Source organism: Pistacia vera, unplaced genomic scaffold (assembly GCF_008641045.1).
Source record: "Pistacia vera cultivar Batoury unplaced genomic scaffold, PisVer_v2 Contig122, whole genome shotgun sequence".
Lineage (NCBI taxonomy): Eukaryota > Viridiplantae > Streptophyta > Magnoliopsida > Sapindales > Anacardiaceae > Pistacia > Pistacia vera.
The window spans coordinates 1,411-127,416 of record NW_022195271.1 but is presented as its reverse complement, the minus strand read 5'-3'; the positions used below and the strand labels follow the sequence as shown (position 1 = coordinate 127,416).

Below are 126,006 nucleotides of genomic sequence, written 5' to 3'. Positions count from 1 at the left end.
ACCGAAAAATCAAAATATCACCGCCTCTTCACAGATTCTGGCCTCCACATTTCATAGGTGGCTCTTCACCTCTTCTTTCTCCATTTCATGCCCTTTGCATTAAGAACTGAAGATTCAAGTAAAATAGGTTTGTTTTCCTTTAAAGTTTCAGGCTTTTATCATCATATGAGTGAAGATTTTATGTGCCATTTAGATTGTTTCATTGAGATTGAGTTATGTACTGTAGTTATACTGGAAGATTTTGTGTGGGGTTTGAGGGTTTAGAATTTTATGTGGGGTTTAAGGGTTTAGATTGGTTCATGTGATGTGATTGAACATTTTATGTACTTGAAAATTGAGTAATTGCAATTTATGTTTGCCATTTAGAAGTGCAATTTGCTTGTGCAAACGACAGTGCATTTTGCACTTGCAAACTGCACTTGCATCTGCTGTGCAGTTTTGCTTGTGCAAACTGCACTATAGTTCGCACTTGTTTTAACATGTTTATTTTTTTTTTTTTTTTTTTTGCAATTGCAATTTTTTTTAAACAAATGTGTAAACTTCTGTAGGGGTTTTTTTGCAGTTATTTTTTAACATGTTTATTCTTTTGTGGGTGTTATCTGCAGGTTATTAATAGGTTACATTACATAATGTCAACATCGACCAAAAGAAGGGGTTTTCCAAGAAGATGTGAACTGATCTTCTGAAGCATCCAAAAAAGTATCTATTGCGAGTGCCCACATGAATATTCCACCCACTAGGAATGACGAAGAACAATCTCTAGCTCTGGGAACTAACATACCAATCACGACCGATATCCCTTGTTCAACCCGTCCCCCGCTTCCCCCAGAGGAAACTTATGTCACTAGAACGGGAAGGTCTAGGTCAGTTGTATGGAAACATTTCAAAAAAGTCTTAGTTGATGGGAAGGAAAAGGCGGAGTGTAATTACTGTCATCGGCAGCTCGTCGGTGGTTCTAAAAATGGAACAAGGCATTTGCATGATCATTTTAAAATTTGTGCAAGGCGAAAGAATCAAGATGTATCACAAATGATGCTTGCGGGGATCCAAAAACAAGATTCCATAAAGACATTCAGCAATTACCAGTTAGATCAACAGGCAAGGAGAGATGATCTTGCTAATATGATTATTCTTCATGAGTATCCGTTGAGCATGGTTGACGATTGGGGGTCTAGAAAATTCTGCAATACTATTTCACCCTCCTTCAATATTGTCTCTAGGAGAACTATTAAAAGGGACATTATGAAGATGTATGAAGTTGAGAAGGAGAAGTCTATGAAAATGTTAAGCAAGAACCGGAGTAGAGTTGCCATCGCTATTGATTTGTGGACTGCCATCAACCAAAACAAAGGATATATGACCATCACAACGCACTTTATCGATGATAATTGGGTATTGCATAATCAACTTTTAAGGTATTATGTTTTTTAATTTTTATGTTTCATTATTTTTATTTCTTTGTAAATTTTAAGATAAATTAGAATATTAATTATCTACAATTTATATTGTAGGTTTGTACATGTGCCTTTTCCACATACTAGAGATGTGCTTTCTATGACGTTGATGGACTGCTTTTGTGAGTGGAACATTGATTCAAAGTTGTCCGCATTGATGGTTGACAATTGCTCCACCAATGATGTGGTTGTCCAAGATATTTTAGGTGAGCTTCAATGTTCCACCCTTATGTTATATGGCGAATTTTTTCATATGCGTTGTTGTGTGCATATTCTCAAGTTAGCTGTTCAGGATGGATTATCGATTATTGGAGTGGCAATATCAAAAATCCGTGAAACTATAAATTTGTGGAAATGGCACGTCATGCAGGCATTCCAAGCACAAAGAAGCTAGGTCTTGATTGTAAGACACGTTGGCATTCAACGTATTTGATGCTTCAAACAACTTTCATTTAGAAAGGGGTATTTAGGCGTTTAAAGTTTCAAGATCCAAATTTTAAATGTTTACCAAGTGATGAAGAATGGGAGTTTGCAGAAAATATTAGTGAGAAGCTAGAAATATTTTATGATACCACACTTGTATTCTCTGCAACGGAAAAACCCACTACCAATTCTTATTTTCCAAAAATTTGTGAAATTAGACTTCATGTGACTAAAATGCTAATAGATGAGAATATTTGGTGAGAAAGATGGCAACTCAGATGGATGAAAAGTTGAAAAAGTATTGGAGTGTGATTCATGGTGTCATGGGGATTGCAATGGTTTTAGACCCTAGGTTTAAAACGAAGTTGTTAGATTTCTTTTTTCTTTGCTCTATGGAGAGGGTGGTGCAAATGAGGTTATGAGGATCCGAAGATTATGCAATGATTTTTATGTTCAGTATCAAAGTAACCATCGAGGTAGCCAAACACATCAACCTTATAGTTTCACTGTATCCTCTAGTAGCTCTTCTCAGGCTGATTTTGAAAAGATGGGGGTAATGGCTAGTTTAGATAAATTTTTGCGGGAAGAATCTAGTATTGGCCAAGAAAAGTCTGAGTTGGATTCTTACTTAGAGGAGAAAATTCTTCCTAGAACTCCAGGCTTTGATTTATTGATGCGGATAGTTGATACTGTAATATATTATCAATTTAGTATAATGGTTTTTATATTTAATATGTACATTATAGATTTATTTTCTTTTTTGATGATATGGTTTTTACGTTTAATATGTATATTATATATTTAATTTCTTCTTTGGTTGGTATATATAATTGGGAGAAAAAGAATAATAAAAGTATAAAATTTAGGATACAAAATTACAAAAAATCCCCAAACGGGGAATTTGGGGGTTTGGGGAACAGGCTCTTTTGGGGAATTCGAATTCCCCAAACGGGCTTCAGGTCGGGATTGGGGAATCCCCTCGGGCTTTCTGGCCGGGGCCGTAGACAGTGGTCCCCGACCCCGCCCTGGCCCCTGCCTATCCCTAATCCCCAACAACCAAGAGGTAAGGAAAACTCTTCCCTTTCTTCTTTTCATTCCTATTAAAAATTCGGTTCTTTTACAACAATAGTGGGTTTGAACACCTGGTAAACTTTTTATGATGCACATTCTTGGGTAGTGTTAAAAAAGAAACACTCTTGAGAATCGAAAACCTAAGGCACATATCATTGGGAACTCATTCTCAAGGACGTTTAGGGTTTTTAGGGGCTAAGGAAGGGAAATTAGGGTTTTTCTTGTTAGCAAACGATCTAAACCCATGGCAGTGGGAAAAAAAATAAAACAGCAATTGATTCCATTTTAAGCCAAGATTAGGATACAAATATTACAGATAATATGTTAAATCAAATATTCTGCAGTAATGTGAACGATCAAAGTAAAGATTAGAGTTCATACGCACGTTTGGAGGCTCCTTCAATCTTGTCTCTGACTAGGTTCACTACTGATTCAAAATAGAATTGAACCAGCAGTAGTCCACACGAAGAGCTAAAGAGGGATTTGTTAGATCCTCTTTAACCTCAAGAATCAAGAACAAGAATCAAATGAATTTGATTCATACAAAGTAAGTGGCACGTAAAATGGAAATGAAAGGAAATAAAATGAAAGGTGATTTTTAAAGTGGTTCGGATGCTCAAAGCGAATTCTACGTCCACTGTCTTTTTTATAAATGAAAGGTTACAATCAGGTCGCAAGTAGCGATCAAAGAAATAGAAATACAGAGAGGGAGAGTGAGTGTTTTTGTTATCAGAATCAGAATCCCTAAAAATGAGAGGAGAGCTCTCTATTTATAGTAAAATGTTTCTGGGTAATGATTACGAGTCTGCCAGCAGGCAGGTGTCGTACAGTTCCTACCCTGCTTCCCATTAGCTGGTTACACAGAAGATATCCTTAAATCGCGTAGGGCTTGGGCAAGTGGGTGACTCCGAGCCACTCACTCGCCGGGCCTTTACCTGCCAAGCTGATGACAGCCTTACTCCTTCTGTCCTTGGACGACGTGGCAGCGTCTGGACGGCACAATGCCTTCCTGAACTCTGATTGGTCCTTGTTGACGTAAACTTGTGTCAGTCTTGATTTTTTAGGCATAACAGAATCCTTGATAAATCATTACATAAAATGGGAAATGCCTATTTCACCACCATTTTAACTACTTGTATAATGATAAAACAATGTGATACACGTTTTTACATGGTCCCCTAAGTTTCATTTTCACTTGTAAAATATATCTTACACGTCGTGCATAAACGGATGATTAAATAAAATTTCCATGTCTATCCGATAGAAGTTTCCAAGCCTCTGATTGGCATTGGCAACGTGTTTGGACAACAGGCTGAGTTATATATGATTGATAATATATGTTTTTGGTTGTATTGAAATTAGTTTATAAATATATGTCTTGGTTGATTTGTAGAAAACTTGTAAGTAACATATATCCATAAATATTATCCGTTTTAAATTAATCCAGGCTTTTACTACGTGAAATGAATGAGGAAATCATTGTTCATTAATATGGCTAAAAAATTGAAGGTCCATGGCTCTGGCTTTTACAACTAAAGACTTTGCATGCAAATCCACCTTTCATTTGTTATCTACTAAAGTTGTTTATTAGATAATAAAACTGGCACAAATCACCCCACGTACTCGTATTCATAATTTTGATCATGGTCCATCATTTGTTTTGTTTATATATATATATATATATATATATAAAAGTTGGATGAGATATATAACCAGAAATAAATAATGTTAAATAAGGAGTGGAAATAGTGCCAACTTAATTACAGATGTCCCATATACTCACCAGACATATAACATTATTGAAGCTTTAAGGAAAGCAGACATCGTGGCCTCATCTTCACTATATGATCAAAGCCTTTTATTTTGTTGCTTTGGTATATACCTTGATTTTTTTTTTGGAAAAAGAAAAATATTAGCATGCCTCTCAAGTATCTTAAAAGTAAATTAAATCGAATGAATCACTAACTTTTCCTTTACACGTATATCTTGATTATTGTATATATATTTAAAAAAAAAAAAAAAGTTGGCATGCTTGTGATGGTGTGTCTGGCTAATAAAAGTTGGCACTACCAACAAGATTAAATGTGGTTTCTAAATGTCATTTCTCTTAGATCACTTGTTATTTTGATAATAACACTTATCATATTAAATAATAAATATGGTTATATTAGAGGAGCAACAAAATTAATAATAACAATATAATAATGGAAAATTAAAGCAATTTCAGTCCTACTTGATTAGTGACCATTATGAAAACAACGGATCGATGCAATGATATATACATATCAAAACAGCATTCAGGAAGGCAAAGTTTTCTAAAACAAGTAATGAATTACGAAAGGGCTATCATTCTTTATTTTATATAAATAAAAATATGTAAATGATTGAAAGACAGTGACAAAGGATCTCACCTTTGAAATTTGATATGTTTAATCCTGCCGTTTTAGTGGGTAATAGTATTTATTTAATCATAATTGAAATGTGGTGTTCCCACGAAAAAGGCAAAGTCAGAAAGGGAATTTACATTATAAAATAATATTTAAAAATCACTGATAATGAATTTGAATTTGGTCCTCAATTATATAATTTGTCTTATGCTATGAAAGCCTTTTGATTGAAAGCAACTCAAAATATATTCAAATATAAAATGAATCAAAAGTAAAGGGTCGAATGCTAAAGGTTTTACATTATTTGGTAATGACATAAAGGACCTACTTTAATTCATTTCTATGTTTTAAACTTAACCATATAATAGTCATGTAGCATGTTATTGATAATAAATAATTTAGCTAGCTTGGATTGGAATTAATATGCTAGTATTAGTTTTATAATACACTTGGAGAGTTACAAAGTTGGACGATTGAAAAGCTAACAAGATAACCTCGATGTGTCACCAGGAGTGTCCGGACTAACTAATACGTGCACCTTAACTAATCATTCGAGATCTTGGAATTATTGATCGGATAAGAGCTTTAATGACCACTCACCCCTGTTAATATCAGAGAGATACTCAAACTCAAAAACTCATAAAACCTCATTTTGTTTATTTATCATCAGATAACCGGTGGGATTATCTGTCAAATTTAACAGGAAACTTTTAATGATAGTGGGTGTGTGTGATCTTCTTTAAAACTCTTATTAAGATTTGATAAGGTTATCGGAATAAGTGGGAAGATGCTAGGTATTTAATAGTGGAAGGTAGTAGTTGGCAAATGAAGATATGAATATTTGTGTTGGATTGAGACATTTTATTTGTCTTCATCGATTGGTTTTCAAGTCATTACTTTAAGATGATAGAGCATGCAATGAAATTCACAAGGCAGAATCCTCAAACCTGTTCCTTTTTTTCACAATATAATTTACATATATTCATCCAAGTCAAGACATAACCATGACAAGTTCAAAATCTTTTTTAATTTTTAAAGTCACTTCGAATTCTTTATAACAATGACTTTGACAACGCAACAAGTAACACGTAGCTATATATGCGTAATAATAAAGAATAGCATTAATATAACAAAGAATTACAGCTTAATCAATTATGTATATATGATTGTGTAGGTCGAATTTATTTCAATCATATAGAATTATCTTTTTATCATTATTATTTGACATTTTGACTTGAAATTTCTTAAATTAGTTGATAACTTTGGTGAGTTGGGTCCTTGACCAAGATCAACTCGGGCGGATTAACTAACAATTAAGTTATCCTTAACTGTCTCAATTCGCCTCCTAATTTGAATAATAATAACATTCAACCAAATTTGAATAATAATAACATTCAACCAAATTACCTACCTTCTTGGTTATTGGATATCGACTGAAAATCCATTCTTACCAAATACCTTTTTTTGTGTGTGTGTGTGTGTGTGTTAAAATTTGGTCCAAGGCATTTTACTAGTTGAAAAGATTAATCTTATTGCTATCCAAAAAATAAAAATAAAAAACAAGTAGGGTATGGAAAAGTTCAAAGAAATCCGCTATAATGTTGACGAGAATCGAACAACAACAAACGTTACATTTCCTTCACTCCTGACTGTTAGTTTATAACCACAACCTGTTGTACTTAAAAACTTGATCAGCAGCGGAGATAGTAACATTATATACCCAGAGAGAGAGAGAGAGAGAAACACCAAGCAACTTTACGTTGAAGGAAATTGGATCGCAGTGGTCTGTTTGCAATGCATAACCCGAAAATAATGGTTTAAATTAGTCAAATTGAGATGGATGAAACGTCAAAATTGGAAGGCAGGGTTTGGTGTGGAGATGGTTTTCAGGCAGCGACGGCGGTGAGATTAAAAGAATGTTACAAAGTTTGGTGAATTATTAATTAATTATTATTTTATACATGCGCTGGTTTGTAGACTTTTGCCATGTTGTTCACAATGAAAACCTGATGCCCACTTTGCCCTACAATTAACATTTCTTCACATTATTAACCTTATGGAGTTAGTTTGATGGTCAAAAAAATTTATTTAATTTTTAAGTTTCTAAATTTAAACTTTGAGATTTTGATTTGTAAAATATTTAATAGATACTACGAATTAGTTTATAGAACATTCAACGAATCCTAAGTATTAGTTAACGTCCATGCATCTATAAATTCAGAATGATAAGGTGTGCTCACCATAATTGGTTCCAAACCTTTAACTTTCCACGTGTCAAACTGAGCCCAACTCTTTGGCATAAGTAGACGACACGTGTACTACCTCCTAGAATCCCCCTACATATCCAACCTAAAAAACCATCATAATTACATGATATGCCACTAGCGTTTGGAGTCACATTATACCGTATATTAATATTATACATTATCCGATAAGCCAAGTCAGACAACACAAGAAAAAGAAAAATGCAGTAAAACTCTATATATCCCCAGATTCATGCCACAAGCCGTAAATATTACTATTCTCTCTCCCACTCCTACCCTTCTTTCTTTCTCTAAAACTTCTTCACGTTGTCGGTGTTGGAGATCTTGCAGCTCCCACACTCTTCGGCAACCTTGAAAAGCAAAAGCAAAAGCAATAGCTGGTTCAAGATCCAAGAACAGAAGTTGTTGTGGTGATTGATTTTATGTTGTGTTATGTTAGTCGTTGTCGATGGTAATTTCGTTGGGAGCCAAGTGTGTATGAGGAAGGACTGTGGTGGGACTGTGGCCTTGTTATCAGAAGCGGGGAAAGACGGGGCAAATGCGGTTGATTTGAATTCATCTTTTTGTTTATTTTCTCAAATTAAATTATGCAGCAAGATCAACGCAAGAAGGTATTAATTAATTATCATTACACTATACTCTCCTTTGTGATTGGTTTATTTCAATTCGGATTTATTTCATTTTTTGTTTATGATCGCATCGGCCCTGATTCTCTCTCCTTGTTACGCTTTCGGTTTGTTTTGTTTTTCTTGGTGTTCTGATTCTTTGAAAGGGATAAATTACGCGTATCCAAACAATTCTAAGGTTATAACTGCTTGCATTTGTTGGGACTTGATAAATTACTGTTTTCTGATTTACGCGATCAAAGTTAAACCAAAGGAACATTATAATCTCATTGTTCATAAAATAATTGAGAATTGGACAACTTTTTAATAAACTGAGAGAAACCCTTTAAGGTTTTCTTGTTTTTGGAGGAGAAGATGTAAACGGGTACATGTAAGAACTCATTGATTTCAGCGGTATAAGTTGCATAAGGAAAATTCCATATTTATTGTATTTTTTCCTTTTTCTCTTTTGGGAGCCTCCCCTGTTCTTCTTCCCTATATACATCTTTGAGCTTTAAATGTATATTTTCTTACAAGTTTTTTTTTTTCCTAAAATGATTTATACCGAATTAACAATATTGATATTGATTACTTTTTTAACCATGTATTTGAGCTTTAAATGTATATTTTCTTACAAGTTTTTTTTTTTCCTAAAATGATTTATACCCAATTAACAATATTGATATTGATTACTTTTTTAACCATGTATAATCTTCTACTTAATGCCATACTTGCTATATCATGAGAAAATTTAAAGAGGATTCAATTAATGTAACATGGAAAGCAAGATTCTCATTCCTATATTGTATTTTTACATGTTAGATTTATAAAAAAAATGTATTCACAATGGTAGCATCTGGTTGGTATGCTTTTTAACGCTATTATTATATTTTAGCGACGCAAGAGAAGTATCATTGTCAATTTTTAACCTGCTTATACAGTATCTGCATGAATCTTACCCTAAGAGACTATGTAACTGTGTACTTGTATATACATGTGCTTACTAATCTGTTTAATTGGTATGTGTTGGTATGCTAGCCTGACTTGTGTTTCTATTTCCAGAATTCTTCAGAGATGGAGTTCTTCTCCGAGTATGGTGATGCTAATAGGTACAAAATTCAGGAAGTTATTGGGAAAGGAAGTTATGGTGTTGTTTGCTCTGCCATTGACACGCATACTGGTGAAAAAGTGGCAATTAAGAAAATACATGATATTTTCGAACACATCTCTGATGCTGCTCGTATTCTTCGGGAGATAAAGCTGCTCAGACTTTTACGGCATCCTGATATTGTAGAAATAAAACACATTATGCTGCCACCTTCTAGAAGGGAATTTAAAGATATTTATGTTGTTTTTGAGCTCATGGAGTCAGATCTCCATCAAGTCATTAAAGCCAATGATGATTTGACACGAGAACACTATCAGTTTTTCCTTTACCAGCTCCTTCGTGCATTAAAGTATATTCATACAGGTATATTCACCCTGTAACTCATGTTGTCACTCTATCAAGTTTTTGGCTTTTCTTGATCTTTGTTAACCCCAAAAATGGGGGCGACTAATTGCAATAAATGTAGATGCATAAGTTTTAGTTCAAAAGACATCACCATGATATTATTTTTCCTGCCGTACTATTTTAGACAGAACAATCCGTTTTACTGCCCTTATGTCTGACAACCGCATTTGCCTTTATTTCTGCAAACTGCATTTGCCTTTATTTCTGTGAACATGCTTTTCTCTATATATGCTTGCCAGCCCCCTCAACTTGGATAATATGTATTGTTGTCATTCTATATTCGCTTTGTTTTCTTCTATTTTCCCAATTTCTCCACCTTTTTTGGGGAGGGAGGTGGTACATATCTAATGTTATGTAGTTCATTGCAGCAAATGTCTACCATCGGGATTTAAAACCAAAGAATATATTGGCCAATGCAAACTGTAAACTGAAAATCTGTGATTTTGGGTTAGCAAGAGTTGCATTTAATGACACACCTACTACAATTTTTTGGACGGTATGTCTTTGATAGATGTTAGATTTGTGATGATTGTTACATTAATATCTTACAAAATATTTGTTGTATAAAGTATCTTATTTTTTAAAATTATGGGAACTTACTTTGCAGTTGTGGTGCATTTACAGGATTATGTTGCTACAAGATGGTATAGAGCTCCAGAGCTCTGTGGATCATTTTTTTCTAAGGTATGGCTTTGCTTCTGTTTCGAATTTATTGACGCTGTAAACTTGATACATAATTGTCTGATGCTTTATAATCAAAAGTGTGCAACGGGCTCAGTGTTGTATACTTGCGCTCTGAGTGGCCTATCATAACTTCTAGGTGTGCATATTATGTGTTTGGAGATGAGTAACTTTTAGAATCATCTCAACATGGCTTTGGAAGAATTAGAACCCACATTGGGGTTAATGACAGTTGTATGATGTCCCTTGGTTTGTATAATTAAAGTAGTTGAGTGCCTAGCTAGATGTTACATTTGATTGAGTTATCTAGTATATGTCTCTTTTAAGTTCATTGTCTGGTGCGATGGGAAACCTGCAGTCAAAATCAATATTTTTATGATATTTTTATTTTATGTGAATATTGTTTAATGCGTTCTTGCTCTGGTAACTTTTGGAAATTTAATTCTTCTTCCTTTGTGGCTTAAAATCTCCATTTTTTGAGAGTTTTAATGTATGATGGCATGTGGATGCAGTACACACCAGCAATTGATGTATGGAGCATCGGTTGCATATTCGCAGAGGTGTTAACCGGGAAGCCTCTTTTTCCTGGAAAAAATGTTGTTCATCAGTTGGATTTAATGACAGATCTGCTTGGCACACCTTCATTAGATACTATCTCTCGGGTATTCAAATTATTCTTTTGTTAGCATCGTCTTGCTAGTCCTAGTCCCATTGTTAGCATCGTCTTGCTGGTCCTAGTCCCATGAAAATGCTTGTCTTATTCATATTTTTTTTTTTTTTTTTTCTTTTTGCAGGTTAGAAACGACAAGGCTAGGAGATACTTAACTAGCATGAGGAAAAAGCAGCCAGTGCAGTTTGCACAAAAATTTCCAAATGCAGATCCTTTGGCTCTGCGACTGTTGGAAAGGTTGCTGGCCTTTGATCCAAAAGACCGGCCAACTGCTGAAGAGGTTTGTTATTAGATTAGAAGAATTTACTAAATATGGTCTGTTTGTTTTGGTGGATTATAAATGTTTTGGTTTGGTGTTCTTTCAGGCACTGGCAGATCCTTATTTCAAAGGACTGGCTAAAGTTGAGAGGGAGCCTTCTTGTCAGCCAATTTCAAAGATGGAGTTTGAGTTTGAGAGGCGGAGGGTCACAAAGGAGGATATCCGAGAGCTAATTTTCCGGGAGATATTAGAATACCATCCTCAGTTGCTCAAGGACTACATAAATGGAACTGAGAGAACAAATTTCCTTTACCCAAGGTTATACTTTTCTTGGTTGATGCTTTTCGGTTTTGATCTTGTTGAGCTGCGTTCATAATCTTTGGGTCTCTGCATTATCCTGACTTTTTGTCCATTTTTTTTTACAGTGCTGTTGATCAATTTAGAAAGCAGTTTGCACATCTTGAAGAGAATATTGGTAAAAGTGGGCCAGTAATTCCACCTGAAAGAAAGCATGTATCTCTTCCTAGGTAGGGCCATTTGTCCATTCACTTACTTTGCAGTCTGTAATGGTCGTTGTTCATCAAAGTTGTTATTTTTGTCTTGCCTAGTAACGAGTGGACAAGATATAAAGTTCATTTTTTTTTTTTTTTTTTTTGACTATTATTGGTTGTAGCTCACATCTATTAAATTATATTGGGCTTTTCATGACATGTTCGTAGGCTTAAATTAGATTTAATATGGTCCCTGTCCGAGGGCATGATTTGAAAGAATAGTGTTGATTACATGCGAATGCACTTTAGCTCCTACCAATGATCCTTATTCATGGGTAAGAGTTAGAGTGGGAGCATGAGTGTGAGTGCAAGTTTGAGACCATCAATTTCGAAATACCTGGTGATGCAGTTTTTTCTGTCTATATGAACGCTATTAAAGGGCACTTTCTTTGTTGGTTTTAATAATTTTTATTTTTTTCTCGAGTACTTTTTTTGCTTGCTAGTAGCTGTTTGCATTTTGAGGGTACATTCTTTCATGCTTGATATGTGTTTTTTGGTTTACCTTCATTTAGCCTAAGTTCAAACTAAAAAATTTATTTCTCTGATAATTGTAGGTCAACAATTGTACATTCAAATACAGTAAATCCCAAAGAGCAACCAAGCATTGGCTCCAGAGATCGGCAGGCAGCTGCGGAGGAGGCATATAATAAGAATTCCAGGGAATCAGAAGGAATTCCTTCAAATATGTCTAGGACCTTGCTGGCACCACAAAGATTTCCACTGGGTATTCTCACTCTCACTTCGTTGTACTTCTAGTGTTGTATCTGTTATTCTTTTGTTAGTACGTGATCAGATTAGAATTTAGAACTGAACTTGATGTTCTCTTCAGCGAAACCAGGAAAAGTTGTGGGACCAGTTGTACCATACGAGAATACAAGTGTGATGAAAGATGCTTATAATCCTAGAACCTTCATTAGAAGCACAGTCCTTCCGCAGGCAGTCCCTAGTGCTTATTGTTACCGCAAATCTAGCGCAGGAAAACAAGAAAAATCAACTGCAATGGATTCTGAGAGGGAACTGTCCTCACAGGTAAAACAAGTCCCTCAATGTGGCATGGCAGCCAAACTTACACCAGACATAGCAATCGACATCGACTCCAATCCATTTTTTATGACACGAGCTGGAGTGAATAAGGTGGAACGTGGTAATGATCGTATTGCAATCGACACAAATCTGTTGCAAGCAAAAGCTCAGTATGGTGGGATTGGTGCTGCAGCAACAGCCGGGGGCAGTGCTGCAGCTCATAGAAAGGTTGGAACAGTACAGTATGGTATGTCAAGGATGTATTAGAGAAGGGATTAGAGGCAGTGGCGTAATAGTTTGGCTGAGTGGAGCAATCCCTATTAGTGGTGTGTTCCTTCAAAGTATCGGGACAGGTAGTGTGTTAGGATGTGTAAAAAAGCAGAAGGGTCAGGGGTGTCCTCTCTCCTTGATATAGCTAGCTTTCTAAGGTTGAGTTAGGTGCTAGTAAAAGTTTGGTTTTGGGAAAGACTATATGTTAGTGAAACTATACTATCACTCTCTCTCTCTCACACATACCAAAATAAAACTTATTATTTTTATTAAGGGAAGGAAGTTCATTTTGGTTTCTATTCCCTATTCATGATAAAATAAGAAAAAAACCCTTACATATATGACTAGTTATCGTGCACTTTGATAATTTATACAAGGATGTGATGTAATGTACTGCAAACATACTTTGTTGCTTATTAATGTTGGAGAATCATTGGTTTTTTAGCGTTATGTGTTGTATTCGTTTTTGGTTAACATAATCGACTAACTAATGTTTGAAAGCACCAACAGTGTAGGAACTTTTAATTTTACTAATGTTAAATGATTTAAGTAATAAAAGAGTAAACGGAGCTTCTCTACATGAAAGAATTCGGGGTCTGATTCAAACACGTAACTAAATGGGAAAATGTGTCCATTGTTATTGAATTGAGGGTCCCATTCCCATATGTAAAGCATGCATTGTCCCATCATAATTGGACCCATTTTCACATAAATCAAACCATCCAATCTTCATGCTTATATCATTACTAACATCCAACAAACTCACTCTCACTCAAATTCTCAACGCCTGTCATTTATGAATTACTTAACTTAAACTAAACTACTCGTTAATTCATACTTGAAACAAAACAAAACATAAATCAATCCTCTCTGCATACTATGACCCACACTTTATTAATAGCTAATGTACTAAAACCTTTACTTTCCAATTCGGCTTCATGTGATCATCCATTTTTATTGTAAGCTCATCATCATAGAGTTTATAATAAAAGCAGCAAGTTGAAACAGAATTTTATATTGCCCTAATCACAATTTATTATTCCCAGTAACTTTATGGAGCAATTTTTAAATATATCCATATAACGGGTGGGGTAAATATTATCAGACAATTAAGTAAATAATATATTGAATAGTTGGTTATGCGGATGATTTTGTACTTGAATCGGGTACGGACTCTTCAAAAAAACAAAGAATAAAATATAAAAAATTCATGGAGGCGGATGGAGACGGATTAGATCCAAGAAAAATAAAACAAAATGTTGTGTGAAAAAGCAACAAAAGATTAGGTGGGTCTGATCACATGGAGTCCCATATGCCCAACAAACAATATCTATCCCAGTGCCATTTGTTTCCTTCTTGGAAACACCACAAACACCACCACCACAAACACCACCGTCACCTCCGCCACCATAACCAACCAATCCACTTGTTTATTTCTTTGAGGGGCTCTATAGTAGTAGATGGGACCCCCCTCATAAAGTTGCCACGTGTCGGTCATGCTAATTCTAGTGATTAAGATCATAGGAGAGAGAATGCACATGGGTGGTGTTGGGTTCAAGAAAATCATGTGATCACATGTGCTCCCTCTCTCTTTCCCCTTTGTTTTGGTGTTTTTTTGCGGGCCCTCTTTTTTTTTATTTTCTCTCTTCTCTATGTCTATGAACCTATCCACCCACACCTGGTCATCACACGCTCCTTCACTGCGCGTCACACTTATTCCCACCTTGCATGTGGGAGACTACTACACTCTAACACTCCCCTTATGATAATGCCTCTACATACCACATGCAAGCACTCATTACCTCACAATCACCACGCGACGTAATAGGCGAGTGAAGTTTACAGCCCAAATCAAAACCAAAAGCAGGCCTTGCAAAGCCCAAACTCGGTGGACCCAAGCTTCGTTGGCATTGACATTTCTAGAACTGAACAATAATTTAACGCCCACTTCTTCTCATACTCAACACTCTCACTCGTGAGGTCATAACTCATAAACATAACCCTACTTCTCACTGTCTCTCTCTCTCAAAGCTTCTTCATTTTCTCTGGGGTATTTTTATGGAGAACGCGCTAAGCTCAACAGCCACCGTACCCACATTTCGGAAGAGTGAAAGAAAAACAAAAACAAAAATCCTCATGAAATCTGAGATGGGTGAAGCTGCAGTGCATGAGCGTGATTGTAGTTCTCGGTGTAGCAAGAAAGATGAAACTACTAGTAGTAGTTGTGAGCGGAGGAAGAGAAGAGACACGAAGGTTTATGATAAAGAAGAAGATGATGATGAGAAGGGTGAAGTGGAGAAAAAGATTGTGGCATTGCAAAGGATTGTACCAGGAGGAGAATCACTAGGAGTTGATAAGTTGTTTGAAGAGACGGCTGAGTATATATTGGCTTTACAATGTCAGATTAAAGCCATGAAAGCTCTTGCTAGTTTTATTCAAGGGTTGGAGAAGGAGAAGAGGAAATTTGGAGCTTGATGATGATGATGATGATGATGATGATTATGTTATATTGGTTCATTACTTTGATGACACAACAATTGTATCTGCTTTTAATTTCTTCAATTTCTTTTGCCACAATATTGTTGGGAGCAAAAGTATTCCTTTTCTATTTTTATTTTGTTTCTGGTTTTTATTTTGACAGTGCAATGAAAAGGAAGAGGATGGATAGTTTTAGGAATTTTTTTTGGGTTTAAGCTAATGATATATTTTTAGGGGGTTTATTCTTTTATTATGCTTATACACCGAAATTCCATCTATATGAACTAATTTTCTTTTTTCCTTTTATTAGACAGTATAACATTTTTTTTTTGGGGGGGAGTTTAATTTTCTGGGTTTGAGATCTTGACAGCTAGGAATTGTGATCAAATATTGCGAAAATTTATTATTATTATTTAGTGATTTCCCACGATCTGTTAAATAAATGAACATGGGTTACAATGAAATATGAGAAAGGATGGACAAAAGAGTGTTGAAATAAATATAATAACATATGAAAATAAAGAAAAGGACATTGAAGGTCTACTATATTTAGGGCAAATTATTGTTGTCTTGTCGAAATAAAAACTCTCCTGTCCTTTTTAAGACTGGGGCTCCAGCTTGTACATACCAACAACAACAACTGGACATATGGAGCTGAGGATTCAAATATTCACTTTCAAATAATTTCCTTTTATACAATTATTTGATTCAATAATAATTAAAACTCAAGTCAAGAAGGGTAGTAGTAGTTGTTATGATATGCAAGTGAATCAATTTAAACTCAATTCTTATCTTTACCGTATTGCTTTTGCTTTTTGACACGTGGATTAAAGATATTTCATTTGAAGGTGATAAAGGTGGTGTTTGGAAACGAACGTATAGTTTCCACTGACCGGGGTCAGGGTCAATTCTAAAACCAAGACATAAAGGCCTGATGGCTCATGTGTTTCTAAGGAGATCAATTTTATATAATCCTATAATAATATTTGTTGAGAATGTGTTACCTATATCATATAGTATATTTTTATACAAGTAATTAGATATTGTGTTTAAAATTAGAGAAACCCTCCATGTGTACCATACATTTCTAACAGTTTCTTATAATATTGGTGATTATCTTTTTAAGAGTACCGTTTGATACTTAAATTATAGAAGAGGTATTTAAACAAATCACTATATTAGTGACGTTATATATGTTATTTTAACGGAAGGTAAATGGGTGTATTATTATGACTGAATGCGACTTTTATAATAAGTTAATTTCCATAAATAAACAGGCGAACGACAACTTCCCACCCAAGGTTTGGCCAAATAANAGATCAATTTTATATAATCCTATAATAATATTTGTTGAGAATGTGTTACCTATATCATATAGTATATTTTTATACAAGTAATTAGATATTGTGTTTAAAGTTAGAGAAACCCTCCATGTGTACCATACATTTCTAACAGTTTCTTATAATATTAGTGATGTTATATATGTTATTTTAACGGAAGGTAAATGGGTGTATTATTATGACTGAATGCGACTTTTATAATAAGTTAATTTCCATAAATAAAGAGGCGAACGACAACTTCCCACCCAAGGTTTGGCCAAACAACGTTGGCCACCCAAAAAGTATCAAAGCGACAGTTTCCCACCCATTCATCCAATTTCTCCGTTACTTTCAACTGCAAAAGGATATAATGGTAATTTCAAAAAACAATTAAATGATAATTATGTCCTTTTATTCCCCAATATATAAACTTGAAAAACAAAACCCCAATTTTTTTCTTCTTATTTATTTTTTCTCTTTCCTCTTTCAATTGCACCAGGTTCTTGCTTTCTTTTCTCTCTTCCCCTTCTTTTTTCTTCTCTTCTTATCTTTCCTCACTCTGGCAGTGGCCGCTACTGGACAAATCTGGCCGACACCTAAGGCCCTTGCATTGGCCAAAGGCGCGACGCAAGAGACACATGCCGGCTTGATATGTCCAGCCGAAAAGCTTCAATTGCCGGCCAAATTGAGTCAAAGCCGAGTTGACCGAAGAAGACTTGATTATTTGATTGCTTTTTTTATATGATTTTTCTTGATTGATGATTGTTGTGTGTTGCGGTAATTGTGTTGAGAAATAATTGAAGTTTGGTAGTGTGTTTGGGATGGGTTTTGCTCAGGGGAAGAGGTGACTAAGACGTGTATTTCCAGCCATTGTCGAAACTGCGACTTTGGTGGTGGGGGAGATAATTGGGTTAATTGAGTTGACATTAAGATTGAGAAGGAGATTGAACATGAAGGCTTGAATAAAGGCCACGTATCACCCTACACGCCCCGTTCAGTTGATGATCATGATCATGATCATGGTGATGATGTGGATTCTTATGGCAGTTTGTTTGCGATGAACAGGAAAGAGTTCTTGAAATTAAAGAACATCTTGAAGATCCTAACCTGGTTTCTTATTTATTATTATTATTTTCATTTTAAGTTTTTGTTTTTATGAATTTTATGAGATGAGTTTGATTTTGTTTTTTATTTTCGGTCTGAAGATTCTCTGATTGATCTGCTTCAAAGTTTGGCAGACATGGGTATAACATTCAAGGCTTTAAAGTTAATTTTTTAATGGGAAAACTTTTGCTTTTGTTCTTGTTCAATGATTGAAGTTTAAAACTTAATGATAATTTGAGTTATAATTACAGGAGACTGATATCGGGGGGTTTGTAAATCAATTGAGAAATCATTCATCAAATGATGTAGAGGATTAGTGAAGCATTCTTATTAGGTTACCAAAATTTTAAAAAGAAAATAAAAATTANAATATTTGTTGAGAATGTGTTACCTATATCATATAGTATATTTTTATACAAGTAATTAGATATTGTGTTTAAAATTAGAGAAACCCTCCATGTGTACCATACATTTCTAACAGTTTCTTATAATATTGGTGATTATCTTTTTAAGAGTACCGTTTGATACTTAAATTATAGAAGAGGTATTTAAACAAATCACTATATTAGTGACGTTATATATGTTATTTTAACGGAAGGTTAATGGGTGCATTATTATGACTGAATGCGACTTTTATAATAAGTTAATTTCCATAAATAAACAGGCGAACGACAACTTCCCACCCAAGGTTTGGCCAAATAATAGTTGCCACCCAAAAAGTTTCGAAGCGACAGTTTCCCACCCACCCATCCAATTTTTCTGTTAATTTCAATTGCAAAATGATAGAATGGTAATTTCAAAAAACAATTAAAGGATAATTATGTCCTTTTATCCCCCAATATATAAACTTGAAAAACAAAACCCCAAATTTTTCTTTTCTTCTCTTTTCTCTTTCAACCGCACCAGGCCGCTTTATGTCTTCCCTTCCCTTCTCTTTTCTTGCTTCCTTTTCTCTCTTCCCTTTCCTTTTTCTTCTCTTTTTATCTTTCCTCACTCTGGCAGTGGCCGTTACTCACCGACACCTAAGGCCCTTGCATTGGCCAAAGGCGCAACGCAAGAGACACATGCCGGCTTGATATGTCCAGTCGAAAAGCTTTAATTGCTGGCCAAATTGAATCAAAGCCGAGTTGATCGAGAGAAGACTTGATTATTTAATTGCTTTTTTTATATGATTTTTCTTGATTGATGATTGTTGTGTGTTGCGGTAATTGTGTTGAGAAATAATTGAAGTTTGGTGGTGTGTTTGGGATGGGTTTTGCTCAGGGGAAGAGGTGACTAAGCAGACACGTGTATTTCCAGGCACTGTCGAAAATGCGACTTCGATGGTGGGGGAGATAATTGGGTTAATTGAGTTGACATAAGATTGAGAAGGAGATTGAAAAGGCTTGAATAAAGGTCACATATCACCCTACAGGCCCCGTTCAATTGATGATGATCATGGTGATGATGTGGATTCTTATGGCAGTTTGTTTGCGATGAACAGGAAAGAGTTCTTGAAATTAAAGAACATCTTGAAGATCCTAAACTGGTTTCTTTATTTATTATTAATTTTTTTCATTTCAAGTTTTTGTTTTTATGAGATGAGTTTGAGTTTGTTTTTTATTTTCAGTCTGAAGATTCTATGATTGATCTGGTTCAAAGTTTGGCAGACATGCATATAACATTCAAAGCTTTAAAGTTAATTTTTTTATGGGAAAATTTTTGCTTTTGTTCTTGTTCAATGATTGAAGTTTAAAATTTGATGATAATTTGAGTTGTAATTACAGGAGATTGATATCGGGGGGTTTGTAAATCAATTGAGAAATCATTCATCAAATGATGTAGAGGATTAGTGAAGCATTCTTATTAGGTTACCAAAATTTTAAAAAGAAAATAAAAACTTAAAATAAACTGAATTTACCATTTTGTTCTTCTGTAGTTGAAATTAACGGAGCAATTGGATGGATGGGTGGGACTCTGTCATTTTGAAACTTTTGGGATGGCAACCACTCGTTACGCCAAACCTTGGGTGGGAACTTGTCGTTCGCCCTGAATAAACCCCAAACTAGTCCACATAGTAAACCACGTGCTGAGCATACACTTCAATTGATAATCAGTAACCGTTGATTTTTCATCAGAGATTCGGTAACATATTATTCTTATTCCCTGAATTCGTTTAGATATAGTAATAAGAAACCCTAATCGAATAATCTCACTCCTCAAGGAAAGGTGGAGCTTTTGTGTATTATCTTTCTGTTTGTTTGCCTAGAAAAGTTGGCAAAGAGAAATATAACCTTTGATAGACCATTTTACGTTTTTGCAGGATCATCGTAAACAATGGCAGAGCCAGAGACTATTCTCAACGGTGTTGCTTCAACTGAGACAGAGAATCAGACGGCGGAGAGTTTCTACGATCTGGGTCAAGACAACAAAATAGCTGAACTGACGAGAAAGACGGAAGCGCTGGAGGAAGAGAACCGAGAAATGAAGGAGAGAATTAAAAAACTAACTATTGAAATTGAAGGATCTGAAGAGGATAAAAGAGTTTTCGAATCAATTGCTGCTCGAGCGGTTGAATTGGAAACTGAGGTTTCGAGACTCCAACATGACCTGATCACCGCGATGAGCGAAGGGGATGAGGCGAGTGCTGAGGTCGCAGAGTTGAAGAGAGTCTGGGAGAGAAGGGAGTGAAATGGAGGGATTAGAGAAGAAATTGATGGGTTAAAGAGTGAGAAAGCTGATAGTGAGAAGAAAGTGAGGGAGTTGGAAAGAAAAGTTGGGACTTTGGAAGTGAGGAATTGGAAGAGAAGAGTAAAAGGTGTGAGGTTGAAGAGGAAATGAGGGAAAAAATTGATGACAAAGAGAGGAAATAGTGGGTTAAGAAAAAGTTAATGATTTGGAGTCTGAATTGGATAAGTGGGGTTGAGAAGAAGTCGGTGGAGGAAAGTTTGAAGAATCAGAGAGCAAATCCAAGGAAATGGAGGCCAAGATTTTGAGTTGGAGAAAGAGATTGATGAGGCGAAGACGGTGGATTAGTGGACTCAAGGAAAGACATTGGATGGTTTTAATGGGAATGTGAGAGATTTTAAACCCTCTGTTGATGTGGATGGAAGAAGTCAAACTTGCAATGGTCGGTTGTGGCTGCGACTGCTCTGTGTTGCCGTTGCTGTGATCGGTGTTTGCTTGCGCGGCGGAGGTGAATGCATAATTGGGTCACGATCACGAGTTGCGATAAACTTTCAATTTTGATTAATTATTTATGTTTTTTTTTTTTTTTTTTTTTTTTTGCTTGCCAATATTCTTGAGCCCTTACGGAGGTTGGTTTACTTTGATGATTTGGGGGTTTTGATGCTTGATTACTAGTTGAATCATTTTGTTGAGATTACTAAATTATTCTATATAGTTTTCAGAAGAGTTATTATTATGCTTTTTTGCTTAGCGTAGTGGTAGACTTGGGTTTCCTGTTGATTAATCACTGTGTTTTGCTACATTAGTATGTGTAGTTTCCTTTGCTTTTGGGCTGGATATTGCTAAATGTAGACATGAATTTTCTGGTAATTGTTTGATTCAGGGGAATTTCTGTATTGACCACATCAATCAGGTGGTTTAGTTGCCTTGTTTTGTGTATTTTTCACGAAGCTAAGTACGATATATTGAATTCATAGTTATGCATATTTTGTCCCAATAGTTTGGAGAAGTTTATCTTGCCACCAAACATAAACTGAATACATTTGCCAGTCCTGACCCCGTAAGAAAAGAACTAGTTTCATTTTGCTGTTGTTTAACCTTCTACCTGTTAGACAACAGACGTTTTGATGGACAATTTTCATGAGGTCCATCTTATGGATCATGTTTGAGAGCTATATGCTGGAAGTTGATCAGCTAGGGAAGCCATCTGATTTTTGATTGGTTCACTTGCTCCTATTTTTCAGAACCATAGTATTTCTATCCTTTCGACTAGCTTTTAGATGTTCATACTAGGATCAAAATAGATACAGTTCAATAGCTCTAAGTTGTTTCTGATGGTAGTGGGGCAAGTGTCCTCTGTTTTTCAGATTTTGCTTATAAATTGCCTCATCTTTCTCGTTGTCTTAAATAATATTATTGGTCTACCTTTGGATATCTATTCTGGAAGGTTGACCTCTTAATGGATTTCTCTATACAATTAGTCAAAAACTAGATATGTGATTGTTTTCTCTTAGTATGTTGCTATGGCCCAAATAGAGTGGAAGGTTTTCAGCCTTGGAAGTTGCTGGTGTTGCCATCTATGATGGTTCCTACTACCAGACAACTAATGCAAACACATCTGTTAAGGGCCAATTTGTGAATTGTGCAGGACAGCTAGGTACCGCAAAACCTTATCTTTTTAACATGTGGGGGGTGATGGATGTACAAGAAGCAATTGTCTTGGTGAAGTTCTTGCATCTCTCATCTCTTAATGGACCATGGGTAGTACTTGAGCTCATTTCTGGTTTATGGAAGGCAAGTGATGTCTTTGTTCAGTTTTATTGGTTCTTGAATTTCTGTTCCATCAACTTTAGGCCCTGCGCATCTGACTCTTATGTCCCATTTGTTCAGAAACAGAATCTTAAAAATACAATTATATCATGAAAAGAAAAACTATTATCCAGTAGCAGCTGCAGGGATATCTTAATGCAATCTGCCACGCAATACATAGCTTGATTTTAAATACTCTGAAATCTAGCAATAGCTACTAGCTAGTCCGCATTTTGAGACTTCTCTATCAAATATCTGCTGTAAAATGCGCCCACAAAATAGAGGACCCAAATATTAGCTCTCAAGGATAATTATGATGATCACCACATCACTAAATTATTCATTAAAGTCTTATTATTTCTACCGCTAGTCCTAATGATACTCTTCAACCATATAAAGACCACATAAAGTACCCACATCTGGAACCCATAAATTTTCATCCCCAATTGCTGAATAGAAAAGACAATCAACTGGAACTATCATCCATAATGATTATAGTTAACACCACAACTTACAGACTCTCCTGCTTTATGTAAACCTTTCTCTCAAGTTCATTTTAAGAATCCTTTTCAATCATTTCTCTGAATTTGAGAGAAAAGCTTTTAAAATTACTGTGTTAATGTATTGCATAGGAAATATAACTAAAAATCATGCAGATTTTACAATCAATATAAAACAAACTCAAGAGTCCAAACTCTGAGAAATGAATATAACAGTACATAATCCACACAACACTCCAAGGAACAAGCAAAATCAATTAATACCAGGATAATAAATCAACATAGGATTTCCGTTCACCTTCAATTATCTATCAGAGCGACGCAGAACGTCAAGAAGTCCACAGCAGCTTCTCCAGGAAGTTGGTCGGAAGTTGCGCTGAGTCAAAGATATAATAGGCTGGCAAAGAAACAGTATTCAATAGACAATAATTAAGATTTAGCACTACCTCAAATAATAATACTAACAATTCCAAAGAAAAATTTCCATTTTTCATTCAATCTAATGATGATTTGATTCGGGCTAAGTTACAAACCGGATTTCCAGTGCTTCCAGGAATGGGCTCAGGCTTGTTGGCTAATTCACGGGGATTACTGGTGTCGTCAACATTGCCTACATTCGCCATTGTCTGGTTTGGTTCATCAACAGTGCTGGGTGACTCCTTAGCATTCTGTTCCAAAACTGGCAATTTTGTTTCCTCAATTGCGTTTAAAACAACATCAGCTGGAGGAACCTCACCATTCTCCTCAGAAGAAGGCAGAATTATTTCCCCAATCATCTCTGAAACAATCTCTGTTACAACTTGAGAAGCCCCATTATTCTCATCAGAAGAAGGCAAGGTTTCTTCCTCAATCGCCTTGGACATGTCATTTGTTTCATCCGTGGAAACACCATTGCTCTCGTCCAAAGACTGCGAAATGTTGACTTCAATTTCCTTGGATTCTGATTCAGCAACATCATCATGAGCATCTAATATCTCAACTGCTACTTCAACATCCTCAGTCAACTCTTCTGCAAGGGAAACCTCTGGCTCAATTGGATCAACGACTGAGTTGATTACCGTTTTCTCCTCCTCCAATTCTCCTGAATCCACAACCCGAGGACTATTCTCCACAGTTTCTGCCTCTTCATCTGAACTGCTACTCTGCGAACTTGAATCATCTCCATCACGGTCACCATTTGCAGACTCAGAATTCCCATTAACAACAATTTCTCTCAAAGATTCAGCTTCAACTTTAACCTCTCTTGACTCTTCAACAACCACTTTCTTATCCTCCTCCTGTGACTCCACTTTCTGGATCTCCTCTAATTTCCCGTTTGAAGATTCTTCCATTTGGTAATGGTTTGTAGAAACTAATGATACAAAAGAAGAATAATATCTCTCTTTTTCCCTCTTCAATTCATATATTTGTCATAATAGTCATCTAATTCCTTCTCTTCGAAGTATTCCAGCTCACAAATCCCTGCTTAATTATTCCAGCTTATTTGAAAAAAAAAAAAAAAAAATTATTTGAAAAAAAAAAAAAAAAAAAAAAAAACCTACAGGTCATACAATAAGACATTGGGAGATACCTTTAAGAATAGAAATATCCATTAAAAATTTAATCAACTATAAAAACAGGTAGATTTAAGGGATGAAAGTTTTTGAAATTGAAGAGCAGGTGTAGAATGGGAGATAAGAATTGCGTTATTATATTGGTGTCTCCTTGGCTCTTTTAATTATGGGACCTCATGACATGAATGACTAAGTTTTTGACTGGTTGTTGAAACAAGTTTCACAAAGAAATCAATGAAGACAAAGAATGGTAGATATATCTTTGTATATAAACAAAGACGTTTGAAGGTTTCTCTTTCAATCCTGTCAGTTTTAGTATTAGGATTTATGACGGTTGGTACATTCTGAAAGTTAAACCTGAAAGGTATTGGTTTCACATTTGGAGAGCTGGATTTTGCTTTGGCGTGGGCGGGAATTTCAACTTCCAATTTATAAGTCGCCGGCTCCAACTACTGCCGACCCTTAGTGCCATAAATTTTTTAATTAGAGTAAACGACATGTTCCCACTCAAAGATTAGCAAAATGTTTCATTAATTCCAATTCTCACCCTTAAAATAACGCCGTTAGTGAGAGTTAAGTATTGACACAGTTGCTGATGGTGTTATTACTAAATTATCCTTTCATCATCATCTTCTTCTTCATACCAGCCATTGTCACTGCCACCACCACCTAGTTGCACGATTTTTGCCCTTCTCCGACTGCTCCCGCGTCGGAAATCCCTCCCGCGATCACCAATCATCTCACCGACCTCCCACCTCCAAAAGCCCTATCCTCCCCGACACCAATTGCCCGCTGGTCGTCGCCCCTACCATTTAGGATTTCGCCATTTGGAAGACTTAAGGTTTGAGATTTTTGAGATTTTGATGGCTGTTTGGATTGGATTTTGATTGTCGAAGTAGTTTTGTTGTGTGTGTATCTGTGTGATTGATTTCCGGTTGCCGGTGCTCACCATCTGCAACTTCGAAGGTTGGCATGCCAACTGTTCGAAGAAAGTCTAACTCACGTTCACATCCTTTAACACAAAAGCAAATCCGGACTTCAGATTCTTCAAAACAACATGAACACCATTTAAAAACTACAAGCTTACAGATCATGATTAATGAATTAAAATCAAACAAAACACTTGTCTAACGAATAAAACACCAAACACCCATTTGAAAAAACCCCAGAACAAACCTGAAGATAACCAAAACAATTATCTAAAGTCAATGGGAGAAGAAGTGACTGACTTGCGGCGGCAGAGGGAGGTCACGGGCGGCAAATGGTGATAGGGAGCAAAGTCTAGTCGAATTTGGTGGTAAAAACCGGTGAGGAGCCTGTTGAACGGCCGGCAGGGTAATGGGTTGGAAATCATAAGGGTTTTGGAATTACCATTTTAACCGTTAACCGTTAGATAACACAATTTTCTGTTACTATAAGGGTGGATATCTGAAATAAATGAAACCAGGGTGGACGTTCCATATCGCTAATCTTTGGGTGGGAACATGTCGTTTGCTCTTTTAATTATTGGATAAAGCCTCAACCTGGACAGGGTGGGTCCTCGCTTCAGTCTCCATAATCCAAAGTTTAGCTCAACCAGCCGTAACCCATAAGGCCAAACCTAACCTGCAATTTACTGATATGTTCCAATTTAGAACTACCTAGAAAAACTTGAATATAATTGCAGTTAAAACATCAACCAGTCATACAGCCCTGCAACAAAATGTCAAGCTGTCAAAACTCAAAGTTTAGTTGGCGAGTATGTTAAAATAGGTTAATGGTTTTCCTGGTTCAACAGATCTTCTTCCTAATTAATGCAAATGATTACTGTTGCTGGCAATTATAATTGGTGGAAACATTTCAAATTGAATCAGTTATATTTCCCACCTCTCAGATTGGTTTTAGCCAGTTAGGCATACTAAATAATTAAAAACAGAATTCTGATGATAATATTGTAAAACAATAAAACTGACACAGGTAGGTACTGTATCAACTCTATCCTTAAAATTTAAAAACAAAATTAATAATTAACTATGTATTTACATTAATAATATATAAAAATTTAAAAGAAATTACAATGGTTGCACGGCAGGCGACATCAGTCAACAAGCATAAAGCACACCATCGGAACACAATAGTATGAATTTGAATTGATTGAAGACCAAAGGATAGCATGAACATTAGTCTTCGTTTATAATATTCCTGTTCCACATGGCAATAGCAATAGGAAACAACTTCGCTGAGAGATTTGAGCCGCCTTATTCCTAGCACAGTCTGCAAAAACTTATGAGCATAGCGCTGCATCTAAAATGAAGTAGCTTTAAACATCTACATTTAGAATGGGACATTGAAACAAACGACGCTTGATCCATTCTTGCAATTTCTGTTTGTAATAGTAAATGCCATCATTTCTTATCCTCCAGATACAATGTGTGCACTGCAATCTAACATGAGATGCCCAAAACACTCCTTGGGTATCATTTTTAACATATACATAGCACCATTTTAGAGGGAACAAAATCTCTCTGAATTCCCATGAAATTGTTTCCCCAGTTGTAAGCATCCTCAACTGCTCCACTTCCGGATCCCCACACTTGACATAAATTGGGTGTTTAGCTTCGTTCCTTAGCTCCACCGTCACCATGGGAAAAAAGTAGATGAAAAATTTACTGGAGGTTACAGGGTTGGATAGAGAAGGTTTTAGGAATGAAGAGACTAGGATAAACAAAATCAAGAATTTTATTAACTTATTCATGATGAATGTAGAGGTAATGTTACCTAATTTTTAAATTTTACAAAATTGGCGATGGTTCAGGCATATTTATAAACCTCTTAAGAAAGTGGTTTGGTTATGGGAGCACAACTAATTGTAGTGTTTTTTGTGTGTAGTTAATCAGTGTCTAGCTCCTCTCTTTCATTAGTTAAAACTAAAACACTATCCATGCCATGTTATTAAAGCAAATAGAAACTGAAGCATCCAGACAAGGGGTTTCAGCAAAAACAGTTATATTTAAAGTGACAGTTGTCACATGTCATTTTTTTACAAGCTTTTTGTTTGTGTGTATATATATATATTCATTATTTGATATATAGTATAATATGTTGTTGGTAGAGATTTTGGTGAAGGATAGTATTGCCTGTCCAGCTATTAATTAGATGGTTTTGCAAGGATTACTAATATAATTATAGATTCGAACAAACTTCTAAATAAGCAATCCATATCTGATACAGAATTATAGAAGCGATATCGTATGGGTCAAGTTACATATCATATAATTGTAACCATCCATCTATTGTAAATCATTGGTGAAAATTGCCTCATCCTTATTTAAGAATCTTTCAGGCTATAATTTAAATCTGGGTGAAGTATTTCTAATCCTTGGCATTTAAGTTTGATAATTAATTAAATAAAATTGAACGGGCAGATGTGTACTGTATTATAGACATGATTTTTATTCCTCTTACGATAAAAAAAAAAAAAAAAAAAAAAATTGTCTATCTAAAAGAAATTGGATTTTTTTCTCCATATATTATTGTATAAATTTGTGAAATTATTTGTTTTCATAGAAGCCAATGCAATCGTATTAGTTATACTGCACATTAATTTGTATATATAAAAGGAAAAAGTTAAACAAATTTGAGAGTCTTTCATTACTCACAAATGAAGTCATAGCACTTACAAATAAAAGTAGAGTCTTAGATACAAGAGAAGACAGATGGATCCGTATATGATAATCATCCTTAATTCTATCTTTTATTAGGGAAAAGAAGCCAGCAGAATAACTTAGTTATTAAGATGTGTTTTCTGTGATTAGACCAAAGTTATACATTACATATACTAAAATACCAATTAAGAATATAGAGAAAAGGAAAATATTGAAATAAACAAAGATTAAACATGTAAACAATCCGACCCAAGTTGTCCTACAATAAGAAAAACAAAACTATGTCCTACGGCCACTCAAAAATTTAATGGGCCTCTTCCTTAGGAGTGGGCGGTTTGGGTACCTACCCAAATTCAAAGGAAACCTGGAACATAGGTTCCGATATTGGGTACTGGAGTTAATTTCAATTATCTCTACTTAAAAAAAAAAAAAAAAAAAAAAAAAAGTAAACCCTCAAAAAATTACAATACACTTCCGATAATTTAAATAATAATTAGTCTCAATCTTATCTCGGTATTCGGATCTCGGTTTCGGTTTCGGTTACAGTTCTAATTTCGATTTCGTTTCGGGTCTCAATCCTATAGAGGTCGAACCAAAATCCGAACCAGCCAATTCCTGATTTCTAAAACCTGAACTTACCTTGTGAGGGTCTTTTCGAGTAAGAACTGAAACCGAAACCCCAGGTACCTGTCAGTTCCAATTTCGCGGTTCTTTTGCACACCCCTACTCCTTACAATCATTCCCATCTTCAACTTAATTCTAAAGGAAAATGAAAAAACTATATATATATTTTCAAGATTCTTAGCTATATCTACAAAAATAAGTAACTTTGTTTTCTTGAGAATATTTTGTTAGACAGCGACATTTGGAATGAGACCTAGGAATTGTTTGACCCATTTCTTGTGTTTATCTTTGTAAAAGTAGATTCCGTCGTTTCTTATACTCCAACAGCAATGGCTGCATTGCCATCTTACATGGGATACCCAGAAAGCTCCCATGTTATCATTATCAATATGCACATAGCACCATTTTAGAGGGTATACAATTTCTCTGAATTGCCATGAAATGGCACTCCCTATGTTAAGCGTCAACAATTCTTCCTTCAATTCTCCAGCTCCTCATTTCACATGAACGTTGTGTGCAGCATTGTTTATCAGCTCTACCGTTACCTCTGGAAATAACAAGATTTTTCTGGGGATTGAAAGTTGAGCCAAAGGAAGTGTTAGGAATGAAAATACTAGGATAACTGAGACGATCTTATGCATGGTGGTAGTGATTGGGACGGTGTTGATGAATCTTTTAGGTTGTAGATTAAGGCTCAGGTTTGATTTTTTCTTGGTAATTTGTCTTTTGCATAAAATTTGATAATTATATAACGAAATTTACTGAATAGGAATTAGAAAAATGTTGGATTTTGACGGTTTACTGGTTAGAAAGTGGTTTGGAGACAAGTGATCCTTTATGATCTGGTTGTACTGGTATTTGAAGCACAAAAACTACTTAAACCAACAAGATTTCAGCATATAAATTTTTATTTCCCGACCTGAAAACATAACAGTTTGTAAAGTTAACTTACGTGAATTATTGTTCAAGCCTTTCGTTATGCAAGCTATAACTAGAGTCACTGGCACCCCCTTTTGACAATTGCTTAAACTATCATTTTTTCCAGCTGAAACAAGGTAAACAATGCGGTTAGGGAACCAGAAACTAATGGAAAATGTTTTCCTGTTTTCCCATACCATACAAAATTGTAAGGCGTTAGGATATGCAGCGGAAACATTAGCAGCGCATAATCACCTGTTTTCTTTTAGATAGTATCAAACAGAAATGGGCATTTAAAAAAAATAAAAGTTTCACAATAGAAGCCATACTGGAATTCTGAAGGAAAAAGTAAAAGAAATAACTAAAATTAAAATCAAAACTGAAAAACAAAAAAATAAAATTCATCAGCTCTCTATAATGAAGATACAAAATTTTGCAGTTGCCTAATTCAAGTTCTTCAATATTCATCAACTAATGAAAAGGATCATAACATAAATACCGTTTCATAAATTCAAACAAAATCTGACAGAAGGCTAGGCAACCATTCTTGCTCTGTTAGTCCAACCTGCAGTGAATGATTCAAGGAATCCTCTCCCACGAGCTTCAATCAGCTACCATGAATCACTATGCTACCGCCTTTTTCTTCGCTTTCCTTTCCTTCACCTTCATTTCTGCATTCTTCAACTTCCCAAGCCCGCTATTCTTCTCCTTTTTTCCGCTATAATCTTCCCCGCCTTTCTTCAAAGACAACTCTTCTTTGTTTTTCTTCTTTTGCTTGACATCGTCCACCCTTTTCATCTTCTTAATATCATCATGTTTCTTCACCTTGGCGACTTTCTTTTGTAGTTTCTCAGATTTCCCTTTATCCCCCTTCTTCCTCTTCTTACTCACACTACCGATTTTACCATGATCACTATCATCTCCTTCACCATCATCACTTTCGACTATATCTCCCTCACCATCATCACTTTCCCCAATATCTCCTTTACCATCATCACTACCCAACTCATCCTCATCAAAAACCTCCCCAATATTACTATCCATATACCTAATCTCATGAATCCTCCCTTTCTTCTTCGACTTCTTTTTATTACCATCATCACTAACAGTCTTAACATTCCCTTTCTCCACCTCCTTATCAACAATTTCCTCTTCTATATCCTTAATTCCCTCAATCTTTAACTTCATATCTGGGACAGCCTGATAAACCGGCAAAGCCAAACTCTCCAACATTTTCAAATGAAAGGATCTAACATTCCCCCACTTCCTGGGAACAATCTCGGCAATTCCGTTAATTGCAGCCATCACATTCTCCACAATCTCCTCCGTGCCCATCGAAGCCTTCCCTACCTTCAAAACACTACAAGTCCCCGTCCTCAAATACAACAAAGCCGACCCGCAAACTTTCTCAACCTGCTCCTTCCAGTTCTTATGCTTCAAATCCACCGGAACCGGAATCTTCTTCTTCTTGAAAAAATGCTTCCCCAACAACTTAGGCAAGAGTGGGACCACTCTTTTATCAGCAAAAAACATATCATACGAATCACATAGCTTCCTCTTGGCCTCAAACGGGCGATAATCAGTCTTTAATTTGGTAATCTTGATGACTTTAGAGATAGGTACGTTGTCGTTTTTAATTTTCTTCAATGCAGCGTCTTTAGTGAGGTTAGACTTAGGACGATCATCGATTATTAGGCAGAGTTCCGACGAGTTGTCGCCTTCTTGACGGATTAAGGGGTGGGGGAGCGGGACTTTGTGAGGGTTGGTGCGAGAATTTTGTGGGATTTTCTTGAGAGTTAGAATAAGGTAGATTAAATCGTCTTGCTCAAGAAGTTGGGGCTTCTGTGTTTGGGATTTGGAGTTTTTCCACTTTAAGAGAGCATTCACAGCTGTTTCGACAGTCTTTGAACTCACCCTCGTAGGAGCTTGATTGGTGGTGGCCATGGTTGCTATTGGTACTTGCTAGAAGAAGGAGGCTCTGACGGTTGCCTCGGCTCTACTCAATTAGGATTTTTGGAGTTTTGGGGATTTAGGGTTTTGGGAGGAGAAAAAGGAGATAATGGAGATGGGCTGGGCCGGCCACATCTATTATCTTCTCCTTTTGGTGGCCGTAAGTCTAATTTTTTTAATTAATTTATTTATTTTATAATTTGGACCCAACCGGTTACTTTTTTAACATTTCAAAAGGTTATTCTCACTAATCATATCTAAATCTAATATACCAATAGAATTATGATCCCTGTATTGTGGAATGATAAAAAAATATTGTGTTTTAAAGTTACCGATTTCTTTTGATTTAATTATACAGGAATATCTTACTACATATAAATTAAATAATTTAAAATTTTAATTTTTATAACTTTTAAAATTTTTGTTTAAAGTCCTATAATATCTTACTACATATAAGTTAAATAATTATATCTTACTACAGGAATATCTTTCTAACTGCTATATTTGTCTACGTATTTATCACCATTTGAATATTTTCTTTTGTGTGTTCCACTTTGTCTAATTTGAAAAGAACTCTTTTATCTCTCTTCTTCTTCTTCTTCTTAATTAACTGACCTCTTGTCTTTTCAATCAAGGAGAATTTCGTTGATTTAGTAGGGTCTGATTATTTAACCTAGATGTCATTGAACTTTCAAAACTCAGTACTAAAACTTTTAGTTTTTATTAATGCATTCTTGATGAGAGTTACGTTTTTTAATTAGCTCTCGACTTCATTGATTTCTTTCATGATCTCAGTTTCATTTGCAACATCATTAATTATATTATATATCAATTATTTACTTTGGCATTTGGTCCTTTTGTGGTGGTGATGTTAACAATGTTTAACGAATATAAGATTTTTGAAGAATGATGACAGAATTGGAATCAAAAAGGATTTCTTATTGGCAACTTGATAACATACATCAAAACTAATCAACAGCAATAAGAAAGCATAACCAGCATTGCACATTACATGTTTGGATTCCTATATTTGTGCTTATTGTTGATGGTACGTGTAAAAGGTTTCAGTGAATAGTACCGTTTGGAGCCTGTTGAATGGTGTTTGGAGCAGGTTGAGTAGTGTTTGGAGTGGGTGCCTTTTTAGGAGCCATTCCAGGCTGGATTGATCTTACAAACTGGCATTCAGTATCGTTGGCATAGGAGTCGCAGTAGTTGTAAATCATGTGCTTCACTTGCACCCTGTGAAGATCTATTTTTTCTTGGTCAGTAAATCCTATTTTCTCGCCTGCATAAGGCGTTATTTTGAGATTCCTGTAGTAGGCAGTGAAAGGAGCCTTTGTCCAATCGGTCTTCTCCAACCCTTTTTTTGTAGCCCATTGGTCAGCATTCCAGAGACTGGCATAAAGCCTCATGGCTTGTTTTGTTGGGAATGGAACTCCCAGTCTTTCCAGGTTCTCGTGCACCCTTATAAGCTTTCCATCCACCGTGCACCTACACTTATTTTCAATATTAATTATTAGAAACGAAACGAATATGTTTTCATTACAGACAATTTGGTATCATATAATTAATGAGAGTTGTTTACAAGATCTGTTCAGGATTCCAAACGATAGAGTAATTGTGGAAGTCCTTTGTGCGATCAAACCAGAGATTGAAACCTTGTTCTCTCCTGCCTTGTCACTGTGCATACACATTGGTATGCATTGTATATGGATCCCCACTTGTGTTGCCCAAGAACTCAATATCAATCTCATCGTGAGTTGGTCCTTCTGGTGAAGTTAGCTGCATAAAAACTTAATTAAGTCAGCCATTAATATAATATATAAAACTTTGATCAAGGTTGAAACTTACATAGAATGTGGTTACGGTGCCAGCTGAATTGTCAGGCACTAGTTTCATTTCCGCTTCAAATCTTGCAAAGATGAATCCATTCTTACTCCTAAAGCCAGAGCCAGAAGTTTTGTCCAGAGAGAGAAAGGGTTTGGCCTCCATCCAGTATCTTAGCACGACCATCGCCAAATGTAATGTCGACGTCGGCGTTAAAGTTACCCTCTGAGACTGCCATCAGACTACATATTACCAAGGGAATCAGCACCATTAATTTATGGTAGCCTCAGCGAAGTCGACGACATTTCTTTTGGTTTTATTTTGCTGATGATAAAAACTCAACTTCATTCAAATTCTTTGTGTAACCATAACTGAGAATCCTTTATATATTGGTATATGTTTTAATTTTTCCAAGTAGGGAGTACACTCAAATTAGTTATTGAATATGTCAAATACAAAATAGCCTCAGAAATGAGAGAGATAGATGCAGTTCCAAATTGATTTGTATGGCAGATTTTGGCAGAGGTATTTCAAGAAAGAGGGATTAAGATGCACGGGGTCAGATTATTGGTTGTTCCTATGGTATTGGATATCCAAGACAAAGTACAAGAAATCCTCTAGTATGAGACACGGCTTATTTGTTTATTAACATTGACCCTGCCAAATTAGTATGATAAAAAATTGAAGTTGTCAAGGCTTAAAAGCAGTTTTTGAGTGTATGTGTTTTCTCATTAATAAATCCCAATATTAGTAATTGATATAGACATTAGACAATATATAACTGCATATTTATTAAGAGACATATACATACAAAATATTAAATATTATATCCAATTTTAAGAGTTACCTTATAATTTAATGACCATATCTTATGAATATTTTTGTCTTGAGAGTTAACTTTACAGATTGAATCATAAACAAAAAGCTTATATATATATATATAACTCCTCTTGGTTGATCGACACATGACACATTGTGGAAGCTCTAAAATTATTTCATTTTGACACATAGGATTTGTGGTTGTCATGTGATTGAATTTTATTGGTGATGATGTTGACAGATATTAATTGTTGTATTGGTATTCCAAATTCAAAGTAAAAACATATCTATTTGAGTGACACATAGGACACTTTTTTTTTTTTTTTTTTTTGGAGCTCTAAAATTGCTTTATTTTTAAAGCTCTAGAATTGCTCACTCTTGCCACGTTAGATGTGTGGTTTAATGAAATATTAATGCACTGCATTGATATTCCAACTGTTCATATCAACCCAAACTTTTCTTGATTAGGTTTAATGAGATATTAATGCACTGCATTAGTATTCCAAAGGCTCATATCATCTTGATTACATTACGTGGCACATTATCCAAACTTTTCTTGATTAGGTTTAATGAGATATTAATGTACTGCATTGGTATTCTAAAGGTTCATATCATCTAGGATTGCTATTAATAATTATATAGATGCATTGTATTGACATTGCAAACATTTTTTCGTATGCAGATCGTATTTAATTGTGTTGACATTCAAAAGGTTTAAACAAGGGATTATAAAATGGGCATATGTTCAGTTGTGTATTATCGCAATATGTTAGTTGGTGTCAACAATGCATCTGGTCTTTTGTTAATTGTTTATATGTTATGTTAGTTTGTGTCAATAATATGTATGTTCTTCATGATTTTGTTAATCGATGATTTATTTATTTATTTATGTTTTTGTTGTTTACAGGTCAAAAATTCATGAATTGGCATGAAATAAAGGCAGGATGTCCAATTGACATTGTCAAATGAGTTGTTATTTTGATTCGTTATTCTAAACTGTATGTATATCTTCTAACTATTTTAATATGAAACTGTAAGTATATCTCCTAACTATTTTAACGGTTATTATTTGATTGAATGATTGTTTTTATTCGGTCAATCTATTTAAATGATTAATTGTGTTAGTCTTGTCAAACGGTAAGTATATTCCTTAACAAATTTAATATGAATATTAATTAACTTTTGTTGATTTTGTTTTCAGGTAACAATTATTATACGAATGAATGATTGTCCCTTAACAATCTTAACATGAAGATTGATTAAATTTTGTTATGTTTGTTTTCAAGAAAATGTTTATGTACTTTACTAAGATCAAATCGAAGATGATCCTATTGTCAGCCGAACTGTGAGTATGTGTCATATCTATATTAATAGAAACAGTTCTTTTGTGTTAAATATGTTTTATGTAAAAACATTCATGTATTTTAATTTGTAATATGAATGATTAATTGTTTATGTCTTACTGATGTGCGAGTATATATGTTAAATGAATTGATTTTGGCTGATTCCATTTTCCAATTAATAGCTGTTATTTGAAATATTTTTTATAAATCATAATATGATAATCCCTTAAATTTAGGTTAAGTAAACCATTCATTTTATCATCACATGCATTTCAATTTCCGCTGAACAATCAGTAGTGAATTGATCATAACATGCTCAATAAAAATCCAATTGATGAGAGAATTGAATATTTAGAAACTAAACAGACAATGCTTTAATTTGATATATATACGCTTAATTTGGATAACTGTAGCCCTATTGCCGAACCATTCATTTTATCATCACACATATTTCGGCTTCCACTAGACAATCAGTAGTAAATTAACCATAACTTGCTCAATAAAAATTCAATTGATGAGAGGTTTGAATCTTTAGAAACCAGACAAACATGGCTTTAAATTTCTATGTTATACGTTTAATTTGGATAATTGTAGCCCCACTTCCAAACCATTCCTTTTATCATCACACACATTTTGTTTCCCCTGTTTCTTAATTTCCATTAAACATTCAGTAGTAAATTAGCTATAGGTTGCTCAATAAAAATATAATTGATGAGCGGTTTGAATCTTTGAAAACTAGACAGATATAACTTTAATTTTTTTATATTATACGCTTAATTTGGATAACGGTAGCCCCACTGCCAAACCATTCCTTTTATCATCACACACATTTCGGTTTCCACTGAACAGTCACTAGCAAATTGACCATAACTTGCTCAATAAAACTCTAATTAATGAGAGGTTTGAATCTTTAGAAACTATATAGATAGGGATTTAATTTGATCTATTATACGCTTAATTTGGATAATTGTATCCCCGCCATCGAACCGTGCCTTTTATCATCACACATTTCGGTTTCCATTGAACAGTCAGTAGTAAATTGACCACAACTTGCTTAATAAAACTCCAATTGATGAGAGGTTTGAATCTTTAGAAACAAAACAGATAAAGCTATAATTTGATATATTATATGCTTAATTTGGATAAATTTACCCCCACTTCCGAACCATTCCTTTTATCATCACACATATTTCGGTTTCCCTCATTTCTCGATTTCTGCTGAACAGTTAGTAATAAATTAGTCATAACTTACTAAAAAAAAAAAAAAAAATCTAATTAATGAGCGGTTTGAATATTTGGAAACTAGAAAGATAGAGCTTTAATTTGATATATTATATGATGAATTTAGATAACTATAGACATGTTGTCAAACCATTCATTTTATCATCACACACAAAAAAATCAATTCAATTTTAGTGATGACAAAGGAAAATAAGTATTGATACGTAGTTTAATTGTATTTATTCTATCTCTTTTCGTTGATATTTTTTTAAGTTACATACATATATCAAAAACAGGTTTTGCTGAATATAACAAATTTTATTTGTATCACAAATATCATCTGATGTTCGTAACCATGTAGCTTTAGTAAACCATTTATAATATGTTAAACCATCATTATTATCCTTAAAGGAAAACAAATACTAATATTTAGTTTTAATTGTAATTGTTCTATCTCTTTTTGTCGATATCTTTTTATGTTACATACATATATCATGAAAAGAGTTTATTGTTGAATATAACTAATTTCATTTATTTAACAAATATCAACTAATGTTTGATGCTAAATCATGTAGCTTTAGCAAACCATTCATTTTATCATCATACACATTTAGGTTTTTACTAAACAATCAGTAATAAATTAATTATAACTTACTCAAGAAAACTCCAATTGATAAGAGGATTGAATCTTTAGAAACTAGTTAGACAGAGCTTTAATTTGATATATTATACGCTTAATTTGAATAACTGTAGCCCCACTTTCGAACCATTCCATTTGTCATCACATACATTTCGGTTTCCACTGAACAATTAGTAGTAAATTGACTATAACTTTCTCAATAAAAATCCAATTGATGAGAGGTTTGAATCTTTAGAAACTAGATAGACATGACTTTAATTTGATATATTATATACTTAATTTAGATAATTGTAGCCATATTTCTGAATCATTCCTTTTATCATCATACATATTTTGGTTTCTACTTAACAATCAATAGTAAATTAACCATAACTTGCTCAGTAAAAATCCAATTGATAAGATGTTTGAATATTTAGAAACTAGACAAACAGGGCTTTAATTTGATATTATACGCTTAATTTGGATAACTGTAGCCCCACTGTCGAACCATCCCTTTCATCATCACACATATTTCAATTTTCCATGTTTCTCGATTTCCACTGAACAATCAGTGGTAAATTAGTCATAACTTGCTCAATAAAAATCTAATTGATAAGCAGTTTGAATTTTTGAAAACTAGAAAGATAGGGTTTTAATTTGATATATATATATATATACGATGAATTTGAATAACTATAGACATACTGCCAAACCATTAAATTTATCATCACACACATAAAACAAACTCAATTTTAGTGATGACAAAGAAAAACAAATTTTGATATGTAGTTTTAATTATATTCGTTCTATCTCCTTTTGTTGATTTTATGATTGATTTTGTTATTTGATTTGTAGGTTTTGTAGGTTTTACAATTTTCGTTTTTCTTTAGGATGCTATCATTAAATGTTTTTTTGCTATATGTGGTGGTCAATTCTAATAGCAGCAAATGGATTTGTGTCATAGAACTTTTATCTTCATGGCTTCTTCAATGTTTCAATTAAGTTGCCTTCAGATTATACTGTTGGAGTTATTGTTGCTTTCTATGTGACTTTTCTTCTCAACATTCTTAATTTTTTTTTTTTCTAAAATAATAATAATAAAAATAATTCATTTTCTCTTCTCAATAATCAAACTCAGTTTTTCCCTTTGACTATGCAAGTCTCTTGCTTAAAAGTTTACATTTTTCAATAAGGTTTCTCTTTCTTGATTGATTTATAGACTTATGAATAATAACAAGTGGGTTATCCTGCAAATTTTTTTTGCCTTTCTTGACAAAGTTTTAAACTTTGATTGCAGATGTCAAATGATGACATATTTGAGAAGAATCGTGATGATATAGACTTTGAGTTAAATTTGTGGATATTTTATTTATTAATTATTAATTTAATATAAAATGAACTTCAATATAAAAAATATATATTTAAAACACAAAAAAAAACTAATAATAATGTAAAAAAATATAATAAACATACCTGCGCAACCGGCTTTTCATCTAGTTGTTGTATTAAGGAGAAATCTAACCATAACTTCTTTTTAATACATATTTTTGACCAGTTCTTGACTTGTTAAATTTTACAAATTTCAAATTCAAGTCTCCAGATTTCAAATACTTGCAACAGTAGAGTATCCAACTTGAAGATGACAAATTTGATAAGTATTAAGTCGTATTGCTTGAAGATTGTAGAGAGAATAAGAGGGAGAAGTTTTATTTTATGTTATTTTTTAAAAGTATAAGATTGAATACAGAGTTCTTTAATATTTGCCCTATGACTTGGTTATTAAAAAACAGCAAAAGAGAACATTTAAAGAAATGCAATCCACCTCTGTTGCTCCTCCTCCCTTGTCCAGGTACTGGTATCCCATACCCAACCATTTGCTAAACTTTGATCATCATCATCGTAAAGTCAAAAGAAGAAAACCCACTTCTCTTTCATTTCCCAATACCCAAATCCACTCTCAAAACATCGATTCTTTAACTCTCCCCACCACAAGTAATTGCAGCAAAGAACACCAAAAGAAACTCAACCCAGAGCAGATCCCTATATTATTTGATCAACTCTACTCTTCCACTGAAACTAACCAAAACCCAGAACCTCAAAACCAAGAACAAGAAGAGGATAAAGACGAAAACTGCCCTGTACTTTTCACAAACATGTGGTGGGCAGACTTGAAAGCAGCTTTGGGCCAAAGAATCAACGTCGAGGGTATTGTTTCTTCAACAGTTGTTTTCGTTAAAGATCGTCACTTGGCGCTTCCTCACGTTTCTGTGCCTGATATAAGGTACATTGATTGGGCGGAGCTGCATGGGAGGGGTTTTAAAGGTGTTGTGTTTGATAAAGATAATACAATTACAGCTCCTTACTCTTTGACGCTTTGGGGTCCTCTTAGTTCATCAATAGAACGGTGTAAGTCGGTGTTTGGTCAAGATATTGCGGTGTTCAGTAACTCTGCTGGTAATTGTTTGGCTTTGATAAATTTGCTATTTGCTGTTGTACTTTCTTTTGTCTCTTCTTTTTATAATTTCTATTTTGGTTTTGATGTATTAGGTCTATATGAGTATGACCATGATGGTTCAAAAGCGAAGAAACTTGAGGGAAAAATTGGGATTAAAGTTATAAGGCACAGTAAGTATTATTATTATTATTTTTTTTTTTTTTTTAATTCTTAGTTTAAGCTGTAAGTTTATTACCAAATTATTGTCGGATGTTTGATAGCTTCTAACTTGATGTTATAGTTATTTGCCTAGCAAGTTTAATAGCTTCTAACTTGATGTTAGAATTATTTGTGTTGCATGTTTAATAACTTCTAACTTGGTTTTAGAGTTATTGTATACTGAATGTGGTTAGTCAGTTTTGTTCAACTTTATCCAGTTCATTCTAGTTTATGGCAAAAAAAGGTCGTTAGTTTATCAAGTATTGATGTGAAGAACAATATGTTATTTTTTTAGGGGTGAAGAAACCAGCTGGGACTGCTGAAGAGATTGAGAAACACTTTGGCTGTAGATCTTCTCAACTTATCATGGTAAAAATACGTAGAATTAGTATAATACTTCCCATTATTATTTTTTTTCGTTTTTGTCTTTTAAACTTCAATTATGATTAGCATAATATTGTTTTTGGCAGGTGGGTGATCGGCCTTTCACAGATATTGTTTATGGGAATCGGAATGGGTTTCTGACTATATTGACTGAACCATTAAGTCTTGCCGAGGAGCCATTCATTGTTAGACAGGTTGGTTTTGATTTCTTGTCAACTCCCCTTAAATACACTGGACAAGTAGTAATGATTCCAAAATAGGTCAATAATAAGAGGTTATGCATCAAATGTGCAAATTGCTGGGTCCTTGGCTCTATTCTCTTGCGAGATCATATCTTCTGTAAACAATCTCCATCAGATCCTTCAATTTTAATTTCTATGCCCTTTTGCTATGAGTTTTTAAAATTTAGTAATGAATCCAAAATAGGTCGATGATTAGAGATTATGCTCTCTTGCTCTTGCTCTGGCCAAAATCTGTCAATTATAGGTGTTATTGAGATTGTCTTCTGTAGTCTCAACTTTCTGTTAGCTGGTGCTATCACCCAAGTCATTGCAATTAGCTTTGCATTTTCCTTTTCTTTTTAGAGAAACACTTTTTATTCCATTCTACATATTTTATCCATCACCTGTTCTTATGCTGTCATTGTGCTGTGTAGCAAATCCTCATTGTTCCTTGTGATCCTTGATCATTAGTTCTTCTTTTGCTTTTCTATTTTTAATTGTTTCCAACATTTTCCTTGTTTTTCAAAGAACTGTTGGTGTATTCTATGTTGCTATGTGTGTGTAAGACATACTTTTGGCTAGAAGATATTACAGGACAATCAGTAATGGTAGTTTTTTTTAATTTAAAAATGTAGACAAACACTATTGATGGCATTTATTCATGCTCTTTTGCAAGAAAGTGAGGTTTAAGAGTGGCATTCCATGAAGAAGATACATGTGGGTGGAAGTTTAATCATCTTGCAGGTTCACCTAGGAGTTGATAGTGTAGGAGAGACATTCTGAACCGAAATTGATTTCCACTGCAAATTTCTAAAGCAAAGCAGGGTAACATAATAAACAAAAGGGAGAAAAGTTGTGTGATAAAATTAGGGTAACATGCAATGCAGTTATAATGAGCTAAGCAAGTTCTCTTTGAAGTATTTTGGAAAGTGAAATGGACCGACTAAGTGTTGATATGGCATTTTCTAGTAATTTTGATGGCAAACAAGTGCATTTTTTTTGTGAAGATAGTCATCAAACCACACAAAGAATCAGCAAAATCTGAGTGAACACAGTGTGCTGTTGCCTAAGAGTTGCTCCTGTATGAGTCTGTGCTTTGCTTTGTTGGCAGTTTAGGCATAGATTTTGTTACTTCTTCTGAATATTTTGATTGATGATAATGAAAAATGAATGTTTCAGGTGAGGAAACTGGAAGTGTCACTAGTGAAACGCTGGTTTAGGAGAGGGTTGAAGCCAATTAGTCACAGTCTACTGCCAGATGCCATGCAGTGGATGAAAGATCCACCACCTTCATAAGAAATTTGTAGATATGCTTGCCTGACTAAGGAACAAATGCAACTATTAGTCAGAACCTGTATTTATGGCCGTCAGTTTGCATTTCTCGTTGCTGGACCTTATGGAATTGTCATTCTTCAAATCATTCATATGCCTGCTTACTGTCTGGTAATTTCTGTCTTTTTTGTTCGATTCTGTGGAGTGTGGAGAAAACAGAAGCTGAGGACTGCCTTTGATCAACTAAGCTGAGCATCTTTCCTGGCTGGTTGTCACTCTGCCTCATTAGGGTTGAATCAAGAAGAAAATTGATGATGGAAATAGACAGGAAACTGGAGATGGCATTGCACTCAGGCAATGATTAATTGCGCAATAATTACTTAGTAGAATGAAAGTTTTCCTTCTTCAGTAATAACATCCAATTTTGCTTATAGCTCGAATTTGTTGCTCCCCAGTATAAGCTATTCCGATATCAATTGTTGATTGTGCTATAATTTCGGTGGGTATAGTCAGAAATCTGCAATTATAGGGGCCATTTCCGGGTCAAATGGTCAAAGTCTTGGACTAATAAGTGCAAGCACTTGGCTTTAACTTGATGACTGACAGGTTTATATTAAAGCGAGGAAATGAACTCAGTAGTAAGGGTATTAGAGATTTATTTGTTTGCATACTGAGAAATGAAGTAAAATGTTGAAGAATCAAAAGGAAATGGGTTGCCAAATGTTAAGGTCTGACTTAATTAATTGATTTTATTTGATTTTATTTGAATTTTCCAAGTTGCAATTTATTAATTGTTTGCTGCCAATGCGGGTTGCGACTTGCGAATTGTAGCAATTTGTGAAAGCTTTAATAAATTTGATTAAATCGAAGTGGATAGCATTCATTACAAGGTAGAATTAGAATGTGTAGATACAGCTAATATTTTTAGCTACTTGATTACAACGTAGGAGAAATTTTGATAGGCATCCCGTAGGAAGGGAAGGGGAGGGGATCCATAGTGATTGGCTCATTGGGATCTAGTAAAGAACAATTATAACGAGTTACAACATAATGAACAAAGATGAGAATGTTGAGCTTGGCAAGTTGGTATCCTGCACACACTCTTGGTCCTCCTCCGAAAGGAAGAAATACATATGGTGGGAAGGCTTCCTCGAACCTACTGGGGTTGAAACTAAGAGGATCTTCGAAATACTCTGCATTGTAATGTGTTCCATATGTTGTCCATAGCACCTGCAAATACTCACACAATTTAACCCACGTTAAAGCCTTCGCATTGACATTTCAATCATTTTTGTTGTTAATTTGTGCGTTATTCTTTAGTGATCTTGCAGTGCAACTTGCTGATATCTAGCTAGATTTATTTCTCATAAATATTAATATTAAAATTTGATGCTATGCTCACGTATTTGCATGTATTCACATGCTGGTATTTATTAAGGATGGAGAAGTTTATTTATGTATATATATATATATATGTGCACCTTCCATCCTTTGGGTATAGTATATCCTTCATATTCAATGTCGGCAACTGCTTTCCTGAAAGAGCCAAAGATGGGAGGGTATAGGCGCATGCTTTCACGGGCAACTTGCCAGGTATACTTCATCTTCTTTATGTCTTCCAACGTTAGAATCTCACCAGGCCTTTTATTGCGTATTATATCAGCATGCTCTGCCGGAAAATAAGGTACTTTCATATGAGTAATCTTAGGGGAAGAATCAAATAAAATATGAGTGCTTCCATTTATACAATATAAGCTTATTATATCCTATTAAAACTCAAGTATTTTGCTATTCATGAATACTAAAATAGTGAGATCTAGAATATGTACCTTGAAGAAGGAAAGAATAGCAATTTGAATACTGAGCCAGCATTTTGAATGTCATGGCAATAGAAAAAGAAGTGGTATCATGTGCTGCAAAGACAAGCAAAACCACGTTATCAATGACCTCGTGTTCTGTAATATCCCCTCGAATCATTGCAGCCACCAATTGTGACAATAACATTCCTTCTTCTTCTCCACCTCCTTCCATATTCCTGTTGCTTTCCATTTCATTTCTCTTCTCTCTCACTACATTCACCAGCATCTTTTCTATCTCCTGCCTTGCTTTCTTAGCCCTCCAGAATCTTGACCCGGGAAAGTTAATTGTTGGGGCAAAAACACCTTCCAATACTCTCTCGAAAGTTGTCAACAAACCAGCCTTTACATTGATCCCTAACAAACACTCAAAGACTATAGTAAATGTCAGTATTTTTGTCGAACGATAAAGGCTAAGCGTATCTTGGCCTCGCCAATATGTATCTAAGTGCAGCTGAACTGAGCTGCAAATTTTGGGAACTATAGACTCTAGCCCAGCATGGCTAAGGGCAGTGGCTATTATTCCCCGAAGGCACCGATGTTGCTCTCCTTGTTTTGCCATAATGCAGTCTTTGCCCATTAGCTGAACCGATGAAGAAGGCCATGAGCTTATCACCAGCCTGAACTCATTCGATAAGAAAAACCGATTGGCTTCTGCTCCATTTACTATAACTGTTTGAGAACCTAGAAGCCTTGTCTTGAAAATCTTCCCATGTTTTGTTATCCGAGGTTGAACAAAATCCTCAAATAATCGATTGTTACGCTGAGCTTTGAAGAACTCAATTGTTTCACCAATCCAAGGAAGTCCCACATCTCCCGGTGGGAGTTTCTTCCTGTTTTTGATAGAATTCTTCTTGTGTTTCAACAATATGATGAGGGCCAAGACCACGGCAGCTAAGAGAGAAAACATCCAGTTAGAAAGAAGAAAGCTAATGTGAAGAGCCATTGATGAAAGTGATGAGATATGATAAAAGATTGAGTGAGAGGGTGGAATTTATAGTTTTAGTGTGTCGTAATCAGGTGAACTATTGTTGATTTTTATTCATGCAATTCTTAGTGATGAGGGAATGCGCCCGCAGGAATAGCATTAAAAATGTCAAACGGGTTGATTTTTTAAAAGGTCAACGAAGCTTGTTACATATCCATCCCACTAATTCTAATATTTTTGTAGCCAAGTTGTTGACTTTGGAGGGAAAATTAACATCATCAAAACAGTGAGTATAAACATTGCATGTGCAACACCAAGATAACACGCTCACCGCCCTTGGAGAATAACACGTAATCATCATAATATATCTGAAAGATAAATGGAATCTGAAGCTGTCCACCAGCATTGTCCATGGAGTTTTAAACACAGAATATCCCTAAAAATCTGCAAAGTCCAACACTCTCTAGAGAGTTTATCTCTTCATGAGGAAGTCAAAATGGAAGCAGTTTCACCTCCAATGACAGCTTACAAGTTTACAACAAGAAGATAAGGAGAGAGACATAATCAATCTTGGAACTCCAGCCCTTGATCTAAAATTGTGAAAAATGATATGCCGCACTGGCCAAATCTTGTGGCTTACCTCCCACCTTTCACATCCAGTAAAGGGCCACACCATAATCCCAACCAGACTATATAGGATTTATCACCCTCATTAATTATTTCGCTTTTCTAAATTTAAACCAGATCTTCGTATAACTGAGATTAAATCTTAAGTATTTTATTTACAAAAGATTTGATTGAAGTGATCGGTATTAACTTAAATTAGTGTTGAGTTCACAGGAAGAATGAAATATCTTCTTTATATTAATTAACTTTTGTGTTTAAGGTCATTATTAATTGTAAAATACTCTATCCTAAGATGATACATACTTACGCGTACGCATGGTAAGAATTTTCAAAGGTCATGAAACCTGTTGGTAGAAGTAGAACTTACTAAACTTCAAAGATACATGAACGTATACATTGTCTTCACCAAGTAGATATTTCTGTCTTAAAATTATCATTCCAACTTTACCAATATATTGAGTTGGCCGGTCACACTTTGATTTGTTTTGTGTCATTGAAGAGTTGTGAATTCTTAACTAATTGTTTAAACAAAAGTCTTTCCGTATCCATCGTCATATAATAATACTCATCATTTTCTTCACTCTAAATGTTCAATTGGCAACCTTTCTCTCTGGATATTTGTATATTTTGTTAACTCTTTTATGTATATACAGTTTACTCATTTGTAGTCCATTAAAACCAAACTAATAATAATAATCCTTTTACAGATTTAGGTAAATAGTTCTTGATCTGAATTAATTTTTTAAAAATTCAGACATTGCCAAAATGAGGACTGAATGTGGCATGAAATAGGAGAATAGTTGTGGTGCTGCAATTGATATATACGATGGGCCTCTTTCTACTTTGATATAATTTCTTGATCCATTCTTCATAAATGAAGGGACTGGATTGATGGGTGTGTGTGTCGGCACGCGTGGATTGTAGTCCATCAAAGTATGATGCTAATTAGAGGTTTCCCACAGAGAAGATCGACTATAACTAGTAGCCGATAGTGATAGCTGTCAGGCACCAAAATGAGCCAACTTTTCAAAATCTAATTTAAGAGCTTCAACATGTTGAGAGAACTCTACGGCCTTTTTTGCATGTTGAACTTGAATTCATGTTGATGTGTCACTCTCCAACCTTGGCCCAACATCCAAATATATGACTAACTACACTTGCACAAAATTTTCTATATTTCACCATTGATTAAACCTTATATTTTACCCATTCTATTCCAATCCAACCTTTTTTTTTTTTTTTCTCTTTTATGACTGGAAGTGTCCGAACTAGCTTACGCGCATCTTAATTAATCTCTTGAGATTTTGAAATTATCGATCGAGTAAGAACTCCGATAATTATCTCTATTTGTAACTGAAGAGGAACTCGAGCTCAGAACCTTTTGAGTAATACACCTAAAAGTTATTATCTAACCACTCGATCACCCAAAAATAGTTATTCCAATCCAACTTTATTTTACCGTTACTAATTAATTAACCAAAAACCTTTTTACTTTACCTTTAAATTTTAATAGTTAATGTAGCCATTATGTAACTTAATTATATGTATATCAGCTAAATTTGAATATTTTTCCACACTTTTTATCCAAGCTACATGCACTAAATCTTTAACCTAAACCAGTTGCAACATTGTTGGAACAACTAAAAGTTGAGAGTTGTATATAAATGTAAATATTGTCAGATTTCTTATAACTTTTTTAATCACGAGTCCTGAAAATTAACTGCGGCAATAATGAACCATTTACAAGGGAAGTTTCACAATCTGAGCAAACAAATAATGAGGGTTGCCTCGTTGGATGGCCTTACATATTTACTGTTGTGACAACTCAGAACGGCCAGGACAGAGCCAAGCTGTAACTAGCTTTTATCAGTCAAGGCCAAAAAGATGAATTAAATAAATAAACAGAAAATACAGCCAATATTATTAATAACTGTGAATCTGAATGGAAATGGAAATTGACTATCTCTTTGATATTTATGTTAAAATTGTGGTCAAAGGGAGGTTTGACAGAATTTCAACTACAGACACTAGATGTGTAACCACCTTCGCTGCCGTATTTAGTATTCTACTTATACCTGTTGCGCAACTCACCTACTCCCTGTACTGTAATTAAGTATTGTGGACCCTTTCTCTTTACTCCCACCATCCTCTTGCATGTGTATTCTTAAATATTGTTCCTGCTCATTCTACCATTATTACTACTCACTATATATAACTTCCAACTTTTCTTATATGTTATAGTTCCTTATGTAATACGTCGATAATTTGAAAACTTACAGCCATTTGTCCAAGAATTTAGGCCCCCAACAAGATTCTGATATACGGATCATAAATCTGGAACCGGGAAATGATCGGCATTGAATCCCCGTGATCCATCACAAATTGGAGCAGGTGGTTCCACTGTATCACGGGCTTTTGATGTTAGTTTCCTCTCAGGGATTAAAGAAGTTAAAAACTAGATCTTATTTCTTTGAATAATTTTAGACAATAGGTAGATAAATATATAAAATGAGTGGGCGAGTACATACAAATAAATGAATTATAAATAATGCAATATTAAAAAACTAATTTTATTTAGTTTGTATTTCTTAACAATTCCTTATTTAAATTCGTTTCCTATCTTGGGCATATTAACTTATTAAATTGTGTAGTAGATATAAATCCAGGTTGGTTGAATGGGGAGTTGGTTGCCTCTAGGGTTGGACCATCTAGTAGATACGTGTCCATTGGGTTAATTTTTCCTTTTCTACAGTCCTTAATATGTTAATGTCGCATTTATTCCTCAGAATCTAGCAGCTGGCGTGGGACAGCAAAACTTTGTAAGGTATCCCAAAATTAAGCCCACAAAAAAAAGAAGCTGATAATTGTAAGACATGAATATATATACTGTTGTATATATGATTCGATGTTAAGTACTATTTTATGTCCTTTGAAGAATTTCTTATATTCGATGTTACGTAGTCATGATCCAGTGAAATAGTATAATTTTGGTTCTCTGGTTCTTTTTGTAATTGGCGGCCCCTTTGATGCTTTATTAGAGGACGTACTTTCTTTATTTTACTCCTTAATTACTTGAGTGCGTACAAATCAAGTTTATGACAGGGAGTTGATATATAATTATATATACATAAGAAAGGGAAAACTAAATAAATAGAATCAATCCAACCATACAATTTAAATAAATTTGATTTGTGCTCAAATAGACTTCAAATTTTGAGAGGATCCAAATCAAACATCAACGGTTCAAACTCATAATGTTTACTTTTTGAAAAATTTTACACCTGCAATCTCTTCTTACAAACTTTGTCTCATAACCCCGATGTAACAACTCACAATTAGTCAGCTTATAATGGGTTCTACCTAATAAATTGCATCTGATCAATTACAAACTAACATATCTGGGTTATGAAAAAAAGTTTGTGAGAAGAGGTTATAAGTGTAACATTATTATTACTTTTTTTGTGTTGTTGTTATTGTTTGGGGGGTGGGGGGTTTTCAAAAATAAGTATATGGTTGAATCAGATGGCAAACATTTGGATTACTTCAAATTTATTTCTCTTACAGCCCTGAGCAAATCCTGACTGAATTCCACAGCTTTTTAGGTATCAGCCTGCGCAAGTTGGCAATGTATTCGACCACAATGTCACTCAAACTATTACCAAGTAATTAAATCTAATCTAGAATCGAAAAAAGTGCGAATTGCAAATTGGGCAGGAATATAAACACTATGACTCCACATAAACCATGCATCTATGAAAATTGCATTTCATAATTTTTCAAACGTACAAAATGAGCCGATGATTGACAAGCATGCTCTTTCATTTGATTTTATTTTCTGAGGTATATCAGCAGACTATCTATCAACTAGCATTATTGCACAAAGCAAATGTTATTAATGGTTCATATAAATGCTCCTGCAAAATATCAACTAACCTCACACTTCTCAACCTGCTAATATTTACTTCACCCTGTCTAAGTCTTTATATTCACTCACTCTCTCTCTCAACCACACACACCATCCATTTCCTCGCTTCATTCTTCTTCTTTGTTTGTAGTATCATCCATGGCGAAGGAAAGAAATGCTTCTTTTTTCTTGTGGATAATGGCTACTGGGTTGCTCTTCCAGGGCCTGGTGCTTCCTGCTATGTCCATTCGCTTTGAAGATCAAAAGAACTACTACTCTCCAGACCCACATACTGGAACTCCCCCTTCAGGTCTCTCTACCTCACACACTCATACCACTTTTTTTGCGCTTCATTTATGCATTGTGGAAAACTTCTCGAGGTTGCATTTTACATGGTTTGATATAACTACAAAATGTTTTTAGTAGGATAACACTGACAGGCTTATAATACAGTGATTTTTTCATAAAGCATTTACAATGCAGCTAATTTTAATTTGTTGTAACTGCAGTCTCACACGGGAGTCCACCCCATGGAAGTACACCATCGCATGGTTCACCACCCTCTCACCATGGAACCCCAACCCCATCACATGGAGGAAGCTACAATCCACCACCATCTTCACCCTCACCACCTTCAAACTGTGGAAATCCACCACACAAACCCGTCACCCCATCAACCCCTTCAACTCCTTCAACCCCTTCAACCCCCTCAACACCATCAAACCCTCCTTCAGGATACTACCAATCTCCTCCACCTTCTGGTGGTGACAGTCCTCCTCCTGTCATTGTTAGCCCACCATATGATCCAGGCACCCCTAGTATTCCCTCACCTCCGTTCTCACCCATCCCCGGCACATGCACGTAAGTCAATATTTTTAAATCGCTTAAAATTAACATGCACTTTTTTTATCACCAACTAAACTATATAATCTCATGCATGCATATGTTTATTTACAGTTACTGGAGTAATCACCCGAGTTTGATATGGGGTGTGCTGGGCTGGTGGGGTTCATTGGGCAACGCATTCGGAGTGACTAGCGTTCCTGGTTTCAGCGGAAACATGAGCTTGCAGCAAGCACTTTCCAACACACGTAGTGATGGGTATGGAGCACTTTACCGAGAAGGGACTGCATCATGGCTCAACTCCTTGGTGAATCACAGGTTCCCTTTAACAAACGACCAAGTCAGGCAGAGCTTCGTGTCAGCACTTCACTCAGACAAGACTGCAGCAGCTCAAGCTCGGCTCTTTAAGTCGGCAAATGAGGGTCATCTCAAGCCCAGAGCTTGAAAAATAACTTCATTATTTGGCATGTTTTTTCAAATTTCAGTTTGTGGAAGCATTATATATCTAGGGCGTGTGCTACTTTATTAAGAATTTTAAGTGTTTCTAGTATCTTACCATTATCCGTCATGTTACAGTATTTTAATTAATAGATACTACGTTGTTTAAATGTTTAGTTTATGCTACCTAGTTTCGAAAAATATTCTTCGTTTAGATTATTCCCATATCGTCATTTCAAGTACTATATTTTTTCTTAATTTTTTTAACAAGAGAAACCTTACTTATCGTTCAAATATTTCAAATATGTTCAACTGGTAAGACTGCTGCTTAAGGGACGACTACCTTTTTTTATCATCAAACTTTGCCAAGATATTCCAGAATTAGTATGGACAACCATGTACTCAGAGCGATCCGTTGTGCTTGCGGTGTTGAAAGAAATAGCTTACTAAAAAGCACAAGCTCAGCTTTGTAATATAATGTTAATAATGGTTACATATCTTTAGCTGTTATTAAATAGCATGGCCAGGGTGATGCTGTCATTAATGAGTGCACGCTGCTTCGATGCAAACTACAGTAATGGTTTGTCTTAATCAATAAATGAGCATTCAATGACCATAACGCAAAGTAGTGGACTTATATTCAGACACCAACAGCAATAATTCATCACCGAATAATACTAGAATAAGCATTTGAATTCACATTTTATCAAGAAATGTCGACACTAACGAGGATATTATGGCATCCGAATAGGAAACATTATTCGAAATTATCTTATACTCAATGCTATGACAAACATAGAGCAGTGAATACAATAAAAGCCAATTGTTCATTTACGTACATACATTATGTGGTTATGAATCAGGTGCAAATGGCGAGTAATGCCAAACAGAACAGTAGATTAGTGATACGGTACCTCATAGCAGAACCAACGAAAATAACTCCGTAATTCCATAAAGATGAAAAAGATTTCAAGATGTGTGATGAGATTTTTTATTTTCTTTTTACAGACAGGCTAACATTTACCAACTTCTGGGACTTATCCGATACACTCTTCAGTCTTCAATTCAATATGTAGCTTCAATATTAATTAACCACAAGTGTTGATTTATCATCTGGTCTCACACGTGTTTCAAGGAACAGATTCCACAAATTCCGCACATCATTCCGAAATCAAGGTGTTCCATTGAAGAAACTAGGCAATCTTTTACTGCATACAGCCACAAAGCTCCAAGGCTGCGGAAGAAAAAGTGTTCATAAATCATAATGCAGCCCTGATCAGCTCATATGAGTTTCAAACCACTTAAAGATCTGCTCCGACTGCAGGCTAGTCATTTCATGGTATGCAAATGCAAGATTTAGTTCTTCCTGGACATGAAGAACCAATTTTTTATCTAGCACAATGGCCTTGCTTTCCCGGAGTGCTTCTTTCCAATGTGTTGCACGCCCATCATTCCTCATATATCCATTCTCATCAATAAAGCCCTTGTCCCGAAATAGCTCAAATAGTTTTCCAGAAACTGCCTGCTCAAGACCTGGAACTCTGTCAGCTAAGAAATTTCGAGACAGGGGAAACTCCATGCATTCAACCTCTGCAACATCAATGCCTTTATTCCTCAGCACTTCCATATACTCACCTATTTTACGTTGCCTATATGAATCCTTTGGCATATGCACAAAAAGTGTAGGTGGATAGTCCTCCGGGATATCCATTTGATCAAACATCCCTTCAGCAATCATAAGAGCAACACTACTAAACCTCAAATTAGTGGCTAGTGCAGAAACAAAGTACCCACCAGAAGAGGCCCCCAAAGCCACAAGTGGAAGTTTCTCAAACTTGTGTCTCTCAACCCACCATTGTATTATATCTTTAACAATTACCCTTTCTTCCCTCAATGTCCAGCATCTCCGTGAACTAGATATGGTAAGAACAGCAAATTTTCGAGTAAGTGCATGCAGGACAAGCAGCCTTTCCTCAGGCAAGCCAATGCACTTTGGGCACTTAGAAGACCTGTCCCAAAAGTTAACAGCCCTGCCATTGCACCCATGTGCCAGAAAGAGAACTGCCTTGGGTGAATCAGGTATTTGCCATATCATGTCTGTCCCATTCCTGAACTCTATAGTTGGGTCGAAATTTACTGCAGACTCAAAGCTATTCCATTTTTGCTTCAAAAGTCCAAATGATAAATCAGTAGGGTTTTTGTGATTGCTGGAATATAATAATATCAATGTCACAAAGATCAAGACCAAAGATGTGACAAAAACTGGCAACTGAGACTTTTGAGGTCCATGCCATGCCTTTGATCTACTTCCATGCTTCAACATTGCTGTGAATAGAGAACTAATTCCTTTCAATGGCGTTTTGAAGTAAAAAGAAAAAAAAAAATTAGAAGATAAATGTACTGTCAGAATTTCAACAAAAGTTGGCTTAAATAATACAGTGACATAACCCTGCATTTGAATGCAGAAACATTGTAGGTGAAAATATGAGAATTTATATTCAAACTTTTAATGCTGATTCCAAAGAAAACAAAAGCCTCCGTTCCACTGCATGAGGGTAAATTTCTCACAAACCAATAACACATAAGATTCACAATTTCAGGGTCTTAGTTTTTTCCAAGAATTCTCAGCAACTACATGGAGGTTCACAAGGAATACATTTCTTTTCCACTGAATTATTAATTTCATGCATGAGCATGAAATTTTTTTATTTATTGGGCCTTCTACAGGACCACTACAGTTGCACAATTTTGTAGTAGTTAAGAATATTACAAAAAATTTATTCACTAAAACAAATTATTCTACAGAGTTTATCAGGAGAGTAATGAAGAATGTCTACATAGCACCTTCATACCAACCAAGATTCCTCATATTTAAAAATTTACAAATTTAAGACTGTAATTTTCTTTTAAAATAATTAAGGTTGCTACTAATAAGTAATAATCACAATTATCAATTCAACACATCTACTAAGCTAAATTAGTTAAAGTAACTGAGATTAAAAAAATCAATGATATGAACTTCATTTTCGATTCAAACATGCACATCCCACTCTACAACAGGTAACAATAGAAAAAGAAAGAAGAAAGAAGAAATAGCAAACAAAGTCCAAGGTTAGCTGGAAGCAAGACAAGAGCGAAAAGCTGCCATTAACTAATTACTTTCCCTAGTCATCATCGACCTCTCATTGAATGATTCAATGAAAACTCCTAAGACTCAACATCAATCCTGAAACTAATTGCTTTTCCAATGTATTTTACTAATTTCGAGCAACATCTTCCCCATTGGAACCTAACAGACTCAAAACCTAATTGATCCTAATACAGAACGAAGAGGCTGTCCTAGGTTTATAAGTTGTTGACAGCTATATTAATCCGAAGAAAGAAAGTTCATTAACACACATTACGATTCTATAATAGAACTCCATTTAATATAATTGGTTCAAATATTAAGAATATATATGAAATAAAGCTCAAAACGAGGATTAGAAAATATAATAATAAGCAACATCGTTCAATTTAAGTTCAGTTCGACCACTGAGAATATGTAAAACTATTAGGAAACAAGCAAAATAACTCCACGACTCATAGTTTCTGTTTCTTTTCCATATAATTTTTCTGCGTTTCATCGGCAAACAAAAAGAAAACTATAACAACTCAAATGCTAGTAAGCCGTAGAATTTGAAAAGGAAAATATTGATATCTTACCTGAAAAAATTGGCTTGAGAATGGAAAACTTAAAAGCCTGTATCCAGTTGAAATGGTTTGGAGAACGGGGATTTGAAAAGCCTAGATCCGGTTCAATTAGGAAGGAGTTTTAAGGCTCCATTTTACAAAGCTTTGGCTTCGGCTTTCAGTTGCAAAACGATTTTACGTGACATGACGCGCCTTGCAGCGAATAGGCTAGTCTAGACTCTTGGTAACTCCTCTCAACGCAACAGGCAGACCTGGGCCTGGGCTTCAGCTTGGGCTTGGATTTGAACTTGAATTTTCAATTTCGGCTTTATCTGATTAAAAAGGAACCTGCCCTCTCTCGTAAGTCTCGTTTGTTAAATAATCATTTTGCTTATGTTGTAATGAACTAATTGTCCTCTAAATTTAGAATTACTATTACGAGTTACGACCTACCAATGAGAATGACATGATATTGTCAAATATTAATATGATAATATTATATATACATCAAAATGAGAAAAAGAAATGATTACACAGTGATAAATAAAAAAGTATAAGACTAGCAAATCCTAGCTCATTTTTTAAAGCTATGATTCAGTGAGCGTAAAATTCTTGCAAGTTTGCCGGTTATGACCAATTGCAGCACATTTCCCGCACTTTCGAATAGGCCGTTCTCCAGCTGGTATAACCTTTTGCTTCCGGCGCTTTTTGGTTGGTGGCTTTGTACATATGTGGACATTAGAAAATCTTCTTATCTCAAAATATTCTTCATCTTTTAGTTTAGTTGCACGAAGTCGCCACTTACAATTCTCATCTGCACATACAACTTCAAATCTATCTTTTGTAGATTTCTTCACTTTGAACTCAAAATTGTTCTTCACTGCTCCAAGTTTTAGCTTCTTTCGCAATTCCTTTTTATTTGCAAACATTTTCCCACATACTATATCTTCGTAAGAGTTGAGAGGGTCAACTACTGCAACTGAATTATCAGAGCGTCGAACATGTAACTTATCCCCATATTCTACATGAGGCACATCTTCACCTTGAGCATTTTGTGCAACAACCTCTAAATCGTCAGCTAATAATCCATCTCCACAGCCTAAGTCTGCTTGAGTTCCAAAACTGATGTGCATTGCATCGTCGTTGAATGCTATTGGATCTGGTTTCTCAACTTGAGTTCCTTCTTGTGTTGCAGGCACAACCACTGAAAGTTGGTTGCTTTCACTTCGAGAAGCAAATGGGTTTTCATTATCCAAGACAGGATAATATCCTTCTCTTTCTTGAAAATGTGATTCTCTACACTTGAGAGTAATGCACAATGGACTTCTTGCGTCTGTGGGTTGTGCAACATTTTCATGTATAAAGAATCTCACGTCATCATCGTCAACTATCTCCACGGGTATGGTAGGAATATTTGCTTTATATAAGGCCTTCATTATGATTCCATATTCATTTGGATCTACCTTGAATAGCTGGTACAATCTATCGACAAGCTCCCGGTAAGTAATTTTGTCAGAAATAATAATCCCTTTCATTTTACCACCATTGTAGACAAAATGACCACTGGAAGAACTAAACCATTCCCCATTGTACATGACTAACACTCTCACCTGAGACATTTTCCTGAAAACAAACATAATAGGAAAAAAGTAAGTACGAAAACAGTTACAAGATAAATAATAGAACAAAACAAAAAGTCATAATTAATTTATAAAAAGAAAAACAATTTACCAATTTAAACTAACTAAAGATAGGAAAATTAATTAAAAATACTCGTTACAAGTTTTTTACTTTTTATCTCTTTGTCTGTTTAACTAAAGAGAGATTCTACTAGAAACTTGTAATGTTAGTTCATCCAACCAACTTGAGGCCACTCAACACTGTGTTAGTTCCAGCAATTTACCCAAAAACATCTATATGATGATAAATATCACCATTCATCAGTATTAGATAAGAAAGTAATCAACTGCAACAAATAACAACAAACACAAGCTTGGCTAGTTGCTAGGTTCTACAAATCGAAGATTTTCTAAAGATTGTCTTACCTCTGTTGCTGAAAGATAACCTAGAATAGAAACTTGTTATCACATTTGTATTTGAAATGTCCAGGCAGAACTACTCTGCCTATCTAACTCCCAATGAGGTCACTATAAAAGACCATATGATTGGTAATGAAATTAGGAGGCTACCAATGAGGCTATTCCAAAAGTTCTACAGGCTGTACGGCCTAGTTATAAAAAGTAGTCTAAGCCACACAATACAGAGACATGTGAAAGAAAAGGACATGTTAAACACAAGCCAATTACTTAGATTGCCTAGACAATTTACTTAGATTGCCTAGACAACTCTTGAATACATAACAACGCCAATGACCTTTCAATTTCAACCAAAGCCAGGACCCTCGGTAAGAGGAGAAAAGCACCCATTTAGAGTTAGCCATTTCAATTCTAACCTCCATAGTTTCTTCTATCTTTTCTTTCAACTTGCAAGAAGATGAACAAATGCAGTCACTATATTTAGCCATTAAAATTTGGTGAAGTCACAAAATTTAGTTATACGTGTAAGGGACATGTAAGCTAATGGATAATCTTTGCATCCAGTGCCCCACTTTAGAAACTTGGAGCATTATATTTTCATGTTTGAAGGTATAATTGGAAACAACGATTTAGTTTCAACTATATTTTTGAGTTGGGTACATTTAGGGTAGAGAAAAAAATTAATTGCTTCCTCGAATATTTTTTTCTTTTTTTCTTTTAAATTATGATTAGTTTGTGATTAAGTATAATACTCAATTAACAATAACAGTACTAACCATAAGGGACTAGCTGAGTCGTTCGATTTTACTCCCACGATGTCAAATGTCATGAGTTTCGTGCTTCCCGAAGATCATAAAGTTTGGAGGCCTTAGTAATGAACTCGGGGATTTTTTATTATCGAAAATATAAAATGACAATGTAAATGCTAAGCTTTGAGAAATTTCAACGGTTCCTTCCCAACCATCAAATCCTAATTGCACAAAAAAACTTTTTTTCTGTCCAAATGTTCATCTCTATACTAATTTCTACCAACTTCATTCACGCTGAAACCTAATATACTCCAGACCTAACTGATCTTCTCCACCTCATAAACCCTGATGCAGATGCTTTTCCAGACCACTGCTTAATAAAGATTTCTTATTGACAAATGATACGGCTTCTGAAAAACGAAAATCAAAATTAAAAGCTTTAAATTCTCGAGTTCAGTTCGGTATCTGAGAAGAGTGAATGAAAACAGCTTTGTATCCTTTCTCTTTTGTGATTTCTCAATTCTCGATTTTACCAAACAAAATATTAAATAAATTCAAATGTTAATGAAACAGCAAACATACCTGGAACAATTGGTTTCTAAAGACAGAAAAAAACCTAGATGCCGCTCAACGAGTCAGGCCCAGCCGCTCAGCCGCCACGGCGTTGATTTCTTGGTTTCGGTTTTCAATTGCAGAACAAGTTGGCGTCATAATACACGCCTTACCGTAAATGGGCTTTCATCTCGTGGCAATTTCTAACCATGGGCTGGGCCTCGGATTCGGTTTGTTTTTATTTGGACTCCAATTTGAACTTTAGTTTTCTGCTTTTAAAGTTTAAATGAAAACAAGAAAGGAAAAAAAGCCATTTTATCATAAAAATAATTATAAAATGCTTGTAGGATATTCAACGGGCTTTAGAGATTTATTAAGATGCATACAAGTTAGAGTGAATATCTCGGTTATAAAAAAAAAAATGATTATAAAATATAGAGGGATAAAAAATACATAAGACTTAGACTTATCTTAGATCCTTAACAAATCTAATTTAGTCGCTATCACATTAGGGTATAGTCCATGTACCAAATTGTCATCTCCACAACTAAGGATTTAAATAAATAAATATATAGGGTTTTCAATATAATAGTCAATATATAGGGTTTTTGTAACTGTCACAATTATTATTATACTTATTCCAAAAAGTATTTTGTGCCTCATAAATTTATTATAAGCTTCTAAAAGTTCTACTCTCCAACATAATTACATACATTCATTTTAAAGAAAATTATAATCCATTAAGAAGATTCTCCAACTAATTTGTCTTTTAATCCTTAGGGGGCGTTTGATTAGGGATAATGTGGGATTACTGAGGTGAAGTCATCTTATATTACTTGAATATCATGTTTAGTTGTTAAGTAATATAAGATATCAGTAATCTTCAAATACCAATAGTGATTACTATTAGTAATATTGGAGGTAATCTGATTATCTTCATTTTCTTAGGTATTCTAAGATTATCAGGGTTATTTTTTTTTTTTTTGGTTACAATTCTATCCCTTATTAATAAAATTTTATGACAATAATGCCTTTATTTTTGAATTTATTTACATGAATATGACTTTTACTATTTTACCCCAATTAATTAACTATTTACACAAAATTACCCTTGAATTCAAAACAAATTGCAGCCCACCCAAACCGTCACCCTCACCCGCCTGCCGTCGTCGGAACAACGCACGGAAGGCGGAAATGACCATCATGCACCGATATGGCCATTTCCAGGCCCTAGCCAGATATGGCCGTTGACGATCAGATCTGTCACGTATAGCCATTTCTTGCCTTCTGTGCGCCGTTAGATTGCCGACGGCCGGCGGTGGCTGGGTTGGTGGGGGTGCTTTGTTGATTTTCTAAACTTTTATTATGGGGTTGTTTTTGCTAAGTTTTTAAATACAAGGGGTTATAATAATCCAAATAATAATCAATATTAAAAAATAATATAATAATAATATTTAATTAGAGGATAATTCAGTAATTTAAATAACATATCCACCAATTTATTCTTCCCAACTAAACATATTAATATAACATACCCACCAATTAACCTAACATATTTTTCTAAAGATTCCTAATGATCTTAAAAGTAATCTAACTTTCTAATAATCCAACGTTTTCTGAATCAAACGCTTCCTTAATTATATTTTAACGCTGCCACATATCTTTCCTTTTTTGATCAAAACCATAACCATCTGCAGGTTTTCTTAGAGAAAATAATGGAGCCCAGCCAACAAATATGAAAAGACAAATTATCTTAAAAAGTGTGAAAAATTAAATGGGCAAAAAAAATATGATAGAGAGATTCGTTACCAAATAGTGGGGTGAGGGATGTTGATTTGGGTGATCGAATAGAAAACAAATACGATACAATGAAATCATTGGGGGGCGTTTGGTAAAAGGTAACGGAGTATTATTGGATTATATCATCTTATATTATTTGATTATCATATTTAGTTATTAAGTAATATAAGATTTTGATAATATTATACTACCAATAGTTGTTATTGTTGGTAATATTTGAGGTAATCTGATTACCTCTATTTTCTTAAGTATTGTAAGATTATCAAGGTAATCTTATTTTTGTTACAATTTTATTCCTTATTAATAAAAATTTTGGACAATAATGTCCCTGTTTTAAAATAAATTTACATTAACATATTATTTCAATTTTACCCTTGTTTAATTAAGTTTTTGGACATTAGTGCCCTTATATTTAAAACAAATTACAGACCACCATCGTCACCCAGCCACCACCGCCGGTAGCAAGCCAACCACAACGGACTGCCGCCAGAAAGCGAGTCCCTGAAAATGACCGAGATTCGCTGGGAGGCTCCAAGAGGCTTCGATATGGCCGTTTTCGGTCATATCGGAGCCTCGTGGTCACGGTGAGCTACTCACGACGAATTTCGGAGACTTTCAACAGTGGTTTGTGGTGGCAGCAGGCGATGGCAGGGGATGGGGGTGATTTTGTCATAAATTAAAATTTTATATAAGCAGAGTGTTTTAGCTAAATCTAAAACATTGGGGGTTAAAACAAATTATTCAAAAATTAATAATAAAAATAATATTATATTAATATTTAAAAAGAGGGTAATTTATTAATTTAAATAGCATACCCATCAATTTATTCCCCCTAATCAAACATATTAATATAACATACTTACCAACTAACCAAACACATTTTCATAAAGATTAACAATAATCTTCAAGGTGATATAAGTTTTCAGTAATCTAATATTCCCTGAACCAAACGCCCCCTTATTGCAATATGTAATTGTTGTGTTATATTAATTAGTTGCCATAAATATTTTGAAAGTCACTATTTATATAAGGTTTTATACAGGGAAAAAAAATCCAATTACGTTATAAACAACTAAGCAGCCTAAGAACACCAACTTCGTCAATTAGGCTACCTATTAAATAAGAGTCAAAGGTATCCAACTACAAGAATATACGGTGCTTGATAGAAAATTACTTTTGGAATCTTAGGTCAAAATAAAATAATTTACATTTAATAATATTACAAGCAAATTTTGAGGAGGGGAAGAGTTCATTAATTAAAATGACACACTAATAAATTCCAACCACTTAAACATAATATATTTTGATGGGTATCATTTCTTAATTGGTATGTTATAACTTATAACTATTATTAGGGCGTTCTATGAACATACATACATAGACAAGACAGAGATATGCAACTTGTAGTATAATACAAAGACTAAACCGTATCTTGTTATGTTCTACCTAGAGATTATGCCTAAAAAACTACGATATACTTTTTATTTGATATCTTTGTAAATAGTTAAATGATTATTATCTCATTATTTTGAGAGGTATTTATTTAATAATAATTTTAAGATATAAATTATGAGATAATACTATAAGTAACATGATAATAGTAAATATGTGTATATATCAACAAAATTCAAATTTATCCTAATTTTAGGTTAAAAAAATGTTACTATTTCAATTTTTTTTTTGATATTTCTAAATGCAAGAAGAAATATTTATTAATTTAAATTGTGTTGAAGATCCATTTCATGAATTTGTATCACGCGTTGGATCTGTAGCTGTACTCGGCGGTCTGTCTCTAGGACCATCGTCAATTACACCAACCCAAAGCTAAGTCATGTCGTGGCAACACCTCAATGGTCCATTCTATGCAACACAGTTTTGTACAATAAGGTATAAACAAAACCAAAAAAAGGACTGAAAACAATAATAAAGAAGTATGAAAGCAAAAGCATATTTATAAATAGGCCGGAGCTCTTTAAGCTCTTTAACTACCTCTACCTTCCCTCTTCACAGTAATAGTACAGATCTCCTCTTGTCTCTACGTTTGTCTCTTCGCCTGCTTTGTTTCTTTGGTTCTCTCACATTGTCTGGAGAATCTTCAACAACAAAGCAAATACCAAAGAAGAAAAGTAAGTCCAATCTCTCTCCCTCGCTCTCTTTTTATGTAATGGAAAGTGTCATTTCTTGCAAAAGAAACTTATGATTATCGTATTCTTACTGTTATATTTTATTGATAGATATTGTAATTACTGAGAGAGATTCTTATGTTGAAGTGGGTTTACTTAAACTTGTTTGATCTTTTTGTGATTATACTTTTACTTATGTACTTACTGCTCATTAATAGTGCAAAGATGATGTAGTTTTGTCAGTGTGGATCTGGTCTGTTTTTCAACAGATCTCATAGTTAAGCTCTGTAATTACGGGGAAATTGTTGGGTTTCTGTATGTTTTTTCTTCACAATGGTATTAGGAAACAGTTAGTTAAGCCAGTGTTAGACAAGTCGAAACAGTTCCTGATTCCGAATTGCTAAACGTGGTCTTTAGTTGATAGATAGTTCCTTGGACCACTTTTATGATTATGATGTAATGGCTTTGTAATTGAACTTAGAATGGTTAATTTTTGTTTGCTTGTATTGGTTTTATGGGATAAATAATAAAGGAGGAATAAGAAAAGAATGCTTTATCTTGTACAACAAAAGTAATTTGTAATCAATTTAATAGGTTGAGCCTATAAATACATAGTGAATCTTATGATTATTAGAGATTCATTGGAGAGAAGCAAAGTCATGAGCCTACAAATTCCCCTGTATCCAAGTTCTCAGTTACCACAACATAGAAAACAATTATTTTCAAAAGATATTTCTTTTCTTGAATTCCTCTATCTCCTGAAAATGTAGAAAACAAAGATATCATTCTTTTTAAAATTTTCCTTCATGTCTTACTGCTGCAATTTTGAATCTTACTCTTCTGCATTCCTTTTCATGCTCTGCACCAATTGTTTTTAGTATATTCCAGCAGTATCTCCTTGTGATGTTTTTCATTTTTGTATTCTAATATTGCTTTTTTATCCTATTTTAATTTTGGATCATGTAAAAGCTGTCGTGGAATGGCTACCGCATACACGCCAAAGAACATCCTCATGACAGGAGCTGCTGGTTTCATTGCATCTCATGTGTGCAACAGGCTCATCCGGAACTACCCTGATTACAAGATTGTTGTTTTAGACAAGCTTGATTATTGTTCAAACCCTAAGAACCTCAATTTCTCGAAATCATCTCCCAACTTTAAGTTCATTAGAGGAGATATTCTCAGTGCTGACTTGGTCAACTTCATTCTCCTAACTGAAAACATTGATACTATTTTGCACTTTGCAGCACAGACTCATGTCGATAACTCCTTTGGCAACAGCATTAAGTTCACTGAGAACAACATCCTGGGTACTCATGTTCTTTTGGAAGCCTGCAAAACCACTGATCGAATCAAGAGGTTTATACATGTAAGTACTGATGAGGTTTATGGAGAAACTGATGAGGATGCAATGGTGGGAAACCATGAGGCATCTCAGCTCCTGCCGACTAACCCATATTCTGCCACTAAAGCTGGGGCAGAAATGCTTGTTATGGCATATGGCAGGTCTTATGGTTTACCTGTGATAACTACTAGAGGAAACAATGTTTATGGGCCCAATCAATTTCCTGAAAAGCTGATTCCAAAATTCATCCTCTTGGCAATGAGAGGACAACCTCTTCCAATTCATGGGGATGGATCAAATGTGCGGAGCTATCTCTACTGTGAGGATGTTGCCGAGGCATTTGAAACTATTCTCCACAGAGGTGAAGTAGGCCATGTGTACAATATTGGGACGAAGAAAGAAAGGAGAGTGATTGATGTGGCCAGGGATATCTGCCAACTTTTCTCTTTGAACCCGGATACCCAAATTAAGTTTGTGGAGAATAGGCCTTTTAATGACCAGAGATACTTCCTGGACGATCAAAAACTGAAAGACCTGGGTTGGCATGAACGGACTACATGGGAAGAGGGTCTGAAGAAGACAATGGAATGGTATATTAGCAATCCTGAGTGGTGGGGTGATGTTTCTGGTGCACTTGTCCCCCATCCAAGAATGCTGATGGTGTCTGGAACTGAGAAAGAATTTGATGGGCTTGATATTGGAAATTCCGCTTTGACAAATAATTCTAGTCAAAGCAGATTAACGATGGTTCCAGCCCCTAAAAGTAAGGAGTCACTGATAGAAAATAATGGCTTCGAACCAAACAAGAAAACTTCTTTCAGTGGAGTGGCAAATTAAGCATTTCATCAAGTTAAACCCCAAGATTGATCTCTGCACTTCTTTGGGTCATAGGGTTTGGAATATTTTATTGAGTAATGCTATATTTACACCACCCATTACACCATTTTCATGGCATATCCCACATTCACACAAATTTTTAATTATTTTAAATTTTTAATATTATAATAAAATAATTATTAGTAAAATAGTGATGGTGTAATGAAAATGATGTAATGGATGATGTAAATGTAGCATTACTCTATTTTCTTTTTCATTATCATCAAACTATAATATCATTTAAGTTATTATTTTTTGTGAGTTTTAGTTTTGGCCATTNAGTCCATGTACCAAATTGTCATCTCCACAACTAAGGATTTAAATAAATAAATATATAGGGTTTTCAATATAATAGTCAATATATAGGGTTTTTGTAACTGTCACAATTATTATTATACTTATTCCAAAAAGTATTTTGTGCCTCATAAATTTATTATAAGCTTCTAAAAGTTCTACTCTCCAACATAATTACATACATTCATTTTAAAGAAAATTATAATCCATTAAGAAGATTCTCCAACTAATTTGTCTTTTAATCCTTAGGGGGCGTATGGTTGGGGGTGATGTGGGATTACTGAGATTAAGTCATCTTATATTACTTAAATACTGTGTTTGGTTGTCAAGTAATATAAGATACCGGTAATTTTCAAATACCAATAGTGGTTACTATTAGTAATATTGGAGGTAATCTGATTGACTTCATTTTCTTAGGTATTCTAAGATTACCAGGGTTATCTTTTTTTATTACAATTTTATCCGTTATTAATAAAATTTTAGGACAATAATGCCCTTATTTTTAAATTTATTTACATGAATATGGCTTTTACTATTTCACCCAAATTAATTAACTATTTGGACAAAATTACCCTTGAATTCAAAACAAATTGCAGCCCACCCAAGCCACCACCCCCACGCATCTGCCACCGCCGGAACAACGCACAGAAGACCGAAAATGGCCGCCGTGCGCCGATATGGCAATTTCCGGCCAAATATCTAGCCGTTGACGACCAGATCTGTCACGTATGGCCATTTCCTGTCTTTCGTGCGCCGTTAGGTTGCCGGCGGCCGGTAGTGGCTGGGTTAGTGGGGGTGCTTTGTTGATTTTCCAAACTTTTATTATGAGATTTGTTTTTGCTAAGTTTTTAAATACAGGGGGTTACAATAATCCAAATAATAATCAATATTAAAAAATAATATAATAATAATATTTAATTAGAAGACAATTCAGTAATTTAAATAACATACCCACCAATTTATTCCTCCCAACCAAATATATTAATATAACATATCCATCAATTAACCAAACACATTTTCCTAAAGATTCCTAGTAATCTTACTTTCCAGTAATCCAACATTCCCTCCATTTAAATACAGGGATGTGGATTTGGGTGATCGAATAGACAACAAATATGATACAATGAAATCATTTAGGGGGCGTTTGGTTGGAGGTAATGGAAGATTATTGGGTTATGTCATCTTACATTATTTAATTACTATGTTTAGTTGTCAAGTAATATAAAATTCCGGTAATCTTGCATTACCAATAGTTGTTACTGTTTGTAATATTGAAGGTAATCTGATTACCTCCATTTTCTTAAGTATTGTAAGATTACCAAGGTACTCTTATTTTTGTTACAATTCTATTCTTTATTAATAAAAATTATGGACAATAATGTCCCTGTTTTAAAATAAATTTACATTAATATAGTATTCCAATTTTACCCTTGTGTAATTAAGTTTTTTGACATTAATGCCCTTATATTTAAAACAAATTACAGACCACCATCGCCACCCAGCCACCACCGCCGGCAGTGAGCCAACCACAACGGATCGCCGCTGGAAAGTCGCTGAAGTCCATGAAAATGACCGAGATTTGCTGGGAGGCTCCGGGAGGCTTCTATATGGTCGTTTTTGGCCATATTGATGGCCGAAAACGGCCATATCGGAGCCTCGTGGTCACGGTGAGCTACTCATGGCAAATTTCGGAGACTTCTGACAGTGGTTTGCGATGACGGCAGGGGGTGGGGGTGATTTTATCATAAATTAAAGTTTTATATAAGCATGGTGTTTTAGCTAAATCTGAAACATTGGGGGTTAAAGGAAATTATTAAAAAATTAATAATAAAAATAATATTATTTTAATATTTAAAAAAATGGTAATTTAGTAATTTAAATAGCATACCCCCCAATTTATTCTCTCTAAAACTAACTAAACACATTTTCCTAAAGAGTCATAATAATCTTCAAGATAATATAAGATTCTAGTAATCCAATATTTCCTGAATCAAAAGCCCTCTTATTGCAATATGTAATTACTGCGTTATATTAATTAGTTGCCATAAATATTTTGAAAGTCACTATTTATATAAGGTTTTATACAGGAAAAAAAAATCCAATTACGCTATAAACAACTAAGCAGCCTAAGAACACCAACTTCGTCAATTAGGCTGCCTATTAAATAAGAGTCAAAGATATCCAACTACAAGAATATACGGTGCTTGATAGAAAATTACTTTTGGAATCTTAGGTCAAAATAAATATTTTACGTTAATATAGGGAAACTACATGTTCCCACCCAGGTTTGATGAAACGACACTTTAACCCCCTATCAAGTTTCAAAATAACACTTTCTCACCATTCGTTAGATTATGTTAATGTTTTCTGTTAATATTTGATTAAAAGACAAAATACCTTTAATAGTTTATTTCTTATTAGTTTATATAAATTAAAATTTAGTTGATTTAAAGTCTTATTCATATTATTATAGTCAAGTATAAAGGTATTTTTTTTTCTTTGTTTATTTAATTAATTAGAAATATTGATTTTTTATGTTAACTGTAAAATGAAAGACATTATAAATAATAGTGATGTGATATTGATGACATTATAAATGATATTCAGATTATTTAACTTTAAACATTTTTATAGCATTACTCCTAACTTTTTAGATGTGGTTAACTATTTTTCTTTTTTGTAATTTTTAATATTTGACTTTTGGCTAATTAAAAAATATAAGAAATTTATAAAGTAAAATATTTAAGGTTATTTTCATCTTTTCAGTAAATATTAACGAAAAGATAACACACCTAACGAAGGGTGGGAAAGTGTCATTTTGAAATGATGGTGGGAAAGTATCGTTTCGCCAACCTTAGGTGGGAAAATGTCGTTCTCCCTTAATAATATTACAAGCAAATTTTGAGGAGGGAAGTTCATTATTAAAATGACACACAATAAATTCCAACCACTTAAACATAATATATTTTGATGGGTATCATTTCTAATTGGTATGTTATAACTATTACTAGGGTGTTCTATGGACATACTACATAGACAAGACAGAGATATGCAACTTGTAGTATAATACAAAACAAACCGTATCTTGTTATGTTTACCTAGAGATTATGCCTAAAAACTAGATAACTTTTTATTTGATATCTTTGTAAATGTTAAATGATTATTATCTCATTATTTGAGAGGTATTATTTATAATATTTTAAGATATAAATTATGAGATATACTATAAGTAACATGATAATAGTAATATGTGTATATATCAACAAATTCAAATTATCCTAATTTTGGTTAAAAAATGTACTATTTCAATTTTTTTTTTGATATTTCTAAATCAAGAAGAAATATTTATTAATTTAAATTGTTTGAAGATCCATTTCATGATTGTATCACGCGTTGGATCTGTGCTGTACTCGGCGGTCTGTCTCTAGGACCATCGTCAATTACACCACCCCAAAGCTAAGTCATGCGTGGCAACACCTCAATAGTCCATTCTATGCAACACAGTTTTGTACAATAAGTATAAACAAACCAAAAAAAGGAGAAAACAATATAAGAAGTATGAAGCAAAAGCTATTTATAATAGGCCGGAGCTCTTTAAGCTCTTTAACTACCTCTACTTCCCTCTTCACAGTAATAGTGCAGATCTCCTCTTGTCTCCGTTTGTCTCTCGCCTGCTTTGTTCTTTGGTTCTCTCACATTGTCTGGAGAATCTTCACACAAAGCAAATACCAAAGAAAAAGTAAGTCCAATCTCTCTCCCTCGCTCTCTTTTATGTAATGGAAAGTGTCATTTCTTGCAAAAGAAACTTATGATTATCGTTTCTTACTGTATATTTTATTGATAGATATTGTAATTACTGAGAGATTCATATTGAAGTGGGTTTACTTAAACTTGTTTGATCTTTTTGTGATATACTTTACTTATGTACTTACTGCTCATTAATAGTGCAAAGATGATGTAGTTTTGTCAGTGTGGATCTGGTCTGTTTTTCAACAGATCTCATAGTTAAGCTCTGAATTACGGGAAATTGTTGGGTTTCTGTATGTTTTTTCTTCACAATGGTTTAGGAAACAGTTATGCCAGTGTTAGACAAGTCGAACAGTTCCTGATTCCGAATTGCTAAACGTGGTCTTTAGTTGATAGATAGTTCCTTGGACCACTTTTATGATTATGATGTATGGCTTTGTAATTGAACTTAGAGGTTAATTTTTGTTTGCTTGTATTGGTTTTATGGGATAAATATAAAGGAGGAATAGAAAAAGGCTTTATCTTGTACAACAAAAGTAATTTGTAATCAATTTAATAGGTTGAGCCTATAAAACATAGTGAATCTTTGATTTAGAGATTCATTGGAGAGAAGCAAAGTCATGAGCCACAATTCCCCTGTATCCAAGTTCTCAGTTACCACAACTAGAAAACAATTATTTCAAAAGATTTTCTTTTCTTGAATCCTCTACTCCTGAAAATGTAGAAAACAAAGATATCATTCTTTTAAAATTTTCCTTCATGTCTTACTGCTGCAATTTTGAATCTTACTCTTCTGCATTCCTTTTCATGCTCTGCACCAATTGTTTTAGTATATTCCAGCAGTATCTCCTTGTGATTTTTTTCATTTTTGTATTCTAATATTGCTTTTTTTATCTATTTTAATTTTGGATCATGTAAAAGCTGTCGTGGAATGGCTACCGCATACACGCCAAAGAACATCCTCATGACAGGAGCTGCTGGTTTCATTGCATCTCATGTGTGCAACAGGCTCATCCGGAACTACCCTGATTACAGATTGTTGTTTTAGACAAGCTTGATTATTGTTCAAACCCTAAGAACCTCAATTTCTCGAAATCATCTCCCAACTTTAAGTTCATTAGAGGAGATATTCTCAGTGCTGACTTGGTCAACTTCATTCTCCTAACTGAAAACTTGATACTATTTTGCACTTTGCAGCACAGACTCATGTCGATAACTCCTTTGGCAACAGCATAAGTTCACTGAGAACAACATCCTGGTACTCATGTTCTTTTGGAAGCCTGCAAAACCACTGATCGAATCAAGATTTTTATATGTAAGTACTGATGAGGTTTATGGAGAAACTGATGAGGATGCAATGGTGGGAAACCATGAGGCATCTCACTCCTGCCGACTAACCCATATTCTGCCACTAAAGCTGGGGCAAAATGCTTGTTATGGCATATGGCAGGTCTATGGTTTACCTGTGATAACTACTAGAGGAACAATGTTTATGGGCCCAATCAATTTCCTGAAAAGCTGATTCCAAATTCATCCTCTTGGCAATGAGAGGACAACCTCTTCCAATTCATGGGGATGGATCAAATGTGCGGAGCTATCCTACTGTGAGGATGTTGCCGAGGCATTTGAAACTATTCTCCACAGAGGTGAAGTAGGCCATGTGTACAATATTGGGACGAAGAAAGAAAGAGTGATTGATGTGGCCAGGGATATCTGCCAACTTTTCTCTTTGAACCCGGATACCCAATTAAGTTTGTGGAGAATAGCCTTTTAATGACCAGAGATACTTCCTGGACGATCAAAAACTGAAAGACCTGGGTTGGCATGAACGGACTACATGGGAAGAGGTCTGAAGAAGAATGGAATGGTAATTAGCAATCCTGAGTGTGGGGTGATGTTTCTGGTGACCTTGTCCCCCATCCAGAATGCTGAGTGTGTCTGGAACTGAAAGAATTTGATGGCCTGATATTGAAATTCCGCTTTGACAAATAATTCTAGTCAAGCAGATTAACGATGGTTCCAGCCCCTAAAAGTAAGGAGTCAGTGATAGAAAATAATGGCTTCGAACCAAACAAGAAAACTTCTTTCAGTGGAGTGGCAAATTAAGCATTTCATCAAGTTAAACCCCAAGATTGATCTCTGCACTTCTTTGGGTCATAGGGTTTGGAATATTTTATTGAGTAATGCTATATTTACACCACCCATTACACCATTTTCATGGCATATCCCACATTCACACAAATTTTTAATTATTTTAAATTTTTAATATTATAATAAAATAATTATTAGTAAAATAGTGATGGTGTAATGAAAATGATGTAATGGATGATGTAAATGTAGCATTACTCTATTTTCTTTTTCATTATCATCAAACTATAATATCATTTAAGTTATTATTTTTTGTGAATTTTAGTTTTGGCCATTGTTTAAGGGACAGATCAATTACGTCATAAAGTTCTCTTGCTGGTAGCGATGTATTCGTTAAATTTTAAATTATAAAGTTTATTTATTCAATAAAATTTGATTATTTATGGCAAGGTTTAACTTTTTCCTCGGAATTGATCAATTAGTACTTGTTAGCTAAAGACATTTTATCCCTATGAAACTGAATATTATGCAGTAACAAAAGGCTTTGTGACACTTGTGTCTCGTTAAAGTATTTCAAATAACTAAAAATAATTCACCATTTTTAAATTACTAGGAATTTTAAAACTTTCAATCCAAAGCCCAAAAAGACTGACATGGTTTCGGCCAGCTTTGATAAATTCTTTTGAACCCAATTTCCCAAAGTGGGTTAGGTCTTCATGAATTGAGCTTGGCCTACCCCTTCCCCAACACATCGAAATGATTGAAAACCCTGTCAACAAGTGTTCAAATACAAGCCCTTGGATTTGGGGGCAACTTTTATTTCGCACTGACAAGTGTTTATACTTAACCGATACTTGGTTTTCATGCAATAATATCTGAATGTGACATTGTTATTAAAAGGTCCCAATTTGCATGTTACTTGACCCCCAATTTTGTGAGGGAAAAAGGCTTCGTTTTCAAGCAACACAATCTTTTAAGTGACTTGTTTATGCCGAACCATGAAAGCATGTGCTTGCAGTCTCAAATCAACCACGTTAACCCTTGTTCAATAAATTCATCTTTGACTTAAATGCTTTTATATTTCAAGATTAATTATGGTGAGAAAACATTTCATCTTTGAATCGAGATTATGTTGGGTCCATTCCAATTCCAGATATGGATAACTTCATATTTATGTCATTTCTGGATCTTTCATTCTATCAATTCATGGAGAAAACTGGGGATGGTTATACGTTATTATATTATCTACCCCTGGTTTTGGATGTATGATGACATGAATTTCTATAGTTATAGATGCTTTGTGTCACGATCATAGAGATTTGAAATATTAACTACGCTGGAATTGTGATGGTTAAGCAAAACCCTTTCCTTTTACCCTTTAATTTGTTGGCGACCGACACAACCACTCTTCACCTGAGATCACTCTTTATTATCTTCCATATTTTACGGAGATGACTGATAACTTAATTTAACTTTTCTTTTTCCCCATCCAAATTAATTATTTACAAACTCATTAATCTGATCTATTCATTATCCGTCACTACAGATTTTTTGTAACCAAATTAAATTATTTAAAGCTTTCTGGATAATAATGTGGTGCTGCAGGGTTGCAATAGATTTTTCTAAAGTAAAGGATAACATTTATTGTGTGAACGTAGGAATTAATGCCTTGTGGAAATTCTTTCTTTCCTTGATGATTCTTGTTGAATTTAAACACATTATACTTTCAAACTAAATCTGGACTCTACAGATCAAACCTTGATCAATGGTATTCTCCTAACTGGTACACATACTTACTAGTTACTGCAATATTTTAGTCAAAAAGAAGTTTTAATTTCTCTCACAACGCGAATTAACAAAACCTGATTAAAAACTTGGAAAGCATTTTTCATGCTTCCACCCAATTGGTAATCAAAAGCTAAAAAGAAGTGAAATAGGGGATACATATTACCTAACTCAAAATTACTTGATCAAGCAATCCTCAAAGTCAAAAATGTTTTAAAAAGGAACCGTCGATTAAGGCTAAAAGGCAAACGTAAAGCATATAATATGTGTCAAACAATGAAACTAACTTTGCTTGACTTGCCACTTACGAGTAATCAATTAAACTCGTGGAAAATGGTAATGTTTTGGTTTGTTCAATCCATAAATTTCATGTGAGAGTATGTAAATGTTATGGTTTCATGCCAGTTATACTGTTGTCTGTTGGGAATACATATTGAAATTAAACTAGATGATGATGTTCTGTCTTGTTTCGCATAACATATCATTACATTCATATTATATATACCCTAGTTTTATTTTATATATCGTATCTTAATTATGATACATTTATCTATGAACCGTGCCTTAATAAAACTTTTTAAACGCTTTTTAATTATACAATACATGATCTCATACTTGTATGAATGATCATATGAATTATGACGGGCTTAGGATGGATGTGTTATAGTGTTGATTTTATTTTATATAATATAGTCTTTATGTATTAAAAAACAAATATATGATAAATATTGAATATATTCATATTATGTAACTTTTTATTTATTTGATTATGTTGACACCGGATTAGTTAAGTGGTTAGTGTAATTAATGTATGAAAATTATACATGAATTCTATCAATACTAATCAAACAATAAGAACGAAATCCAATTACAATCAACAATATGTCAAAACATCAACACATAGATTATAAAATACATAATCAATAATTAAAGGTCACAGACAAATCTGCTTGTGTCATGATTTTTTATTCTTGAATTCCTTACAAAAGAAGCGGTAGGTTTTCTAGAAGCGATAGAAAATGTATGTCTTCATTTCTAATAACGCGTTCTGAATGACGACTTACAATGGGTTAAGTTATTATGATGCGTTTGGAAATGAGACCTAACCAATTTTAATATTTGTTAATTGAGCCCTCCCATTAAATACCCAAAAGCTCATTAAACGCTCAAGCTCACACTAGTCATATATTCAGAATATTATAATGAAGTGTATAGGGTAATATTAAAATGATCATATAAAGTCTATCTGGATATCTCATTTGGATTACATATTTACACAGTTTTAAATAAAATAAAATTATAATTAATGTTAGGCACAATCAAGAAAATTTCTAAAAAATAAGGTATGGATAAATTAATTGTAGTACGAAAGTCAAATATATTAGTATTGTAGTTATCTGTTAATGTCGCTGCATGAACTGGGAACTTTAAATTAAATCTTTAACGTGACATTTAATTCACATGAAAACAAGGAAAAAATTCAGATGCTTATCTACCTGAGGTACATCTACAACAGATTAGGGCACACGTCAAGTACTGACGCTTGAAATTAATGGTGAATTGAGTCACTTTCCAAATTATGTATAATCATAAACATTTACTTCCAACGACGTGGAATTTTTTAATCAATGAAGTATTGATTCATCATTTAGGGTTGCTGATCGTACAAGCTACCAAAAAAAAAAAAAAATAATAATTTTACGGCGATCAAAATTTATAATCCAATTGGAAGGTGATTCCCATACTAATGATAAATATTAATAATAAAACTTGTGATAGTGATATTAACAAAAACACTTTTCCCCTTGTGAATTATAGGGTTGCAGAAGATGCAAGGGGAGCCCATGGGCCCCTTTGGCTGTAGTCTGCATCTATTACAGGTAACAAATACAGTCGCTAGAGCCTAGAAGGAAGAACGAGGTATTTTGTATTTCGAAACTTTAACGTTACTTGTATAGGTGAGGCGGTGTGGCATGTGGCCAGTCACACACTCAACACACTTGTACGTATACATGATATATCTATCATGTCGTTTTACTGGTGATTAGTATGTTATGTGTGGCGTATTTTTGGTGCGAGACTCAAGAAAATCCAATTTTATGAAAAGTTGGGAGGGTACGTATCTCTGATTCATAGAGTAATCATTCCTCCATTTTAAAATAATTTGTATAGATTAATTGATATCCGCATAATTAATTTAGTAGCGAGTTTGTGATTGGGTTGTAGAGACTCATTTTATATTAAATTCTAACGAGGAATTGAAAAAAAAGAAAAGAAAATTGTTGTGATTGAAGTTATGGCCGAGAAGATGTTGTCCTGAACTGAACATCTCCATGCAGTATAATCCTAATATGTTGGGGCTACACACTACACTGCCATTATTGAATTGAATGTTAAGTGGTCCAATTTTCGGTTATATTTAATAATTAATAAGCTCATCAAGACAATTCATGTGCTTTTTCATCCTCAAAGACAAGACCTTAGCCTTGAGAATAAAATTAATTAGAATTATTGAACCCTATATTTAACTGTAACTGTAATAATTAGTTACGACTAATCAAAGTTAATTTCATATAAATTCAAAGTGTTAAATAATTTTAAACTTTGTTAAAGCATAAAAACGGAATGTCAAAGACCTAGTGAGGTGCAGAATAAGGCCATGCGGTCTTCCACTCCCACAGAATGCCGGCATAACACTAGGTTGTACTAGTGCTACATTCTCTGTCGGTGACAAAAGTTGAAAAAACAAGGTCAGAGCCGTAATTTAATATACAGACATAACAAAAGTCACAATCTCTCTTTTGAAGCGAATATAAATAATTGCAATCCCCCTATTATTTCCCTCCCGCGGCTTTAAACGCGGCCTTCGTTTTGGCTTTTCGCGTTCTCTCTCTTTCACTGTTTACAATTTTCTTTTTTCAAAATAAAAAAAATAGAAAAAGAAAAAAAATTTGTTTCTCTGTGGAAACATAAGAGCGTGATCTCTAAAATCAAAACCCCTGACTCCACATAATAGCCAACTCGTGACTTCTCAAAAAAGGTAATTAAATTATCAATGCTTATTCATTCTCTTTTGCTATTTTCTTCATTTTCATGGAAAGTTCCTTATTAAATCCAATTTTTTGAAGTCATTTATTGTAGTTTACGGCCGGAGTGAGTAAGTAGAAGTTAGATCTTATTGTTTGCTGATTGGATTGATGGAAAAGGAGGGAAAGTGCTGGAAAGTGAGGGAAAGTATTTATTATAGTGAGAGGAAATGAAGTTTTACATATCAGCGACGGGGATTAAGAGAGTGACGATATCGAACTCCGGCAAGGGATCGTTGGTGGCGCCGGCTCTGACTCTGGCTAGCCGTAGGATTTCTGGTTCCCGGGCTTTGTTGCCGGTAGTGCTGGTGCTTGGAATCGTTTTGCCGTTTTTCTTTGTTAGAGTTGCGTTTTTGGTGCTGGAATCTCCCTCTGTTTGCTCTTCTTCTCTTGGTAATTTATTTCCCCTTTCGTTTTTCGTTTGGTGAAAAAACAAAATTCTTACCATTTTTAGTTTACTTTTTTTGAATTTGATTTAGTGATTTTTTATATATTTATTTCTTTTTGTTAACTAATAACTTTGCGTAAAAAATTTAGAAGTTCCGTTTTAAACCGGAATTTCTATGTATAGTTCTTCCATTTTTAGGGAAAATGTGATTTTCTTTTATTATTATTTCTAACTGTGACTACATTTTTTGTTTCTGCAGATTGTATAGGACGGAGACTTTTCAGCGGGAGAGACACGTCTCTGGTAATTAATGACGAAAATACCCTTTTGCTTTTATATGCACCAATTTATTTGCTTTCGCATTTAAAAATTAATACTTAAATAAGAGAAAAAAGATACGTCATATTCCAGTACAGTACTATAATTTTTTTAGTATATACTATATAGATTGAAAACATCATTTGGTAACATAAATAGTAACATCTATAGTTTTCAGCCTCAATTTGTTACAACTTGGAATATAAATAAGTATGATGCTTTATCTTATAAAAGTACCTTCTTTTAATGTTTGACTATACTGAAGCATAGACTAAAAATTAATATAACAAATACAAATTTATTATATATATGCTCTAACTGAATTGTCACTTAATTATGTATATATTTGATGCTGTAAGTAGTAATGTAGTATGAGTGTAAAAATACATAGAAAAGTTTTCATTTTAGTTCAGAGGGGAAGTTATCATTTGATTTCATATAAAATTATATTTTATATATTTATTGGATTACTAGAATAATTGATATTTTTTGTAATGAAAATATACTACAAAGATTTTAATCAAATATGACGAAAGAGGCTCTCGTCATTTTACAATAATAATAATAATAATAGCATTACTCTATTTATCCACATCTAGTCATGCCAGCTGTACCCATGTATTAGACAGCCACTACACTTTTGAAGGTACCTTAGTAATTTTCACAATTTTGTACCTCTGGGAAACTTCTGAAAACCTATATTGTCCTTGTCTCAATGTTATCGGGAGTTTAAATTTAAGGCTTCGTTTGGCTTATTATTTGATTTTTTTTAGAATAGTATTTAAAAAAAAAAAGTGAAGTTAGATTATCCTTATGAAAAAAAGTAAATATTAATATTTTAAGAGTTAAATAAAGTATAATTAGATTTTGAAAATATTGAAATAAATGTATTTTTGGGTTTTTATGATAGAATAGTAGAATAGGATAGGGATAGAATAGTGAAACAAAGTTTTTGGCAAATTGGGATTTAAAAAAAAAATTTCTTTTTATGTGATAAGGACTAGCTTGAGTTGTTGATTTTGTCACCTTCAATCACTTGGTTTGGCAAACTATGTTTCGATTTGATCCTGACAAATGTGATTTTCTTTTTCATGTCAATAGTTTGACAGATTTAACATAGTTTGTTTAACACCCACTTGATTATTTATATTCATACATCTCCTACCCCCCTTGATGTTGAGTAATGCACCAACTGTGTGGTGGGATTATGGCAACTCTTGTTCAAAACTTCTACCTATAAGGAAATTTGGATCTTGTTACTAGTCGTTCACCTTCTCTCTTTTTCTTTATAAAAAAACATTTTGGCCACGGGAAGCGCATAAACAACTTGCAAAGAAGAGAGAATATATGGAGTTAAAATGTGAGAAAAGAATAATAAAGGTATGTAGGGCACCCCATATTCACAAGATGTCAAATTTTGGGTGCATGGCATTATTATTCTTTGCAGCTTTTTAAAGAATTAATAAGTGGGACCAGTCAATATTGGATCTAAGCACTCGCATTTTAAGATATACCCATTATCTTTTCACCTACGACAATGTAATGGGCTAGTGGATGAACTTGGATATGGATCATAATATATTTGTACCAGGAGGTCCAGGACCATAAATTTTGGAAAGAATGAAAATTCTTAGTGCATAATCCATGTATGATCACATTTCGAGGAACTGTCACCATATCACTTCCACTAGTTGTTTTCTAGTATACGTGGCCAGTTACCCTACGTTTACACTTTACAGTATTCCTGTCCACTTGATGATAATTTCTTTAGATTCAATAAAGGAAAAACAGTAAAAAGTGATGATTGGGGGTTGAAGTGCTATTGCCAAGACCACTTGGCTGCTTCCATATGATTTGAATGAAGGGGTTGAAAATTCCCAAAGAATGCACTTATGTTATTGTGGAAGCGGTCTAAACAGTCGTGGCAACAGCTCATCCTTTAAGATGTCAGGGGTCTTGTAATCTTTTTTCATCATCATACGTCAACACTGTTTGGCGGAACCAACAACAATAAAGTAATTAATTTTGATATTTCTTTTATTATGTTGATGCATGTACCATAAAGAGACTCAGAGAAGAACTGACGAGAGCGTTAATAGAAGCAAAAGATGGTACCAGTAACGACGGAGTACAGGTTTCATTAGAATCATTCAACGAGCTTGTGAAGGAGATGACGTCCAAACAACAAGACGTCAAGGCCTTTGCTTTCAAGACCAAGGCTATGGTACATGACACTTTTTAATATCCATATCTTTATACTGTTTACTTTATGTATTGTTCAGCAATTCTAATTTTCAGTTATGGTTTACTGTCGCCTATTGGTATGGTATTGGTGGACTAATGTCACTTCAGAAGTCGCTAATCTGATCATTAGATTAAATACAATAGTACTAAGTCTTATATAATTGGACAATGTGGACAACAATATGTTATTATATTTTCTTTCCTGGTCTGGTATGCCATCGGCGTCGGATCAATAACAATCTTTAGATTATAGTATAGCATGAGGGTTAGATTATTTGATTAGTCGCTTTGGCTAATCATCTAATGAAATTGTTATTAACCTATAATGTTTCCTTATCATGTTAAGTTGCACTGAATATACAAATTAAAGTAATGCTAAATGAGTGGATAAATGCTTATAAAAAATTAATTTAACTTTTGTTTAGATATAGTAATGCTAAATGAGTGCTATACCTATATTGTTTCCTTTTCTAGTTCTAATTTCTTAGTGTATTTCTTTTTTTAGTTTTAATTTATTTCTTAGCGTATTCAAATATATATTTTCTATTTTCTCTTCAAAAAGAAAGTTAAAAAAAAAAAGGTTCCAATATAAATTGTTTTCTTAGATATAGTGCTGATCTGCTTGGCTTGATTTGATGTTTGTCCTTACATTTATAAACAAACATCTTGAATCAAGGTTGAATGTCTATGTCACAATCACACATCCCTCTTACTTTTCAAGGTACACTTTTGTTAGCATTCATTTATCAGGTTCCTGAGTAGGCTAACATTGACAGAAACCTGTCTTCTATTTTCTACAATTCATGTTTGCACAATCATTAATGGGAAACTCATGAATAGTAGTTCTTACCTTCTTTCTAGATCCAACTTTTTTTTTGTTTAGAAGTTAACACATTCTGCTGCTGCAAAAAAAAAAAAAAAAAAGAAAAAATCCTGCAGCAGCAGAATCATATCTGTAGGATGACTAATATTTTGCTTGAACGAGCGTCATAAAACAATAACCCATATGTGACACTAATTTGCATTATAAGTGATTGCCTTTTTATGAGTATTATAACATCAGCTGCCAGACCTCTTACAAGTTTCAACACTTTTCTTTCAATATACAGCTTTTGGGGATGGAGCGTAAGGTCCAATCTGCTAGACAACGTGAGTCGATATACTGGCATTTAGCCTCACACGGTGTCCCAAAGAGCATACATTGCCTTTGCCTCAAATTGGCAGAAGAGTATGCAGTAAATGCAGTGGCCAGATCTCGTTTACCTTCACCTCAATATGTTTCCCGTCTCACTGACCCATCCTTTCGCCATGTTGTTCTCCTAACCGACAATGTCCTTGCTGCCTCTGTAGTTGTATCATCTACTGTCCAAAACTCTGCCAGACCTGAAGAATTGGTGTTTCACATAGTCACTGACAGGAAAACTTACACTCCAATGCATGCATGGTTTGCAATCAATTCTGTTAAATCAGCAGTTGTGGAAGTTAAAGGATTGCATCAATATGATTGGTCTCAGGAAGTGAACGTTGGGGTTAGAGAGATGTTAGAAATTAATCGTTTAGTTTGGAGTCATTTTTACAACAATTTGAAGCAAGAAAACTTTGAATACGAGGAAGGGCATAGAAAATATTTGGAGGTCTTAAGCCCTAGCTGCCTGTCTCTTATGAATCATCTCCGAATTTATATTCATGAGGTAAGTCTCAAAATCTTTTACATGATCTTTGTCTTCTCTAATCAGATGGATACACCCTTGAATATGAAAATCTTTAATGATGATTGTTCTGTCATCCGATTTTTGTGGACCAAACAGCTGTTTCCAGATCTCAACAAGATAGTGTTATTGGACGATGATATAGCAGTACAACGTGATATATCATCTTTGTGGGAATTAGATCTCGAAGGGAAAGCTGTTGGTGCAGTTTTTGGCTCGTCATGCGGAGACAACTGTTGTGTAGGAAGAAAATACAGAGACTACTTGAATTTCTCTAACCCAATAATCTCATCCAATTTTGACCATGACCGTTGTGCTTGGCTTTTTGGAATGAATGTCCTTGATCTTGAAGCTTGGAGGAAGACTGATGTCACAGCAACTTACCATAAATGGTTGAAACTTGTAAGTATAGTGTCTCCTTATAAATAAAAAATTTGCAATTGGATACTGCTAAAAAAAGTGTGTGATGCTATATCAAGTTAATCTGTAGATGGATTTTTTCTCCCTCCTACCTGCATGCCTATTCTTCATAATGTCTAAACCAAGGAAATCTGAACCAGAGAACAGGGGTATAGCAAATCTACGGCCTCTGCTGATTGTTGTGAATTTCATTTGGTGCCAATCCATCTGAGGTCCATTGTGACCGAGCTCTGCAAAGAACAAACGTTCTGGAGAAAATACATGATTTTGATATTTATTGATATAGATATTTTGCTCTGTTATCTTTGTTGTGATCAAGTTCTAAAGAAATAGTTCCGTACTGGTAGAGTTCCATTATGTTAATGACTGGAGATATTCTTAGTAATGAAATGACATTGTTTGAATTTATGTTTGTATGTAATACTATTGTTGTATTTCACAGAACCTCAATTCTGGATTGACATTATGGAAACCAGGAGTGCTTCCACCAGCCTTACTCGCTTTGGAAGGTAATGTGCATCCTATTGATCCTTCATGGCATGTAGCTGGGCTGGGACATCGATTCCCAGAAGCTCGCAGAGAGATGTTGAATTCCGTTGCTGTTTTACATTTTAGTGGCCCTGCAAAGCCATGGCTTGAGATTGGGTCCCCAGAGATACGAAGCTTATGGACTAAACATGTAAATTCCTCAAACAAGTTTATTAGGAAATGTAGAATCATGGGGTGAAGAGGACAAAGTCCTCTCATTTCCACATTCATTTTGGACCAGATCAAAGTTGCAGTATGAGACCAGAGGGAAGAAGGTTTTGGCTTCAGTCTCTGCTCATGCTTTGCACAGTATGATATTAGTTAAATCCTGTCCATAATAGAAAATATGTGAAGGTATCATGCCATATATAGTCATCATGAATTTAACAATATTGTATATTTTAGTCAGAAATTACTATCTAAATGTTGAAACTGGTTCATGACGTTCTCTGTACATATTGCATTTATTTATATTTTGTCGTCTGGTTCCAAGTACACAGTAGCATTTGGATGTTGTGAACAGCAACAGGACATGATTCTTTCTTTTATAATGGTGTGAGGCACGTGCATGTTATAACGTAACCAATGACAGGTTGCCCCACATCATGGAATCCAGGACATGCACTACTCACCAGGAAGCATGTCCACGTTATGTTGAAGTGATGCAAATCCTCCATAACCAGCTGTAAAGCGTAAACACTAGTATTTCCGTGAATTGGCCCACAAGTTCTTCCGGGAATATAATCAAATATTTTGAACAAAAAGAGTTCCAAGTTACTATATTGTCAATTATTTTGGAAAATAATACAAGAGGAATACTTTCGCAATAACACACTATCAAAGAGTCTAGTACTGAACTGGAAGGCCTAAATTTTGTTGAACTTGAAAGGCTTGCTCATAACAATGATAGCTTTCCTGCATCATTCAACTGCACCGAGAGATGTGAACATCAATATATTGATACTTTGATTCAAGGATCATACTTTTGTTAAATAAAATATGGGTCATAATAAATCATAAATACTGATGATAATGGTTCATTATTTGAATATATATTTTATAATGGAAGAGAGAACCTTACACAAGTTGAAGGGCAGTATGCTCTTCGCGAGAGTATTGGTGATTGGGTTCCAGGAGGTTTACAGGGATGAAATTTCGATCATACGACTGTGAAGGCACAGATTGATCATAGACAGATCCCTGCATCATGTTTGGTTGTTGCTGTTCAGCTCTCTCGTTTTCAGCTATCTGTACCACATAAATATAATAATGATTTTTAACATTAATATAATTTAGGATTTAGCTATCATGTGGGGAGAGAGAGAGAGAGAGAGAGAGAGAGAGAGATTGAAAGACCTTTGCTCGCAGGTACATGTTATCATTTTGCAGCTGAATTTCCTGTACATGTGCGCATATTATTGCTAATAAGTAAAAGGATATGATATAATCATAACCGTAACAAACATATCCATCAAATAATTTCATGGTGAACTTAAAGTTTCATTTTATTTGAGTGTATGGATTCTACATCAGGATTTGAAATGGGTTATCTGGGATCTATATCCATTTATTGTTATACTTGGCCCTGTTAGGATCTCATATTAGAAGGGTAAAAGGTGGGCATGTGGGTTATAAAGGTCTTAGACACTCTCCTCTGGTAACTGTTCATGTGAGTTATAAAGGTCTTAGACACTCTCCTCTGGTAACTGTTTTTCTAAGGAGAATTATACCCAAACTCACAAAAAGCTTACTGCCCAACCAAATTGTTTAAGTTGTTAGATGGGTATCTATCAGACCCTACCATCAGAACCCGAAACAGAAAGCTGCGCTTCCCAGTATGTAATGAATTTGGTCATAAATCAGGTGCTGTACATAGTATTAGGGTTTTCGTGTATATGGAATTTTCAACTCTTTAGAAGGTCAATACTAGGGCAACATAAATTGATTTTCAAATTCTTTCAACGAATTTTTCTATTGTTTATTGGATTTGCCTCTACAATCTGACATATAAACTATATGGCATGTCCCTGCCTTACTAACTTCATTGAGTATAATCATGTTCAACAGTTTTAGCAAACCTAAAAGCCAAAAAAAAAAAAAAAAAAAAAAAACTGGCGCAGGAAAGAAAACTTACCCTCTTCTGCATGAGCTCGATTTCAGCAAATAACATTTCGTTCTGGCAAAAGTTCCGAGCATTTCAATGATAGGAATTTGAATATTTAACAAACAAAAAAGAAAAGTGAGACTTAAATGAAATAAATGTATCACCGAATTGAGTTTAAGCAGTCAATTAACCATAATACCTTTTTGGATCTGATTCGGCTGATCCCTTTCTCCAGTCTGCCCTCCAGGTTCTTGAGTTCCTTAAAGCTCAAGGAGTTAAGAGCCTCACCCAAGATATGCCTGGAAACAATATCGTATATAATAATATACAATGGTGATGGATATCATACAACTGATTTAAAAACAATTAAAAAGTGATCTAATGAACTTACCTGTTCAGGTTCTGAATTTCTCGGATTTGTCTCCGGAGTTTAGTGGCTTCTTGTTGGTAAAACTGAGGTGACGCACATGAGACTATAAATTAGAATAACACTTCTATACTCATCATTAGAAAGAAGATTAAGGACAAAAATAATTCAAATTAGGGATGTGCCAAAGCACACAATGTAAGCATTCATCCACCGAGAGTGTCTCATTGTACAATCGAATAATATATTTTTGTGGTAAAAACTTAATTAAATAATCAGAAGAATGCAAAAGTTATAGACTTACAGTTCAATTCACCTATGAAAGTAAGAGATTCACACAGAAGGTGGAGTGAGAGTTGTTTTGGGAAATATCAAGAACGAGAGCAAATTATATCCATGAAAAAATCACCCCAAGTCCTAATTAATAAAAACCCAAAGAAGTACTACTACTCACAATAAACACACACGTATATAAAAATTCATACATCTGTTTTATTTTTACTGATGTCAGTTCATGCTTTTCATAAATAAGTTTGATAAAACTCAGAACTTTTATTGAACTATACATGAACTACAAAAATCAGTAACGAAGACCCAAATGAAACCTCATTCTTCATTTTTTTTTAAAGATTAATTAAGAACAAAAAATAAAGCCAAATCAAAAAACAAAACAAGATGAGCCATATGAATATGATAAAAGTAAAACAAAAAGACTCATGGTTAGCATTGGAGCACAAAACATTTACGGTGAGCGATCGGGACCAACCAGAAAGACAAAGTTGACTTTTGTGCCAACTATAACTTTGATATCTACACAAAGTATAGATAATCTAATTTTGGTCAAAAATAGGATGCATTGTATGATATGCAACATCAAGTCACAGCTAATTGCCAAAGTTGGAGAATGAAGCAAACCAATACATGCCTGGCTATTTGGTCTTCCCAAGTAGAAAAAAGAGCATATTATTTGTTCCATGAAACAACATTTCCCATATATATTATTAGCTATATTAATAAATTTACCTGAGTGTTAGCTTCAGTTACAAATCCTGGGTTTGAAGAATCTGCGCATGATTTCTTGTACCTTTCAATTGTTGACCTCACACTGCAAAACAAATTCCATACGAGTTTAGTATTAATTATGATGAGACGCATGCACTCAAGAAGCAAAATGTCTATTTCTCTCCTTTTCCTTTTTAATCATAACTGAAGTCTTATATATAAGATCAAACCGTAAAAAGAAGTTATGGAAACGCCATTTCTTTTGTTTTATGCACAAGGGTAGAGTTTTGATGAAATTTCAGCAAGATTTTTCAAATTGTGTATAGTTTTTTGAGGAATGCATTTTTTGTGAAATGAAGCACTATGGAAAAGTCAAAGAACTAGATCACTGCCATGCATATATGCAAAAACCTCTTGAAACTTAGAATAATACTTAAATGGTAAAAGTGTGAATCTCCCTGATCTTTGGAAGTCCATTTGCAGGCTTTACAAATCAATATTAAAAAAGAGTAAAAACTTTATAAATCAAATCTAAATGATTTAAAGATAAGAATCCAGCCCCGTAAAAATAATATCTCCAAAATTATAAAAGTAGAATTAGAGAACCTTGGAATTTAAACGAAGTAAACACGAAACTACATCAAATCCCTCAACTGAATATAACCTTTGGTTTTAAATTTTAGATATGTAATGTTAAAACTTTTCAAAATCCTTTCCTTGATGGAGCTTCACTCAATATCAATGTTCTTGTTTGAAAACTTAATCTAATTTAGGCTTTTGTGTACAGTGAACTCTCAACTTCAAAAAGAACACGTGGGGTTGGGTTGGAACCCAAAAAATCCGCATTTCAACCTTACAGACTCTTTTGTCTTTTCCCTAACACAACACATACTTAGAATCAAATAAATGCATTAAGCTAAAAAATGTAAACAATTAATTGCCTGAATTAGAACTGGAAAACAAAATAAAAAAAGAGTTTGATGGTTTTGTTCCTACTATACAATTAAGAAGACATTTGAGGTACTATTAAATGATGAGCAAACGCACAAAAAATTGAAAGAAAATTTATAAGCTGTCAAGCTCTGTAGCATCATGGATAAGTAGCTAGCCAAGTCCACCAAATAAAAAACTCAACACTTTCAAAAAGTTAAAATGACGTAGCAATGGCTGATAGCCTGATATGAGGAAAGAGTAAAGCTTAAAAGAATTGTTCAAATGCAATAACTTAAAAGCCAATTACTGTGTTTGTGACACCATAGGTTGTTTTGGCTATAAAATGAAACTTGAATAAGAAAAATAATCTGATAACACGATGAGCTTGTTTCTTTCAGGGGAAAACTGCTTAGGGATAATTTTGTGATAACCAAGTGCATATGAAAGTTAAATGTAGGTGAACTGATCATAAGGGGTTTATAAACAAGAACAAAAAATAATAGACTCTGAGTTTTGACAAGATGCTGATAGGATTGTGTGACGTGGGTACATCTGAAAATTTTGACAAGACCTTCAACTTAAAGACCTAGCCTTGTAGGAGTATGGCTTTAGTGGACAAAGTTGAAAAGACTGGTATGCTAAATCTCCCATCATGTATGTCAAAAGTTATTTAAAAGAACCGGTAAAAGCCCCAATTTAAGCTCCACCTCTAATTAAAGATAAGATCGTCTTAATTGTTGATTAAACGTCAAGGGTGAAATATAGCAAACAAATAAAAGACAACGTTGTAATACGATAATCCAAACCTTTGTCAACATCAGCAATGAAAAAATAAAGTCATTAGCACGTAAATTGAGAAGATGCAAGTGTATTAAAAAAATTTAACACCGAACACTAGCAGAGCTCAAAAACTTTTCTTTCATTTCACCTTTCACAGGTGAATTTTAACCAGCCTCGCCAACATCTGAACAGACTGGGGGAAGCATTCACACACTTTTTAAACTTTACTAGTACATTTATATAGAGATCCCATTAAACAAATATTAATTGGATAAGGAAATAAATTTATGATTTTGCATCCAAGCAAAATTATCAAATAAGTAATTGAATAAAATATCACTCTACAATTACAACTCACACCTAAGAGAAAATTGAGGCATGTTCCAACTTGTCATATATAAACAGAGATATCAAAATCTTTAAGTAGCAATACTCTGGGTCATTAAAAAATAAACCAAAACAAGAGAGCCTTAAAAGACATAATAAACTAACGCCTTGGATTGTTCAACCCTAATCTTATTATGATCTTAATCTCGATATGATATCCTACAGGGCACTCATACTCTAATATGACAATAGACCCCTTCCCACAATTGTCAAATGGCACTCATACTCTAATATGACAATAGACCCCTTCCCACAATTGTCAAATATTTGTGCCGTGCTATATAAGTCACTAATTACGTGGATTATTTGGTGTTATTAATGGATTCACCAAGACAGTTCAATAGTATAACCTTACTTCAATAAAAAATAAAAGAAGTTGTTATGAACTAGACAAATGAACATGGTGATGCTTATAGGATGAATAATACTACATGTATATATTTTTTTATACAAACTTATTCGTACAAATTGACGTATTGTAACATAATTTGATAACTTAAAATTAATAATAAATTAAACAAAGTATAAAAGATGATATGTCAAACATGCAACAATGATAGTATAAATTACGTGTACAAACTTTTTATACAAACTTATTCAGACAAACTAACGTATTGTAACATAATTGGATAAATAGAAATTAAAAATAAATTTAACAAAGAATAAAGGATGATATGTCAAACATGCAACAATGATAGTATAGACTATACCTAGCCTGTGGGAACTGAAAAGCAACTTTGTAGTTGGAATTCTGGACTTAGTACTCAGCAATGACTTCAACTTGAATGAAGAACTAAGATTTAATATTTCACCAAATGCTCTGAAGTTGACATTTGTGCATATATCATAGCTAAGGAAAGTTGCTTTAGAAACTGATACATTACATTGTTTTTATATATGATGAAATGGAACTAAATATCTGGAAATGAGATGATTAATATATAGGTTTATTTTTGTGTTCAATCATACTATATACCAGAAAAAAAGTCTTTCCTAAAAATCATGGCATCTAAACTTTGGCGTGGAAGGTTAAGTGGCTTGGATGCTTAACAGAGTTCCCTCTTATAATTATCGTTTTGCTATATATCTTCACACCCTTTTCCAAAAAATATATTTCCGTAATAATTTAACTAAGTGTTATTTAGAGTTAATAGTTTTAGTTCTTTTTTTTCAAGAAAAGATTCTGAGATGTAGAGAATAGAAAAAAAATTAGAGTAAAATTCCTTAGAGCAAGGAAACATTTCTATATGATTTCTATATTTGTATATGATTATAAAGCTAATCATTCATGTTGAAACCCAAAATTTATCTAAAAAAATTCAATAACCATCGTAAAATTGAATTAAATATTAACTTGAAAAAAAGAAAATGAGAACGAACTATGAGAAACAAATGAAAAAAAATAATCTGACCAGTCTAAGAATAGGTATTGTTAATATTAATTTTTAATAGATTGAGCATGGAAAATAAATTTAGTTTGTACTTTGAGATCGGATATTTTCCTATCATTTCCACTGAATCGGTTCAGAGCCTCATGCCACATTTATCATTCCTCACTAGTATATTCACCATCAGAAGAAAAACTTATATAATAAAATACAATATGGATATTATAGTCTAAAGTAATAGCAAACTTAAAAACCAAGTCCTTGAAATTGTGTATATAAACTAAACTGACATGTTACCAATATTAAAAAAAGCAATTAATATGAAATCTTGAAATACACTTCCTTTCCCTCCTAAGTCTCCGATGACAATCTTTGAAAGATGAAAGGCTTAGATATTAAAATCGTTGCGATATTTATCATGAACAATATGATTATTGATTATAGCACTTGGATATTAAAATATTTGTTTGCGTTTCGAACTCCCTTTTAGTGCTCATTTAGGAATTTCATCAAACACATAACATAAACTCACACAAGCACCTTGCGAAATCTCATTTGAATGAATAAAATAGAAGCAAATAATTAACATACAAAGTAAAAATGAACAAGTAACCAGAGAAGAGACATCTTATACGGTTAACCAAAATCACTACACCCTTCAAGAAGACTACCAAAAGTAGTAAGTAATTACTCGAGAGAAGGGAATAATATACCTTAATTCCTTAGCTTTCAAAACTTGTACAGATCTTCATATATTTTACCTTGTAATCACTTTTCTATTAGGCTTTTTATCTTTTTGTTCACATACACTTACATTTCTCTCTTCACTCTTGATCAGTTAAGCAAATAAAACATAAACCTTCTGATGGAGAATTACTTTAGATATATGATTAAATAAATATGAATTTTATTTATTAAGAAACTACTAATAAATCCTTAAAATATTCATGTTGATAATTCCAAATTTCTAGCAATATAATAAATACAGAAATAGTTTTGACCAAGGAAAAAAGATTATAAGGGGTGAGTGGGAACAAACAAGCTTCTAGCCTTTCCTTTCACAATTAAAAGCACAGTGAAGCTGTTACCTTAATTTCGTCGAGCCACTGAAGAATTGTTTCTGCCACGTTGGCAGAAGATCTCACAATATGATTGGCTCGACTGTCTTTGCTTCTGTATACTTGACACGTTTCACTTAGTGGTTACACACAGGGCTGTAACCTAAACTGACTCCCTTAAAACCCATCGAGACCTTTTCAAAACCCCAAAAAAGAAGAAATGCTTTAAATAGCTTCTGTTTCATGGTATTAAAATACTATTATTATATTGAAATAAAAAATGAAAAAGTATTTGTCTCGTTGTGTGTCTAAATCTACTGGACAGACTTGTGGTATCATCAAGGAAGACTGTTGAAGCAGCCATTGATGCACCATTCAGTAAAGTGCAGAAAACCCCATTGGCTCGTACCATTTGTTTTATTTTTCTTCTGTCACCTCAACTTTTCTTCTCTCTTTCTATCAAACAATGCCAGCAAGGCATGAATTCTTGACTTTTGAATTTTGATATAAAACATTATAAATTTATAATTATAGTTATAACTCTAAAATTGGTATTTATTTGTGTGCGCAAGTGTAGTGAATTAGCTATAGACACTAAGTAAGGGTGAAACGTATAATCAACTTAATAATTTTGGAGTGGCATTTTGCAGAACTGTGAAAGATATATGTATTTGTATTGTCTACCTGTAGCACTAAAAGTTTGTTCAAATTTATATGCATTGACATGAGTTTGTTTTGCAAGAATTTAAAGGACCATATAGTCATGATGCTCTTACAAAATTAAAGCTTAAGCTTCTATCTATTATGTACTTTTTTGATATATGAAGAATAAAACATCACTACTAAACTGCAGGATTTCATCATCTTGATTCTTGAGGATTTTTTTTTGTTTCCACAAAAATGAAAGACTCTCTCTCTCTATACGATGCACAATTAAGTGAAGATCTTCCCTAAACTGATGGCCACTTCAGCTATCTTCAGACATGCTCATAACTCTTTTTCCCCTCTCATCTGATCTAATACTGTTGCTTTTAGCTTCAAAGGTCAAAGAGATCTAAGTAAATCTAAATAAAAGAATGCGTATTTTCACCGTTTGAGATAAAAAAATAAAATTTGAATGCAAAGAGATGATTTAAGAACTACAAAGGGAAGCCAAGTAAAGAAATAATGACAACAAGCTTCTTGTCAGATATGAAGAACTGAAAAATCATGTCTGACGTGACCAAAGATTTTTGACTTGTAACTAAGACATACAGCTCATACACAAAAACCCTAATCACAACCACACCCTCTTTTTCTCTTATGTTCTAGAGAAGGGTGAAATGGTCAACAAGATGGAAAAAGAAATCCGGATACCCCTCGGTCAATGACACTTGTATTACTAAAACTTAAAAGCAGACTGGAAAAGTAAAACTTGTGATCAGATTTGACCCAGTATTCATGTGATTTAAAACCCTAATCTTGAATTTGGCAGGTCTATTCTTTGTTAATGTGTCATGAAGATAAGAAACAATAAAGGGGCTCTATAGATCCAGACCCAATTAACCTAGAAATCCTTGAGTAGCTTCTGTCATAGAGATTGAAGTGAGATTTGTGACAAAGTGTTGAAGAAAAACAGACATGAGTTATGAAACCCTAGAATGCAATTTGAGAGATCCTTCAATTACCCCACGGTTAATCAACTAGTTAACACCATCCAATCAGGGTAAAATGGTAAGCGGAGAAGCCAGAGAGCCTAGAGTGTGAGAGAGAGAGAGACTACTTGTTTAACTTTGACAGTTTGATTGAATGTAAGATTTGCGATAAGTGTATGAGACAACAATCTGAGTCTTGAAAGTCTAGCTATGATCCAGTTGAAGGGCTCGTTTCTTCGTGCACTCTTGTTGAAATGACTTGCTATTAAGGAAGCGTCGAAGAACAAGTTAATGGACTAATTAGAGGCTGACACAACTTCGTTCGTTTCAGACTTTTGTTTAAGCTGATAGGTGAGGATGGAAAGAGAGAAGATTAACATAAAGTCACGAAGGAAAGGGAAAAGATAAAGAAGCTGATTTCACACACCTGTTATAGCTTGACAACCCTCGTTCCTGCTCTTAAAGCATAATACTATACATCACTTCTAGTTAATAATATCTATTACAGCAGATCCGCATCTCCTTATCAAAGAACTGAGAAGAAGCACAAGGAAGAAACAGAAATACCTCCAAATCTCACGAAGGAAAACCAATAAAATGAAGAAATAAAAAAAGATCAATGAATCTTAGGTAGGGAGAACTCATCAGTCTTAACAAAAGTTAGTTTATTAACCTGAAGTGCAACGATGACAATCTTTGAAAGATGAAAGGCTTAGATGTTAAAATCATTGCAATACTTATCATGAACAATATGATTATTGATTATAGCACTTGGATATTAAAATATTTGTTTGCGTTTCGAACTCCCTTTTAGTGCTCATTTAGGAATTTCATCAAACACATAACATAAACTCACACAAGCACCTTGCGAAATCTCATTTGAATGAATAAAATAGAAGCAAATAATTAACATACAAAGTAAAAATGAACAAGTAACCAGAGAAGAGACATCTTATAAGGTTAACCAAAAATCACTACACCCTTCAAGAAGACTACCAAAAGTAGTAAGTAATTACTCGAGAGAAGGGAATAATATACCTTAATTCCTTAGCTTTCAAAACTTGTACAGATCTTCATATATTTTACCTTGTAATCACTTTTCTATTAGGCTTTTTATCTTTTTGTTCACATACACTTACATTTCTCTCTTCACTCTTGATCAGTTAAGCAAATAAAACATAAACCTTCTGATGGAGAATTACTTTAGATATATGATTAAATAAATATGAATTTTATTTATTAAGAAACTACTAATAAATCCTTAAAATATTCATGTTGATAATTCCAAATTTCTAGCAATATAATAAATACAGAAATAGTTTTGACCAAGGAAAAAAGATTATAAGGGGTGAGTGGGAACAAACAAGCTTCTAGCCTTTCCTTTCACAATTAAAAGCACAGTGAAGCTGTTACCTTAATTTCGTCGAGCCACTGAAGAATTGTTTCTGCCACGTTGGCAGAAGATCTCACAATATGATTGGCTCGACTGTCTTTGCTTCTGTATACTTGACACGTTTCACTTAGTGGTTACACACAGGGCTGTAACCTAAACTGACTCCCTTAAAACCCATCGAGACCTTTTCAAAACCCCAAAAAAGAAGAAATGCTTTAAATAGCTTCTGTTTCATGGTATTAAAATACTATTATTATATTGAAATAAAAAATGAAAAAGTATTTGTCTCGTTGTGTGTCTAAATCTACTGGACAGACTTGTGGTATCATCAAGGAAGACTGTTGAAGCAGCCATTGATGCACCATTCAGTAAAGTGCAGAAAACCCCATTGGCTCGTACCATTTGTTTTATTTTTCTTCTGTCACCTCAACTTTTCTTCTCTCTTTCTATCAAACAATGCCAGCAAGGCATGAATTCTTGACTTTTGAATTTTGATATAAAACATTATAAATTTATAATTATAGTTATAACTCTAAAATTGGTATTTATTTGTGTGCGCAAGTGTAGTGAATTAGCTATAGACACTAAGTAAGGGTGAAACGTATAATCAACTTAATAATTTTGGAGTGGCATTTTGCAGAACTGTGAAAGATATATGTATTTGTATTGTCTACCTGTAGCACTAAAAGTTTGTTCAAATTTATATGCATTGACATGAGTTTGTTTTGCAAGAATTTAAAGGACCATATAGTCATGATGCTCTTACAAAATTAAAGCTTAAGCTTCTATCTATTATGTACTTTTTTGATATATGAAGAATAAAACATCACTACTAAACTGCAGGATTTCATCATCTTGATTCTTGAGGATTTTTTTTTGTTTCCACAAAAATGAAAGACTCTCTCTCTCTATACGATGCACAATTAAGTGAAGATCTTCCCTAAACTGATGGCCACTTCAGCTATCTTCAGACATGCTCATAACTCTTTTTCCCCTCTCATCTGATCTAATACTGTTGCTTTTAGCTTCAAAGGTCAAAGAGATCTAAGTAAATCTAAATAAAAGAATGCGTATTTTCACCGTTTGAGATAAAAAAATAAAATTTGAATGCAAAGAGATGATTTAAGAACTACAAAGGGAAGCCAAGTAAAGAAATAATGACAACAAGCTTCTTGTCAGATATGAAGAACTGAAAAATCATGTCTGACGTGACCAAAGATTTTTGACTTGTAACTAAGACATACAGCTCATACACAAAAACCCTAATCACAACCACACCCTCTTTTTCTCTTATGTTCTAGAGAAGGGTGAAATGGTCAACAAGATGGAAAAAGAAATCCGGATACCCCTCGGTCAATGACACTTGTATTACTAAAACTTAAAAGCAGACTGGAAAAGTAAAACTTGTGATCAGATTTGACCCAGTATTCATGTGATTTAAAACCCTAATCTTGAATTTGGCAGGTCTATTCTTTGTTAATGTGTCATGAAGATAAGAAACAATAAAGGGGCTCTATAGATCCAGACCCAATTAACCTAGAAATCCTTGAGTAGCTTCTGTCATAGAGATTGAAGTGAGATTTGTGACAAAGTGTTGAAGAAAAACAGACATGAGTTATGAAACCCTAGAATGCAATTTGAGAGATCCTTCAATTACCCCACGGTTAATCAACTAGTTAACACCATCCAATCAGGGTAAAATGGTAAGCGGAGAAGCCAGAGAGCCTAGAGTGTGAGAGAGAGAGAGACTACTTGTTTAACTTTGACAGTTTGATTGAATGTAAGATTTGCGATAAGTGTATGAGACAACAATCTGAGTCTTGAAAGTCTAGCTATGATCCAGTTGAAGGGCTCGTTTCTTCGTGCACTCTTGTTGAAATGACTTGCTATTAAGGAAGCGTCGAAGAACAAGTTAATGGACTAATTAGAGGCTGACACAACTTCGTTCGTTTCAGACTTTTGTTTAAGCTGATAGGTGAGGATGGAAAGAGAGAAGATTAACATAAAGTCACGAAGGAAAGGGAAAAGATAAAGAAGCTGATTTCACACACCTGTTATAGCTTGACAACCCTCGTTCCTGCTCTTAAAGCATAATACTATACATCACTTCTAGTTAATAATATCTATTACAGCAGATCCGCATCTCCTTATCAAAGAACTGAGAAGAAGCACAAGGAAGAAACAGAAATACCTCCAAATCTCACGAAGGAAAACCAATAAAATGAAGAAATAAAAAAAGATCAATGAATCTTAGGTAGGGAGAACTCATCAGTCTTAACAAAAGTTAGTTTATTAACCTGAAGTGCAATGAACATGTTTATATCCATAAAATCCATCAAAAACCATTATCAGAAGAAGTGGGAACCATCATCGACATTCCCAACACAAAAATTAGGGGAAAAAATTAATGGAAAAAGAACTCAAAAAATTCAAGACAAAAAGATGTAACTTTACTATATATAGACCCCAGAAAATCATAACCTTAACGGCATAGAAGGATCATAATCCTAAGCAATCTTTAACAGAAGCATGAGAATCAATCACCAACACATCTAACTCAACCAAAAAGATGTGTAAGAAGCACTAAACCTGTTGTTAGCATATTCATAGAGGCGGCCACGGCTTGAGAAGACAACCAAAGCCACTTCAGCGTCACACAACACAGACAATTCATAGGCTTTCTTGAGCAATCCATTGCGACGCTTACAGAAGGTAACTTGTCTGTTAGTGGTGTTCTCGATCCGCTTAATCTCAATTTTGCCTCTTCCCATTTTCTTATGAGAAGAGCTTTCTGGTTCTTGGTTAGGAAACTCCATGGTGATGTCTGAAAAAAAAAAAAAAAGAAAAAAAAAAGAAGGTAAATGCCAAAAAAAATTGATGGTTTCGTCAGCAAATAAAGATATCTAACTTGGTGGTTCGTCATAATCAAGATTCAAGGCTACATAAAATCATACTAATGAAGCATCTACATATAATATTGATTTGTGCAGTCTAACCTGCTGAAGATTTAAACAAAAGAGGAACAAAGATTCTTGAAATCAAACTCTTTCCTTTTGAATGTATTTGAGCTGCAACAGTAGGAGTTGCAGAAAATGGAACCCAAGAGGTATATATATATATAGATAGAAAATAGACCCCTCAACCATAAAATAGCGCATTATCATTGAATTTGTATAGACTTTATTAATGACTATATTTTACTGTCTTCACAATCTGTATCGTATGAGTAAAAAGAAAAATATTAAATTGTGAAGAGGGAGTCTATTGTTAATTTTGAGGCTCCATTTAGTTGATGAATTGGAAAGAAGAGAAGGATGATAAGAAAAGGTTCTTGGGAAAGTGACTACTGATGGTTTGGAATGAGACGTTGTGAAAGCTATATGCCTATATATGTGCAGTGAGCTTTAAAATTAAATAAAAACAAAATAAATAAGAGGACCTCCGATGTTGTTTTTGCTTTTGGGATTTTTAGTTGGACCCTCCATTCCTCTGCCTCAAAGTTTGATTTTCATTAATCCTCTCTCTCTCTCTTACATTATTTTAGAATTTGTATTTCTTTCGGTAGCTATATATACATATTTCCCTTTCCCAAGTACAAAGTGAAAATAGACTCCCATGCGATGTACTGTTCACTTTATATTCTCTACTTCTTTTATGGTAAGGATAGTGTAGTATGGTAACATTTACTTTGGAACTTATATCACTCCTTCCATACCCAATTTGGTATTCCTTCTTTTTTTTTTATTTCTCACCTATATACCAAGTACCAACCAGATCAATGTGTACTGATTTTATTTTTATTTTGTTTACTTAAGTTTTTTACACTTCTTGTCAAGGTTTTGAAACCCAACCTAGAGTGTCACCCCGACCAACGGGTCAGGTCTCGAGTTGACCGGTTGGACTGGTTAAACCAGTGGTTCAGCTGGTGATCCAAAAAGTTTGAAATCTTGCAAACACCTCCATAAAAATTAAATAAGTCTCTATAGGTTTGAAATCTAGTAAACACACCCCTAAGCCAGTTAGGGCTTTGATTTTTTTCGAACAAATTCTGGCTAATTTTGGTGAAAAAAATTCAATCCAATATCATCACTTGAATCACCGTCCTTCACTCTACAAAACCTTTCTAACCTCGGCACTTGGTATCCCCCCATTTGCTAGTCGTGACTCGCGTATACTGCCACGATTTGGTTGATTTTTTTGACCAAATTTCGATTGATTCCAGCGTCCAAAATTCACTTTGACACCACCCCTTGAACCATTGGCCTCCACTCTACAAAAGCCCTTTAACCCCAACACTTGGTAGCCTCTTGTTCACTAGCGATCAGGTTAGAGATTTCGAGAATAGTTGAATTTTGTAACCTGATTTGGTGAAGCCCCTGGGTCTTGGTTGAACTGGTCGGGCTAGGCCAGTTTTAAAACCTTGCTTCTTGTAAAACATTCATCTTTGTCAATCTAATAGTGTTGAGAAATGTTGAGTCGGCTTTAAGATGTAACTATTATTATCTTTTATCTATCATCGGTGGATTAACAAAAATAAACGGTGTTTAAAATTAAATTAAAACTTGAAGTCACAGTATCCAAACCCTAATTTAGTATATGGCATTTTAAATTGCAAACATTTTACTTAGTGGGATCAATGTCTCCATCTACCAAAATAAAAAGGAAAATCTTGTTCGGAATATGAAATGTGGCAATGGAATATTTTAGTTTTACAGCCTTAGAGTTAGATATAGATACTTGTTACCATCCATATGGACTTGTTACCATCCATATGGACCACTCTTTTTATTAGTCCCCCAGGACCAATAATATTGGGTTGCAGCATAGCCAAACTCTGTTTTAGCATCAACTTAGCCCTTGGGTTCGTAAATTACCTTAAATACGCATGAGATATCAATTACGAATCATTTCTTGATCCGCAGAAAACTTTGTGATACTGATGTTTACACCTACCCATGCTGTGATTCTCTGAAAAAAATATATAGAAATTGCAACCAAATAGAATTAACCCGATGCTAATGATAAAATAATTTAGATTAATTAAAAGGTGAGAAGCATTATACGTATTGGAAACCCAACTTAAATTAACTTAGTTTGTGCTTTCTTATATAGGGAAAGGCTCTTTCATTTCAAACTCTCAAGAGTACAACGATTTTCTATTCGTATAATTACCAATTTATTATGTGAAATCAACTCATTTCAATCGATTTTTTGTATTGATTCTAATTTGCCTTTAGTCTCACTTACTACATAGGCTCTACATTTCATTAAACAGCTTATTCTCTTGTCTTTAATATTGATGATAGAACATTACTTTAACACTCTTATTCTTGCATTCCAATATCCCCCCTGCCTTTTTCCAGTACTAATTTTGAATGATCTTCTAGAAAAAAAAAGGGTTTAATTACAGTAATTATGGTCTTTTTCATAAATTATGATCAGAATGACCTCCGTCAACATATATTTGATGAGGTATTCATGTAGATTCAATATTATGTAAATAATGATTGTTGTTATGTGGATGATTACCAAATCACTTAGAAATAGAAATTTGGAGTATAGTCTTACTCTATCATCAAAATTAAGCAAAAGTGTTTAATTAAACTCCTCCCTTAACTGTGAATTAATGTGTATATTAATTTAATTCATTAAGATTCTTAATTTCTTTGTAGGTGTTATTGGGGGAGGGTCTCCTCTCATGTTCTTCTTCTGACTTTTAGATATTTTAATATGGAGAACAATTAAAATGAGTAAACCATTTTGCTAATTTGATAATGGGATCAATCACTAACCGTACCATTTCCTTTCTCTAATATACAAAATAAAAACTATTTCAATACTTGTCCTTCCTTTCCAAGAAACTTTTCATTTCTTAATTAAACTATACTTATAAAGAAACCTCCTAAACAACTCCCTACACTTAACAATCAACTCAAACTAAGGCTTTGTACCTTCAATTTTTTGTTTTTGTTATCTGTGAACTCATGGGAATATACAAGTCTACCATTAATTCAAAGTCGTATAGCAAATTTAAATTATACGAGTGTTCTCTTGTCGGTTTATTTGGATATATAGTATGTAGGCACGAACATATGAGGGAGTATCTGAACCCAGAAAATAATACTACAGTAGTTAAAATTAATAATGTACTAATTAAATCTTCCTCTCGCATCATTCTCAATGTCCCCACACTGATACTACAACTCTCAGTTCGATTATTGCTTAAGTAGAGAGCTGTAGGCCAAAATATCCGTTAACACTACTTGTTTTGCTTTTAATTAAGAATGTAATTGAAATGAAGGAAGTCTTAAAAATAAATGTATAACTGAGGTAGGGTTATGGATAACGCGGTTTGAGTGGAGAGCCACCAGACAACATCAACATGCTTGTCTCATCTCTAATCAAATTAGTGTATAATGTAAATGAGCTCCATTCTCATAGAGTGACTACACTATACAACGGTCTTTTTCTGGTCGTCTAAACTTATTTACTGTCCATTAAAGCTTCAGCTCAGAGTCCCATTCTCATTCTTTAAACTCACACTCACTGTGCCCAAACTTTCCCTTTTCGTCCCTAAAGGAAAATTCTTGTTTCTTCAAGTAATTGATTGAGGACCAAAATGCTGTCGGATATATATATATATATATTAGAAATTAATTAATGATGGGGCTGAGCTGATGATTACTCTATTTAAGTCCCCATCAACCAACAATGTCTTATCTCATGTATTAATATAAAACGCTAATTAGTCAAATGTACCATGAGAATTAGTTGCGTCAAAAATGGCCAAGAACATATAAATTACACATTCAGTGGTTTTCTTTAGAGGTAAAAAACATTAAGCATGGTAATGGATTGCAATGTCAACTTTTTGGTAGTGATAAGACAACTCGTGCCAATAGGACAGAGGAAAAGAAGTTTGTTCCCCGGATTTATGCTAAAATCACATTTTAACTATTTCTTTTTTCTTTTTCTTTTTTTATCTCCTTACTCAAAACTAAAATACACATGAATACGATTAATTTTGAATTATTAAAACTTCCTTAATTTATAGCATAAATCTCCTCTTCTGATTATCGTATATTTAGTAATTACAGCAGAATTAATGTATCAAAGTGGCCAATATTAAAATATAAATATACTATGTATAAGATTTCTTATAAATATTTGTATACAAAGTGATATAGTAAAAAGAATAGAAGAGTGAATATAATAATTTGATTTTTGTATTCACTCTTTTGTTAATTTTCTGTCACATCACTTTATATATAAATTTTTGTAAGATTTTTTTTTGTACACGATATTTATTGTAAAATATATATTAAATTTAAAAGTAAAGAGCGTATAAAATTAATCATACGCAGAATAGTAAGGAAGGAGTTAGATGTGATCTACTTCGAGACAAGCAAAAATAAAGTTGTAAAACAATAAGAAGGTAAAAAAAAGGTGAAAAAGGGAATGATTTGCCGAAATAGGATCAAGTGTGATGGCAACAAAGTTGAAAAAAGTAACATTATGAAGAAGAGAAAGGGAAAACATCATTATCCCAAATCTCTATGTAGATATGCAAGTTGTGGTGAAAAACAAAAGCAGGAATTAGCATATATATATATATATATACGATCTGGCGTTTCTAGGTGGAGTGGAAAGTAAATTCATATAATGAAGAAAATGAGAATTTTAAACATTCATTTTCAAGTATAGTACGAGAAATTAATAAGGAGAGAAGGGAAGGGACCACAGCTAGGTGCAAGCTGCAAGAAGATGCTTAAAAATGGATGATGAATGGAGGGTATGGAAAGATGCCAATATTTAATGCATTACCTAATACCATAAATGCCAACATAAAATGTCACCATCCAATCCACCCACATAACAAAATTAATTTCATTGTTTTGTGTTAAAAATTAATCTAAATCCAACTCGAATCAGGCAAATTTAAGGCTAGATTAACAAATGACTATAGAGAATATTTATATTTGTACAATTTCACAATGGTTTCTTTCATTATTTTAGTTATGATGTGATTTTTAATTATTTTTTTAAATTTGCATATATCATTATTACGCTTCCAGAAAGGCTATTAGTCGTGAATAATCTTTCTCTCAATTATGTATAATTTATTTGGTCCTTTTCAATATGACTCCGTCGTTTTATTCGAGCATGCCATGTTTATCATGCTTAGCTTAATTTTGAAAATTGTGCAATAAGTCAAATTCAAGTCATAAGATTTAACTATTATCTCCAACCAAGGATGGTATTGTTGTCTCCATATAAATACGATGCCTCTTCAATTTATACTTGTATTAATTTAAATACGACATATAATTTTAGCTTTGCCGCTATATATTGTAATGCCACGCACACCATTGAACCAACATTAAATTTGCGGCGGCCTTACTTTATATAGATTGTAGCTGGGCTTCACATCTGAAAGTCGAATAGATGATTTTGCAAAATGATACAAGAAAAGAGTCTATAAACAACCTAGAAAACTACAGGAAACTAATAAAAGAAGGAAGATCACCTTGCACTTTCACTCCCTCATCCAATCTTGAGAACACATCAAAGCTTGAACAAGAGTTGGGCGCAGTGAACTTCGATCATGGTCCAGCACTCTCTTTCCAATGTTGAATGCAGAGTCATATTCAACTTTTGACATGGGGATTCCCAAAATATTGCGTGCCATCATTGATAGGATTGGATACCTTGGAGTATGAACTTTCCACCAATTTAATACATTGAAATCAACATTACGTGGAAAGAGAGGTTCTTCCAAGTACTTGTCCAGATCTGATTTGGACCCTTGAGTCTGAGAAGTTTCATTCAGGTATTTGTCAAACCCCATTAGTTTGTCCCTTGAATCCTTTCCAGAACTAGCCAAAGTGCCAGAGCTACCACTTACTTGCCAAGCCAGACCTTGGTCAAGTGAAGCTAATGGAGAGCCAATAGAATGTTCATTGTATAGCGTCTTAATACACTCAAAAACATCATCTATCAGCTCTGAAGCACTATTACCATATAATAGCGGATAGTAATATTCCATCAACTTCATCTTGAATCGAGGATCTAACATGGCTGCAACTGCTAAACCCAAGTTGCATTTATCCCAGTACTCATCAAATTTGCTTCTCATTTTCATTGCCAAAGAACTAAGAAATTCATCAGGATTCTTGCACCATTCAATCAACTGCAGATGTATATCACAAATCTCAGGAAAATATATATTTGCAGTCAGATACTTGCTCTTTGTGAAAACATTAGTAACTTCAACGAAGAGCTTCAAGCAGCCAATAATGGCACTCACTCACTCCCACTCTAAATCAGATGGACACATTCTGTAGTCTGGTTCATATTCTTGCAGACGAAAAAACACGTCCCTGCACTCTGATGCATCTTTAAGCATTGAATACGTAGAGTTCCATTGTGATGGATTATCAACACACAAGCACTTAGGACTCTCAACTCCAATTTCTAGAGCCACTTCATTGAATTTTGCTAGTGTTGACTGAGAACTTTTGACATATCGGATGCTTTCCCTAATCTTGTAAGTCACCTCGCAGAGTGCTTCCAGAGCGTCTTGAACCATCAGACTGACAACATTTGGCGCACAGCGAACGTCAAACAATTGGCCATTTAAATAGAGGAATCTGTTCTGAGACAGCCTATCTTTAATTCTATAGACCATGTTGTCACTGCTAGCCCCACTATCAAATGTCACTGCAAATAACTTACGATCTATATCCCAATCCATTAGACAAGTCATTATAACATCTGAACTCACATCTTCTGTATGAGAAGGATCAGTCATAATGAAATTCAAAGTCTTCTTTTTCAATTGCCAATCTTCATCAATAAAGTGTGCTGTCAAACACAAGTACTCAGAATCACCTGTAGTAGCCCACCCATCAGCACTGATGCTGATTTTGCCAGGTAATTTATCCAACACTTCATACACTTTTTGTTTCTCTTTAGCATAGATTTCCATACAGTCAGCCTCAACTCTGTTACATGTCACAAGTTCAAAAAGTGGCTGTAGATTCTTAACAAATATCCTGAATCCAACATGCTCAACCATAGCCAAAGGATAGCCATGTAGGATGATCATGCGGGCAAGATCATATCGACTTCGCCTTTGATCAAAATTATTATTCACAATGTTAACCGTGTCTTCTTTCATTGGCTCTTGCTCATATTTAATATTCCCAAGGTTAATTACTTCATCCTTTTTCTGTTCCTGATCCATAGTCACAAGGGCAAGGGTTCCTTCTTTTTTCTTTCCCTTTGCTGGAAAATAAAGACCCAAGCCATGGTTAGATATGCCATGATTAGATCTTCTCTGACACCTAATTAAGTGGTTCCTCAAATGTGACGTTCCACTAGTACTAGATCCACTAAGTTTCTTTTTGCAATGCCTACAGACAGCCAAACAGGTGTCACCCTTTTTCACCCGATCAAAGTCATTCCACACAACAGATTTTAATCTGCTGGAATTGACAATGACTGCATCTGACATATCCATAGCATCAACCTGATATTTAACAATGTGCATAAAAAACAAATGAAATCCATTATTTAACAAAATAAAAACCTGGTAATCATGGAATTAATATAACATTCATTAAGAGTTAAAAAGGCTGCAATGCGTAAAGAATGCCAAAAACAGTTAAGCAGCAATGCGTAAAGAATGCCAAAAACAGTCATGAAGAAAAATAATTTCAGAAAAAAAAATTAGAATAAGAATGTTAAGTACAGTTTCTGGTATATGCATAAAATTTAAATATATTTATAACTCACTGCAAGAAACAAGCCTAATTTTTCCTTTACTTTTGGTTTTCATTTTGGGGGTCAGGGTAAGAGAGATAAATATTATAAGGATGATTAAGAAGTCTTCACGCATATTCTAAGATAGTTGTCAACAGGTAAATGTAACTACGTAAGCTTATTCAACAGCTAAACAACAATATGTCATCTCAGGATTATTTAGGAGCAAACACAGCTAGTTGAAAGCTTTGTGCTGAGCAAAATCACATAGTTTTCCTTATGAAATGGTCCATGATGAAACATAATACCCTATTCGATTAAAGCCTCTGGTCTGTCACAAAGGTTTTATTAGAGGCAAATTTCCACAAATAATGCCAATCATTCTTTACAATTTCACAGCCCCACTGCTACTGGCAGAAAGAGATTACTGATAATCTATAAGAATTAAATATCCACCAAAAGAGTACAAACTCTATTTGATGGAATGCTGAAGACAGAACCAACTAGAAGATCTCAGTAGATCTGTGGATCACATGTCATCTTCCACATTAGGCAAACTCAGAAATATTCTGTGATTTTTCAATCCTCTATGTCAGAGCTCCTTTCATGTACTTTGATCTCTAAAATTTCTTTTTCCATCACATTTTCTTTTTACTACTTTCACAAGTACCCAATGCATTCCTAAAGCTCTTTGAAATATATGCATCTTAGATATATTTTCTATTTATTTTCTTCGTCAAACACTACACACAAACATGGTGAGTTCAAGTGCATCTGAAAGAAAAAAAATGATATGTACTTAACACATCTATACAAGTTTCAAGAATAATACCTCCAAAATGGGAACTACTAATAGCAACAACTAAATAAGTTTGCAACAAACAAATTAAAAGGTCCCTTCTCTGTTTAGTCTTAAAAGTAGAAACAAGAAGGCTTATTATAGCCGTGATTTTTTTTTTCTAGTGGACAGAATGCCCCTCTAATTTCAAGCTTCGTATAATTTATATAGCAAATATTATTCAGAACTGTTTTCAGTTCATATCTAACTCGAGCCAACTTTTCCTCTCTTATTAGAATTGCAATCCTGCATAACAACTAACAAGAATACTAGATGTCTCACACATCTGAGTAAGCTAACATATAAACATTACTGAATGACGCATCAATGCTTGCTAACGCATGAAGTGAAGACCAAACCCATTCAATACAGACATTACTATCAGTAGGCTTCAAAGGTTTAGAGCTGAATTCAATAGTTCGCTAGAAACTAGTACCCTGATACCGTGTGGTCATTGGGTGGGTTCGGTTAGGGTTTTGCAAGGTAGGTTCAATTTGTAGGTCATCATGCACAATTTCGGTTTTTGTGGCTTGAGATGTGTGTGAATGTGAGTGAGAAGACAGATTTTCATGAGATTGAGATGAATTAGGGGAAGAAGAGGAAGAATTCATTTCTCGAAAATTAGAAGTAGAAGAAATGGGGCAGTTACCTGAGGATGAAGCGGAAATGGTGTTGCCTCCCGTTGTCGCTGGTGGTTGCTCCGGCAAAGACGGCACAACGATAGGTGACCCTGTTGCCGCAGACGAGGGAGAAGACAATGGGGGCTGTGGCTCGACCGAATGAAGATGGGGATAGGTTTGGGTTTCATCGAACAGGACGTGCCTTTGACATATAGAGTTTTTGGGTTTTTGGGCCAAGGCATTTGCAAGCATTCTGGGTTGAGGAATAGCCCATGAAGAGAGAAGGGGTAGCTTTGGGCCAGAGCTTATTGGGTCCGTTTGTTTTGGGTGTGTTTGGTTTATTATTTTGGATAGAATTTTGGGGATAGTATTGGATAGTTGGATAGGGGAGTATTACGAGATAAAATTTAAAAATTTATGAAAAAGCTCCCAAGGTTTGCTAATTTAATAAACACCCCAATATATTAAAATATTGTAAAATAACAAAAACACCCCTACCACTTGCAGTGCCAGATTCCGGCCACCACCGTTGGAATCTGGCCGAAAAATTGGATAATCACACATACTAGTTGGATCTGGAGGGTATTCGTTTGATATGGCCTTTTCCGGCCATATCCATCACGGATCTGGCCGGAAAAGGCCAGATGTAAGGCCGAATGTGGCCTTCGACGGTCGAAAAAGGCCAACTTTGGCCGTCAGCGATGGCCAAAGATATGACCGTTGTTGTCTGTCAACGATGGTCATTTCTTTGGCCGTCACTGACAGCCAGATCCACCACGAATCTGGCCGGAAAAGGCCAGATCTGGCCATTACCAGCCATTTTCGGTGGTCGTGTGACTGTTGTGACAGATTCCGGCTACCACTGGCGGTGGTTGCCGAAATCTGGCAAGTATTGGTGGGTGGAGGTGTTTTTGTTAGTTTTTAAACTTTTTTCTGGGGGGGTATTTATGAAATTAATAAACTTATAGGGTCTAAAAGTAATTAAAAAAATAGACTGATATTTTGGGAATAACGTGCCAAACAATATTTGAAGAATAAGATTGGGAATATGGATAAAAGCAATAAGCCAAACGCACCCAAATTATTTTGGATAGGATTTTGGGAATAATATTGGGTAGTTGAATAGGGGAGTATTACGAGGTAAAATTTAAAAATTTATAAAAAACCCCCTAGGTTTGCTAATTTAACTAAACACCCTAATATATAAATTTTTTATAAAATGACAAAAACACCCTCACCACCGGCAATTCCAAATTCCGGCCACCACCGTCGGAATCTGGCCGAAAAATTGCGTAACGACACATACCGGTCAGGTATGGCGTGGATATGGCCGAAAAAGGCCAGATCTACGACCAGATGTGGCTGTTGACGGCCACAAAAGTCTGTCTTTGGCCATCGCTGACGGCCAAATCTGGCCTTGGCCGACCAGATCCACTGTGGATTTGGTCGGAAAAGGCCAGATCAGTGAATTACTGGCCAGTTCCGATCGTGGTATAGGCCGTTGTGACAGATTCTGGCTACCACCGACGGTGGTTACCGGAATCTGGCAAGTATGGGTCGGTGGGGGTGTTTTTGTTAAATTTTAAACTTTTTTTCTGGGGGTATTTAATGAAATTAATAAACTTAAGGGGTGTAAAAGTAATTAAAAAATATAGTAATATTTCTCAAATAATGTGTCAAACAATATTTGGGGAATAAGATTGGGAATATGGGTAAAAATATGGAACCAAACGCACCCATTGGTATTGTATGGCTTGGTGAGGGGAAAACACAAGCATCCGAATTTTTTGAGTTTGAGATAATTTGGTGGTTGATGAAATAATATCTCAAAAGGTGATTTGTTATTTAGGAGGGGTGTTGGCTGGCGATTTATAAGGTATGTTGCCGTGGAAAAAGCATGAGGCCAATATTTTAATGGTAGAGACGCATCATGTAAAAGAGTAAGGCCTGTTTCCACTAAATGACGATGATAACGCTCGGATACACCATTTTGCTGTGGTGTGTGAGGAAAGATTGTATAATGACTTATGCCTGGAAAAATATTTTTTTAAAGCAACAAATTCACCGCCATTATCGGAGTAAAGGCTCTTGATTTTGGATTGAAATCTGTTTTCAACAAGATTTTTAAATTGAGGAAATATTGTGCTGACTACAGATTTTGTTGCCACTGGATAAAACCAAATGTATTTTGTGAAATGATCAACCAAAATCAAGTAGTATCGTGAACCATCAATGTCAATTGTATTTGAGGGACCCCAAACATCAATGTAAATTAAATTTAGGGGTGCATGACTTTGAAGACTATTTAGCCTAAATGGTTGCTTGTGTGCTTTATTAATAGAACAAGAGGTGCAAACATGAGAATCATGCACTTCTTTTATTATTGGAAGGGAAAAATTCTTAACAAGATGATGAACAATTTTATTAGAGGGATGTCCTAGACGTTTGTGCCACCCATCTATTGACGTCCGTTCATGCACGTTTGCAACCATTTTTGAATAAGCTTTTACCAATGATTCCGGGAGAGTGTAGACACCATTTGCACACGCACCTTTGAGTATAACCGCCCCCGTGGTTCGATCCTTAACAAGAAAAAACAAGGGATGAAATTCAACAAGCACATTATTTTGTGATGTAAAATAATGCACAGAAATGAGATATTTACGTATGTTAGGAACACAAAAGGTATCATTTAAATGAAAGGTGCGCATGGGTGATTTGAGAACCAGTGAACCAATGTGTGAAACATGCAAACCTGAACCGTCACCGATGACAACTTCATCAGTGCCATCATATTCTGAATGCACTGATAAATTTTCCAAATCACCAGTTATGTTGTGTGAAGCTCCGGAATCAATAAGCCATTTAGCGTCCTTTGCCGATGAAGTTGCAGCATAGTTTGCAATTGATTCCGGTTTTCTTTTTGGCCTCCAGATGGGTGATAAGAGCCCGAATTGAAGTTTGCCTTTGAAGCCCCAACATTTCGACTAGACCCATTTTTTAAGAAACCCTTGGAGTTTTGGCCACCGGAGGAGGACCCAGATCTATGATTGGAGTAATTTGCCGACGCCACCAGTTGTTAAGTGGTGGATTTAAGCCGTCGGAGGTACGCATCATGGCTAAGAAGAAGATCATGAAGCTCCTCGAACGATAATGGCTTCTCCCTTGCACGAATCAATGTAGCGATTTCGCGAAAATCGCTTCCTAGTCCATTAAGGATATACAGAGTTAAATCATCCTCTAAAATAGGGTGATCAATAAGGGAAATTTCGTCGGCAAGGACCTTTACAGTTTGCAGGTATTCTTGAACCGTTTGATTTCCTTTTTGGATCATTGTAAGCTTCTCCTTGAGTTGCATGGCCCGGGTACGAGATTTGCTTGCATACATAGTATGCAGTTTATGCCATGCTTCTTTGGACGTTTTGGCAGTGGAAATGAATGGAGTGACTGTGGGTGTTGTGGATGCCAAAATGGCACTGAGGATAAGCTTATCTTGTCTTATCCAGTGGGTTTTTTGTGGATTGGTGATGAAGGGATTAGTCGGAGGAGGGCATGGTTTATCACCAGTGACATAATCAAGTAGATTATATCCAATGAGGAGAGCTTGGAACTGGGCACGCCATTGAGGGAATGTTGAGGGTGTGAGTTTTTTGTTTATTTGAGCAGTAACGTTGAGTGCAATGAGGGGAATATCTATGGAAAGTGGTGGCGTGGAGATCGGATTGTGGGTGTTTTCAAAGGTGGGGATTGAGTTCTTGTGGGAGGGTAACTCTCCTGATTCCATGATGAAGTTTGAGAATTCTCACAATTGTATTACTGCTCAACTTTCAGAATTTTACACACTCCAGTTACAGTCGTATATCATAGAATAAATACAAATTTTCAAAAGCTATTCTAAGTAAGAATCCTAGAATAAATGCTAGCTGTTACAGAGAAATAAATGCAATATTTGATTGTTGTCACACCCTTGATTTTAGGCTAAGAATCTGTTTCCACTTTCTCTGCTTGATCTGAGGGATTTGCTTGATTTTTGGTTGCTTCCGTTATAGCCCCATGTTTATGCTAGTTATACAAATTAACTTAGTAAAATGAAAAAAAAAATTAGTGGTTGAATTTAACATATCTAGGAGGCTGTGCATATAAAGTCACCAAGTTCATCACTAACACCTAACTGAACAAAATAGTTCATGTAAACCAAATTAACATAGTTAAGATAGTTTGCCCTAAGTTTAAGCGAAATATTTTCAACATAACATGCCATATATTCAACACAATGTGATAATATGAAAGAAAAAAATTCATTCAAGAAACAGTACACTAAACAGAGACATGTAAATCATAAAAATGAACTCGTAAATCTATATTATGTAATTTAATGCTCCTTCGAGTTAGGCAAGTCCCAACCCAGAACCATGTTCTCCGTTACCCAGCCATGATAGTAATATGTAGCAAGCATATCGGGTACGGGTCAACCCGGGAATGAGAGGCACCGAAGAACATGGATGGAACTTAGGGTTTCCTGTCAGCTACTAAATATGGTCGGTTAAGACCCGATAGACCCAGTCGACATTGTATGGGTTACATCCGATCGGGTTAGACGACCGATTCAAGACTCGGTGGGTCTCGGATCGGAAACTTAAAAAGGAGACGTTGAACCCTTTTGTTAACAAAAAGGGTTTTGGAATTGGACACATAGAATAAAAAATTAAGAGTCAAGAATTCAACAAAGCAATAAAGTAAACAAGATAAATAAGGATTTCGAGCATACAGTGGGTAACCAAAGCCCAGTTGCAAAGACCCGAATTTGGGTTCGATTAGGGTTTCCTTGTGGTTTTTGCAAGTGGGAGAGAGTGAGCTTATATATAGGGGTAAATATGGAAATGAGCACCAATAGTTGCAGCTTATGTTAAGATTTCGAGGGAAATTGGAGGCTCGAGTTCGACTGTGATAGATTACTAATATACCCTTATTAGTTATTTAAAATTTAGAATGAGAAAAAAATATATATTTATTTTTAAACAAACAAAATGAACTCATTCTACTAACCCAAATCCAGAAGAGAACGATAGGTATGATTAGGGTTGCAAACGAACCGAACACGAACAAACACCCTCGTTCAAAAATCGTTCGGTAAGCACAAAAGGTTGTTCAAAATCGTGTTCGAACTCGAACGAACACAAAATGGCCATTCGAGTTTGTTTGATTAACAAAACAAGATGTTCGTGATCGTTCGAATAACTTGTAAATATTTGTTCAAATAACTCGTTCGAATAAAAAATATATACCAAATTTGGGTTGGGTCAGGTTAGTTTGTTGGTTATTGGGTTATATATATGTTTGTGGGTGTGTGTGTAAAATTATTATCATACATTTATTAATCATAGATTAAATATGTTTAATATGTTATTAAATTATCAAAATTATAGGTAATTATATATATATTATCATTACATAAATTATCATAAATATTTTAAATGTCTACATATATATTTTGTATCAACACCCATAAATTCATAGTGGTATGAGGGTCTATAGTAATATATGATCAATATAAATGTGTGATTAATTATTTGTATTGATCATTTTGTTATATATATATATATAACTTAGGTTTAATTAAGCGATTATATTATTAAATTTGTCATGCTATATATCACATGATTATACAATATGTTATGTTCATTTATTTACCATACTATATTTATTATTTATTAATTGAAATGCTATTTCATAATATTTAATTATTGATTACATTTGGAAAAAGATGAAGCTATTATGTTATTAGATTTCATATGTTATATATCACTTGATTATACAATCTATTATATTATTAAATTTGTCATACTATGTATCATAATAATTTATTATTTATTAATTAAAATGCTATATACTTATATATTTAATTATTGATGACATTTGAAAAAAAAAATCAAAACATATTTTTTATATATATATATATATATAACAAAAGCATCATAATATTTTATTATTGATTACCATTAAAAAAAAATCATCCAAACTAAACCAAACATTATATAAAAAAGAAAAAAAATGAAAAAATATAAATATGATATTAAAACAACTCGAACTAATGACCTTAAAGTCAAAAGAATTGCATTTTTAACACTAAGCCATAGAAAATCCTTGATAAACTTAGCACCATATAAATATATATAATAATGTATATCATGTTTTCGAACATAAACGAATGAATAAGCGAATAGGGTGTTCGCAAACGGATGGATCACTCGAATGCAGTATGTTCGCGAACATAATCAAACGAACACCCCATGTTCGAATTCAAATCGAATACATTATCAAACAAACATCGAACTGTTCGCGAATAGTTTGTTATCGAGTCCAATCGAGTTGTTATCAAACGAACATTGAGCTGTTCGCGAACAACTCAGTTCGTGTGTAGCCCTAGGCATGATTGAGTTAATAAATTGTAGCAGTTATCACATGTCACCCACGACAACACCATTATCCATTAACAAAATACGTTTTGTTTTAAAGAAGTGGAGATATTTTGGTATGTAAGAAATGGAACCTTTATTTCTCCTTATAGTGAGGTAAGAGATATTAGCAAAATAAGAAGATGAAGATTAAGATGAGTAGCTTAATTGAGGAAGCCTGACCTCCCTATGCAAGGTAGATATTTGGGATAATTTTCCTATTCTTCATTCATATTTCAACCTCTATTTAACTTACTACATAACTAACTCATTCAACACATAACTCTCCACTACCTCTCCCCTATAACCGCTCACATAATGTTTCCCTTTCCCAAAAGTAAAATAACAACAATAACTAACTTTAGATAAACAATAATTGACTATTACATAGTGGAACTAATTCCTCCCCTTTAAAAACCGATTTGTATGAGAAATTAAGGAAGTGATAACCACCTTAAGACTTGGCCTTGCAAGGGATATGTGGCTCACTCCCACAACTGAACATGTAACATCTTCCTCCCTCGTTGAGTGTGGTCTTGTCCTCAAGACCAAGATCAGGGAACTGCAACTTCATAACTTTCACATTTTCCCATGTAGCCTCAACTGGAGAGAGCCCATGCCAATGCATAAGTACTTGAGCCTGCTGTTTGTAAGTACGGTGGTCTAGTATGGCCTATGGAAAAGGATGAAGGGTTTCATCTTCTTACACCATTGGTAATTCATCTAGAATCTAATGTCATTCTCCCAAATGCTTTTTAAAGAAGGAAACATGAAATGTATGATGAATTTTAGAATGCTTCGGCAACGCTAACCTATAAGCTACCTTCCTATGCACTAGAGAATTCGTAGGGACTAATATATCGCGGAGTCATTTTATTACCTTCCTCAATGCAAGAGATGTTTGGCTATATGGGTGCAGCTTAACATAAACCCATTCTCTTACATTGAACTCTCTCTCCCAATGGTTTTTGTCATAGACATGTTTCATTCTATTTTGCACTTCCATGAAAGTATGACGCAACTCCTTGACTTTGGCGTCTCTTTGCAACAATTGCTTATCCAAGACTTCTACTTTTGCTGTACTTGGAACATATGTCAGCAATGAAGGTGGTGGATGACCATAAACCACCTTGAATGGAGTAGTTTTAAGGGCAGAATGCCAATTGGTTAAACACCTGAGATACATCTCCATCGTACGATTAACAACCTCACTTTGACCGTCAGTTTGTGGGTTGTATGCAGAGCCAAAATTAAAATGGGTTCCATTAAGTTGAAAAAGTTTCTTCCATAAATTGCTAGTGAAGGTAAGGTCACGATCGCACACTATAGACTTGGGCATTCCATGCAACCATAAAATCTGATCAAAAAATAGTTGTACCACTCTTGCAGAAGTATAAGGATGTGCCAGTGAGAGGAAGTGAGCATACTTAGAGAGTCGATCCACTACCACCAATATAACTGATTTTCTCTCAGAAGTAGGGAGTCCCTCCACAAAATCCATAGAGATATCTTCCCAAATCCGTTCAGGAATTGGAAGTGGTTGCAACAAACCCGCAGGAACCTATAATTCAACCTTATGGTGTTGACATGTGTCGTATTTAACTATTTTTTCAAGAATTGATTTTCGCATCCCCTTCCAATAAAACACCACCCTTACTTGATGGTAAGTTTTCTGAAAGCCTTCATAAGTCCTCCTATGTAATTGATCAATTATGGCAGGAATAAGAGGAGAACTATTAGGGAGAAAAATTCTATCCTTAAAAAAAATCACCCTATTTCTATCTTCCCATGGTCCCACAGCTTCACCTTCCCTAATTTTTTGGAGGAGTTGTTGCATCTCAATGTTGGATATCACATTTTCTTTGATAGTTGTTGTCCAGTTTGGTAAAGGCAAAGATATGACAACAAGTTGGAATTGGTTGGTGTCGATTCCCTTTTTCCCACCTATTTCCTCTCTCATCTCATCTCTCTTTGACAACGCATCTACCACCACGTTCTCTTTCCCTTTTTTGTATTCAATTATGAAATCATAGTGCATCAATTTAAATAACCATCTTTGCTAAGTTGGAGTAGTTATTTTTTGCTCTCACAAATATTTCAAGCTTCTCTAATCAGAACTTACTACAAATTGACGACCAGTTAGATAAGAATTTCATTTTTTAACTGCAACCACCAATGCCAAAATCTCTTTTTCATACATAGAGAGAAGCAGGTTTTTCCCTATCAACACATGACTAAGGAAAGCAATTGGCCTTTTTTTGTAAGAGCACGACATATATACCTGACCCACTTGCATCACACTCGACTATAAATTGTGAAGAAAAGTATAGTAATGCCAAGACTGGAGCACGTGTCATGGCATCCTTGAGTTGGGTAAAAGCCACCTCTGCTGCTGGAGTCCAGTTAAAGTTACTCTTCTTAAGCATCTTCATAAGTGGAGTAGCTATTTTCCCGTAATCTTGAATGGATTTCCGATAATAACCAGTCAATCCGAGGAACTCACCCATGGTCTTAATCATCTTAGGCTTTGGCCAACTCATCATGGCTATTACTTTATCAGGATCTACGACTACTCCATCAGTAATATGACCTAGGTATTGAACACTAGCTTGCCCGAATTGACACTTCTCCCGTTTCACGAACAACATATGTTTCTCTAGAATATGTAAGGTCATTTCAAGATGCTTCGAATGCTCCTCCCAAGTGGTGTTGTAAATCAAAATATCGTCAAAGAAAATTAAAATGAATTTTCTTAAGTGTTCTCTAATTATCTGATTCATCAATGCTTGGAATGTGGAGGGAGCATTGGTGAGGCCGAATGACATTACCAAGAACTCGTAATGGCCGTGATGAGTTCTAAAAGTTGTTTTCACAATATCTTCAGGTACAACTCTGATTTGATGGTAATCGGAACGAAGATCGAGCTTTGTAAAGAACTGTGCCCCATGAAGTTCGTCCAACAATTCTTCAATAAGAGGAATTGAAAATTTATCCTTGATGGTAATTTTGTTTAATGCTCTTTAATCCACACACATAAGCCAGGAATTATCATGTTTCTTGACCAATATTACCGGAGATGAATATGGCATGTTGCTCGGTGGTATGATGCCAAATGATAACATATCTCCCACTAAACATTCTATCTCTTTTTTCTTTTTTTTCTTTTTGAAAATATGGGTGGTGATAAGCCTTAGCACAAATTGGTTTGGCATCACTCTTTAGAAGAATTCGGTGATCATGCGACCAAATTGGAGGTAGTCCCTTGGGTTCATCAAACACTTCCTTGAATTAGTCTAAGAGATGTTACAAATGCTTTGAAGTGGGGGCCCCTTCATAGTGGTAGGTGAGATAGAGCATAGTTGTAATAAGAGTCCTTGTTTACTCGTCTTGCTTCATGGATTGGACCACTTATTACCTTATCCATTCTAGCCGTTGCTCCTTTGAGTTCTACTTTCTTGCTTGCCACTTTATACTTCATAACAAGGTTAGGAAAGTCCCATGTAATAGGACCGAGAGTTCGCAAACAATGAGCACTTCATAACCACCTAAATTTAAGAGGAAAAAGTCTGCAACAATTGAATCTCTTTGCATATTTAATTTAACATTGGTACACATTCCTAGACTCGCGATCCTCTACCCAGAAGCGACCATAACCTCAAAAGGTTGCTAAATAGTAGGATTAAGCCTCAACTTTTTAGTTATTTTTTAGCTTAGAAAGTTGTGGGTGCTTCCTGAATCGACTAGGATTGTAACAGCCACATGTTCCCAACCTTCCTGCAACCCTTATTGTCTCTAGAGCCTTTGCCCTACATATTGCATGTAGGGAAATCTCAAGTATTCCATCGACCTCCTCAACTACATCGGCTACCATATCCAACACTACTTCCTCCTCTTACTCAACATCACATCTCTCAATCAAGAAAAGCTTCTTGCATTGATGGCCTAGAACGAAATGTTCATTGCAATTATAACAAAGTCCTTTAGCTCTCTTCTCCTGTAATTCACTAGCTGTCATTTGTCTAACGGGTAACGTAGCTCTAGTGTTTTGAAATTCCTGATTGGAAAATGTCAACTTTCGTGGTTCAATTGGAGGTAAGAATCGTCTTTGTGATAGGTTCTTGGTTTCAAATAATCAAGCTAAGCCAATAACGTTTGAGAGAGTAGCTGGTTGTGCAGCTAACACATCAGCTTTAATGTTATCCCGTAACCCACTCACAAAACAACTTATTTGTATGTTGGGTGGAAGTTGTCCCTCCTTTGACAAAATTCTTTTGAACTTTGCTTGGTAATCACGAACAAACGCCGTTTGTTGTAGTTTAACCAATTCGCCAAAGAAATCTTGGAATGGTGTCGGCCTGAACCGAACGTGTAAGCCTTCGTAAAAAAGCTGACCAAATTACCCCACCGCCACTTTGCTTGTACAATTGGTACCATAATTGAGTTTCTCCTTCAAGATGGAAAGATGCCAACGCAACCCTTTCCTCCTTTGGTGTTTAATGGAACTAAAAAAACTGCTCTACACGACATGTCCAACCAATTGTCTTCTTCTCCATTGTAGCGAGGAAAATCAAGCTTGACTAATCTAGGGTGAAATATCTGTTGTGAAGCCATGGACCTTACATTAGAATTATTCAAATGAGTTCTTTGCGGTCCCAAGTTTTGAGTAGGAACTTGTGAGTTCTCACCCACATCACCCATGCCATGGATTGGAGAGGGTGAATTCATGTGCTTAAACATCTCCCCAATCTTTGCTAGCAACTGCCGTTGGCCCTCCAATTTGGTCAAAATCTATTGTTGTCCTTCATTGAGAGAGTTTACTTCCCCTTCTAACTGTTCCACCCTCTGCTCCATTCTTAGGCTCTAATACCAACCTGGTATGTAAGAAATGGAACCTTTCTTTCTCCCTATAGTGAGATAGGAGATATTAACAAAATAAGAAGATGAAGATTAAGATGAGTAGCTTAATTGAGGAAGCCTAGCCTCCCTACGCAAGGTAGATATTTGGGATAACTTTCATATTCTTCATTCATAGTTTAACCTCTATTTAACTTACTACATAGCTGACTCATTTAACACATAACTCCCCACTACCTCTCCCCTATAACCGCCCACATAATGTTTCCCTTTCCCAAAAGTAAAATAACAGCAATAACTAACTCTAGATAAACAATAACTGACTATTACATAGTGGAATTAATTCCTCCCCTTGAAACCCGATTAGTATGAGAAATGGAGGAAGTGGTAACCACCTTAAGACTTGGCCTTACAAGGGATATGTGGCTCACTCCCACAACTGAACATGTAACATATTTTCATCCATGGAATGAGCTCCGCGCCCTCATTTTTTTCTTTTCCTTTTTTTTTTAATTGAAAAAAATGGATATCCATTTTCTCAAGAAATTATATTAAATGACATTATTTGGTGTCAAAAATTGAGAAGTTGGAAAGTATCTCAAGAAATAGCATAATCCTAATTTACACAATTTTTTTTTTTTAAGACAAAATTGCTCCCATATATAAATAAAACTTATACTATTCACTCATCTTTTTCAACCCTAACTTCCCCTCCCTCTATTGCCAAAATTCAAACTTTCAACCCTAAACCGATACCCACCTCATATTTGCGCGAAATCACGTGAAAATACTAGTTTTTGTGCCGAAATTGAGTGAAAATATTGGCTTTAATTTAATAGCTAAAAAAAAAAAAAAAAAAAAAAAGAGGAAGATATTTTGAATGGTATCCCAAGATGTGAGTAAATAGTCAAATAGTTGAGCTTACTCCAAAATCCAGATATTGGTGCGCAGATATTGGGTTGGACTTAAAATCGAAATCTTATATTTTTGCCAACGTACTCTATAATTCATTGCTCTTAAAAGTGATTCCTAGAAGAAGTCACGATAATACTCTGCACTTAATCCAAACCCAGAACTCAAATTCTCACTTACATTATATACCTAAACAAACAACAAATTTCATATTTATGGACTCAACTTTAGAATGTGAAAGAGTTTCTTAGATTATAATCGTCGATGCTTGATTTTGACATTAACAACTTCACACGTGTAAAGTGCTAAAAAGTTACACATGAGCAGATTATAGAGGGTGGATAAAGTACTATGATGGCAGTTGCATGCAAGTGTGTAAAATAAAGTTGACAAGAGAGTTTTTATAATGGTTTAGATGCTTATAAGCGACTCTTATCTCTACTGTGATTTGTATTTATAAGTGTTATTTTCTTGATCATTACACAAGTTTACAAGGGTCGCGATCTGCGATTAAAATAGTCTCTTTTTAATAGTGTGTTTGCTATTTGCTTTGTGTAATTTATGTGTCTCTAACCTCTATTTTGTGAGGGGTGAGCTATCTATTTATACCCATTTTGCTCAAGGTAATGAGTGGTTTTTGCAAGTGGTCTGATGTCATGTAGATTCTTCCTACCTTCCCATCAATTGAGAAGTCTCATGTATATATCCTTAGATTAAATGGGGTTTGGACATATGCGGTTTGGGTTTTGATAGTTAATATTCTTATTGTATTTGGGTGTGTGTCAAGTTCTGATTGGTGAAAAGATCTATTGAATCCTGATTGATAGAGATGATATTAGCACGTGTCAGCACTTATTAACCCTTATTTTTAGGCCTAACAATAACAATATTAAAATAAATAAATAAACATAGAAAGATGATTTCTACATAAGATATAGAGACTTAAAAATGTAAAAAACGTGAGATGCACGCAGATGAAGATGGGGTTGGGTTAGAGAAAAGAAAGAAAAGTTAAAGTTGGTAACGAGAAGAAAAGTACAAGCGTAATTAAAAGGGTTTTGGAATAATTAAGGAAGGACACTGTTCCTGTGTTTTTTTACTTGACTTTTACATTTACTTGGACCACTGCTGACAACATATTGATATTATCCCAACCCCAATTTCATCATATCCCTGCCCAATCATGTCACGTCTTTTTCACCTAATTATATCCAACTTTATCAATATTATTTTACTTAAATTTAAACCTCCTTGATTTCAATCTCTTCCTTCTCTTCTCTCATCGGTAAGTTTTGTAAAAATCTACTACTTCCTTTAGTTTCTCTTTCAATTTCAACCCTTAATCCACTACACAATGCTTCTGAAATCACTTGCCTTAATTCATTTCTTCAAGTCCATGAAAACCCAAATTTCAAATAGCTGACAAAAAACTGATAAAATAAGTGATGCCAGATAACGCTTATAACAGGTAATTAAAAAAACATTTTCGACCTTAATGCAGTTTAACGCCATCTGAAAGTGAAAATTTTACAAGTTTGGTCATTGCTTGGAGGGATCATCTTGAAAATTTATGTGAGCAGAAAGAATTAGATAACAAGAATCTTTTCTAGAACTTAATAATATATTTGTCTGGTGTCCACAAGAACACTCTCAACAGTTAGTTCTATTAATTATCGAATACCTTGATTCAGAAAAGTTGTTTTTTTTCTTTTTCTACCATAAAATTGGTGATAGGGAGGAAGAAAAAGTAAGGTATAACTTTGAAGTTTAAAAGGTGCAGGTAAGGCATAATTAAGTTGAACATTATTTCATTCTTTTTCTTACTTTTCTTGTGGTCAAAGGAAAAGGAAAAAGAAAGAGAATGGCTCGCACAACAGAAATTCCTTACTTGCTTTCATCAACCTTTCATACCTTTAAATCCTTGCCTCCATCTATACAAGTTTTTCATTATCTCACTGTGAATTAGTCATATTTAAGCTTCATTAATTTGTCAGTCCATCAACCGGAAGGAGAAAGACATTTACATCAGTGAAAATATGGGTGTTCTTGCAGTAATAGCCAAACGTTTGGATACACTAGTCGGGTAATTTTTTTTTTGTTTTACTTTCAATTTTAATCTTTTAATTTTCGACGATATACTAAATGCGGCAAGATGTTTGTGAAACTAAATATGCCACCAGTAAAATTTTAATTCCAAGTCCTACCCAAAAACTAATTTTATTTTATTTTTGGCTGTCAACAGGCCCGGGGTGATGCTTCTTTATCCATTGTAAGTAAAATGCAACAAAATTAATTATTTCCAAGTTATGTAATATTGAACGGAACATAAAGAAAAGAAGATAATTAACATATGATATATTATATATATGAACAGATACGCATCACTGAGAGCAATCGAGAGTCCTTCAACCCTGGATGATCAGCAGTGGTTAACATACTGGATTATATACTCGTTAATAACCCTGTTTGAGCTATCATGTTATAAAGTCCTGGCTTGGTATGTATGGTTCATATTATGATCTTTATAGAAGAATTACTCATAATGGTTTCTCTCTGATCAAAATATATGGAATCTGTATGAACGCAGGCTCCCATTTTGGCCGTACATAAAGCTTTTATTTTGCATGTGGTTGGTGTTACCGATGTTCCATGGGGCAGCTTATATCTATGCAAATTACATCAAGAAATATGTAAAGAGTAGTGGGCTCCTAGGCTCATCAAATTTTACGGAAGACCAAAAGAAGGTCCTCGAGATGATGAGCTTTGATGCAAGGAAATCAGTAACTCAATATGTTGATAAACATGGATGGGAAGCTCTTGAACGGGCTATCAAAGCGGTATGAATATAATTTAATTAAGACATGTACTATCAATATGCTCTCTCTCTCTCTCTCTCTCTCTCTCTCTCTCTCTCTCTCTAATTAATTTGAGTTCATGGATTTTGCAGGCTGAAAAGGAAGCAAAGAAGCATTGAGAACTTAGAAGATCTCTGAATTATGATTTTCTATTTGCTTACTATTTCACTCGAATTCGTTTGTGCAAATTGTGTATACATGCAAGTGTAAAACATATCGAAGGATATATATTTACAAGAACAGATATGGGCTAACTGTGTTCTGATGATGTCTCAACTCAGATATGATCCTCAAATAAAATGTTTGATTGTACAATCAATTAGCTCCTGCTGTTAACTATGAAATTGTGAATTATATACATTCATATTCTTTATCAATGAAACATCATATCTTGGAATAGTCTTATAATTAATATCAAGTCAAGAACTTATTCCACATTTAGGATAAGCATTTTAGTCACAAACTGGGAAGCGACGGCTGATGGCTTTGCAAAGATTATATAAATAATGGTTGCAGGAAGTTCGGTGGTTGTGAATTCTTAATTAAGATCACTCAAAACAATCACAATATAAATTTGATTCTATATACTCGTAGTGAAGCAGTTTTAAGGAATAAATATAAATGTATTAATTTTATCAACTTGAACTAGGCTCTGAATAGATGGAGGAAGCGAATTATTAGGTTAAACAGTTGTGAGAATATATAAATTACCGGCTGTTAGTAGGCTCCAATGTGTAGCCTTCTGTACAAAACCCCAACAATATATCTATACCTGTTAAAGAACCAAAAGAAAGATTTGCACGGCAATCTGACCCACTCACAGATTTAGTAATCATTACCTCAGTTCATCCCACTAAAATAGAGGGCTCCTCCCCGTTTGTGGAATTGGCTAATTTTTCTCTGAAATAGCATACTCTCTCTCTTGTAATCACTTGTATTCTCCAAGCTATAAATCAGCTCGTTGAACGCGACATGTTATTATATATTATATAATACCAGTGGATGTAGGACTCGCTTTTTAAGTATCCCTACTTTAAACATTGTTCTTCACCCCTTAATCAAATACCCCCAATCACGTTGACTTCTGCTCACTCAGTATTTATTACGTGAATAGTTGATGTCAAAATCAAACATCACCAGTTCTATATACTCGTACTGAAGCAGTTTTAAAGACTATATAAATGTATTAATTTTATCAACTTGAACTAGGCTCTGAGTAGATGGAAGAAGCGAATTATTAGGTTAAACAGTTGTGAGAATATATAAATTACCGGCTGTTAGTAGGCTCCAATGTGTAGCCTTCTGTACAAAACCCCAACAATATATCTATACCTGTTAAAAAACCAAAAGAAAAAAAAAAATAAAAAAGTTCAGAGATCTTTCAACGTAAGTGAAACAGTTATTTTTAAGTTTGTTTTTATCTATTACGGAAGAGAAGATTAAGTGGAAAAGATGGACCCTAAACTGGTTGAGTTTTAAAGTCTATCTAACGTGCTCACAGGTTTGTAGTGTAGATGGTCAGCGCAGGCAGTACTTCTGAAATCGGACAGCTACAAAATTGAAAGTGGCCAGCATCTTCGCTCCATTGTGGCAGCTATATATAAATTAATGTGGCTCTAGCCTTGTAGACCTTTGATCGAATTGTGTGATAGTGATACTATCCTCTAACCTCTGTATATACTAATTCAACGAAAATGAGAAAGCTGAAAGAACAAATTAACAATAAAACAAATCACAGATAGTAAATAGAGTGACAATAACATAATGATTTATTTTAGTTCATCCAATATAATCTACGTCTAATCAAGTTAATATTATTGTAATACTCTCTCACCTATCTCGTTTACAATAAATAAATTACCCTATAATTACTATCACACTCATAACAAGAAGAAAATATGTTTATATACTTGATTTAAAGTGACAAAACTTAGTTTTACAAGGATTCATATTTCTAAACTCAACTTAATAACTTAAAGAAATCCTATAGCAGAACCTCTAAATACGTCAGTGTAACCCATTAATGCTAAAATAGTCCACAACTCCAACACTAATTCACCGTTAACCTACATAAATCAACCAAGCAGATGATTGGCTACTCCGTATTGATTTAATGCAGATGATATAACTTGATTCGCACCAACAGATCCTGTCATTCGCCGTATCTTCTGCTGTTTGAAAAAGTAGCTAAAGTTGAAGTGATTAATGGAATTATTCTCAAATCATGTGTAGCATAGACGATGATTACTATCATAGGAGCTTTGGGAGATATGGATGATTTAATCTGTTTTTATGTTGCATTGTGCCATTGTGGCGGGAACTTAGAAAAATTAGGCCAACCACACCATGCAATCAAATTAGAGTATCTCTTCATCTTGCATTTTAAACTTTCTCATGAAATATTTAACTTTAAAAAATCTTAATATGTATCCATTTTAATTCCACACATCCTCCGAATAAGAATTGGCTTGATTTGCTCGTAACCGAATGCATTGATAGCGTAGATCTTTTTTTCCTTTTTCTTTTTTTTTTTGGGACCGTGGCACGGTTATAGCATTTGCCGTTCCATTGGAATATCAATTAGGCTCTAGATCTAGATATGCCTTGTAACTTCTAATCTGATCCTTTCCTTTGCAGCTAGCTAATGTCAACAAAAATTCACAATGTTGGTACGGGAATTCAAATTATAAGTTAGCAAACCATCAAAACCTGCCATATAACTAATTTTTTTGGGGGCCAAGACAGTATAACTTTATAATAAATCGCCTGATAAAAGCAAAATAGATCCTGAAATTCATTAATCATATGCACACAGTAGCCAAAAAAATCATCTCACCAACAATATATGCTTAGAAGATGAAAGTTTCAGCCGGCTAAATATTGAAAACAGCAAGTCAAGTCATTTGGAATGAAAATAAGCATGACTTGTGTGCCTGGATAAACAGCTTAAGAACAAAATTTAGAAGTATAACCTAGAGACAGATCTCTCTAATAAAACTTGATGAATATAAAACACGGTAACATAATACCACATGTTTAAAGTAGCAGCAAAAAGCCTAAATACTGGACTTCAACTTTTATCTTCGAGCTCAGACACCCAAATCCCAGAAGCAACCAGATACGAACAGTCTTTTGCTTGACCAAGAGAAGGAATCCTGCTTCATTAAAGTGGCATAAGCAAGCATGAGAGGAGAAAAACAAAAGAAGAAGCCAAAGGAAGATATACTTCTAAAACCTGTAAACCTTAATTGATTTTTTCTGAGACTCAGAGAGGTTATTAGAGTCAGGCACTGTAGCAAAAGGAATAGTTGAATGGACCAGTCTGGAGTTGTCTTGGTCCATATTTTGACTCGGTTTCAGGATGTACTTTGCTCCCGCACTTAGTTTAATAGGACCTGATCTTGCTATTCCGTCCACTTTAGAAGAATCAATGCCAAGTGAAGTTCTAACTTCAATTTTCAGACTCTCATTTGGAACACATCCCACTCCGCTTGCTCCAACACATTCCGAATTGAGTTCTATGGATCCGTCATTATATTGTATATCCTGAATAAAATTGTCTCTAGCCAACCCTGTCATAGAATATACATCTTCTTGTACTTCCAGTGGGTTACATCCTGAACTGCTTGCTCGGTCCTTATTAGAAGTGGGTTCAGAAGCTCCTGCATTACATTGAATATTCCTACCATAATCTTCTCTTGTAAACTCTGTCACAGCACTTACATCTTCTTGAATTACTAAATTAGAAATCTTAGTAGCATTTGTTGAATAGCCATCTTTATATGCAGGCCTCTTCTTGGTTTTCTGGCAATGATTGAGGCTTTTAATGCCTAAAGCTTTTGACTGCATTCTGTCTTTGGCCTTGTTTCTGTTTCTGTAGCTCATGTTCATGGAAGAGACTGGTTGAGTTCCTGAGAGGGCTGAAACAAAAGAAGGGCGAACTACAGCTACTGGACCAAGTGAACTCTGCATGTGCGTCTGAGAGGTCATTGCATTGTAAGGATAAGCTACAGGTGACTGATGCACTGATGGGGTAGCAGGAAGATTAGGTTCAGCTGTATGGGGATGATATTTCCCATCAAAACCAGCAAAAGGCTGACTACCAGCAACAGGTGTCTTTACTTGTGCCGTCTGTAACAACCATGGAGCCAGGCTCTTAGAGGAGCTCTGAAACCAAGATGGTTGGACAGGTTCAACACAATCTGGGTGCAAGAAAGGAAAGTTGAAAACTGATTTTGTAGCTTGAGGGGGATTTTGCTTGTAGTTGAATTCAGCAGGACTCCAATCCATATGGCAGTTAATGTGAGGAGCAGATCCAGCATGAGAGCTGACTCTTAAAGTATCAGGTCCAGGTATAAAGGGTTCTTCCAAATTGCCAGTCAAGTTCAACACTTCACGGAAAGGAAAGGGATTAGCAATATGGTGCAATTTAGAACTATGGTTTCTATTGTTGGTAAGGGTGCCATTCTCAGACGGTGGATTAGTTTACCAGTAGATGTATGGGTGGAAAAAAATAGAATCTGGACCTCCCATCATAGTGTTACTTTGTGGGGCCTGATTGCTTTGGATTTCTAACAGCTGATTTGGTTTTCCTGATACCGGATTTAGCCAATCCTGAAAATGGCTCTTGACAGACAAATTTTCCAGGCCAGAGCTTGAAGTACGATGCTCTGATATGACTTCCTTTTCAGTCCATACCTTTCCATCCGGAAATCCTTGCATCTCTTTGCTACTTCTACCAATAGCAACATCTTTACCCATTAATCGCATTGTCAGCTGGGTCCTATTTAGCAACATCTGATCTGAATTTTCCTTTGGATGAATAACCCCAACGCCGTCTTGATTCTGAACCTGGTCATACTGCCTGAATCTATCCAAAGACATGTTCATCAGGTTTTGGCCCGAATCCAAAAAGGGGATAGAGTGGTTGCTTCCATTCCCGGAATTTCGCCTGTAGACTTCATCTGCAGTGATTGTTGATTCAGTAACACCTAATCTAGCTGGTAAATGCCAATTAGGGTTCTCTTTCACATAATTGTCCCCAGGAAACAAATTTAACTGATCTTTTGGAAGGAATCTCTCGACATAATGTCTTTCTTTCAAGGTGCTGGAGCAATCTCCCATATTTCTTTGAAGTTCATAATTGAGCACAGGTAAGCCACTGGAAGAACCAGCTTCCAAATTTGACATATTTAACTGGTTGAAACATCCTTTACCATTTGATGCCTGGATAAGTTCACCTTGAGAATTGAGAGGCAAACTGAAAAATTCCTCACTCATGCAGTTCTGTCTGAAGGAAACTGCTCTTTGCTTCCACTCTGGAAAGGGACATAAACTACTCCTAAGTTCCATAGTAGACAGATCAGAACATGGTGGATACTGCATAGCATGGCCAGTCATATTTTCGGCAAGAGACGGAAGCCTCAGTTTAGCACTTTCACTAAAAGTAAAACCTGTTGATGAAGACTGAGGAATTTGCTGCATATTTGCCATCGAACTCATTTCAGCAACTCCATGGGAATTATTCTCAAAATAATCAATGAACTTTGCACTGGAATTGGATGCTCTAGAAACACTACCACGTAATTGAGGATTTACACATGGATTACATACTTTGTTTAATGCAGAAAGAAGTTTAGGAGTACCAGCATATGGAGGTCCATAAGAAGTTAATCGGTTTCCTCGATCAAACATACACAGATTATCTTCACATAATGGAACTTGACATAGGGGCACAGATTTGTCTGATAAAAGCTTTAATTTTTCTTGAGAAGTAATGTGTGCCCTCTGAAAATTTGGTATATCAACACAATCATGAGTGAGAGGGAACAAGTCCTTTTCAATCATAGGTTGCACACCAGTTCCATGTTCTATGCTAATTGACACAACATCACCATCGATACCATTTAAGGTAGCTAATTCATCCTCACTTCCAGTTGACCTGTCCTTTTCTGATGAAGAAGTTATGGAATCTGAATATAACTTGAAAATGTTGTTCTCAAAAGAAGAAACACTTCTCTTGCTTGGTCCAAGTATGTCATCCTTACCAGAAAATCTGACATGCCTGTCTGAATGTTGAACGCCACAAGGATTCACCTGACTGCCACCCTGAATGCCGCAAATCGAGGCAGTCTGCACGGGAACATCTTTTTTATGATTCTTCAGAATGCCACGAACAGGAACCACTGATTCCTGATGCTCTGTAATCAGTTTCGTTGTTTGAACAACTTTGTGCCTCTTCTGAGGAGATAAGCGTTTCAGATCTTGTTTCTTTCTGTGGATAGTAACAGAATCCAAAATGTCTTTTGCTAACCCCTTCTTACATACTGAGTCATTCAATTTTCTGGTAATTTTGACTGGAGTTTGCAGTTTGAGCTTATTAGGATTCTCCTGCAACAGACAAGAAAGCTGTAACACAATAGGTCATAAATGGTTGTTTCAAACCAGACACATTCTAGTGATACAAAATTCAACCTTAAAACTCAGTTCACTGGAACATGACAACCAGGTATACACGAATAAACCACAGTTTACACTGAGCTGTTAAGTTAAAAACATTTTCAATGCATCCATACTTAAGGAAAAAAATGTGTTCAGACTTAAGTTTCAAATATCAGACCCAAAGGGTACTTAAGTTCCATGATTAGTTCACAAAATGTTCTATATATTATAAACTGTGTTTACATATTCAATAAATACCATGCAATCTATGTACTAGACTAGTAGAAAGAAAGACATAATAAGAAGAATGATGAGAAAAATAATGGTTAAAGGTGAACAGACATGGAAAGAATATTATATCATCAGGATTGTTAGTGATAAGCATTTTTTAATAAATTTTGCAAATGCACTTACAATCAATATATATCTATATATAAAGAATCATTAGAGGGTGACAATAAAAAAAACAGCGGCCAAAGCCATTATATCAAGTACAGCTTTATCAGTACCCATATGAAAGTATAAAGAAGCCTTACACCTAAAGAACTTGCAACCAAGCAATCAATAGTGTACCCGAAGAATCTTCACTCCCACATAAATTAATAAATTTCTAGAAGAAACAGGACCCCAACATCAGATTGTTGAATTAAGCAAAGGGACAAGGAGATATAAATTCTTAATATCAACTTTTACAGACATGCTATTGATATGAGACAAAGATGTATGGTGCCAATGTAACACTCAGAAACCCGAGTATAATAATATCCAC

At 34.6% G+C, this 126,006-nt stretch overlaps 16 protein-coding genes and 2 pseudogenes across 21 annotated transcripts; 8 read left to right on the top strand and 10 right to left on the bottom strand.

Moving 5' to 3' along the window:
* Window positions 1-7,833: 7,833 nt before the first annotated feature.
* Window positions 7,834-13,571, top strand: LOC116114523 (mitogen-activated protein kinase 20). The gene is made up of 10 exons (XM_031400672.1): window positions 7,834-8,210; window positions 9,267-9,675; window positions 10,086-10,213; window positions 10,342-10,401; window positions 10,911-11,060; window positions 11,193-11,348; window positions 11,434-11,645; window positions 11,753-11,854; window positions 12,433-12,602; window positions 12,708-13,571. Exons 1-10 carry the CDS (start codon window positions 8,187-8,189, stop codon window positions 13,166-13,168), a joined length of 1,872 nt encoding a protein of 623 aa, XP_031256532.1. The 5' UTR covers window positions 7,834-8,186; the 3' UTR covers window positions 13,169-13,571.
* A 1,576-nt stretch (window positions 13,572-15,147) lies between these two features.
* On the top strand, window positions 15,148-15,859 carry LOC116114413 (transcription factor PAR1). Its single transcript, XM_031400557.1, has one exon. It carries the CDS (start codon window positions 15,230-15,232, stop codon window positions 15,644-15,646), a length of 417 nt encoding a protein of 138 aa, XP_031256417.1. The 5' UTR covers window positions 15,148-15,229; the 3' UTR covers window positions 15,647-15,859.
* A 4,239-nt stretch (window positions 15,860-20,098) lies between these two features.
* LOC116115294 (peroxisomal and mitochondrial division factor 2) lies at window positions 20,099-20,757 on the top strand. The gene is made up of 2 exons (XM_031401457.1): window positions 20,099-20,280; window positions 20,375-20,757. Exon 2 carries the CDS (start codon window positions 20,389-20,391, stop codon window positions 20,740-20,742), a length of 354 nt encoding a protein of 117 aa, XP_031257317.1. The 5' UTR covers window positions 20,099-20,280; window positions 20,375-20,388; the 3' UTR covers window positions 20,743-20,757.
* A 2,391-nt stretch (window positions 20,758-23,148) lies between these two features.
* Window positions 23,149-24,544, bottom strand: LOC116114976 (altered inheritance of mitochondria protein 21). Its single transcript, XM_031401116.1, has 2 exons — window positions 23,582-24,544; window positions 23,149-23,445 (listed from the first exon to the last, which is right to left on the bottom strand). The coding sequence occupies exons 1-2, from the start codon at window positions 24,377-24,379 to the stop codon at window positions 23,353-23,355; spliced, it is 891 nt and encodes a 296-aa protein (XP_031256976.1). The 5' UTR covers window positions 24,380-24,544; the 3' UTR covers window positions 23,149-23,352.
* Window positions 24,545-30,187: 5,643 nt separating this feature from the next.
* On the bottom strand, window positions 30,188-31,807 carry LOC116115107 (putative ribosome biogenesis protein C8F11.04). Its single transcript, XM_031401259.1, has 2 exons — window positions 30,747-31,807; window positions 30,188-30,716 (listed from the first exon to the last, which is right to left on the bottom strand). The coding sequence occupies exons 1-2, from the start codon at window positions 31,729-31,731 to the stop codon at window positions 30,412-30,414; spliced, it is 1,290 nt and encodes a 429-aa protein (XP_031257119.1). The 5' UTR covers window positions 31,732-31,807; the 3' UTR covers window positions 30,188-30,411.
* Window positions 31,808-32,801: 994 nt separating this feature from the next.
* LOC116114711 lies at window positions 32,802-33,802 on the bottom strand (annotated as a pseudogene).
* A 5,402-nt stretch (window positions 33,803-39,204) lies between these two features.
* LOC116115099 lies at window positions 39,205-42,943 on the top strand. Its single transcript, XM_031401249.1, has 5 exons — window positions 39,205-40,020; window positions 40,114-40,191; window positions 40,515-40,588; window positions 40,690-40,797; window positions 42,004-42,943. Exons 1-5 carry the CDS (start codon window positions 39,378-39,380, stop codon window positions 42,118-42,120), a joined length of 1,020 nt encoding a protein of 339 aa, XP_031257109.1. The 5' UTR covers window positions 39,205-39,377; the 3' UTR covers window positions 42,121-42,943.
* Window positions 42,944-42,971: 28 nt separating this feature from the next.
* Window positions 42,972-44,898, bottom strand: LOC116115091 (taxadiene 5-alpha hydroxylase). Its single transcript, XM_031401237.1, has 3 exons — window positions 43,926-44,898; window positions 43,578-43,765; window positions 42,972-43,326 (listed from the first exon to the last, which is right to left on the bottom strand). The coding sequence occupies exons 1-3, from the start codon at window positions 44,896-44,898 to the stop codon at window positions 43,033-43,035; spliced, it is 1,455 nt and encodes a 484-aa protein (XP_031257097.1). The 3' UTR covers window positions 42,972-43,032.
* Window positions 44,899-49,317: 4,419 nt separating this feature from the next.
* On the top strand, window positions 49,318-50,926 carry LOC116114706 (protodermal factor 1). Its single transcript, XM_031400841.1, is given in 4 exon segments — window positions 49,318-49,485; window positions 49,487-49,721; window positions 49,921-50,272; window positions 50,369-50,926. Coding segments are annotated over 4 exon segments (1,086 nt in total). The 3' UTR covers window positions 50,700-50,926.
* A 523-nt stretch (window positions 50,927-51,449) lies between these two features.
* Window positions 51,450-54,570, bottom strand: LOC116115428. Of its 4 annotated transcripts, none has more exons than XM_031401576.1 (2): window positions 54,398-54,570; window positions 51,450-53,038 (listed from the first exon to the last, which is right to left on the bottom strand). In XM_031401576.1, exon 2 carries the CDS (start codon window positions 53,013-53,015, stop codon window positions 51,969-51,971), a length of 1,047 nt encoding a protein of 348 aa, XP_031257436.1. In that variant the 5' UTR covers window positions 53,016-53,038; window positions 54,398-54,570; the 3' UTR covers window positions 51,450-51,968. The 4 variants fall into 4 exon arrangements, with proteins under 4 accessions (XP_031257436.1, XP_031257450.1, XP_031257443.1 ...); XM_031401590.1 differs by having other exon boundaries at window positions 51,450-53,031; XM_031401583.1 differs by having other exon boundaries at window positions 51,450-53,017.
* A 305-nt stretch (window positions 54,571-54,875) lies between these two features.
* Window positions 54,876-57,850, bottom strand: LOC116115200. 2 transcript variants are annotated; one of them, XM_031401362.1, is made up of 4 exons: window positions 57,732-57,831; window positions 57,467-57,559; window positions 57,177-57,370; window positions 54,876-55,987 (listed from the first exon to the last, which is right to left on the bottom strand). In XM_031401362.1, exons 3-4 carry the CDS (start codon window positions 57,227-57,229, stop codon window positions 54,952-54,954), a joined length of 1,089 nt encoding a protein of 362 aa, XP_031257222.1. In that variant the 5' UTR covers window positions 57,230-57,370; window positions 57,467-57,559; window positions 57,732-57,831; the 3' UTR covers window positions 54,876-54,951. The 2 variants fall into 2 exon arrangements, with proteins under 2 accessions (XP_031257222.1, XP_031257229.1); XM_031401369.1 differs by lacking the exons at window positions 57,177-57,370; window positions 57,467-57,559 and having other exon boundaries at window positions 57,732-57,850.
* Window positions 57,851-61,455: 3,605 nt separating this feature from the next.
* On the top strand, window positions 61,456-63,998 carry LOC116115284 (trifunctional UDP-glucose 4,6-dehydratase/UDP-4-keto-6-deoxy-D-glucose 3,5-epimerase/UDP-4-keto-L-rhamnose-reductase RHM1-like). The gene is made up of 2 exons (XM_031401444.1): window positions 61,456-61,627; window positions 62,594-63,998. Exon 2 carries the CDS (start codon window positions 62,604-62,606, stop codon window positions 63,804-63,806), a length of 1,203 nt encoding a protein of 400 aa, XP_031257304.1. The 5' UTR covers window positions 61,456-61,627; window positions 62,594-62,603; the 3' UTR covers window positions 63,807-63,998.
* Window positions 63,999-74,616: 10,618 nt separating this feature from the next.
* LOC116114908 (probable galacturonosyltransferase 15) lies at window positions 74,617-80,946 on the top strand. 2 transcript variants are annotated; one of them, XM_031401046.1, is made up of 7 exons: window positions 74,617-74,799; window positions 74,901-75,238; window positions 75,493-75,536; window positions 77,617-77,775; window positions 78,905-79,486; window positions 79,604-79,906; window positions 80,367-80,946. In XM_031401046.1, exons 2-7 carry the CDS (start codon window positions 75,016-75,018, stop codon window positions 80,649-80,651), a joined length of 1,596 nt encoding a protein of 531 aa, XP_031256906.1. In that variant the 5' UTR covers window positions 74,617-74,799; window positions 74,901-75,015; the 3' UTR covers window positions 80,652-80,946. The 2 variants fall into 2 exon arrangements, with proteins under 2 accessions (XP_031256906.1, XP_031256901.1); XM_031401041.1 differs by having other exon boundaries at window positions 74,888-75,238.
* Window positions 80,947-81,141: 195 nt separating this feature from the next.
* LOC116114920 (agamous-like MADS-box protein MADS1) lies at window positions 81,142-94,567 on the bottom strand. The gene is made up of 9 exons (XM_031401050.1): window positions 94,495-94,567; window positions 94,088-94,322; window positions 83,947-84,028; window positions 82,948-83,009; window positions 82,756-82,855; window positions 82,587-82,628; window positions 81,809-81,850; window positions 81,534-81,700; window positions 81,142-81,380 (listed from the first exon to the last, which is right to left on the bottom strand). Exons 2-9 carry the CDS (start codon window positions 94,312-94,314, stop codon window positions 81,377-81,379), a joined length of 726 nt encoding a protein of 241 aa, XP_031256910.1. The 5' UTR covers window positions 94,315-94,322; window positions 94,495-94,567; the 3' UTR covers window positions 81,142-81,376.
* A 5,386-nt stretch (window positions 94,568-99,953) lies between these two features.
* Window positions 99,954-103,816, bottom strand: LOC116115370 (zinc finger BED domain-containing protein RICESLEEPER 1-like). Its single transcript, XM_031401531.1, has 2 exons — window positions 103,750-103,816; window positions 99,954-102,029 (listed from the first exon to the last, which is right to left on the bottom strand). The coding sequence occupies exon 2, from the start codon at window positions 102,018-102,020 to the stop codon at window positions 100,806-100,808; it is 1,215 nt and encodes a 404-aa protein (XP_031257391.1). The 5' UTR covers window positions 102,021-102,029; window positions 103,750-103,816; the 3' UTR covers window positions 99,954-100,805.
* Window positions 103,817-106,550: 2,734 nt separating this feature from the next.
* LOC116114696 lies at window positions 106,551-107,504 on the bottom strand (annotated as a pseudogene).
* Window positions 107,505-117,900: 10,396 nt separating this feature from the next.
* On the top strand, window positions 117,901-119,064 carry LOC116115498 (HVA22-like protein f). Its single transcript, XM_031401651.1, has 5 exons — window positions 117,901-118,024; window positions 118,184-118,210; window positions 118,316-118,438; window positions 118,529-118,778; window positions 118,889-119,064. Exons 1-5 carry the CDS (start codon window positions 117,978-117,980, stop codon window positions 118,913-118,915), a joined length of 474 nt encoding a protein of 157 aa, XP_031257511.1. The 5' UTR covers window positions 117,901-117,977; the 3' UTR covers window positions 118,916-119,064.
* A 2,524-nt stretch (window positions 119,065-121,588) lies between these two features.
* On the bottom strand, window positions 121,589-125,186 carry LOC116114679 (the record flags this gene model as incomplete). Its single annotated transcript, XM_031400816.1, has 2 exons — window positions 121,589-121,951; window positions 122,040-125,186. A coding segment is annotated over one exon (1,905 nt), but the record flags the coding sequence as incomplete, so codon positions are not given.
* Between the last annotated feature and the right edge of the window lie 820 nt (window positions 125,187-126,006).

Bases quoted from the DNA above. Each gene is read 5' to 3' on its own strand.
- LOC116114523 (XM_031400672.1), top strand. From the start codon at position 8,187: ATGCAGCAAGATCAACGCAAGAAG. The intron at 11,646-11,752 runs GTTATACTTTTC...TTTTTTTTACAG, and splicing joins ACAAATTTCCTTTACCCAAG to TGCTGTTGATCAATTTAGAA. The intron at 12,603-12,707 runs GTATTCTCACTC...TGTTCTCTTCAG, and splicing joins ACCACAAAGATTTCCACTGG to CGAAACCAGGAAAAGTTGTG.
- LOC116114413 (XM_031400557.1), top strand. From the start codon at position 15,230: ATGGAGAACGCGCTAAGCTCAACAGCCACCGTACCCACATTTCGGAAG.
- LOC116115294 (XM_031401457.1), top strand. From the start codon at position 20,389: ATGGCAGAGCCAGAGACTATTCTCAACGGTGTTGCTTCAACTGAGACA.
- LOC116114976 (XM_031401116.1), bottom strand. From the start codon at position 24,379: ATGGAAGAATCTTCAAACGGGAAATTAGAGGAGATCCAGAAAGTGGAG. The intron at 23,446-23,581 runs GTTTGTAACTTA...TTTCTTTGCCAG, and splicing joins CTGGAAGCACTGGAAATCCG to CCTATTATATCTTTGACTCA.
- LOC116115107 (XM_031401259.1), bottom strand. From the start codon at position 31,731: ATGGCCACCACCAATCAAGCTCCTACGAGGGTGAGTTCAAAGACTGTC. The intron at 30,717-30,746 runs GTGAGGGAGATA...AAAGTGATGATG, and splicing joins TATTGGGGAAAGTGATGATG to GTGAAGGAGATGATAGTGAT.
- LOC116115099 (XM_031401249.1), top strand. From the start codon at position 39,378: ATGCAATCCACCTCTGTTGCTCCTCCTCCCTTGTCCAGGTACTGGTAT. The intron at 40,192-40,514 runs GTAAGTATTATT...TTATTTTTTTAG, and splicing joins GATTAAAGTTATAAGGCACA to GGGTGAAGAAACCAGCTGGG. The intron at 40,798-42,003 runs GTTGGTTTTGAT...TGAATGTTTCAG, and splicing joins AGCCATTCATTGTTAGACAG to GTGAGGAAACTGGAAGTGTC.
- LOC116115091 (XM_031401237.1), bottom strand. From the start codon at position 44,898: ATGGCTCTTCACATTAGCTTTCTTCTTTCTAACTGGATGTTTTCTCTC. The intron at 43,766-43,925 runs GTACATATTCTA...ATTTTCCGGCAG, and splicing joins CTATTCTTTCCTTCTTCAAG to AGCATGCTGATATAATACGC. The intron at 43,327-43,577 runs GTGCACATATAT...GAGTATTTGCAG, and splicing joins CTATACCCAAAGGATGGAAG to GTGCTATGGACAACATATGG.
- LOC116115428 (XM_031401576.1), bottom strand. From the start codon at position 53,015: ATGTTGAAGCATGGAAGTAGATCAAAGGCATGGCATGGACCTCAAAAG.
- LOC116115200 (XM_031401362.1), bottom strand. From the start codon at position 57,229: ATGACATTTGACATCGTGGGAGTAAAATCGAACGACTCAGCTAGTCCC. The intron at 55,988-57,176 runs GTTAGTACTGTT...GTTTGTTTTCAG, and splicing joins GACTCAGCTAGTCCCTTATG to GAAAATGTCTCAGGTGAGAG.
- LOC116115284 (XM_031401444.1), top strand. From the start codon at position 62,604: ATGGCTACCGCATACACGCCAAAGAACATCCTCATGACAGGAGCTGCT.
- LOC116114908 (XM_031401046.1), top strand. From the start codon at position 75,016: ATGAAGTTTTACATATCAGCGACGGGGATTAAGAGAGTGACGATATCG. The intron at 75,239-75,492 runs GTAATTTATTTC...TTGTTTCTGCAG, and splicing joins TGTTTGCTCTTCTTCTCTTG to ATTGTATAGGACGGAGACTT. The intron at 79,487-79,603 runs GTAAGTCTCAAA...TGGACCAAACAG, and splicing joins TCCGAATTTATATTCATGAG to CTGTTTCCAGATCTCAACAA.
- LOC116114920 (XM_031401050.1), bottom strand. From the start codon at position 94,314: ATGGAGTTTCCTAACCAAGAACCAGAAAGCTCTTCTCATAAGAAAATG. The intron at 82,629-82,755 runs GTATTATGGTTA...AACTTTTGCCAG, and splicing joins GCCGAATCAGATCCAAAAAG to AACGAAATGTTATTTGCTGA. The intron at 81,851-82,586 runs GTAAGTTTTCTT...GCACATGTACAG, and splicing joins TCGAGCTCATGCAGAAGAGG to GAAATTCAGCTGCAAAATGA.
- LOC116115370 (XM_031401531.1), bottom strand. From the start codon at position 102,020: ATGGATATGTCAGATGCAGTCATTGTCAATTCCAGCAGATTAAAATCT.
- LOC116115498 (XM_031401651.1), top strand. From the start codon at position 117,978: ATGGGTGTTCTTGCAGTAATAGCCAAACGTTTGGATACACTAGTCGG. The intron at 118,211-118,315 runs GTAAGTAAAATG...ATATATGAACAG, and splicing joins GTGATGCTTCTTTATCCATT to ATACGCATCACTGAGAGCAA. The intron at 118,439-118,528 runs GTATGTATGGTT...GTATGAACGCAG, and splicing joins TGTTATAAAGTCCTGGCTTG to GCTCCCATTTTGGCCGTACA.